At 37.5% G+C, this 144,179-nt stretch overlaps 15 protein-coding genes and 2 pseudogenes across 15 annotated transcripts in view; all 17 read left to right on the plus strand.

Annotated features, from left to right (window-relative positions):
• The first annotated feature begins 8,273 nt into the window (after positions 1-8,273).
• On the plus strand, positions 8,274-9,890 carry LOC121400695 (gamma-crystallin-1-like). The gene is made up of 3 exons (XM_041584470.1): positions 8,274-8,282; positions 8,761-9,003; positions 9,535-9,890. The coding sequence occupies exons 1-3, from the start codon at positions 8,274-8,276 to the stop codon at positions 9,808-9,810; spliced, it is 528 nt and encodes a 175-aa protein (XP_041440404.1). The 3' UTR covers positions 9,811-9,890.
• A 6,866-nt stretch (positions 9,891-16,756) lies between these two features.
• Positions 16,757-18,246, plus strand: LOC121400696 (gamma-crystallin-1-like). Its single transcript, XM_041584472.1, has 3 exons — positions 16,757-16,765; positions 17,253-17,495; positions 17,971-18,246. The coding sequence occupies exons 1-3, from the start codon at positions 16,757-16,759 to the stop codon at positions 18,244-18,246; spliced, it is 528 nt and encodes a 175-aa protein (XP_041440406.1).
• Positions 18,247-26,345: 8,099 nt separating this feature from the next.
• LOC121400697 (gamma-crystallin-1-like) lies at positions 26,346-28,030 on the plus strand. Its single transcript, XM_041584474.1, has 3 exons — positions 26,346-26,354; positions 26,824-27,066; positions 27,755-28,030. The coding sequence occupies exons 1-3, from the start codon at positions 26,346-26,348 to the stop codon at positions 28,028-28,030; spliced, it is 528 nt and encodes a 175-aa protein (XP_041440408.1).
• Positions 28,031-35,357: 7,327 nt separating this feature from the next.
• Positions 35,358-36,859, plus strand: LOC121400699 (gamma-crystallin-1-like). The gene is made up of 3 exons (XM_041584478.1): positions 35,358-35,366; positions 35,850-36,092; positions 36,584-36,859. Exons 1-3 carry the CDS (start codon positions 35,358-35,360, stop codon positions 36,857-36,859), a joined length of 528 nt encoding a protein of 175 aa, XP_041440412.1.
• Positions 36,860-41,751: 4,892 nt separating this feature from the next.
• On the plus strand, positions 41,752-43,658 carry LOC108720126 (annotated as a pseudogene).
• Positions 43,659-45,431: 1,773 nt separating this feature from the next.
• On the plus strand, positions 45,432-46,995 carry LOC121401310 (gamma-crystallin-1-like). Its single transcript, XM_041585698.1, has 3 exons — positions 45,432-45,440; positions 45,946-46,188; positions 46,720-46,995. Exons 1-3 carry the CDS (start codon positions 45,432-45,434, stop codon positions 46,993-46,995), a joined length of 528 nt encoding a protein of 175 aa, XP_041441632.1.
• A 10,128-nt stretch (positions 46,996-57,123) lies between these two features.
• LOC121401318 (gamma-crystallin-4-like) lies at positions 57,124-57,403 on the plus strand. The gene has a single exon (XM_041585705.1). The coding sequence runs from the start codon at positions 57,136-57,138 to the stop codon at positions 57,391-57,393; it is 258 nt and encodes an 85-aa protein (XP_041441639.1). The 5' UTR covers positions 57,124-57,135; the 3' UTR covers positions 57,394-57,403.
• Positions 57,404-64,581: 7,178 nt separating this feature from the next.
• LOC108720132 lies at positions 64,582-67,002 on the plus strand (annotated as a pseudogene).
• A 1,988-nt stretch (positions 67,003-68,990) lies between these two features.
• On the plus strand, positions 68,991-70,395 carry crygdl.22.L (crystallin gamma D like gene 22 L homeolog). Its single transcript, XM_018226299.2, has 3 exons — positions 68,991-69,024; positions 69,446-69,688; positions 70,119-70,395. The coding sequence occupies exons 1-3, from the start codon at positions 69,016-69,018 to the stop codon at positions 70,392-70,394; spliced, it is 528 nt and encodes a 175-aa protein (XP_018081788.1). The 5' UTR covers positions 68,991-69,015; the 3' UTR covers position 70,395.
• Positions 70,396-76,861: 6,466 nt separating this feature from the next.
• On the plus strand, positions 76,862-78,378 carry crygdl.23.L (crystallin gamma D like gene 23 L homeolog). Its single transcript, XM_018226312.2, has 3 exons — positions 76,862-76,870; positions 77,348-77,590; positions 78,103-78,378. Exons 1-3 carry the CDS (start codon positions 76,862-76,864, stop codon positions 78,376-78,378), a joined length of 528 nt encoding a protein of 175 aa, XP_018081801.2.
• A 7,257-nt stretch (positions 78,379-85,635) lies between these two features.
• crygdl.24.L (crystallin gamma D like gene 24 L homeolog) lies at positions 85,636-87,767 on the plus strand. The gene is made up of 3 exons (XM_018226322.2): positions 85,636-85,644; positions 86,678-86,920; positions 87,428-87,767. The coding sequence occupies exons 1-3, from the start codon at positions 85,636-85,638 to the stop codon at positions 87,701-87,703; spliced, it is 528 nt and encodes a 175-aa protein (XP_018081811.1). The 3' UTR covers positions 87,704-87,767.
• A 4,605-nt stretch (positions 87,768-92,372) lies between these two features.
• crygdl.25.L (crystallin gamma D like gene 25 L homeolog) lies at positions 92,373-93,901 on the plus strand. Its single transcript, XM_018223578.2, has 3 exons — positions 92,373-92,381; positions 92,867-93,109; positions 93,626-93,901. The coding sequence occupies exons 1-3, from the start codon at positions 92,373-92,375 to the stop codon at positions 93,899-93,901; spliced, it is 528 nt and encodes a 175-aa protein (XP_018079067.1).
• A 4,827-nt stretch (positions 93,902-98,728) lies between these two features.
• Positions 98,729-100,593, plus strand: crygdl.26.L (crystallin gamma D like gene 26 L homeolog). Its single transcript, XM_041584493.1, has 3 exons — positions 98,729-98,737; positions 99,222-99,464; positions 100,318-100,593. The coding sequence occupies exons 1-3, from the start codon at positions 98,729-98,731 to the stop codon at positions 100,591-100,593; spliced, it is 528 nt and encodes a 175-aa protein (XP_041440427.1).
• A 3,855-nt stretch (positions 100,594-104,448) lies between these two features.
• On the plus strand, positions 104,449-106,016 carry crygdl.27.L (crystallin gamma D like gene 27 L homeolog). The gene is made up of 3 exons (XM_041584498.1): positions 104,449-104,457; positions 104,947-105,189; positions 105,698-106,016. The coding sequence occupies exons 1-3, from the start codon at positions 104,449-104,451 to the stop codon at positions 105,971-105,973; spliced, it is 528 nt and encodes a 175-aa protein (XP_041440432.1). The 3' UTR covers positions 105,974-106,016.
• A 6,677-nt stretch (positions 106,017-112,693) lies between these two features.
• On the plus strand, positions 112,694-113,006 carry crygdl.28.L (crystallin gamma D like gene 28 L homeolog). Its single transcript, XM_018223590.2, has one exon. It carries the CDS (start codon positions 112,706-112,708, stop codon positions 112,961-112,963), a length of 258 nt encoding a protein of 85 aa, XP_018079079.2. The 5' UTR covers positions 112,694-112,705; the 3' UTR covers positions 112,964-113,006.
• A 20,676-nt stretch (positions 113,007-133,682) lies between these two features.
• Positions 133,683-135,134, plus strand: crygdl.30.L (crystallin gamma D like gene 30 L homeolog). Its single transcript, NM_001093851.2, is given in 3 exon segments — positions 133,683-133,716; positions 133,981-134,223; positions 134,802-135,134. Coding segments are annotated over 3 exon segments (528 nt in total). The 5' UTR covers positions 133,683-133,707; the 3' UTR covers positions 135,078-135,134.
• Positions 135,135-141,842: 6,708 nt separating this feature from the next.
• Positions 141,843-144,179, plus strand: part of crygdl.31.L (crystallin gamma D like gene 31 L homeolog) — a 3,049-nt gene continuing 712 nt past the window's right edge. Inside the window, exons 1-2 of the mRNA XM_018226354.2 lie at positions 141,843-141,876; positions 142,381-142,623. Coding sequence (XP_018081843.2) covers positions 141,868-141,876; positions 142,381-142,623 — 252 coding nt within the window. The 5' untranslated portion in view covers positions 141,843-141,867. The remainder of the gene's footprint in view (positions 141,877-142,380; positions 142,624-144,179) is intronic.

Consider the following 144,179-nt stretch of genomic DNA (forward strand, 5'->3'; position numbering starts at 1 on the left):
CTGAGACAATTTGAAATTGGTTTTCATTTTTTATTATCAGTGGTTTTATAGTTATTTAGCTGTTTGTTCAGCAGCTCTCTGTTTTTGCAGTGTCAGCAATTTGGTTTCTAGGGTACAGATTACCCTAGCAACCCTACATTGATTTGAATAAGAGACTGGAATATAAATAGGAGAGGGACTGAATAGAGTGATAAGTAATAAAAAGTGGCTATAACAATACATTTGTAGCTTTTAAGAGCATTTGTTTTTAGATGGTGTCAGTGACCCCCATTTGAAAGCTGCAAAGAAACCGAAGAAAATTGCAAATCATTAAAACAAACTATGAAAAATAAATAATGAAGACCAATTGCAAAGTTTCTTTAAATTAGCCCTTCTACAATATTCTAAAAAGTTAACTTGAAGGTGAACCCCCCTTTAAGGGAAAAGAATCATAAATGTATTAAATTAAAAATATCCCATTTAAACATTTTTTAAAAAAGGAATACAGACTTTGAAATATATCTGAATAATGAAAACATCATTACCATAGTCCTTAGTCTAGAGATCACTCCCAACTTTCAAGGTATCCTTCCAGGCATCTCCCCCTCCTCCCCCCTTATCACTGACCAGGCTTAGCAGCATGTTCATTCACAGAACTGAAGGCCAAATTACAAAGTAGCAGTATTTGAAAAAAATATCTTCTCGTAGTTTTACATTTGTTGAAGGGCTCAGTTACCCCCAATTTATAAACAGAATAGTTTTTATTTTTATATTGACTTTTTGAAAAAAAATTTTTTTTAAAAACTGAAACAATGATAAATGATGATTATTCGTTAAAGGTCACCTATTGAGAAAAACAGTTACCCCCCAACCAAATGCGTGGGCTGATAGAGCCCACATTCTGGTTGGGGGTACTGGTGTTTTTTTTTAAAAAAAAAAAGGCCCCCACCAGCACGCTTGCACCGGGAGGCCATGACAGTCTCTGTGCATGTGCATTTGTGTGCGCGTGATGACATGCGCATTAAGAGAAAGGTACTAACACTGACCGCTTTTCTTAATGCGCATGCACATAACGTCACGTGCACACAAATGCGCAGAGACTGTCATGGCCTCTCGCACCGGGCGCTCCCTCCTGGTGCAAGCGCGCTGGTGGGGGGGCTTTTTTAAAAAAAACAAAAAAAACAAACAGTACCCCGGCCCCAACGGGAATGCAGGCTCTATCAGCCAACACATTTGGTTAGGGGTAACCGTTTTTCATGATAGGTGGCCTTTAGGTTCATTTTCACTATGTTATGAAATGGAAGTTTCTAAGCAATTTTTCAATGCCCTTCATTTCATAGTTCCTACATGAATTGCCCTCTTCTTCTGACTCTTTGCAGCTTTCAAAAGGGGGTAATTGTGCCCTTCCACAAATGAAAATCTCTGTAAGCCTACACATATTGTTATTTGTACTTTTCAATACTGCTCTCTTTGTTCTGCTCCTATCCAATTCATAGATATGCTTTGTTGCTAGGGAAATTTAGACCATAGCAACCATATTTCAGAAACTGCCAAACTGAAGTGCATCAACTTATAAAGACAAATAAATAATTATAAAAACAATTAAAGGAACAGTTCAGTGTAAAAATAAAAACTAGGTAAATAGCTAGGCTGTGCAAAATAAAACATGTTTCTAATATAGTTAGCCAAAAATGTAATCTATAAAGGCTAGAGTGACTAGATGTGTAACATAACAGAATACAACACAACTTCCAGCTTTTCAGCTCTCTAGTTAGTCAGCGACTTGAAGGGGGGCCACATGGGACATTTCTGTTCAGTGAGTTTGCAATTGATCCTCAGCATTCAGCTCAGATTCAAAAGCAACAGATATGACCCATGTGGCCCCCCCTCAAGTCTGTCATTGGTTACTGCCTGGTAACCAGTCAATGTAAACCAAGAGAGCTGAAAAGCAAGAAGGTGTTCTGTTCTGTTATGTTAGACTTACAGTCACTACAACCTTTATACATTACATTTTTGGCTAACTAACTATATTAGATACATTTTTTATTTTGCACAGCCTATTTACCCAGTTTTTACTTTTATACCAAACAATTCCTTTCAAATGCAAATGATTTTTGAATTAAAATGTCTACATGAAACCAAGTTATAAAAAAAAAACCATAAGTACTGTTCCCAACGTGATATAGTTCGCACAGCGATAGTCGCAAAAAACCGAATATAATTTCGCTAAATTCGCCGCAGGTTTCTTTTCCAACTCACAAACTTTACAGTTTTTTTTTCTTAACTTGGACTTTATTAATGTTAATTAGGCACTCACATTTCTAACAATAACTCATCAAAATATTCTTAAGTAATGAACATTTTTTTAAATAGTTTCTTAATAAAAACTTAACAACGAAGATTCTTTTCAGGAACCTAGAATAGATTGGGTTACCCCTCCTTTTTAAATCAGAAAGACGTTTTTGCAGCTGACCAACAGATCTTTTAACTCCAAATTTTTCTTGCATTTCCCTGGATATCCGACGCATAATTCTATGCTTCCTGAGTGCCACATTCCCTTCGTCCTTCTCCTTAGACTTGTATCGGCTCTTAGCAAGGCCTCTCAGGAGAAAAATGATCTCTTCATGGGAGAACCGCACTGCACGATCCTTCTGGTTCGCCATCTTCCTGACGTCACGCGTCTTTCCGGAAGTACACAGACAGGAAAGTACACAAACAGGAAGTCGACGTGCGACTTTATTTTCGAATGTCACATAACATTTATATTCACAGAGCGAATATAATAAGCGCACTAATACAGAAATAACCTAAAAATAATTTTATAGCATGTTAATGGTGAGTATTTGTTCGCATAGCGAACACAACAAATGGCTATTTCAGTAAATTAAAAGGAACATTTTAAACGCAACTTTTGTATGTATTACAATAACCATAAGTTTTTTTGGTTTTTTTTTTAAATATAGTCAAGGAAAATAGTTGTACAGGTTGCTAGGCCTGCTTAACATAGTTATCAAACTGAGAAAAAACATAGCCAAATTGCAACAAGTAACTCTCATTCCTCTCAGAAATCTTTTAATAGGACAATAATAACTTCAAATAATATATTGTGACAATTGTCAATTAGTAATCAGGTATAATAAGATTATTAAACAACTTTTTCCACTTTGTAATAAGTATATCACTAGGTTTACAATTGAAGAAAACAGGTTTCTAAGGTTTAATTTACCCTACCAACCATACTCAGATTCCAATGAGAGACCATAATATGAGAGGCCAAAATAGATAGATGAGTAACAAAAAGTATCAAGAGCAATTCATTAGTCTAACAGAGCATTTTTTTAGGAGTGGTCAGTGACCCTCAATACAAAACATGAAACAAACAAAAGAAGATGGCAATTTAAAAAATAATCATAAAAATACCAGTTAAATGTTGCTTAAAATTAGTAATTTCATCATAGTTAGTATGGCTAAAATAAGTTGGTACCAATCTAAGTAAACTTTTATGTTATAGAATATCTAATTCTGAGCCCATTTACATTTTTCTCACTCCTGCAAACAAATGGGGGTCACTGACCATATAAAAAACAAATGTGGTCTTTAAGGCTACACATGTATTGTAATTACTATTTTTTATTACTCCTCTTTCTGTTCTGGTCCTGTCTTATTCATGTCAAATTATTGAAGCAAGGGAAATGTAGATCCCAGCAACCAAATTTCTGAAAATGCATACTATAGAGCTGCATAAATAAAAGCCAAAAGTATTAACTAATGACTCAAAAACCTAATGCAAATCTCTCACTATATCACTCACTATATCACTCACCCAAAGGAGCTGCTGAAAGATGCAATAAAAAGTGACTATTAAGTAGGCTGGTGGGGGATGTTTGGACTAGTAAGAATGGAAGGACCTATTTTTAATCACAGTCCAGTCCTGCTCTACATCTAACAAACAGCTAAACTCCAATGCCTATCTAGGTGCGATCTGACTTGCTTCACAAAAACGCAGATTTATGAAAAATACTGGGAAACAATATGGTCCCTTTGAAGTTTTGCATGATGAGAAAGTATGACCTCTCTGTGCTGCTCTTCAGTCACTGCAGTGTCACAGTCAAACTCATTGTCATTCTCATGTTCTATGCAGATGTTGTGTAGAATGCAGCAGCACATTATAATTTCACACACTTTTGCAGCATCATAAAGTAGCATGCCACCTGTAACATCCAAACATCTGAAGCGGCTTTTTAAAAGTCCAAAAGTGCGTTCAATTGTGTTGCGGGTGCGGATGTGAGCATAGTTATAACGAAGTTGTGCTGGCGTAGTAGCATTAATAAATGGAGTCATAAGCCAAGTCGTGAGTGGATATCCTCTGTCTGCTGTTTAAAAAATACAATGAACATTATGAAGTATTATAGCCTTTAGATGGGAGATTGCACAATTTTGAAATGTTACACATCACAATAAGAAAGTGTTTTTGTTAAATATAAATCTTCAAGTGCACCATAACCCAAAATCTAAGCCCACCAGCTTCAGTTTATAAAAAGAAATACAATGGATGAAATTAATTATTTATTTGCTAGCAAAACTACAATGCTGATAAACTGCCCATCTACTAGAAACACAACTTAGATTAAACTTTTAAAAATATATATACACATTATAGAGAGATGTAGATAGATAAATAGATGATAGATAGCCTGCAGATAAACAGAGACAGAAAATCACAGCCTAAGCTGCCATCAGCCTTCTTCACTTGCTCCTTAACCAGTGTGACAAGCTAAATGAGCTTTTGTTAACAAGACACGAGTATGCATTTCAGTGTGAATATAGTTTGCATTTGGCAGCATCCATAATGATGCACTGCATCAAACAGCAAACAATATATAAAGGTGATGACAGTGTTGGAACTAATTCTAGCTTGTATTTATCCAGAGATTCATCCCCTTATATTATTAGGTTAAAGAAACTAATTTGATCATTTTAGTTCAGATACTCATATTTATTATGTTGAATTATTACTGATTAACATATTTCACAAACTTACCAAGCAGAATTCCAGGAGTAAATTCTCCAGAATCAAAACGATCATATATCCCGGAGATTTTGAATATATATGCATCATGTGTGGATCCAGGATACTTAGCCACGACGTCCATTATTTTTAAATTGGCAGCACAAATCATTTGAACATTTAAGGAATGAAAGCATTTTCGATTTCGAAAAACCTGCTCCATGTCCCTTGGAGGAGCAATATGAGTATGGGTGCAATCAATGCACCCGATAACATTTGGGAAATTAGCAAATTTAAAAAAATCTTGCTTCAGCTGTGTAACTGAGGCATTATCACTAGAAAAAATTATATATTTTGGTATCAGGTGCAGCATACCTTTTATGACTTTAGTCAACATTCTGCTACATGCAGATTGTGAAATGCCACCAATAATTGCAATTGAGTTTTGGAAACTCCCAGTTGCAAAAAAATTAAGAGCACATAGCAGACGAACATGGCCTGGTATAACATTGCCCCTCATAAATACAGGGTCAATGTATTCTTTAAATTCTTCGTATAGGGATAAAATTTGCCCTCTAGAAAGTCTATATCTAATTTTTATTTCATCATCAAATAACAGAGCAAGCTCAGTTCTGGGGTTAAATTTCCTCTTCTTCCTTTTTTTCACAAGCACATTGCACTGTACATTTTTAACAACTGATTTTTGGCGTTTAGCAAGTATGAGAAATGGTAATGAAGCATCCATACAAATACAAATACTGATAGTAGCTCAATCTATAACAAACGGTAAAAAACAAACACAATTTAAAAAATGACACATATTAGTCACTTGTACAAAACAAGGCAAATAATACTATTTAAAAAAAATGTAATAGTTTATACAGACACAATTCATGTAATAAAAAAACACATCAAAACAAATGGATTAGCAATTTGTTACATATAACTACAAGTTCAAACACGTCCAAATGAAAACCCAGCATCCATACACACACCTGTCCACACTTTCCCATAACTTATATATAAACATATCTATATTAACTGTACAATGTAGTTTCACAATAGCCATTGAAATTATCATCCAAGGCAATCTTAAAAGCATTAAAGGGGTGGCAACATATAACATGGCAAAATCCAAACAAATAATCCAATGGCCTTCATTATTTTTTTATAATAGTTTTCAAATGAATTGCCTTCTTTTTCTAAATCTTTCCAGCTATCAAATGGGTGGGGAGGGGGTCACTAACCCCCATCTTGAATTAAATTGTCTGACAGGCTACAAATTGTAACGTTAATTTTGCATTTTTTATACTCCACTTTCTGTCTAGACACGCTCCTATTCATAGTCCAGTCTCTCGTTCAAATCAATGCATTGTTGCTAGAGTAATTTTGACCCTAGCAACCACAAATCACTGTCCTCACTGTGAAGAACCACCTATGCTGCTTCAAAGTCCTTTTCTTCTAGTCTGAAGGGGTGGCCTCTGGTGATTCTCTTTATGGGTAAAAAGGCCCCCTGTTATTTGTCTATAATGATGTCCCCTCACAAGTGCCTTTTTTTCAAAAGAAAACAACCCCAACCTAGACAGTCTACCCTCATAATTCTTCCCTCTCCTTCTCATTTAGGACTGCTCCAAATGAGGCCTTACTAGGGATCTTTAAAAAGGCAAAAAAAAGTTTTCACTGCAAAAAAACGTAATAACCATATACATTTACCACATATAAAAACAAATGCTGACATTTATCTTTACCACATATAACTTGACCACATTTTTTAAATGACATGAAGAATAGCGAATAAACTTACGCGATGCGAACGGTGGAATAGCTCCACAAATATCTCTGCAAAAGTTGTACATCACCTTCTTCTCACAACGCTGATAGCAAAGTCACGTGAACACAATTACATTGCGATTAGATTGCGAATAACATTTGCACTGAACAGCGACTACAGACACGACTCGTTAAAAAACCAAGCGCAATATAAGCAATTTGCGATAAGATGTTTTATTACATTGATAGCGCAACAGCGCAATAACAAAAGTTCACAAAGTGGAGAGGAATGACGGACACAGTAGCAAATGTAGTTGAACAGTCGCAAAGCGAATTATTACATACCTACTCTCGCTCGCAAACTACTCGCAAATCGCTTTACGAACAGTTTATGCGATTGCGCGTGATATTACATTCCCCTATTAGGGTATAAAAGGAAACGCTTAAGGAAGAGAAACCCAAATGCATTTTACAGTTTGTTGGAAGACTACCCTTAATTCCTACTCTATGGGGCAAATTCACTAAGCGCCAAAAATGCGCTAGCGAAGGCTTCACCACACTTCACCAGGAATAGTTTTGCCAGGGCTACTCAAATTCACTCAAATCCGAAGTTGCGCCCAGGGAGGCAAAGAGTAGCGAAGTTGTGCTAGCGTTAATTCATCAAGCAAAGCGAAGTTAGGATAGCGATGGATAATATGAAGCATAAACTACATTACACTACACAATTCATTAATTGAAATAGAGGTCTTATATTGCCCTACACATGTGCCCACTGTATAGTTTAGGTGCCATATGTTAGGAAATATAGGGGGGGAAGGAGGGTACCCCAAAAAAAAATTTCGATCTTTTTCAGCCTATCACCCTGAATAATTTAAAAGACACCAGCATTTTTTGGGACTTGGAAAAAATGTAAACTATTTTTGAAAATCCTCCTATCTACTCTTTTGTACTTTGCCTGGTCTGAGCTGGTGAAGTCAAGTCTGGCGCAAGAGGTAACATTCAGTAAAATCCGCAAGTTAGTGAATTAGCGTAGTTACATCCCTTCACCAGAGCGCCACTTCGCCTGGCGTTAGGATGCGAAGTAGCGCTAGAGTAGGTCTTCACTAGCGAATTTATGCCAGCACCCGTTAGTAAATCGGCCTCTATATGTATTACCAAGTGGGTTCCCAATGATCAAATGCTTCCTAATTATGGATTCCCTGGTAACTTAGAAAACACTGGATTATTAATGGACTAAGTATGGAACATTTTCTATACTGTCAGCTTTCTGAAACTATAATAGGAATGCTAGGTAGCTCTTTTGGTAAAGCTATGGAAAATATGTGCCAGAAAACACTTAGAAATAACTGTCACAGCACAAGATCATACACAATGCCAGACAAAAGATCTTTACATTTACCTTACTAGACAGAACAAAAGCACTCAGCTCAGCTTATGCAGACAGCAGCAATACAGGACATATATAAAGCTGCCACTTCTCTCCCTTCCATTGCACTGAAACTTCCATTCAATCAAAATGGGAAAGGTAAGCCAAAATCATTAACTATTCTAATGGTTTTTAATTACAATCAAGTTTAGACACTTTAGGAGTCACTTGTTTACATTTATATTTGTTATTAATGTTTACAGACACAATATAATTGGTGAAAAAATGTAGACATTTTGAATTTATGATTCAATTTGTAATAAGTCCATGCTTACATTACAATAAGTGTATTGGAACCAAATAATCGCAATACAAATGATTAACATTCACTAAAAAAATGAAACAATTTGAAGCAATTCTACATGGCAGCTTTTCTCTGGAAAAGTATAAAAACTCCACACACTCTCTAACAACAAGTGTGTAGTAGGACTTCAATTTTTTTCAAATTGCCTACAATAAAACTGGCATTTCTTTAAAAGCAAAAAACATATAAGTACTGTACCAATTAGAGCATTTTTTAGAAAAAAATAATTCTAAAAATAAAAAAAATAATTATTCATTTAAAATTTTCTTTCAGATCTTCTTCTACGAGGAAAGGAACTTCCAAGGCCGCCACTATGAGTGCGGCTCAGACTGTTCTGACCTGTCCTCATACTTCAATCGCTGCAACTCCATCAGGGTAGAGGGTGGAAACTGGATCCTCTATGAGCACCCCAGTTACAGGGGACACCAGTATTATCTCTGGCAAGGAGAATACCCAGACTTTCAGAGATGGATGGGCTTCAATGACTCAATTAGGTCTTGTCACTTTCTTTCCAATGTAAGTGTTTGTAAAGATTCTCACAATGCAATGTTTTTTCTCAGAATGTTCAATGTCATTGCAGCCACTAGCAACATTTTCAGGGGGACATGGCATGACTTTCAGCACAACAATGCAGGAGGTGTTAATAATAGCATTAGGGTTTCGGGGTCTCCTTGCATCAATACCTGGAGTTGTACACAATTCATTAGAGTAGGCTGGGTGGGGGCACTGGTGCTCCTACAAAAGGACTATGTTTGGGTGCAAGTGCCTTTTAGGAGTGGTGTCAATACAGAAACAGCTTTGAGTCCATTGTACAGAGTTAGCCGTCTGATGTCTTGTGTACAAACATTTGTGCACCATTGGTAGTGGTATAGAACCAGATTTTACCTTTATGTTAAAAGATACAAATACAACATAAAATGATTTTTAAAACTGCACAACGATTCTTTTAAAACAAGGCCACAAGGCCATCTTAAAAAAATCTGAGAAAGTATTGCATTTAAATGAAAAGGTCTTTTTATTATTTTGTTTTCAATCTTATTTTTTAAGCACCATGGCCAGTACAAAATGAGAATCTATGAAAGAGGAGACTTCCAAGGGCAGATGATGGAGTTCTTTGATGACTGCCCCAATACTTATGATCGATTCCGTTTCCATGACATTCACTCCTGCAATGTGTTTGATGGCCACTGGATGTTCTATGAGGAACCCAACTATAGGGGACGTCAGTACTACCTGAGATCTGGAGAATACAGGAGATATAATGACTGGGGAGCCTCAAGCGCCAGAATTGGCTCATTCAGAAGAGTTCATCACAAATTTTAAATCCAGTCAAAAATCTACTAATACAGTTATATTGATAATTCAATAAAACAGATGTTTAAAATTACTTCTCTGTGTAGTACTTATTTATATCTGTAGTACAGCTTTAGGTCAAATCCTATATTTATGGCTTAATGAACAACTCTGTGTTTATTTGTATGGCATTGTCCAGTTACAAGATTTGCAAACATACCTGTTTGGGGTAAAGTCATTAACACAGACCTGGCTTCCAGTTTAAATTGAATCATAGCCTCTGCTGCTATGCGCTCCTCATTTTTTATCTTTGCCTTCCTAACTGCTGTTTTACAACATTTATTAGAGTGTGTATATTCATTAAATTCAATTTCTATCCCCACAGAATTGTAGTTTTTAAATGCCTTCCTCTTTATTCCTATTAACTTCTTTATTTTTGTATTAAGTCACATAGGGTGGTTCTTGGTACTTCTATATTTACTTCTTAAGGGAATTGTTAATGTATTGATAACATTAACTATTTAATATCATTTTAAATGACAATCATTGCTGTTCTGTGTTTTAGTAGAAAATATAATAGTAGAAAATATAATACCCCAATATATTTTATGTTTTAGTTGCACAATTGTCAATTACAATGCTGAGATACTCGGGACCTTACGGAATATAGTATTAATTTGGTGTGATTGATATATTTGATATATTTAGATGCCGAGTAGGACCCAGGTCTCTAAGATGGGAGTTGTAGCTCATCTTTAGTATTGATACTGAATATAATTAAATGAACTGCTGCAATTTGCGAGATAAGCATTGCGCATCCAAAAATGTTATTGGTTAAGAGGTTTGCCATGTATGCTCACTTGACTTAACATACTGAAACTTTAAAATTTGTACTACACATGAGCGAGAACGGAAATTGTCTTGTGTTATTCGCATTTGCATGTGCAAATACTTTGTTTCAAGTTTCTGGGAAAGACTTTGTTAGTCTCTGTGTAGATCTCAGTTTCCATGGGTTTCCACAGAGGATATACTGTATTTGCAGTGCGCATGCAAAAAATGACCAGCATAGAGCCCTATCCTAATTGGTGCAGCCTTTGTTGCTGTCACAGTCTTTGTATATAATGTTCACACTGTGCATGCCAAATGTTGCTGCTGCCACCTGTAGTCTGCTAGTGAGCTGCCAGTGGGAAGCTGCATTTACTATGGACATTGGTGCTTTACCATTTCTTTTTAAATCTATTCATATTTATAGAAATGTTTCTATTATTTTAACTGCAGACAAGTATGCAAAACTACAGGAATTTTAAAGCAGAGTGTAGCAGTAATACTGGTGCAGATTCTGCAGTTCTTACAGAAGAATGTCTTGTAAATAAAAACTGCTGATTAAAGGAGATGTAAACCTTTACAGCTAAACTTATTAGTATCAATCCAGCCTGCTATAATGCTGCATACAATAGGTTGAATTGAAACAAACTGCTACTATCCAGGAGTATTCATAAAGCAGGCTTATTTGCCATTTTCCTATAACAGCTGCCATACTTAAAAAGGAGCAGTTCTCCAAGCCCACTTACATCATTTTCAGATGCACGCATCTATTTTCTTCTGGGTGCACCGACTTTGTATTATATATAATATTTGTAATATAATATTTGAAACAGACGCATATGCTTATTCAGATGGATGCACACTCCTGTTTCACAGACAGTCATCATTTTTGCAGGAATTGCAGCTAAAGTGTGTGACCATAGTGCTTGGTGCCTTCCCTTGTGGGGTTGACTTTAAGGCCACTTTTACTTTTTCTGGGGAGATGAGTCTACTTAGTTGACTGAGCTGGTATGGTTGAATTTGTGGCATATTTGCTGCTGCTAAGAATTGTTGTATAGCTTCATTGGTGGGCTGTGGGGTTGATTTGTCCAAGTGGAAATTATACAGGTAGAGAAGTAGTCTGCAAATGCTCGGCTATTCCTTAAGGGTTATTTACTGCCTTGTCTCTGGTTAATTATTTGTGCTATTGACTGATTAACTTGCTTTTGCTTTAGCATGTTGTCTAATAGCTATGTTGTACTTTGTATACCTAGCACAGTTCAGTATGCATAATTACCATTCCACTTTGCTGGTTTCTATACACTATATTGGATGTTGAAGATCCTGTAAAAGTATCGTTCTAGTTTGTTTGGTTGTGCCTTGTTTTGAATTTCCAGAGGCTGCAAAAAATACATGATTCTTTTGTTAGGCACAACAGTGGGTATATGTGTACCACATCCACATTATATAAATACATAAAGTCAATAAGTATAATTAAAACTTTTAGAATATTGATAAAATGTCTCTGAGTGTGTCAAATACACAGATGTCTATACTGATTATCATACATAATACTGCTTAGCTGGTGAATGTTATTCAGCTATAAAATTCTGCATACAGTGCATGGTCTCTGTTACATTTGAATCATTAAATAAATAAATCAAACAAATTTAAAAACAAAATAAAGTGTAAAATAATGTCATTGCATATTATCAATAAATTCATAATGGTATGTAACATGCATGTAACATTTTAAGGCACTTAAAATACAGCATTGCTTGCTATTTGCCCGTCCTTTAATACCTATGCACTCTTTGCTCTCTATCAAATGCCTTTTACTGCGCAAGGCTAAACAGGACCGTAGGGACCTTCCTCCTCTTGTGATCTTTATGAGCGATAGCATTTTCCTTCTGTTATCTGGACCTTTTCTGCCTTTTGTAAAGCCTGCTTGATCCAAATATATTAATGGGAATATGTGATGATAGTCGATTTGAGCATCTCCTTGAAGCAGCCTCCTTGAATTTCATGGTTAAATAAACTAGTAAGATATGGGATGAGGATGTCCTGGAAACACAATTTACCACGGGTGCCCCCCTGGACTTGTACTTTATAATAAAGGATATTCTCTTGCCATATATATATACATATATTGTTTTGTTCTTTTTTGTATGAACACATTTCTTAAAATTACCATTAGGAACCTGCAATAAGCTTTGCTTTGTTTACCAGTGGTCCTTCCAGATGACAAGAAGGCACATATTCCAATTAGAAGAAAGCAGGTTCCATCTAAATATTATGAAAGAATCTTTTACAGTGAGAGCACTGAAGATGTGAAATTCTCTCCCCAAATCAGTCAAATTGGCTGATACATTAATTAGCTTTAAGAAGGGTTGGATGGCTTTTAAGGAAATTAAGGAATACAGGGTTATGTAAGATAGCTTGGCAGGTTATATATAGAACTTGATGGACGTGTAGTTTTTTAAACCTTACTTGATTGAGCTCACGTGTTTAGCAGCTATTTAACTTTTAAATTCATATTCATTATATTTATCCTGTTAGTGAATTATGATGGGTAGCACAAAGAAACAATGAATGAAACAATATGGAGGAGGAACAACAAGAGCCTTACATATAGAGCACTCAAACCTTCATTAATAAACTAAATATCCAAACTAAAAGGTGTGTGACAGCAGCTGATTCTCAGATATGTACTGATATATAACGTGCAAATACAAAAATTATATGTATAATATAAATAAAATGTATGCATCGCTGAAAACATATAGACAGGTGGCCTCTGATGTTAAATAGCTATGTCTGACTTATAAGAACTAACCAGTTTAATATAATGCTATCTATAGACAATATAAACCATACATGTGGATAAAAGTGAATACACTGCAGTGAAATTTACATTCAATGATGCCCATTAAGCAGATGTTTAGTGAAAACAGTCAAAATCATTCCAAGTATTTAGTTAAAATTATACACTATTCCTAGTGGGCACCCATATTACAGTGAGAAATAGAATTCAGTACAGGTATGGGATCAATTAAGCTCAGAATTACAGAAAGGCCATCTCCCATTTTATCCAAACAATCAAAATTTTAAAAAATGATTTCCTTTTTCTCTTTAATAATAAAACAGTACTTAATCGTTACTGAAAGCCAGACCAGCTTATTGGGTTTATTTAATGTTTACATGATTTTCTAGTAGACTTCAGGTATGAAGAATTATGGAAAGATCAGTTACACAGAAAACCCCAGATAACAAGCAATCTGGATAATAGGCCCTATATATATATATATATAGAGAGAGAGAGAGAGAGAGAGAGAGAGAGAGAGAGAGAGAGAGAGAGAGAGAGAGAGAGATAGATAGATATGCTGTGAAAGGCTTTAGCACACACTTCAAAAGCTACATACCTGGGTGCAATTCAGAAATCAAATATCCAAAGGCAGAAAAAGCTGAAACACACCAGGATTTTCTTCAAAAAGATAAAGTATTTAGTTTGATAAAGGCCCCATGCGAGGGCCGAAACATTGATGTAATAAATACTTTATCTTTTTGAAGAAAATCCTGGTGTGCTTCAGCTTTTTCTGCCTTTCTATATATATATATATATATATATATATCCCACCTGGGAGGCCAGCACTCTCGTATAAAATGTTCATATGCCTGGCTGCACGATAAGGGAATCATATTCAACCATATGCGATATTGGCAGTGGCGACGGTACGCTACATTAAGTATGGAACTTCAGTAACTGTCAGGCAAACACCACAATGATGCAATGGACACTTGTGTTGGTAAAGCTGTAGGGTTATTTTCCTTCATTAGTTTTTTATTATTTGGAAAGGATATGGGCAACCCCAGGGAGGGCTGGATTATGAGACATAGTATTTTTTACAGATGATAACACATGAACTATAACTCTCACTCTGATGAATTTACCAGATGTCTGATTTTTGATTTTTTACAGGTGACAACACATGAACTATAACTCTCCCTTTGATGAATTTACCAGATTATTTTAGATTTTTCACTTTCGATATTTTAAATGTTGTTTACATATATGTGGGTGGGTGATAGTAAATGGCTACACAATAACCACCGTGCGGAGTGGGTTGGAATATCCTTTTAATCCAGCACATTGGTTATTAGGGAAATGTTTAACACTGTAGCAATTTTAACATGGTGATGATTGTTAATAATATTACATATATGTTTATTTACACATATATTTTGGGGTAATTAAGTAATTATGTACACTATGATATTCTGTGGGACATGATGTGCCGTTTTGTGGAGAAATTACACCAGTGGCAGTACGATAGAAGTATATTGAGGTCCCTTTGAGTGGCAGTACTGACATAAGGATAAATTGATCATGATAAAGATTACAGAAAACCTTTTCAATTAGGTTTAGCCTTTCACTTAGGTTGGGATGGGTAGTGACATAACATGAAAGATATAAAGGTATAATAAATGCTGGGGTGGCAGTAACACTGAGTTAGTCTCGAAGCATGACACATTGTAACAGCTTAAATGGAATTGTTACCATTATTAGTAGGGACACAATTAGATACAGATAATATTGCAACATTTATAGCAAAATTGTTTCCCTTTATATTTATGGTAAAAGGTTAGGTGTTTATAAAATTCCATTATATGTGGTTTGTTTTTAACCCTTGCTTATGTTAAGCATCCACAGCATTAGTTGCTGTCTTTTAGATATAGCAATGAGATCATAATGAGCAATAGTGATGGGTGACTTCTCAAAATGGTCAAAATTTGCCAAAATGCAAAGTCTATGGGCGACAAAACATTTTTTTGATGCACAACAATTTTTTGCACCCAATAGAGCGGTTGGGCATCATTTTCATGGAGAAACTTGGCAAAATGTTTCTCTTATCACTAATAATCAGTAAAAAGAAAACAAGCCAAAACTGGTATTGCAGCCAACATATGTTTCCCTCCAACTTACATGTGCAGTTGAGGGGATAATTTATCCACTGCCATTTTAGCTCGTACATAAATGCTCACTGGTGTTACTTCTGTCATCTAATTTCTACTGTACTTAGGGTATAAAAGGAAATGCTTAAGGAAGAGAAACCCAAATGCATTTTACAGTGTGTTGGAAGACTTCCCTTAATTCCTACTCTATGGGGCAAATTCACTAAGCGCCAAAAATGCGCTAGCGAAGGCTTCGCCACACTTCGCCAGGAATAGTTTTGCCAGGGCTACTCAAATTCACTCAAATCCGAAGTTGTGCCCAGGGAGGCAAAGAGTAGCGAAGTTGTGCTAGCATTAATTCATCAAGCAAAGCGAAGTTACGATATCGATGCCTAATATGAAGCATAAACTACATTACACTACACAAGCCTGAGAAACATTCATTAAATAAAATAGAGGTCTTATATTGCCCTACACATGTGCCCACTGTATAGTTTAGGTGCCATATGTTAGGAAATGTAGGGGGAAAGAGGGTACCCCAAAAAAAACATTTAGATCTTTTTCAGCCTATCACCCTGAATAATTTAAAAGACACCAGCATTTTTGGGACTTGGAAATTTTGAAAATCCTCCTATCTACTCTTTTGTACTTTGCCTGGCCTGAGCTGGTGAAGTCAAGTCTGGCGCAAGAGGTAACGTTCAGTAAAATCCGCAAGTTAGTGAATTAGCGTAGTTACGTCCCTTTACCAGATCGCAACTTCGCCTGGCGTTAGGATGCGAAGTAGCGCTAGAGTATGTCTACTTCGCTAGCGAATTTATGCCAGCACCTGTTAGTAAATCGGCCCCTATATGTATTACCAAGCGGGTTCCCAATTATCAAAAGCTTCCTAATTATGGATTCCCTGGTAACTTAGAAAACACTGGACTATTAATGGACTAAGTATGGAACATTTTCTATACTGTCAGCTTTCTGAAACTATAATAGGAATGCTAGGTAGCTCTGTTGGTAAACCTATGGAAAACATGTGCCAGAAAACACTTAGAAATAACTGTCACAGCACAAGATCAAACACAATGCCAGACAAAAGATCTTTACATTTACCTTACTAGACAGAACAAAAGCACTCAGCTCAGCTTATGCAGACAGCAGCAATACAGGACATATATAAAGGCTGCCACTTCTCTCCCTTCCATTGCACTGAAACTTCAATTCAATCAAAATGGGAAAGGTAAGTCAAAATCATTAACTATTCTAATGGTTTTTAATTACAATCAAGTTTAGACACTTTAGGAGTCACTTGTTTACATCTATATTTGTTATTAATGCTTACAGACACAATATAATTGGTGAAAAAATGTAAACATTTCAAATTTATGTTTAGACTACAATTTGTAATAAGCCCATGCATACATTACAATAAGTGTATTGGAACCCACTAATAGCAATACAAATGATTAACATTCACTAAAAAATGAAACAATTTGCAGCAATTCTACATGGCAGCTTTTCTCTGGAAAAGTATAAAAACTCCATTGTGCACCCAGAACTGTATCTGTGCCTGTTCTCTCTAACAACAAGTGTGTAGCAGGACTACTATTTTTTCAAATTGCCAGCAATAAAACTGGCATTTCTTTAAAAGCAAAAAACGTATAAGTACTGTATCAATTAGAGCAGTTTTTTGAAAAAATAATTATTCATTTAATATTTTCTTTCAGATCTTCTTCTACGAGGAAAGGAACTTCCAAGGCCGCCACTATGAGTGCGGCTCAGACTGTTCTGACCTGTCCTCATACTTCAATCGCTGTAACTCCATCAGGGTAGAGGGTGGAAACTGGATCCTCTATGAGCACCCCAGTTACAGGGGACACCAGTATTATCTCTGGCAAGGAGAATACCCAGACTTCCAGAGATGGATGGGCTTCAATGACTCCATTAGGTCTTGTCGCTTTCTTTCCAATGTAAGTTTTTGTAAAGATTCTCACAATGCAATTTTTTTCTCAGAATTTTCAATGTCATTGCAGCCACTAGCAAAAATTTCAGGGGGGCATGACTTTTACCATGAGGTGTTAATAATAGCATTAGGGTTTTGGGGTCTCCCTGCATCAATACCTGTAGTTGTACACAATTCATTAGAGTAGGCTGGGTGGGGACACTGGTGCTCCTACAAAAGAACTATGTTTGGGTACCATTGTAAAGAGTCCATTGTACAGAGTCAGCCGTCTGATGTCTTGTATACAAACATTTGTGCACCATTCGTGGTGGTATAGAACCAGATTTTACCGTCATGTTAAAATACAACGTAAAATGATTTTTTAAACTGCACAACTATTATTTTAAAACAAGGTCACAAGGCCATCTGAAAAAATCTGAGAAAGTATTGCATTTAAATGAAAAGGTCTTTTTATTATTTTGTTTTCAATCTTATTTTTTTAGCATCATGGCCAGTACAAAATGAGAATCTATGAAAGAGGAGATTTCCAAGGGCAGATGATGGAGTTCTTTGATGACTGCCCCAACACTTATGATCGATTCCGTTTCCATGACATTCACTCCTGCAATGTGTTTGATGGCCATTGGATGTTCTATGAGGAACCCAACTATAGGGGGCGCCAGTACTACCTGAGATCTGGAGAATACAGGAGATATAATGACTGGGGAGCCTCAAGTGCCAGAATTGGCTCATTCAGAAGAGTTCATCACAAATTTTAAATCCAGTCAAAAATGTACTAATACAGTTAAATTGATAATTCAATAAAACAGATGTTTAAAATGACTTCTCTGTGTAGTACTTATTTATATCTGTAGTACAGCTTTAGGTCAAATCCTATATTTATGGCTTAATGAACAACTCTGTGTTTATTTGTATGGCATTGTCCAGTTACAAGATTTGCAAACATACCTGTTTGGGGTAAAGTCATTAACATAGACCTGGCTTCCAGTTTAAATTGAATCATAGCCTCTGCCGCAACACGCTCCTCATTTTTTATCTTTGCCTTCCGGAACTGCTGCTTTACAACATTTATTAGAGTGTGTATATTCATTAAATTCAATTTCTGTCCCCACAGAATTGTAGTTTTTAAATGCCTTTCTCTTTTTTCCTATTAACTTCTTTATTTTTGTATTGTCACATAGGGTGGTTCTTGCTACTTCTATATTTACTTCTTAAGGGAATTGTTAATGTATTGATAACATTAACTAATATCATTTTAAATGACAATCATTGCTGTTCTGTGTTTTAGTAGAAAATATAATACCCCAATATATTTTATGTTTTAATTGCACATAGTCAATTACAATGCTGAGATACTCGGTACCTTACGAAATATATTATTAATTTGGGGTGATTGATATATTTGATATATTTAGATGCCGTGTAGGACCCAGGTCTCTAAGATGGGAGTTGTAGCTCATCTTTAGTATTGATACTGAATGTAATTAAATGAACTGCTGCCTTATGCGAGATAAGCATTGCGCATCTTAACTGTTATTGGTTAAGAGGTTTGCCATGTATGCTCACTTGACTGAACATGCTGAAACTGTAAAATTTGTACTACACATGAGCCCACCGGGATACCAGGAAAACTCCCGGCGGGCCAAGGTGTCAGTGGGCCCTCTTGCTTCTAACCATTTGGTCTATTTTATGGTCATTCTCTATTTCTTTATGGGAATAAAGAGGCTTAATAATGGAAAAATAGAGTATAGTATGTAGAGAAAAGAGACTAGGAGAATAAAGAGGTTGAGTGAGGAGAGGAGGTAAAATAGTTTGGTGGGCCCTCAACCTAAGGTTTTCTGGTTGGCCCCTGGTATCCCAGTCCGACACTGGTGCAGATTCTGCAGTTCTTTCAGAAGAATGTCTTGACAATAAATACTGCTGAAAAAGGTGTTAAAGGAGATGTAAACATTTATAGCTAAATTTATTAGTATCAATCCAACCCCCTATAATAATGCATACAATAGGTTAAATTGAAACAAAATGCTACCTTACAGGAGTATTCATAAGGCAGGCTTGTTTGCCATTTTCCTACCACAGCTGCCATCCGCAAAATGGAGCAGTTCTCCAAGCCCACTTACATCATTTTCAGATGCACGCATCTATTTTCTTCTGGGTGCACCGACTTTGTATTATATATAATATTTGTAATATAATATTTGTAACAGACACACATGCTTATTCAGATGGATGCACACTCCTGTTTCACAGGCAGTCATAATTTTTGCAGGAATTGCAGCTAAAGTGTGTGACCATAGTGCTTGGTGCCTTCCCTTGTGGGGTTGACTTTAAGGCCACTTTTTTTTTTTTTTTTTTTTTTCAGTTTCAAAAGAGCTTTATTGGAAATTAGCAGTGATACAAAAACTGTAACCACATTAACAGCACCAAGCCACATATGTCTTAAACAGTAGTGCAAACATCTACATTGTCACATACAAGGTTGTTGGTGGTAAGAGTCTGCAGAATAACAAACTTACAAGTGCGGGTCAACAGTGTTTCACAACAGAACAGCTAGGACTCCGTATACTCCAAAACAGAAGGAGACAGACATAAACGAAACAACGGTAAAAGTGTAAGTAGGAAAGAAGGTGGAGGTGAGGGGGAAAAAGGAGAAAGGAGAGGGGGTGCAGCGGGGTGGTACTGAGTCCACAACTCAGGAAAGGTAGGATTTATAAAGTTCAGTTTCCTTAAATAGGAACCATCTCATCCAGGTAGTAGAGAATTTCGCGAATTGATCAGGGGTATGGGATGACATTTCCTCGAATCTGCAAATTTCCGTAATTTTGTTAAGCCAATCTTTAATGGTAGGCACATATGTCGTTTTCCAGTGTAGTGGTATCAATATTTTAGCGGCATTAAGCAGTTGGGGCTCTAGACCCGAATTAAAAACCGCCATAGGTACTGTATTATGAAAGAGCAATATTTGCGAAGGATCTGCCGCCACATTGTCTCCCAGGATTTGCCCAGCTAGTGAGCAGACCTCTGTCCAGAAAGGTCGCAGGAGGTCACAATTCCAAAATATATGGTATAAAGTGCCTGTTTCTCTTGTACAACGCCAGCAAATACCATTGGAGTTTTTGTATATATGCTTCAATTTGGAAGGAGTATAATACCATCTCGTTACTATCTTATAGTTCAGTTCTTGTATGCGACAACACGTGGAGCTCTTGAGTAGTTTTGAGAGAATATTTGCAATCTGTACCTCCTCTAACTGGAGATTGAGATCTCTAGCCCATCTCTGTATAAATGAGACTGATTCCCAGTTAGTAGGTAATTGTAATAGTTTGTAGAGGCGAGAGATGCCATGACTTGGAGGATCATGTGCCGAACAAGCCAATTCAAAGTCAGTAAGGTCTCGTCCTAATGTTTGTGAACCGCCTAAGCTATGAAAATAGTGCGAGAGCTGTGCGACTTTAAGGTGATCTATCTGCTTGAAGTGTGGTAAGTTTTGCAGTTTTTCTTTGGGAAGAAGTGTTTTGTTTTCCATAAAGTGGATAAGCTGGAGGTTCCCATCCACAAGCCAGTCCTGGAAGCTGTTAGGCAGCAAGCCCGGGGGAAAGGCCGGGTTGTTAATCAAGGGTATTAAGGGCGATGGATAAGTTGTGAGAGAGAACTTCGTACGGCATTTATCCCAGACAGCTAAGGTGTTAGATAAAAGAGGATGATCGGGGTGCTTCAATCTTCTATACAGGTTATCTATCCAGGGTAAATGCAACAGATAGCAGTACGTGGACTGCTGCTCTATTTCTATCCAGAGTTTAACATTAGCGTAATGAGACCAATCGAGTATTCGTAGTAAGACAGCAGCATTATAGTACATCTTGCAATCGGGAAGTGCTACTCCCCCCTGTTTTTTAGGTTTCGTTAGCATTTTATGACTAATTCTAGCTTTTTTGCCCTGCCATATAAAATTGTTTATCAGGCTTTGAAGTTGGTGCAACTGGGTATCTCCCAGTTGTAGAGGGAGTGTTTGGAAGATATATAGAATTCGGGGCATTATGTTCATTTTTACGACATTCATCCTTCCCATCCACGATATAGGTTTATCTCTCCATGCATTGAGATCTTTCTTTATCTTCGATATAACTTGTTTTAAATTAAGATCCGCCCAATTCGCAATGTCCTTAGAGATAAGGAGACCTAAGTAGGTAAGTGTTCGCGTGGCCCATTTATAAGGGAAACCGGTGGATAAGGCTTGTATAGTGGCGTCTGGTACAGAAACATTAAGTGCCATGGATTTAGAAAAGTTTATCTTAAAATTGCTAAGAGTACCGTAAGTGTGAAATGTTTGATTAAGCGCCGGAATAGAAGTCTCAGGTTTAGTGAGGAAAAATAGTAAATCATCCGCGTACGCGGCTATTTTATGCTGCGTGTTACGTACAGGGATGCCCGTTATCTGAGGATGTAGTCTAACGTGATTCAATAGAGGCTCAAGAGCCAGTATAAACAGAGTAGGAGATAGGGGGCATCCCTGTCTCGTACCGTTGCGGATGTCAAAAGAGTCGGATAAACCTCCGTTGATTTTAAGCCTAGCCGAGGGATTAGTATATAGTGACGAGATCCACTTTAACATATTAGGACCGAGACCCAGGTGTCTAAGACAGGCAAACATGAATGTCCAGCTGACCCTATCGAACGCCTTTTCGGCGTCAGTTGATAATAACATGGTTTCAATTTTGTATTTTTTAGCCCAGAAAATCAGGTTAACCAGTTTGTTCGTATTATCCCTACCTTCCCGACCCGGGACAAATCCCACCTGTTCCGGATGAATTAAATTCGGGAGAAACATTTGTATTCTACGAGATAAAATCTTGGCTAATAATTTTATGTCAGTATTTATCAGTGAGATAGGGCGGTAATTACCTGGGTCTATTGCATCTTTGCCCGGTTTCAGAAGTAATGTAATGTGCGCTGCGAGCGACGATTTATCAAAGGTTTTGCCCGAAGTGATGCAATTAAATGCGGAGCACATAAAGGGTAAAAGTTTCTCTTTAAACGTTTTATAATATGAAATAGTGTATCCGTCCGGTCCCGGACTTTTGCCGGAGGCTGTGCTTTGGAGGGCTATCTCTAGTTCCTCCAACGTAATGACCCCTTCCAGTTGTTCCGCCAAGTCAGGGGAGATAGGTTTCAAATTCGCTGATGTGAGGAATTGGTCAATGTTTTCTCGAAGTGAAGGTGAATGAGCTAGGGACTGGTCGGGTAATTGGTAGAGTGAAATATAAAAGTCTCGAAATATGGATGCAATTTTGTCCGAGATATGTTCAATGGAACCTTGTTTGTTTCGTATTGAGGGAATAAAATTTTTGGATTGTGAGGCTTTCAATACTCTAGCCAGCAGTCTACCACATTTATTGCCATGTTCATAAAAGCGGTGTTTAGTCATAGTAATCACTTTGTTAGTATAGTATTCGAGGTGATTTGCCAATTGTGTTCTAGCCTCTGCCAGATCAGAGAAGATGCTCTCTTGCAGGGTGAGTTTGTGTGTTGCTTCTAACGAAACTATTTTTTGTAATAGGTCATGGTATCGTTTTTCCCGTTCTCTCTTTCTTCGGGCTCCAATTTGGATCAGGAAACCTCGTATCACACATTTATGGGTTTAAGGCCACTTTTACTTTGTCTGGGGAGATGAGTCTACTTAGTTGACTGAGCTGGTATGGTTGAATTTGGGGCATATTTGCTGCTGCTAAGAATTGTTGTATAGCTTTATTGGTGGGCTGTGGGGTTGATTTGTCCAAATGGAAATTATACAGGTAGAGTAGTAGTCTGCAAATTGATTGGCTATTTCATAAGGGTTATTTACTGCCTTGTCTCTGGGTTAATTATTTGTGCTATTAATTGATTAACTTACTTTTGCTTTAGCATGTTGTCTAATAGCTTTGTTGTACTTTGTATACCTAGCACAGTTCAGTATGAATAATTACCATTCCACTTTGCTGGTTTCTATACATTATATTGGATGTTGAAGATCCTGTAAAAGTATACTTCAAGTTTGTTTGGTTTTGCCTTATTTTGAATTTCCAGAGCCTGCAAAAATACATGTTTTTTTTTACAATAGTGGGTATATGTGTAACATATCCACATTATATAAATACATGAAGTCAATTAAATAATTAAAACTTTTAGAATATTGATAAACTGTCTCTGAGTGTGTCTAATACACACATGTTTAATACTGATTATCATACATAATACTGCTTAGCTGGTGAATGTTATTCAGCTATAAAATTCTGCATACAGTGCATGGTCTCTGTTACATTTGAATCATTAAATAAATAAATCAAACAAATGGAAAAACAAAATAAAGTGTAAAATAATGTAATTGCATATTATCAATAAATGAATATGTAACATGCATGTAACATTTTAAGGCACTTAAAATACAGCATTGCTTGCTATTTGCCCGTCCTTTAATACCTATGCACTCTATGCTCTCTATCTAATGGCTTTTCTGCATCAAGGCTAAACAGGACCATAGGAACCTTCCTCCTTTTGGTGATCTTTATGAGCGATAGCATCTTCCTTCTGTTATCTGGACCTTGTCTGCCTTTTGTAAAGCCTGCTTGGTCCAAATGTATTAATGGGAATATGTGATGATAGTCGCTTTGAGCATCTCCTTGAAGAAGCCTCCTTAAAAGACATGGTTAAATAAACTAGTATGGGATGCGATGAGGATGTCCTGGAAATACGTGTTACCATGGGTGCCCCCCTGGACTTGTACTTTATCATAAAGGATATTCTCTTGCTATATATATATATATACATATATTGTTTTGTTCTTTTTTGTGTGAACACATTTCTTAAAATTACCATTAGGATCCTGCAATAAGCTTTGCTTTGTTTCCCAGTACATCCTTCCAGATGACAAGAGGGCACCCATCAGGCCCGGACTGGCAATCTGCGGATTCTGGCAAATGCCAGAGGGGCTGCTATGAGGTGCCATAGAAAGTCAGTATTTATTGGGCTGGTAAGAGCTGTTTGGGCTCTGTGTGGGCTGATTGTGCCTCTGTGTACCTGAAATGCCAGGGCTTATTTTAATTCTCAGTCCGGACCTGGCACCCATTCCAATTAGAAGAAAGACGTTTCCATCTAAATATTCAGAAAGAATCTTTTACAGTGAGAGCAGTGAAGATGTGAAATTCTCTCCCTGAATCAGTCATATTGGCTGATACATTAGATAGCTTTAAGAAGGGTTGGATGACTTTTTAAGAAATTAAGGTTATACAGGGTTATGTAAGATAGGTAGGTTATATGTAGACTTAAAAAGTTATTTACGATGTTATTTACTTATAAAGAGTACTGCAATTTTTAGGATAGCAGTTCTCTTTCCCAGTCTTTAAAAATATTAATAGATTTTAGGATACATATGATTGAGCTCACATATTTTTAGTAACTATTTAAGTTTTAAATACATATTCATTATATTTATCCTGTTAGTGAAATATGATGGGTAGCACAGAGAAACACTGAATGAAACAATATGGAGGAGGAACAACAAGAGCCTTACATATAGAGCACTCAAACCTTCATTAATAAACTAAATAACCAAACCAAAAGGTCTGTGACAGCAGCTGATTCCCAAATATGTACTGATATATAATGCGCAAATACAAAAATATATGTATAATATAAATAAAATGTATGCATCACTGAAAACATACAGGTGGCCTCTGATGTTAAATAGCTATGTCTGACTCATAAGGACTAACCAGTTTAATATCATGCTATATTTAGACCATATAAACCATACATGTGGATAAAAGTGAATGCACTGCAGTGAAATTTACATTCAATGATGCCCATTAAGCAGATGTTTAGTGAAAACAGTGAAAATGATTCCAAGTATTTAGTTACAAATTATACACTATTTCTAGTGGGCACCCATATTACAGAGACAAATAGAATTCAGTACATGTATGGGATCAATTATCCTGAAACCCATTATCCAGAAAGCTCCAAATTACAGAAAGGCCATTTCCCATAGCCTCCATTTTATCCAAACAATCCAGATTTTAAAAAATGATTTCGTTTTTCTCTGTAATAATAAAACAATACATTGATCATGATGAGCAATAGTGATGGGTGAATTCTCGAAATGGTAAAAATTTGCTGAAATGCAAAGTCTATGGACGATTTTCATGGAGAAACTTGGCAAAAAGTTGCTCTCATCACTAATAAGCAACTGTTTAAAATGCTCGCCACTTTAATAATCAGTAAAAAAAAAAAAAAGCTAAAACTGGTATTACAGCCAACATATGGATCCTTCCAATTTACATGTGCAGTTGAGGGGATAATTTATCCACTGCCATTTTAGCTCCTACATAAATGCTCACTGGTGTTACTTCTGTCCACTAATTTCTACTGTACTATAAAAGGAAATGCTTAAGGAAGAGAATCACAAATGCATTTTATAGTGTGTTGGAAGACTACCCTTATTTCCTACTCTAAATGTATTACCAAGCAGGTTCCCAATGATCAAATGCTTCCTAATTATGGATTCCCTGGTAACTTAGAAAACACTGGACTATTAATGGTCTAAGTATGGAACATTTTCTATACTGTCAGCTTTCTGAAACTATATAGGAATGCTAGGTAGCTCTTTTGGTAAAGCTATGGAAAACACGTGCAAGAAAACACTGAGAAATAACTGTCACAGCACAAGATCATACACAATGCCAGACAAAAGATCTTTACATTTACCTTACTAGACAGAACAAAAGCACTCAGCTCAGCTTATGCAGACAGCAGCAATACAGGACATATATAAAGGCTGCCACTTCTCTCCCTTCCATTGCACTGAAACTTCCATTCAATCAAAATGGGAAAGGTAAGCCCAAATCATTAACTATTCTAATGCTTTTTAATTACAATCAAGTTTACACACTTTAGGAGTCACTTGTTTACTTCTATATTTGTTATTAATGATTACAGACACAATATAATTGGTGAAAAAATGTAGACATTTCAAATTTATGTTTAGACTACAATTTGTAATAAGTCCATGCTTACATTACAATAAGTGTATTGGAACATACTAATAGCAATACAAATGATTAGCATTCACTAAAAAATGAAACAATTTGTAGCAATTCTACATGGCAACTTTTCTCTGGAAAAGTATAAAAACTCCAGAACTGTATCTGTGCCTATTCTCTCTAACAACAAGTGTATAGTAGGACTTCTAATTTTTTCTAATTGCCAGCAATAAAACTGGCATTTCTTTAAAAGCAAAAAGTACTGTATCAATTAGAGCAGTTTTTTGAAAAAATAATTATTCATTTAATATTTTCTTTCAGATCTTCTTCTACGAGGAAAGGAACTTCCAAGGCCGCCACTATGAGTGCGGCTCAGACTGTTCTGACCTGTCCTCATACTTCAATCGCTGTAACTCCATCAGGGTAGAGGGTGGAAACTGGATCCTCTATGAGCACCCCAGTTACAGGGGACACCAGTATTATCTCTGGCAAGGAGAATACCCTGACTTTCAGAGATGGATGGGCTTCAATGACTCCATTAGGTCTTGTCGCTTTCTTTCCAATGTAAGTGTTTATAAAGATTCTCACAATGCAATTTTTTTCTCAGAATATTCAATGTCATTGCAGCCACTAGCAACATTTTCAGGGGGGCATGGCATGATTTTCAGCAAATAAAGACACAAGGGATTTCCCTGTTTGAATTGCCGTGTGTGCCAGTGTATTTCTACCATTGACCTTGGGGAGGGTGCCGATCCCTCCAGCATTGAGCACCTGGCTATCCTGACTGAAGGCCTGGGTGTGCGAGCCGACATCTCTAACATGACTTTCAGCACAACAATGCACAAGGTGTTAATAATAGCATTAGGGTTTTAGTGTCTACTTGCAACAATACTCTCACTTGTACACAATTCATTAGAGTAGACTGGATGGGCACACTGGTGTTCCTACAAAAGGACTATGTTCAGGTGCAAGAACATTTTAATACAGAAACAGATTTGTGTCCATTGTACAGGGAAGTAAGCTGTCTGATGTCTTGTGTACAAACATTTGTGCACCATTGGTGGTGGTATAGAACCAGATTTTACCTTTATGTTAAAAGATACAAATATAACGTAAAATGATTTTTTGAAACTGAAACTGCACAACTATTATTTTAAAACAAGGTCACAAGCCATGTGAAAAAATCTGAGAAAGTATTGCATTTAAATGAAAAAGTCTTTTTATTATTTTGTTTTCAATCTTATTTTCAAAGCACCATGGCCAATACAAAATGAGAATCTATGAAAGAGGAGACTTCCAAGGACAGATGATGGAGTTCTTTGATGACTGCCCCAATACATATGATCGATTCCGTTTCCATGACATTCACTCCTGCAATGTGTTTGATGGCCACTGGATGTTCTATGAGGAACCCAACTATAGGGGACGTCAGTACTACCTGAGACCTGGAGAATACAGGAGATTCAATGACTGGGGAGCCTCAAGCGCCAGAATTGGCTCATTCAGAAGAGTTCATCACAAATTTTAAATCCAGTCAAAAATCTACTAAACAGTTATATTGATAATTCAATAAAACAGATGTTTAAAATTACTTCTCTGTGTAGTACTTATTCATATCTGTAGTACAGCTTTAGGTCAAATCCTATATTCATGGCTTAATGAACAACTCTGTGTTTATTTGTATGGCATTGTCCAGTTACAAGGATTTCCAAACATACCTGTTTGGGGTAAAGTCATTAACACAGACTTGGCTCCCAGTTTAAACTGAATCATATCCTCTGCCACAATGCACTCCTCGTTTTTAATCTTTTCCTTCCTAACTGCTGCTTTACAACATTTATTAGAGTGTGTATATTCATTAAATTCAATTTCTGTCCCCACAGAATTGTAGTTTTTAAATGTCTTTCTCTTTTTTCCTTTCTTTATTTTTGTATTGTCACAGGGTGGTTCTTGCTACTTCTATATTTACTTCTTAAGGGAATTGTTAATGTATTGAGAACATTACCTATTTAATATCATTTTAAATAAGAATCATTGCTGTTCTGTCTTTTAGCAGAAAATATAATCACCCAATATATTTTTTTGTTTTAATTGCACATAGTCAATTACAATGCTGAGATACTTGGGACCTTACGGAATATATTATTAATTTGGTGTGATTGATATATTTGATATATTTAGATGCCGAGTAGGACCCAGGTCTCTAAGATGGGAGTTGTAGATCATCTTTAGTATTAATACTAAATGTAATTAAAGGAACTGCTGCCATTTGCGAGATAAGCATTGCGCATCGTAAAATGTTATTGGTTAAGAGGTTTGCCATGTATGCTCACTTGACTGAACATGCAGAAACTGTAAAATTTGTACTACACATGAGCGAGAACAAAAATTGTCTTGTGTTGTTTGCATTTGCATGTGCAAATACTTTGTTTCAAGTTTCTTGGAAAGACTTAGTTATTCTCTGTGTAGATCTCAGTTTCCATGGGTTTCCACAGAGGATATACTGTATTTGCAGTGCGCATGCAAAAAAATGACCAGCATGGAGCCCTATCCTAATTGGTGCAGCCTTTGTTGCTGTCACAGTCTTTGTATATAATGTTCACACTGTGCATGCCAAATGTTGCTGCTGCCACCTGTAGTCCGCTGGTGAGCTGCCAGTGGGAAGCTTTATTTACTTGGACATTGCTTAACCATTTCTTTTTAAATCTATTCATATTTATAGAAATGTTTCTATTATTTTAACTGCAGACCAGTATGCAAAACTACAGGAATTTTAAGGCAGAGTTTAGCAGTAATACTGGAGCAGATTCTGCAGTTCTTACAGAAGAATGTCTTGTAAATAAAAACTGCTGAAGAAGGTGTTAAAGGAGATGTAAACCTTTACAGCTAAACTTATTAGTATCAATCCAGCCCGCTTTAATGCTGCATACAATAGGTTAAATTGAAACAAACTGCTACCTTCCAGGAGTATTCATAAAGCAGGCTTGTTCGCCATTTTCCTACCACAGCTGCTATCCTCAAAAAGGAGCAGTTCTCCAAGCCCACTTACATCATTTTCAGAAGCACGCATCTATTTTCTTCTGGGTGCACTGACTTTGTATTATATGTAATATTTGTAATTTAATATTTGTAACAGACGCACATGCTTAATCAGATGGATGCACACAGGCAGTCATCATTTTTGCAGGAATTGCAGCTACAGTGTGTGACCATAGTGCTTGGTGCCTTCCCTTGTGGGGTTGACTTTAAAGCCACTTTTACTTTGTCTGGGGAGATGAGTCTACTTAGTTGACTGAACAGGTATGGTTGAATTTGTGGCATATTTGCTGCTGCTAAGAATAGTTGTATAGCTTCATTGGTGTAACACATCCACATTATATAAATACATAAAGTCAATAAGTATAATTAAAACTTTTAGAATATTGATAAATTATCTCTGTGTGTGTCTAATACACACATGTCTAATACTGATTATCATACATAATACTGCTTAGCTGGTGAATGTTATTCAGCTATAGAGATGTCGCGAACTGTTCGCCGGCGAACTTGTTCGCGCGAACATCGGGTGTTCGCGCTCGCCGGAAGTTCGCGAACGTCGCGCGACGTTCGCCATTTTGGGTTCGCCATTGTTGGCGCTTTTTTTTGCCCTCTCACCCCAGACCAGCAGGTACATGGCAGCCAATCAGGAAGCTCTCCCCTGGACCACTCCCCTTCCCTATAAAAACCGAAGCCCTGCAGCGTTTTTTCACTCTGCCTGTGTGTGCTGAAGAGATAGTGTAGGGAGAGAGCTGCTGCCTGTTAGTGATTTCAGGGACAGTTGAAAGTTTGCTGGCTAGTAATCGTTTTGATACTGCTCTGTTATTGGAGGGACAGAAGTCTGCAGGGGTTTGAGGGACATTTAAGCTTAGGTAGCTTTGCTGGCTAGTAATCTACCTTCTACTGCAGTGCTCTGTATGTAGCTGCTGTGGGCAGCTGTCCTGCTTCTGATCTCATCTGCTGACTGCTGCAATAACAGTAGTCCTTGTAAGGACTGCTTTTATTTATTTTTTTGTTGTTTTACTACTACTACTACTACTACTATAAGAGCCCAGTGCTATTAGTCTAGCAGTGTTGGGGAGTGGGACTGGTGTGCTAATCTGCTGCTCCTAGTAGTACAGCAGCACCAACTTTAATTTTTTTTTTTTAATATTCATTTTTTTTTTATTTTACTTTTTTTATTTTACTACCGCTGTAGTAGTGTATAAGTTGACCTTTTAGGCATTATTTGCCCTGTAGGCATTTTTTGCCCAGTGTGTTATTCAACCAACTGCCATCTAGCTGTGTGACCTTGTTCACATTCTGTCTAAATATCCATAATATTACCGTCTCCAGAAAAAACACCGGAGTGACTTTTTTCAAGCAGCCATAATATATTTTACGTAATCCGTATCCACCGCTGTAGTAGTGTATACGTTGACCTTGTAGGCATTATTTGCACAGTGTTTTCTTCAACCCGCCATCTAGCTGTGTGAGCTTGTTCACATTTTGTCTAAATATTGATAATATTATCGTCTCTAGAAAAACCACTTGAGTTACTTTTTTTCAAGCAGCATTCATATATTTTACGTAATCCGTATCCACCGCTGTAGTAGTGTATACGTTGACCTTGTAGGCATTGTTTGCCCAGTTTTTTTGGCCGCAGCCACTGAAGCACAGAGGCCAGAAAAAATATGCCATATAAATGCTGAAAATAGTCATTTTTTGCCATACGTTGACTCAACGTATATGGCAAAAAATGACTATTTTCAGCATTTATATGGCATATTTTTTCTGGCAACTGTGCTTCAGTGGCTGCGACCAAAAAAACTGGGCAAACAATGCCTACAAGGTCAACGTATGGCAAAAAATGACTATTTTCAGCATTTATATGGCATATTTTTTCTGGCAACTGTGCTTCAGTGGCTGCAACCAAAAAAATTTATATTTTCAGCATTTATATGGCATAATTTTTCTGGCAACTGTGCTTCAGTGGCTGCGACCAAAAAAATGACTATTTTCAGCATTTATATGGCATATTTTTTCTGGCCTCTGTGCTTCAGTGGCTGCGGCCAAAAAAACTGGGCAAACAATGCCTACAAGGTCAACGACGTTGACCTTGTAGGCATTGTTTGCCCAGTTTTTTTGGCCGCAGCCACTGAAGCACAGAGGCCAGAAAAAATATGCCATATAAATGCTGAAAATAGTCATTTTTTGCCATACGTTGACTCAACGTATATGGCAAAAAATGACTATTTTCAGCATTTATATGGCATATTTTTTCTGGCAACTGTGCTTCAGTGGCTGCGACCAACAAAACTGGGCAAACAATGCCTACAAGGTCAACGTATGGCAAAAAATGACTATTTTCAGCATTTATATGGCATATTTTTTCTGGCAACTGTGCTTCAGTGGCTGCAACCAAAAAAACTGGGCAAACAATGTCTACAAGGTCAACGTATGGCGAAAAATTACTATTTTCAGCATTTATATGGCATATTTTTTCTGGCAACTGTGCTTCAGTGGCTGCGTCCAAAAAAACTGGGCAAACAATGCCTACAAGGTCAACGTATGGCAGTTGTTTAAAGAGAACAGTAGATTACTAGCCAGCAAAGCTACCTAAGCTAAAATGTCCCTCAAATCCCTGCAGACTTCTGTCCCTCCAATACAGAGCAGTATCAAGCAGATTACTAGCCAGCAAACTTACTATCATCTGTCCCTGAAATCACTAACAGCTCTCCCCCTACACTATCTCTTCCAAGTACACACAGGCAGATTTTTCAGATACATTTTTGCCCTTGATCCCCCTCTGGCATGCCACTGTCCAGGTCGTTGCACCCTTTAAACAACTTTAAAATCATTTTTCTGGCCAGAAATGTCTTTTTTAGATGTTAAAGTTCGCCTTCCCATTGAAGTCTATGGGGTTCGCGAACCGTTCGCGAACCGCTCGCGTTTTTGCGCAAGTTCGCGAATATGTTCGCGAACTTTTTTTCCGACGTTCGCTACATCCCTATTCAGCTATAAAATTCTGCATACAGTGCATGGTCTCTGTTACATTTGAATCATTAAATAAATAAATCAAAAAATTGAAAAACAAAATAAAGTGTAAAATAATGTAATTGCATATTATCAATAAATTCATAATGGTATGTAACATGCATGCCATTTAAGGTATTTAAGGAGCTCTGCAATTGGCATTTTTAATAGTCTTTTCACTTAAAATACAATGTTGTTTGCCCTTTGCCCATCCTTTAATACCGATGCACTCTTTGCTCTCTATCAAATGCCTTTTCTGCGTCAAGGCTAAACAGGACCATAGGGAACTTCCTCCTTTTGGTGATCTTTATGAGCGATAGCATTTTCCTTCTGTTATCTGGACCTTGTCTGCCTTTTGTAAAGCCTGCTTGGGCAAAATATATTAATGGGAATATGTGGTGATAGTCGCTTTGAGCATCTCCTTGAAGAAGCCTCCTTGAAAGACATGGTTAAATAAACTAGTAAGGTATGGGATGAGGATGTCCTGGAAACATGTGTTGCCATAGTTGTCCACATATAGGGGCAAGTGGGTGCACTTGCCCCCCTGGACTTGTACTTTATAATAAAGGATATCCTCTTGCCATTTATATAAATATATTGTTTTGTTCTTTTTTATATGAACACATTTCTTAAAATTACCATTAGGAACCTGCAATAAGCTTTGCTTTGTTTACCAGTTTGTTCTTCCAGCTGATAAGAGGGCACCCATTCCAATTAGAAGAAAGGAGGTCCGTCTAAATATTCAGAAAGAATCTTTTACAGTGAGAGCAGTGAAGATGTGTAATTCTCTCCCTGAACCGGTCATATTGGCTGATACATTAATAAGCTTTAAGAAAGGGTTGGATGGCTTTTTAGGAAATGAAGGAATACAGGGTTATGTAAGACCGCTCATAGTACAAGTTGGTCTGATTGCCATCTCAGGAAGGATTTTTCCCCCTCTGAGGCAATTAGCAGTAAGGCAGGTTATATGTAGACTAAAAAAGTTGAACTTGATAGACGTGTCTTTTTAAACCTTACTTATTATGTTATTTACTATGTAAAGAGCACTACAATTGTTAGGATAGCAGTTCTCTTTCCCAGTCTTTAAAAATAGTAATAGATTTTTAGAATACATATGATTGAGCTCACATGTGTTTAGCAGCTATTTAACTTTTAAATACATATTCATTATATTCATCCTGTTAGTGAATTATGATGGGTAGCACAGAGAAACAATGAATGAAACAATATGGAGGAGGAAGAACAAGAGCCGTACATATAGAGCACTCAAACCTTCATTAATAAACTAAATATCCAAACTAAAAGGTGTGTGACAGCAGCTGATTCCCAAATATGTACTGATATATAATGTGCAAATACAAAAATACATGTATAATATAAATAAGATGTATGTATCACTGAAAACATATAGACAGGTGGCCTCTGATGTTAAATAGCTATGTCTGACTCATAAGAACTAACCAGTTTAATAGCATGTAATATATAGACAATATAAACCAAACATGTGGATAAAAGTGAATACACTGCAGTGAAATTTACATTCAATGATGCCCATTAAGCAGATGTTTAGTGAAAACAGTCAAAATCAGTTTTCTAAAAGTATTTAGTTACAAGTTATACACTATTCCTAGGGGGCACCCATATTACAGAGACAAATAGAATTCAGTACATGCATGGGATCGATTATCCTGAAACCCATTATCCAGAAAGCTCCAAATTACAGAAAGGCCATCTCCCATAGCCTCCATTATATCCAAACAATCCAGATTTTAAAAAATGATTTCCTTTTTCTCTGTGATAATAAAACAGTACCTTGTACTTTATCCTTACTGAAAGCCAGACCAGCTTATTGGGTTTATTTAATGTTTACATGATTTTCTAAGACTTAAGGTATGAAGAATTATGGAAAGATCAGTTATATAGAAAACCTTAGATACCAAGCAATCTAGATAATAGGCCCTATCTATCTATCTATCTATCTATCTATCTATCTATCTATCTATCTATCTATCTATAGATAGATAGATAGATAGATAGATAGATAGATAGATAGATAGATAGATAGATAGATAGATATAATGATGAGTTAAAATTTGCCGAAATGCAAAGTCTATGGATGATTTTCATGGAGAAACTTGGCAAGAAGTTGTTCTCATAAATAATAAGCAGCTGTTTAAAATGCTCGCCATTTTAATAATCAGTTAAAAAAAGCCAACAATGGTATTACAGCCAACATGTGGTTTCCTCCAATTTACATGTGCAGTTGAGGGGATAATTTATCCACTGCCATTCTAGCTCATACTTAAATGTTCACTGGTGTTACTTCTATCAACTAATTTCTACTGTACTTAAGGTATAAAAGGAAATGCTTAAGGAAGAGAAACCCAAATGCATTTTACAGTGTGTTGGAAGACTACCCTTAATTCTTACTCTATATGTATTACCAAGCAGGTTCCCAATGATCAAATGATTCCTAATTATGGATTCCCTGGTAAATTAGAAAACACTGGACTATTAATGGACTAAGTATGGAACATTTTCTATACTGTCAGCATTCTGAAACTATATAGGAGTGCTAGGTAGCTCTTTTGGTAAAGCTATGGAAAACATGTGCCAGAAAACACTGAGAAATAACTGTCACAGCACAAGATCATACACAATGCCAGACAAAAGATCTTTACATTTACCTTACTAGACAGAACAAAAGCACTCAGCTCAGCTTATGCAGACAGCAGCAATACAGGACATATATAAAGGTGCCACTTCTCTCCCTTCCATTGCACTGAAACTTCCATTCAATCAAAATGGGAAAGGTAAGCCCTTTAACTATTCTAATGCTTTTTAATTACAATCAAGTTTACACACTTTAGGAGTCACTTGTTTACTTCTATATTTGTTATTAATGCTTACAGACACAATATAATTGGTGAAAAAATGTAGACATTTCAAATTTATGTTTAGACTACAATTTGTAATAAGTCCATGCTTACATTACAATAAGTGTATTGGAACATACTAATAGCAATACAAATGATTAGCATTCACTAAAAAATGAAACAATTTGCAGCAATTCTACATGGCAGCTTTTCTCTTGAAAAGTATAAAAACTCCATTGTGCACCCAGAACTGTATCTGTGCCTGTTCTCTCTAACAACAAGTGTGTAGTAGGAATTCTATTTTTTTCTAATTGCCAACAATAAAACTGGCATTTCTTTAAAAGCAAAAAACTTATAAGTACTGTATCAATTAGAGCAGTTTTTTGAAAAAATAATTATTCATTCAATATTTTCTTTCAGATCTTCTTTTACGAGGAAAGGAACTTTCAAGGCCGCCACTATGAGTGCGGCTCAGACTGTTCTGACCTGTCCTCATACTTCAATCGTTGTAACTCCATCAGGGTAGAGGGTGGAAACTGGATCCTCTATGAGCACCCCAGTTACAGGGGACACCAGTATTATCTCTGGCAAGGAGAATACCCAGACTTCCAGAGATGGATGGGCTTCAATGACTCCATCAGGTCTTGTCGCTTTTTTTCCAATGTAAGTGTTTGTAAAGATTCTCAGAATGTTTAATGTCATTGCAGCCACTAGCAACATTTTCAGGGGGACATGGCATGACTTTCGGCACAAAAATGCATGAGGTGTTAATAATAGCATTAGGGTTTTAGTGTCTACTTGCATCAATACTCTCACTTGTACACAATTCATTAAAGTAGACTGGATGGGCACACTGGTGTTTCTACAAAAGGACTATGTTCAGGTGCAAGAACCTTTTAATACAGAAACAGTTTTGTGTCCATTGCACAGGGAACTTAGCCGTCTGATGTCTTGTGTACAAACATTTGTGCACCATTGGTGGTGGTATAGAACCAGATTTTACCTTTATGTTAAAAGATACAAATACAACATAAAATGATTTTTATAACTGCAGAACTCTTATTTTAAAACAAGGTCACCAGGCCATCTGAAAAAGTATTGACTTTAAATGAAAAGGTCTTTTTATTATTTTGTTTTCAATCTTTTTTTCTAAGCACCATGGCCAGTACAAAATGAGAATCTATGAAAGAGGAGACTTCCAAGGGCAGATGATGGAGTTCTTTGATGACTGCCCCAATACTTATGATCGATTCCGTTTCCATGACATTCACTCCTGTAATGTGTTTGATGGCCACTGGATGTTCTATGAGGAACCAAACTATAGGGGGCGCCAGTATTACCTGAGATCTGGAGAATACAGGAGATATAATGACTGGGGAGCCTCAAGCGCCAGAATTGGCTCATTCAGAAGAGTTCATCACAAATTTTAAATCCAGTCAAAAATCTACCAATACAGTTATATTGATAATTCAATAAAACAGATGTTTAAAATTACTTCTCTGTGTAGTACTTATTTATATCTGTAGTACAGCTTTAGGTCAAATCCTATATTTATGGCTTAATGAACAACTCTGTGTTTATTTGTATGGCATTGTCCAGTTACAAGATTTGCAAACATACCTGTTTGGGGTAAAGTCATTAACACAGACTTGGCTTCCAGTTTAAATTGAATCATATCCTCTGCTGCTATGCGCTCCTCATTTTTTATCTTTGCCTTCCTAACTGCTGCTTTACAACATTTATTAGAGTGTGTATATTCATTAAATTCAATTTCTGTCCCCACAGAATTGTAGTTTTTAAATGCCTTCCTCTTTATTCCTATTAACTTCTTTATTTTTGTATTAAGTCACAGGGTGGTTCTTGGTAATTCTATATTTACTTCGTAAGGGAATTGTTAATGTATTGATAACATTAACTATTTAATATAATTTTAAATTAAAATCATTGCTGTTCTGTGTTTTGGTAGAAAATATAATAGTAGAAAATATAATACCAAAATATATTTTATGTTTTAGTTGCACAATTGTCAATTACAATGCTGAGATACTCGGGACCTTACGGAATATATTATTAATTTGGTGTGATTCATATATTTGATATATTTAGATGCCGAGTAGGACCCAGGTCTCTAAGATGGGAGTTGTAGATCAGCTTTAGTATTGATACTGAATATAATTAAATGAACTGCTGCAATTTGCGAGATAAGCATTGCGCATCCTAAAATGTTATTGGTTAAGAGGTTTGCCATGTATGCTCACTTGACTTAACATACTGAAACTTTAAAATTTGTACTACACATGAGCGAGAACGGAAATTGTCGTGTGTTATTCGCATTTGCATGTGCAAATACTTTGTTTCAAGTTTCTGGGAAAGACTTTGTTAGTCTCTGTGTAGATCTCAGTTTCCATGGGTTTCCACAGAGGATATACTGTATTTGCAGTGCGCATGCAAAAAATGACCAGCATGGAGCCCTATCCTAATTGGTGCAGCCTTTGTTGCTGTCACAGTCTTTGTATATAATGTTCACACTGTGCATGCCAAATGTTGCTGCTGCCACCTGTAGTCTGCTAGTGAGCTGCCAGTGGGAAGCTATATTTACTGCTGAAGAAGGTGTTAAAGGAGATGTAAACCTTTACAGCTAAACTTATTAGTATCAATCCAGCCCACTATAATGCTACATACAATAGGTTGAATTGAAACAAACTGCTACCTTCCAGGAGTAGTCATAAAGCAGGCTTATTTGCCATTTTCCTACCACAGCTGCCACCCTCAAAAAGGAGCAGTTCTCCAAGCCCGCTTACATCATTTTCAGATGTACGCATCTATTTTCTTCTGGGTGCACCGACTTTGTATTGTATGTAATATTTGTAATATAATATTTGTAACAGACGCACATGCTTATTCGGATGGATGTACACTCCTGTTTCACAGGCAGTCATCATTTTTGCAGGAATTGCAGCTAAAGTGTGTGACCATAGTGCTTGGTGCCTTCCCTTGTGGGGTTGACTTTAAAGCCACTTTTACTTTGTCTGGGAGATGAGTCTACTTAGTTGACTGAGCTGGTATGGTTGAATTTGTGGCATATTTGCTGCTGCTAAGAATAGTTGTATAGCTTTATTGGTGGGCTGTGGGGTTGATTTGTCCAAGTGGAAATTATACAGGTAGAAAAGTAGTCTGCAAATTTCTCGGCTATTTCTTAAGGGTTATTTACTGCCTTGTCTCTGGTTAATTATTTGTGCTATTGACTGATTAACTTGCTTTTGCTTTAGCATGTTGTCTAATAGCTTTGTTATACTTTGTATACCTAGCACAGTTCAGTATGAATAATTACCATTCTACTTTGCTGGTTTCTATACACTATATTGGATATTGAAGATCCTGTAAAAGTATCGTTCTAGTTTGTTTGGTTGTGCCTTGTTTTGAATTTCCAGAGGCTGCAAAAAATACATGATTCTTTTGTTAGACACAACAGTGGATATATGTGTACTACATCCACATTATATAAATACATAAAGTCAATAAGTATAATTAAAACTTTTAGAATATTGATAAAATGTCTCTGAGTGTGTCTAATACACACATGTCTAATACTGATTATCATACATAATACTGCTTAGCTGGTGAATGTTATTCAGCTATAAAATTCTGCATACAGTGCATGGTCTCTGTTACATTTGAATCATTAAACAAATAAATCAAACAAATGGAAAAACAAAATAAAGTGTAAAATAATGTCATTGCATATTATCAATAAATTCATAATGGTATGTAACATGCATGTAACATTTTAAGGCACTTAAAATACAGCATTGCTTGCCATTTGCCCGTCCTTTAATACCTATGCACTCTATGCTCTCTATCAAATGTCTTTTCTGCGCAAGGCTAAACAGGACCGTAGGAACCTTCCTCCTTTTGGTGATCTTTATGAGCGATAGAATTTTCCTTCTGTTATCTGGACCTTTTCTGCCTTTTGTAAAGCCTGCTTGATCCAAATATATTAATGGGAATATGTGATTATAGTCGATTTGAGCATCTCCTTGAAGCAGCCTCCTTCAAAGTCATGGTTAAATAAACTAGTAAGATATGGGATGAGGATGTCCTGGAAACACAATTTACCATGGGTGCCCCCTGGACTTGTACTTTATAAAGGATATTCTTTTGCCATATATATATATACATATATTGTTTTGTTCTTTTTTGTATGAATACATTTCTTAAAATTACCATTAGGAACCTGCAATAAGCTTTGCTTTGTTTACCAGTAGGTCCTTCCAGATGACAAGAGGGCACCCATTCCGATTAGAAGAAAGAAGGTTCCATCTAAATATTCAGATAGAATCTTTTACAGTGAGAGTAGTGAAGATGTGAAATTCTCTCCCCAAATCATTCAAATTGGCTGATACATTAGATAGCTTTAAGAAGGGTTGGATGGCTTTTTAGCAAATGAAGGAATACAGGGTTATGTAAGATAGTTAGGCAGGTTATATATAGAACTTGATGGACTTACTTACTATGTTATTTACTATGTAAAGAGCACTACAATTGTTAGAATAGCAGTCCTCTTTCCCAGTCTTTAAACATAGTAATAGATTTTAGGATACATATGATTGAGCTCACATGTGTTTAGCAGCTTTTTAACTTTTAAATGCATATTCATTATATTTATCCTGTTAGTGAATTATGATGGGTAGCACAGAGAAACAATGAATGAAACAATACGGAGGAGGAAGAATAAGAGCCATACATATAGAGCACTCAAACCTTCATTAATAAACTAAATATCCAAACTAAAAGGTGTGTGACAGCAGCTGATTCTCAGATATGTACTGATATATAACGTGCAAATACAAAAATATATGTATAATATAAATAAAATGTATGCATCACATTGGAGGATTTTTTTGCATTTTACTGCAGCCGCTGGCTATGGAGATTTGGGGAAAAGTTTTGGAAAAGTTTTATTGTGCAATATTGCTTTAAGAATACAACCCTGATGTTGGTGGACTACAGCTCCCAGCATGCCTCAACCTTCACTATATGTTACATTATTCTGGGATTTGTAGTCCAGCAACAAAGTTTGGTTGATCAGTGCAGTGCAGCAGGGTTTACTACCCCTTTAAGCCTCTGAAAGGGGGGAAAAATCCTTCTTGACTCCAAGATGCAATGGGACCAGTCCCTGGAACAACTTGTACAATGATCTATCTTCCATAAACCGTTCTGTATCCCCTCACTTGCTAAACACCATCCAACCCCTTCTTATACCTATATAATGTATCAGCAACCTGTATTCTCTCACTTGCTAAACACCATCCAACCCCTTCTTATACTTATCTAATGTATCAGCCTGTACAACTGATTCAGGGAGACAATTCCGCATCTGCACAGCTCTCACTGTAACAAACCCCTTCCTAATATTTAGTAGGAACCTCTTTTCTTCTATTTGGAATAAAGGTCATCACTAACATTAGTTTGAATCAAGTTTGTGTGGTTTGAATCGAGTTTATGTGATTTGAAGTGTGGCAGTGTGGGAGGGTATGTTGCATGGTTTCTCTAGGTCATTGCCAATAATAGAAATTATAGCTATAACTTTATGGGTGTCTTTTTCACCCTTATCTGCTGTTACTATAAAAAAACAAAACAACGTGGGGAATTTTGTGTGATGTAAGAAACTTTTCTGAGGCTGTTGCATTCACTGATTGAGTATTTTCTTTTAGCTTTCCTGTGACATGGCTGACAAAAGAAAAAAACTTAGTGGGTTTGCATATCGCAAGCTTGCCAAAGAAAAAGCTAGAAAGCAAAGTAATGAACTGGAGCATACACGAAAAATGGAGACCTACCGTATATACTCGAGTATAAGCCGAGTTTTTCAGCCCCCAAAATATGCTGAAAAATTCTACCTTGGCTTATACTCGGGTCAAGCGCAAAAACGGTCCCCGGCGCCTAAGAATAGTCGCCGGCGCCCAAGAATAGTCGCCGGCATCCAAGAATAGTCGCCGGCGTCCAAGAATAGTCTCCAAGAATATTCGCCGGCATCCAAGAATGGTCGCCGGCATCCAAAAACGAGACGCCGGCACAACAATGGGAGCAGAAACCCTTTATTTTTTGATTGAAACTTACCAGAAGCTGCTGCATTTCTCACCCTCGGCTTATACTCGAGTCAATAAGCTTTCCCAGTTTTTGGAGGTAAAATTAGGTACCTCGGCTTATACTCGGGATGGCTTATACTCGAGTATATACGGTACTTTGAGAAAGCTAGTAGAGTAGATCTTGATGTTATACCTGAAGAGGTTGAATCTTCTGAGTCACCTTGTTCTTCATCGGCATGTTAGCACATGAAGGATTCAATGATTGGAAAAATGCATCCATTCGACTAAATGAACATGAAGAGTCAAAGTTTCACAAAGACTGTTATTTGCGGATGCAAAACAGGGCAAAAATTAGCGGCAGAGTTGACCAGCTTTTTCTTGAGAAGCAAAATCAAGAAATAGAATACTGGAGGAATGTCTTAAAAAGAGTTGTTACGGCTGTGAAAACATTGTCATTGTGAGGTTTGCCATTCAGAGGTACAGATGAAAAATTTGGGTCACTTACAAATGGCAATTACTTGATGCTTCTAGAAGCAATAGCTGAACATGACCCCTTTCTGGCTGAGCACATCAAGAAGTATGGAAACACTGGTTCTGGCAGTACATCATACTTGTCCAAAACTGTATGTTATGAATTCATTGATGTTATAGCCTCCAGTGTGCTAGAAGTTATCATAAATTAAGCAAAGCAAGCAAAATATTACTCAATAAGTGTTGATTCAACTCCAGATGTATCACACACAGACCAGCTTGCCTTCGTTATTCGCTATGTTAACAATGATGGCATCCCCAAAGAAAAGTTCATTAAATTCATTCCAAATGTGGGTCATAAAGCTGAAAAATTGTTCAGTGCAGTCATGGACACTCTGAAAGAATACCATATTAATATAATGGATTGCAGAGGACAGTCATATGACAATGCTAGCAACATGTCAGGTACCTATTCTGGTCTTCAGGCTCGAATTAAACAGGTGAATCCTCTAGCTGTATACATCCCATGCTCTGCACACTCGCTAAACCTTGTTGGAACTAGTGCTGCAGAAAGTTGCAGGGATGCAGTTTCTTTCTTTTCCATTCTGCAACAACTATACAACTTCTTCTCTGCATCCACTGCAAGGTGTTGATCTCTCATTTACAGCAGAAGGCTACAGTAGTTAAGAATTTATCTACTACGCGGTGGTCAGCAGTGATTCATGCCTCAGTCTGAGAAGATCATGGAAGGAGATCATAGAAGCACCTGATGCAATAGACAATGATGTTTCTCAAACACCAACAACTCAAAATGAGGCTGCAGGACTAAGCAAAAACTTGCAAAAGTTAGAGACTGCCATCATGACAGTATTTTGGAGCTTCATTTTAGAGCGGTTTAATGCTGCAAGCAAACGCTTACAGTGTGTGAATATTGACATTGGTACAGTTGTAAAGCTTTATGATGGTCTCACCACACTTGTGCAAGATACCAGGGATGAATTTGAAAGGTTTGAGAGAGATGCTAAGGAATTATCTGGGCTAGAAGATTATGATTCATCTACTGCAAGACCAAGAAAGATAAAATTGCCATTTGATGTCAGCCCCCAAGGACACATACAACTAAGCCCAAGAGATAAATTCAGGGTTATTACTTTCCTCCCTATACTGGATAAACTGTCCCATGAGCTTAGAAGGAGAGCATAGGCTTATAAATCACTGAACAGTAATTATGGCTTATTTGAAAATATGAGCATGCTTAGCAATGAGGATTTGCTTGCCCAAGCAAATCATCTGTGCAGTCAGTACCCAAATGACTTGGATGACAAACTGCCTAATGAATGCCTGCATCTCTGCTCTCATTTAAAATGTATTGGTGCCCTGGACATCACTGTATCTCAGCTGCTGAAAACCATTGTTGAAAACTCACTGGAAGTGATTTACCCAAATGTGTATGTATCATTTTCTTTGCACACTTGCAACAAACTGCAGTGCTGAAAGATCCTTTTCTTGCTTAAAAAGAGTGAAAAACTACCTGAGATCTTCTCTTAGTGAAGAAAGGCTAAACAGCTTTGCTCTACTTGCAATTGAAGCTGAGATTGTCAGAAAGTTTTCTTATGATAACCTCATTGATAAGTTTGCAAAGATGAAAGTTCGTTCTAAAAGGCTTTGTTAATCCTTTTCAGATTTTCTCAGACTACACTTCAAGATAATTCATGTTATTTTTTTTTACTGTATTTACTAATATACATATTGGTTATATTTAAAAGTTATTTATGGTTTAATACATAATTATTTCCATTTTATTGTCTGTGTTATTTTATTTTGCATAAATGATTGGATAAAGATTCGCTTCCAGAAAATGCGCGGGGGGGCACAGTAACTGGGCCTAGGGGGGCAAGAAGGGAAAATCCAGCCCTGCTTATGTTAAGCATCCACAGCATTAGTTGCTGTCTTTTAGATATAGCAATGAGATCACGATGAGCAATAGTGATGGGTAAATTCTCGAAATAGTGAAAATTTGCCAAAATGGAAAGTCTATGGGCGACAAAACATTTTTTTGATGCACAACTATTTTTTGCACCCAATAGAGTCGATGGGCATCATTTTCATGGAGAAACTTGGCAAAAAGTTTCTCGTATCACTAATAAGCAACTGTTTAAAATGATCGCCATTTTAATAATCAGTAAAAAAAAACAAGCCAAAACTGGTATTACAGCCAAAATATGGTTCCTTCCAACTTACATGTGCAGTTCAGGGGATAATTTATCCACTGCTATTTTAGCTCGTACATAAATGCTCACTGGTGTTACTTCTGTCAACTAATTTCTTAGGGTACTTAGGGTATAAAAGGAAATACTTAAGGAAGAGAAACCCAAATGCATTTTACAGTGTGTTGGAAGACTACCCTTAATTCCTACTCTATGGGGCAAATTCACTAAGCACCAAAAATGCGCTAGCGAAGGCTTCGCCACACTTCGCCAGGAATAGTTTTGCCAGGGCTACTCAAATTCACTCCAAATCCAAAGTTGCGCCCAGGGAGGCAAAGGGTAGCGAAGTTGTGCTAGCATTAATTCATCAAGCAAAGCGAAGTTAGGCTAGCGATGGATAATATGAAGCATAAACTACATTACACTACACAAGCCTGAAAAACATTCATTAAATAAAATAGAGGTCTTATATTGCCCTACACATGTGCCCACTGTATAGTTTAGGTGCCATATGTTAGGAAATGTAGGGGGGGAAGGAGGGTACCCCAAAAAAAATTTAGATCTTTTTCAGCCTATCACCCTGAATAATTTAAAAGACACCAGCATTTTTTGGGACTTGGAAAAAATGTAAACTATTTTTGAAAATCCTCCTATCTACTCTTTTGTACTTTACCTGGTCTGAGCTGGTGAAGTCAAGTCTGGCGCAAGAGGTAACGTTCAGTAAAATCCGCAAGTTAGTGAATTAGCATAGTTACGTCCCTTCACCAGAGCGCAACTTCGCCTGGTGTTAGGATGCGAAGTAGCGCTAGAGTAGGTCAACTTCGCTACCAAATTTATGCCAGCACCCGTTAGTAAATCGGCCTCTATATGTATTACCAAGCGGGTTCCCAATGATCAAATGCTTCCTAATTATGGATTCCCTGGTAACTTAGAAAACACTGGATTATTAATGGACTAAGTATGGAACATTTTCTATACTGTCAGCTTTCTGAAACTATAATAGGAATGCTAGGTAGCTCTTTTGGTAAAGCTATGGAAAATATGTGCCAGAAAACACTTAGAAATAACTGTCACAGCACAAGATCATACACAATGCCAGACAAAAGATCTTTACATTTACCTTACTAGACAGAACAAAAGCACTCAGCTCAGCTTATGCAGACAGCAGCAATACAGGACATATATAAAGGCTGCCACTTCTCTCCCTTCCATTGCACTGAAACTTCCATTCAATCAAAATGGGAAAGGTAAGCCAAAATCATTAACTATTCTAATGGTTTTTAATTAAAATCAAGTTTAGACACTTTAGGAGTCACTTGGTTACATTTATATTTGTTATTAATGTTTACAGACACAATATAATTGGTGAAAAAATGTAGACATTTTGAATTTATGATTCATTATGATTTGTAATAAGCCCATGCTTACATTACAATAAGTGTATTGGAACCAAATAATCGCAATACAAATGATTAACATTCACTAAAAAATTTAAACAATTTGAAGCAATTCTACATGGCAGCTTTTCTCTGGAAAAGTATAAAAACTCCATTGTGCACCCAGAACTGTATCTGTGCCTGTTCTCTCTAACATGTGTGTAGTAGGACTTCAATTTTTTTCAAATTGCCTACAATAAAACTGGCATTTCTTTAAAAGCAAAAAACATATAACTACTGTATCAATTAGAGCATTTTTTAGAAAAAAATAATTCTAAAAAAAAAAAAAAATTATTCATTTAAAATTTTCTTTCAGATCTTCTTCTACGAGGAAAGGAACTTCCAAGGCCGCCACTATGAGTGCGGCTCAGACTGTTCTGACCTGTCCTCATACTTCAATCGCTGCAACTCCATCAGGGTAGAGGGTGGAAACTGGATCCTCTATGAGCACCCCAGTTACAGGGGACACCAGTATTACCTCTGGCAAGGAGAATACCCAGACTTTCAGAGATGGATGGGCTTCAATGACTCAATTAGGTCTTGTCGCTTTCTTTCCAATGTAAGTGTTTGTAAAGATTCTCACAATGCAATTTTTTTTGTCAGAATGTTCAATGTCATTGCAGCCACTAGCAACATTTTCAGGGGGACATGGCATGACTTTCAGCACAACAAAGCATGAGGTGTTAATAATAGCATTAGGGTTTCGGGGTCTCCTTGCATCAATACCTGGAGTTGTACACAATTCATTAGAGTAGGCTGGGTGGGGGCACTGGTGCTCCTACAAAAGGAATATGTTTGGGTGCAAGTGCCTTTTAGGAGTGGTGTCAATACAGAAACAGCTTTGAGTCCATTGTACAGAGTTAGCCGTCTGATGTCTTGTGTACAAACATTTGTGCACCATTGGTAGTGGTATAGAACCAGATTTTACCTTTATGTTAAAAGATACAAATACAACATAAAATGATTTTTAAAAGTGCACAACGATTCTTTTAAAACAAGGCCACAAGGCCATCTTAAAAAAATCGGAGAAAGTATTGCATTTAAATGAAAAGGTCTTTTTATTATTTTGTTTTCAATCTTATTTTTTAAGCACCATGGCCAGTACAAAATGAGAATCTATGAAAGAGGAGACTTCCAAGGGCAGATGATGGAGTTCTTTGATGACTGCCCTAATACTTATGATCGATTCCGTTTCCATGACATTCACTCCTGCAATGTGTTTGATGGCCACTGGATGTTCTATGAGGAACAGAACTATAGGGGGCGCCAGTACTACCTGAGATCTGGAGAATACAGGAGATTTAATGACTGGGGAGCCTCAAGCGCCAGAATTGGCTCATTCAGAAGAGTTCATCACAAATTTTAAATCCAGTCAAAAATCTACTGATACAGTTAAATTGATGATTCAATAAAACAGACTTTTAAAGTTACTTCTCTGTGTAGTACTTATTTATATCTGTAGTACAGCATTAGGTCAAATCCTATATTTATGGCTTAATGAACAACTCTGTGTTTATTTGTATGGCATTGTCCAGTTACAAGCATTTCCAAACATACCTTATTGGGGTAAAGTCATTAACACAGACCTGGCTTCCAGTTTAAATTGATATAGCTTCTCCAAATTACAAGCGCACACCCTGGCCCTCCTGAAATTAGAGTACCTGGTGCCCAGCGAAATAGGGGATCGGCCACCCCCTCAGAATTCCAAACGAAGAAAAATTCACTGGCACTCAAGTAGTACTTGCAGGGTGAAACCCTTGCTTTAAATTTATTCAATGCGGCATGCAACGTTTCAGGGACAACCCCTTTATCAAGCATGCTTGATAAAGGGGTTGTCCCCGAAACGTTGCATGCCGCATTGAATAAATTTAAAGCAAGGGTTTCACCCTGCAAGTACTACTTGAGTGCCAGTGAATTTTTCTTCGTTCCAGTTCAAATTGAATCATAGCCTCTGCTGCTATGCGCTCCTCATTTTTATCTTTGCCTTCCTAACTGCTGCTTTACAACATTTATTAGAGTGTGTATATTCATTAAATTCAATTTCTGTCCCCACAGAATTGTAGTTTTTAAATGCCTTTCTCTTTTTTCCTATTAACTTCTTTAATTTTGTATTAAGTCACATATGGTGGTTCTTGGTACTTCTATATTTACTTCTTAAGGGAATTGTTAATGTATTGATAACATTAACTATTTAATATCATTTTAAATGGCAATCATTGCTGTTCTGTGTTTTAGCAGAAAATATAATACCCCCAATATATTTTATGTTTTAGTTGCACATAGTCAATTACAATGCTGAGATACTCGGAACCTTACAGAATATACAGTATTATTAATTTGGTGTGATTGATATATTTGATATACTTAGATGCCGAGTAGGAGCCAGGTCTCTAAGATGGGAGTTGTAGCTCATCTTTAATATTGATACTGAATGTAATTAAATGAACTGCTGCCATTTGCGAGATACGCATTGAGCATTATAAAATGATATTGGTTAAGAGGTTTGGCATGTATGCTCACTTGACTGTGCTGAAAATGTAAAATTTGTACTACACATGAGCGAAATTGTCTTGTGATATTTGCATGTGCAAATACATTGTTTCTGGGAAAGACTTTGTTAGTCTCTATGTAGATCTCAGTTTCCATGGGTTTCCACAGAGGATATACTGTATTTGCAGTGCGGATGCAAAAAAATGACCAGCATGGAGCCCTATCCTAATTGGAGCAGCCATTGTTGCTGTCAAAGTCTTTGTATATAATGTTCACACTGTGCATGCTAAATGTTGCCAGTGGGAAGCTACATTTACTATGGACATTGGTGCTTTACTATTTTTTTTTAAATCTATTCATATTTATAGAAATATTTCTATTATTTTAACTGCAGACAAGTATGCAAAACTACAATAAAAACTGCTGAAGAAGGTTTTAACGGAGATGTAAACCTTTACAGCTAAACTTATTAGTATCCAATGCTGCATAGAATAGGTTAATTGAAACAAACTGCTACCTTACAGGAGTATACATAAAGCAGGCTTGCCATTTTCATACCACAGCTGCCATCCTCAAAAAGGAGCAGTTCTCCAAGCCCACTTACATCATTTTCAGATGCACCCATTGGTGGGTTGTGGGGTTGATTTGTCCAAGTGGAAATTATACAGGTAGAGCAGTAGTCTGCAAATTGATCAGCTATTTCATAACGGTTAATTACTGCCTTGTCTCTGGTTAATTATTTGTGCTATTGACTGATTAACTTGCTTTTGCTTTAGCATGCTGTCTAATAGCTTTATTGTACTTCTTATACCTAGCACAGTTCAGTATGCATAATTACCATTCCACTTTGCTGGTTTCTATACACTATATTGGATATTAAAGATCCTGTAAAAGTATTGTTCTAGTTTGTTTGGTTTTGCCTTATTTTGAGTTTCCAGAGCCTGCAAAAATACATGATTTTTTTATTAGACACAACAGTGGGTATATGTGTAACATATCCACATTACATATATACATAAAGTCAACAAGTATAATTAAAACTTTTAGAATATTGATAAACTGTCTCTGAGTGTGTCTAATACACACATGGCTAATACTGATTATCATACATAATACTGCTTAGCTGGTGAATGTTATTCAGCTATAAAATTCTGCATACAGTGCATGGTCTCTGTTACATTTGAATCATTAAATAAATAAATCAAACAAATAGAAAAACAAAATAAAGTATAAAATAATGTAATTGCATATTATCAATAAATGAATAATGGTATGTAACATGCATGTAACATTTTAAGGCACTTAAGATACAGCATTGCATGCCATTTGCCCGTCCTTTAATACCTATGCACTCTATGCTCTCTATCTAATGGCTTTTCTGCGTCAAGGCTAAACAGGACCGTAGGAACCTTCCTCCTTTTGGTGATCTTTATGAGCGATAGCATTTTCCTTCTGTTATCTGGACCTTGTCTGCCTTTTGTAAAGCCTGCTTGGTCCAAATGTATTAATGGGAATATGTGATGATAGTCGCTTTGAACATCTCCTTGAAGAAGCCTCCTTGAAAGACATGGTTAAATAAACTAGTATGGGATGGGATGAGGATGTCCTGGAAATACGTGTTACCATGGGTGCCCCCCTGGACCTGTACTTTATAATAAAAGATATTCTCTTGCCATATATATACATATATTGTTTTGTTCTTTTTTGTATGAACACATTTCTTAAAATTACCATTAGGATCCTGCAATAAGCTTTGCTTTGTTTCCCAGTACGTCCTTCCAGATGACAAGAGGGCACCCATCAGGCCTGGACTGGCAATCTGCGGATTCTAGCAAATGCCAGAGGGGCTGCTATAAGGTGCCATAGAAAGTCAGTATTTATTGGGCTGGTAAGAGCTGTTTGGGCTCTGTGTGGGCTGATTGCGCCTCTGTGTACCTGAAATGCCAGGGCCTATTTTAATTCTCAGTCCGGACCTGGCACCCATTCCAATTAGAAGAAAGACGTTTCCATCTAAATATTCAGAAAGAATCTTTTACAGTGAGAGCAGTGAAGATGTGAAATTCTCTCCCTAAATCAGTCATATTGGCTGATACATTAGATAGCTTTAAGAAGGGTTGGATGGCTTTTTAAGAAATTAAGGTTATACAAGGTTATGTAAGATAGTTAGGTAGGTTATATAGACTTAAAAAGTTATTTACGATGGTATTTACTATGTAAAGAGTACTAAAATTTTTAGGATAGCCGCTCTCTTTCCCAGTCTTTAAAAATATTAATAGATTTTAGGATACATATGATTGAGCTCACATATTTTTAGTAACTATTTAAGTTTTAAATACATATTCATTATATTTATCCTGTTAGTGAATTATGATGAGAAGCACAGAGAAACACTGAATGAAACAATATGGAGGAGGAACAACAAGAGCCGTACATATAGAGCACTCAAACCTTCATTAATAAACTAAATATCCAAACTAAAAGGTGTGTGACAGCAGCTGATTCCCAAATATGTACTGATATATAACGTGCAAATACAAAAATACATGTATAATATAAATAAAATGTATGCATCACTGAAAACATATAGACAGGTGGCCTCTGATGTTAAATAGCTATGTCTGACTCATAAGAACTAACCAGTTTAATAGCATGTTATATATAGACAATATAAACCATACATGTGGATAAAAGTGAATACACTGCAGTGAAATTTACATTCAATGATGCCCATTAAGCAGATGTTTAGTGAAAACAGTCAAAATCATTCCAAGTATTTAGTTACAAATTATACACTATTCCTAGGGGGCACCCATATTACAGAGACAAATAGAATTCAGTACAGGTATGGGATCAATTATCCTGAAACCCATTATCCAGAAAGCTCCAAATTACAGAAAGGCTATCTCCCATAGCCTCCATTTTATCCAAACAATCCAGATTTTAAAAAATTATTTCCTTTTTCTCTGTAATAATAAAACAGTACCTTGTACTTTATCCTTACTGAAAGCCAGACCAGCTTATTGGGTTTATTTAATGTTTACATGATTTTCTAGTAGACTTAAGGTATGAAGAATTATGGAAAGATCAGTTACCATATATACTCGAGTATAAGCCGACCCGAGTATAAGCCAAGGTACCTAATTTTACCTATGAAAACTGGGAAAACTTATTGACTCTAGTATAAGCCTAGACACAACTACAGCCCTGTCTCACAGCAGCGCACATTCTGCCAAAGCTACCCCCCAGCGATCAACCGGACTTCTTTGCAAAGTTGATGGTGAGAGAGAATTGCCAAACGGATTACTGTGTGCATTCTCCCACTGTCCCACTACCATGTGCAGAGGGTGCTGTGTGATATTGCCATCACTGTTAATCTTTCGTATAACCAACAGAGGGCGCTATGGGATATTGGAGTCACTGTTATTCCTATATATAACCAACAGAGGGTGCTGTGTGATATTGCAGTCACTGTTAATCTTTCATATAACCAACAGATGGCGCTGTGTGATATTGCAGTCACTGTTATTCTTTCATATAACCAACAGAGGGCGCTGTGTGATATTGCAGTCACTGTTAATCTTTCATATAACCAACAGAGGGCGCACTGTTATTCTTTCATACAACCAACAGATGGCGCTGTTCCACAACTCCTGGATTTGTTCCACAACTACTGAATGCATTGAACTATTGGGTATTACACACAGAATACCTGTGGAAGAAGCCAACAAAGAAATTCGGTGAGCTTGCTCTGAATACTATATTTGAACCAACAGATGGCGCTGTGTGATTTTGCAGTCACTGTTATTCTTTCATATAACCAACAGAGGGCGCACTGTTATTCTTTCATATAACCAACAGAGGGCATTGTGGGATATTGCAGTCTCTCCCCAAGTGAACTGTTGGTATAGGAATGATTAAAAGTGACTGCAATCTTAGCTACTGCCCGCTGACCCGAGTATAAGCCGAGGTAGACTTTTTCAGCACATTTTGGATGCTGAAAAACTCGGCTTATTCTCGGGTATATACGGTATACAGAAAACCCAAGCAATCTAGATAATAGGCCCTATATATATATATATATATATATATATTATATATATATATATATATATATATATATATATATCTATATATATAGTAATGGAATGCTGATGCACACCGGGATTTTTCTTTAAAATTTGCTTTCTTTATTTGATCGACGTTTCAGTCCGCGTCTGGGACCTTTATCAAGATATATTTTAGTACAATTGAACACATTATATAGAGACTCACCCACCAGTGACCCATCACCAGACCACACCCATTTTCCAATTACATGTATTAACCCATGTGTGCCCTTGTTATTCAGTTATCATGTTATATTCCTTTTGCGGGCGTGACCTGTGAATCAAACATACATTGTTTCAATATATAGCTTTAAAATCTGCTACATGGACAAAAGAAGCCAATGATAACTCTGAGCCTTCTACCCTTGTATCGAACAACACCAATATTAAAGTTTTTCTACAAACTGTAAATCATGAAATAAGTACATTACCGGATTCGGCATTTAAAGCACATCCCAATCTAACAAACGAAGAGAGACAATCTATACGGTCATTAAATAATGATGATACCATTATAATTAGACCGCCCGATAAGGGGGGAGGGATTGTTGTGATGGACTATGTTGATTATCAAAATGAAGTGTTTAAACAGTTAAACAATGAAACAGTGTATACAAAGCTAAGAGGGGATCCAGTGGTTAAATATAAACTTGAAATTGAAAATATATTAAAGAGAGCGGTTTAAAGTGGTTGGATCACAAAAGGGGAAAAACAATATCTTACACAGGAGTTTCCCATTTGCCCTGTATTATACTGTTTGCCCAAAATCCATAAGAGTGTCAGCAACCCCCCAGGTAGACCAATTGTCTCCTCTAGGGGGGGTTTGCTACATCCAATTGGATTATATTTGGATTACTATTTACAAAACACAGTGCAATCATTGCCCTTTTATTTAAAAGATACACAGCATTTGCTACAAATTTTGACTGACTTGGTTCTACCAGAGGGACCCATTATATTGGCAAGTATAGATGTGTGTAGCCTGTATACCATCATTCCCCACCAGGAAGGGATTGATTCAGTGAGGTGGGCATTACAAAATTCAGCCAATTATGACGGTCCCCCTATAGAATTCATCTGTCAACTTTTGGAAATAACATTGAAATGTAATTACTTTCGTTTTGAAAAACAATTCTATGTGCAAAGGGAGGGTACGTCAATGGGAGCTCCAATGGCGCCCGCATATGCAAATTGTTTTATGGCCCAATATGAGCAAAAAAATATTATACCCGCCTTTAAAGACTCCCTCTATCTATACCTGCGGTACATCGATGATGTGTTGATCATTTGGCGAGGTGAAAAGACGGATTTGATAAATATGGTAGAAAGTCTTAACAACTTGAATTCCACAGTCAAATTCACATTAACACATGATGAGCAAAAGATCCAGTTTCTGGATGTCGAAATTTATGACAAACCAACAGGTTGGGTTACAAACTATACAGAAAAACTACAGATCAAAACACTTTACTTTATTCTACAAGTTTTCACCCACCAAGCTCAAAAAAAGCAGTGCCTTTTTCACAGTTCTTGCGTACTATACGCAATAACTCAGAAAGCGACACTTGTGAAAAGCAAATACAGGAAACATTCAACCGTTTTGTACAGAGAGGGTACAAACCGCACGTACTAAACACGTCATTAAAAAAGGCACGTATACATATGTCACAGCGAGAGGATACAAAAACAAAAACTGCCCCTAATAAACAAAATCGCTTTATTGTAACATCGAAATATACCACAGGATCACCAAGAGTTAAGGACATTGTTGATAGTCAATGGCCAATTTTACAAAGTGATAAAAAGCTATCTAAAACATTGACACAAAAGCCTATGTGGGGTTACAAACGGGGGCCAAATCTGAGAGATTTACTGATGCAGACTGACCCTGTTCACTGTTATGAACAGAAAAGAGACATTTTAAGTAAATTAAAAAAAGGGTGTTATAAATGTGCAGGTTGTACCACGTGTAGATCTATGATGCCTGGAGACACATTTAAACATCCCCATTCGGGAAGAATAATTAATATCAGACATCGTATAACTTGTACATCTACCCATGTAATTTATATTATAATATGCCCGTGCGGTCTAACGTACGTGGGTAAAACTCAAAACACACTACGCACAAGAATGGGAAATCATAGATCGTCCATTAAAAAAGCATTTGAAACAGGAGAAGCAGATCAGCCCCTTCCACAGCATTTTTTAAGAGAAGGACATAGACTCCCAACCCTAAAATTTATGGGCATAGATTTAGTCCCAGAACCCAATAGGGGAGGTGACTGGGATCGTTTACTGTTACAAAAAGAAGTCTATTGGATTAGAACACTTGATACTATAGCTCCCCGCGGTCTAAATGAATATTGTTCCTTCGTACCTTTTTTAGAAATATAGACAACCTAAGATCATTTTCAGTACTGTAAAAGTTAAGTATGCCGTTTTTAAGAAAATCTTCGACATTGACATTGTTTTTATGCTTTAATTTTAAACATTTATATATTTATGTATTTAAATATTTATACACTATAACGGTTGTACTATGCAGATTACTATGTATCACTATATAAATTGTAGCAGATTTTAAAGCTATATATTGAAACAATGTATGTTTGATTCACAGGTCACGCCCGCAAAAGGAATATAAAATGGGTGTGGTCTGGTGATGGGTCACTGGTGGGTGAGTCTCTATATAATGTGTTCAATTGTACTAAAATGTGTCTTGATAAAGGTCCCAGACGCGGACCGAAACGTCGATCAAATAAAGAAAGCAAATTTTATAGAAAAATCCCGGTGTGCATCAACATTCCATTACTATACAAGTCTTCCTGTTTTGCACCCAGGTACAAGTGTGTGCTCAAGCCTTGATAGATAGATAGATAGATAGATAGATAGATAGATATAATGATGAGCAATAGTGATGGGTGAATTCTAGAAATGGTAAAAATTTTCCGAAATGCAAAGTCTATGGATGATTTTCATGGAGAAACTTGGCAAGAAGTTGTTCTCATCAATAACAAGCAGCTGTTTAAAATGCTCGCCATTTTAATAATCAGTTAAAAAAAAAGCCATCAATGGTATTACAGCCAACATGTGGTTCCCTCCAATTTACATGTGCAGTTGAGGGGATAATTTATCCAATGCCATTCTAGCTCATACTTAAATGTTCACTGGTGTTACTTCTATCAACTAATTTCTACTTTACTTAAGGTATAAAAGGAAACGCTTAAGGAAGAGAAACCCAAATGCATTTTACAGTGTGTTGGAAGACTACCCTTAATTCCTACTCTATGTGTATGACCAAGCAGGTTCCCAATGATCAAATGCTTCCTAATTATGGATTCCCTGGTAACTTAGAAAACACTGGACTATTAATGGACTAAGTATGGAACATTTTCTATACTGTCAGCATTCTGAAACTATATAGGAATGCTTGGTAGCTCTTTTGGTAAAGCTATGGAAAACATGTGCCAGAAAACACTGAGAAATAACTGTCACAGCACAAGATAATACACAATGCCAGACAAAAGATCTTTACATTTACCTTACTAGACAGAACAAAAGCACTCAGCTCAGCTTATGCAGACAGCAGCAATACAGGACATATATAAAGGCTGCCACTTCTCTCCCTTCCATTGCACTGAAACTTCCATTCAATCAAAATGGGAAAGGTAAGCCAATATCATTAACTATTCTAATGGTTTTTAATTACAATCAAGTTTAGACACTTTAGGAGTCACTTGTTTACTTCTATATTTGTTATTAATGCTTACAGACACAATATAATTGGTGAAAAAATGTAGACGTTTCAAATTTATGTTTAGACTACAATTTGTAATAAGTCCATGCTTACATTACAATAAGTGTATTGTAACCATCTAATAGCAATACAAATGATTAGCATTCACTAAAAAATGAAACAATTTGCAGCAATTCTACATGGCAACTTTTCTCTGGAAAAGTATAAAAACTCCATTGTGCACCCAGAACTGTATCTGTGCCTGTTCTCTCTAACAACAAGTGTGTAGTAGGAATTCTATTTTTTTCTAATTGCCAACAATAAAACTGGCATTTCTTTAAAAGCAAAAAACTTATAAGTACTGTATCAATTAGAGCAGATTTTTGAAAAAATAATTATTCATTTAATATTTTCTTTCAGATCTTCTTTTACGAGGAAAGGAACTTTCAAGGCCGCCACTATGAGTGTGGCTCAGATTGTTCTGACCTGTCTTCATACTTCAATCGCTGCAACTCCATCAGGGTAGAGGGTGGAAACTGGATCCTCTATGAGCACCCCAGTTACAGGGGACACCAGTATTATCTCTGGCAAGGAGAATACCCAGACTTCCAGAGATGGATGGGCTTCAATGACTCCATCAGGTCTTGTCGCTTTTTTTCCAATGTAAGTGTTTGTAAAGATTCTCAGAATGTTTAATGTCATTGCAGCCACTAGCAACATTTTCAGGGGGCATGTCATGACTTTCGGCACAAAAATGCATGAGGTGTTAATAATAGCATTAGGGTTTTAGTGTCTACTTGCATCAATACTCTCACTTGTACACAATTCATTAAAGTAGGCTGGATGGGCACACTGGTGTTTCTACAAAAGGACTATGTTCAGGTACAAGTACATTTTAATGCAGAAACAGCTTTGTGTCCATTGCACAGGGAACTTAGCCGTCTGATGTCTTGTGTACAAACATTTGTGCACCATTGGTAGTGGTATAGAACCAGATTTTACCTTTATGTTAAAAGATACAAATACAACATAAAATGATTTTTATAACTGCAGAACTATTATTTTAAAACAAGGTCACCAGGCCATCTGAAAAAGTTTTGCCTTTAAATGAAAAGGTCTTTTTATTATTTTGTTTTCAATCTTTTTTTCTAAGCACCATGGCCAATACAAAATGAGAATCTATGAAAGAGGAGACTTCCAAGGGCAGATGATGGAGTTCTTTGATGACTGCCCCAATACTTATGATCGATTCCGTTTCCAGGACATTCACTCCTGCAATGTGTCTGATGGCCACTGGATGTTCTATGAGGAACCCAACTATAGGGGACGCCAGTATTACCTGAGATCTGGAGAATACAGGAGATATAATGACTGGGGAGCCTCAAGCGCCAGAATTGGCTCATTCAGAAGAGTTCATCACAAATTTTAAATCCAGTCAAAAATCTACCAATACAGTTATATTGATAATTCAATAAAAACAGATGTTTAAAATTACTTCTCTGTGTAGTACTTATTTATATCTGTAGTACAGCTTTAGGTCAAATCCTATATTTATGGCTTAATGAACAACTCTGTGTTTATTTGTATGGCATTGTCCAGTTACAAGATTTGCAAACATACCTGTTTGGGGTAAAGTCATTAACACAGACCTGGCTTCCAGTTTAAATTGAATCATAGCCTCTGCTGCTATGAGCTCCTCATTTTTTTATCTTTGCCTTCCTAACTGCTGCTTTACAACATTTATTAGAGTGTGTATATTCATTAAATTCAATTTCTGTCCCCACATGCCTTCCTCTTTATTCCTATTAACTTCTTTATTTTTGTATTAAGTCACATAGGGTGGTTCTTGGTAATTCTATATTTACTTCTTAAGGGAATTGTTAATGTATTGATAACATTATCTATTTAATATAATTTTAAATTACAATCATTGCTGTTCTGTGTTTTAGTAGAAAATATAATAGTAGAAAATATAATACCAAAATATATTTTATGTTTTAGTTGCACAATTGTCAATTACAATGCTGAGATACTCGGGACCTTACGGAATATATTATTAATTTGATGTGATTGATATATTTGATATATTTAGATGCCGAGTAGGACCCAGGTCTCTAAGATGGGAGTTGTAGATCATCTTTAGTATTGATACTGAATATAATTAAATGAACTGCTGCAATTTGCGAGATAAGCATTGCGCATCCTAAAATGTTATTGGTTAAGAGGTTTGCCATGTATGCTCACTTGACTTAACATACTGAAACTTTAAAAATTGTACTACACATGAGCGAGAACGGAAATTGTCTTGTGTTATTCGCATTTGCATGTGCAAATACTTTGTTTCAAGTTTCTGGGAAAGACTTTGTTAGTCTCTGTGTAGATCTCAGTTTCCATGGGTTTCCACAGAGGATATACTGTATTTGCAGTGCACATGCAAAAAATGACCAGCATGAAGCCCTATCCTAATTGGTGCAGCCTTTGTTGCTGTCACAGTCTTTGTATATAATGTTCACACTGTGCATGCCAAATGTTGCTGCTGCCACCTGTAGTCTGCTAGTGAGCTGCCAGTGGGAAGCTATATTTACTATGGACATTGGTGCCTTACCATTTTTTTTAAAATCTATTCATATTTATAGAAATGTTTCTATTATTTTAACTGCAGACCAGTATGCAAAACTACAGGAATTTTAAAACAGCGTGTTGCAGTAATACTGGTACAGATTCTGCAGTTCTTACAGAAGAATGTCTTGTAAATAAAAACTGCTGAAGAAGGTGTTAAAGGAGATGTAAACATTTACAGCTAAACTTATTAGTATCAATCCAGCCTGCTATAATGCTGCATACAATAGGTTAAATTGAAACAAACTGCTACCTTCCAGGAGTATTCATAAAGCAGGCTTGTTTGCCATTTTCCTACCACAGCTGCCATACTCAAAAAGGAGCAGCTCACCATGCCCACTTACATCATTTTCATAAGCACGCATCTATTTTCTTCTGGGTGCACCGACTTTGTATTATATATAATATTTGTAATATAATATTTGTAACAGACGCACATGCTTATTCAGATTGATGTACACTCCTGTTTCACAGGCAGTCATCATTTTTGCAGGAATTGCAGCTAAAGTGTGTGACCATAGTGCTTGGTGCCTTCCCTTGTGGGGTTGACTTTAAGGCCACTTTTACATTGTCTGGGGAGATGAGTCTACTTAGTTGACTGAGCTGGTATGGTTGAATTAGTGGTATATTTGCTGCTGCTAAGAATTGTTGTATAGCTTTATTGGTGGGATGTGGGGTAGATTTTTCCAAATGGAAATTATACAGGTAGAGAAGAAGTCTGCAAATTGGGTTATTTACTGCCTTGTCTCTGGTTAATTATTTGTGCAATTGACTGATTAACTTGCTTTTGCTTTAGCATGTTGTCTAATAGCTTTATTGTACTTCGTATACCTAGCACAGTTCAGTATGAATAATTACCATTCCAATTTCCTTGTTTCTATACACTATATTGGATGTTGAAGATCCTGTAAAAGTATTGTTCTAGTTTGTTTGGTTTTGCCTTGTTTTGAATTTCCAGAGGCTGCAAAAAATACATGATTCTTTTGTTAGACACAACAGTGGGTATATGTGTACCACATCCACATTATATAAACACATAAAGTCAATAAGTATAATTAAAACTTTTAGAATATTGATAAACTGTCTCTGAGTGTGTCTAATACACACATGTCTAATACTGGTGAATGTTATTCAGCTATAAAATTCTGCATACAGTGCATGGTCTCTGTTACATTTGAATCATTAAATAAATAAATCAAACAAATGGAAAAACAAAATAAAGTGTAAAATAATGTAATTGCATATTATTCAATAAATTCATAATGGTATGTAAAATGCATGTAACATTTTAAGGCACTTAAAATACAGCGTTGCTTGCCATTTGCCCGTCCTTTAATACCTATGCACTCTTTGCTCTCTATCAAATGCCTGTTCTGCACAAGGCTAAACAGGACCGTAGGGACCTTCCTCCTCTTGTGATCTTTATGAGCGATAGCATTTTCCTTCTGTTATATGGACCTTTTCAGCCTTTTGTAAAGTCTGCTTGGTCCAAATGTATTAATGGGAATATGTGATGATGGTCGATTTGAGTATCTCGTTAAGGAAGCCTCCTTGAAAGACATGGTTAAATAAACTAGTAAGATATGGGATGAGGATGTCCTGGAAACACAATTTACCATGAGTGCCCCCCTGGACTTGTACTTTATAATAAAGGATATTCTCTTGCCATATATACATATATTGTTTTGTTCTTTTTTGTATGAACACATTTCTTAAAATTACCATTAGGAACCTGCAATAAGCTTTGCTTTGTTTACCAGTACATCCTTCCAGATGAAAAGAGGGCACCCATTCCGATTAGAAGAAAGACGTTTCCATCTAAATATTCAGAAAGAATCGTTTACAGTGAGAGCACTGAAGATGTGAAATTCTCTCCCAGAATGAGTCAAATTGCCTGATACATTAGATAGCTTTAAGGAGGGTTGGATGGCTTTTTAGGAAATGAAGGAATACAGGGTTATGTAAGATAGTTAAGCAGGTTATATATAGAACTTGATGGATGTGTATTTTTTAAACCTTACTATGTAATTTACTATGTAAAGAGCACTACAATTGTTAGCATAGCAGTCCTCTTTCCCAGTCTTTAAACATAGTAATAGATTTTTAGGATACATATGATTGAGCTCACATGTGTTTAGCAGCTATTTAACTTTTAAATGCATATTCATTATATTTATCCTGTTAGTGAATTATGATGGGTAGCACAGAGAAACACTGAATGAAACAATATGGAGGAGGAAGAACAAGAGCCGTACATATGGAGCACTTAAACCTTCATTAATAAACAAAATATCCAAACTAAAAGGTGTGTGACAACAATCCAAATTTTAAAAAATGATTTCCTTTTTCTCTTTAATAATAAAACATTACCTTGTACTTAATCCTTACTGAAAGCCAGACCAGCTTATTGGGTTTATTCAATGTTTACATGATTTTCTAGTAGATTTAAGGTATGAAGAATTATGGAAAGATCAGTTATACAGAAAACCCCAGATAACAGGGCCATATATATATATATATAATCCAGTCAAGAAAAACCAGCACCAAGGGTCTTTGGATATGAAAATAGTTGTATATGACCTTGAGAAAGGTCCCAACGTCGGTGATACATATGTTTTAAATACAACTATTTTCATATCTAAAGGGTGCTGGTTTTTCTTGACTGGATTATACACTAATTACATCCGTGCACATGGGCAGCCATAACATGGCTTATCTGACATGAGGTGCTGTCTGTTACGAAAATCTATATATATATATATGTATATATATATCCCACCAGAGAGGCCAGCACTCTCGTATAAAGTGTTCACATGCCTGGGTGCACGATCAGTGAATCATATTCATATTCAACCATATGCGATATTGGCAGTGGCGTCAGTACGCTACATTAAATATGGAACTTCAGTAACTGTCAGGCAAACACCACAATGATGCAATGGACACTTGTGTTGGTAAAGCTGTGGGGTTATTTTCCATCATTATTTTTTATTATTTGGAAAGGACATGGGCAACCCCAGGGAGGGCTGGATTATGAGACATGGTATTTTTTTTACAACACATGAACTATAACTCTCACTTTGATGAATTTACCAGATTATTTTAGATTTTTCACTTTCGATTTTTTAAAGGTTGTTTACATATATGTGGGTGGGTGATAGTAAATGGCTACACAATAACCACCGTGCGGAGTGGGTTGGAATATCCTTTTAATAATATTACAAATATGTTTATTTACACATATATTTTGGGGTAACTATGTACACTATGATATTCTGTGGGAAATGATGTGCCGTTTTGTGGAGAAATTACACCAGTGGCAGTAATGAATGGCAGTACTGACATAAGGATAAATTGATTATAATATAGCTTACAGCAAACCTTTTCAATTAGGTTTAGCCTTTCACTTAGGTTGGGATGGGTAGTGACATAACATGAAAGATATAAAGGTATAATAAATGCTGGGGTGACAGTAACACTGAGTTAGTCTCAAAGCATGACACATTGTAACAGCTTAAACGGAATTGTTACTATTATTAGTTGGGACACAATTAGATACATATAATATTGCAACATTTATAGCGAAATTGTTTCCCTTTATATTTATGGTAAAAGGTTAGGTGTTTATAAAATTCCGTTATACTGTATGTGGTTTGGTTTTAACCCTTGCTTATGTTCAGGCCTGGACTTAGGGAAAGGCCCTCTAGGCTCGGGCCTAGGGTGGCAAGATGTTAGGGGTGGCAAGCAGGTGCCCTTAACATCTCTTCTCTTAGTAATTGTAAAATGGACCTCCAGGCAGCTTGCGTATTGTGAATGACTTATACTACTGTGAATGAGTCATGACTTATACACCGCGGCTGCTGCTGCCACTCCTGGCTCCTGCTATGTGCACAGCGCACCTGTCAGCTCTCCTCTGTCTTCTTTCAGACAGAGTCTTTGAGCTGCCTGTGGTGGCCGAGGTGCAGACGATCGCTTCCGGGCAGTGTGCACATGCTGTGCGTGGTGACGTCATCACATCATGTGACGGCGCATGCGTCACTTGGCGCCAGCCAGCCTCAGCCTGACTAAGGAGGGGGTGCTGCTGTGACTTAGTTCATGACGTGAGCGCGTCACCTGCGTGTGCACAGACTAGTGCAACAGCACAGGAGTCAGGACAACAAGAGGACGGTCACAGAGCGGAGTGCATGTGTAATGTGAATTTGGCTGGCTGTCGCGGCCCGCCCCTTGCTGCAAGCCTGCAACTGAAATCATTCAGCAGTGGCGCTGTGGCATAAGTTATTGCCCTATATTTTTTAATTATTGCAACAGTTGGTAGGTTAAAAAGTTAATTTCATTAACTAATGATATAAATAATAAAAAATAGTGCTATGCAATGCTGTCTGCTGATAAATATGAACTACATAGATTATGCTGCTGTTAAGATTTGAAAAGGGACTTTTACTTTTTTGTTTTATAATTAATATTTAACTGATACTGCCACTGCCCACTGGAGCACAATTGACAGGCAAAATACCGGCACTCACGATAAATGAATCATAGATGCCTGGGTGCAGTTCCACGTCTGATCCAAACTTGACAGAAGTAGCTGCACTCACAGGTCTTATATAAATGAAGATATTTATTAAAAAGAGAACACTGACGTTTCGGCTGGAACACCAGCCTTTCTCAAAGAAAGAAAGGCTGGTGTTCCAGCCTTTATATAAGACCTGTGAGTGCGGCTACTTCTATCAAGTTTATAGATAGATAGATAGATAGATAGATAGATAGATAGATAGATAGATAGATAGATAGATAGATAGATAGATATGAGAATTCTACTGATGAAAAACTTCATTATAAATGCAAAAAAACTGACCAATAAGAATTCTGATTCTAGCACCATGTCAGGCATCTTTCTGTTATCTTACATATAGAGATAATTAAGTTAGTTTATTTCTTCATTATATGACACTGGAATCAGACATGGGGATAAAGGACAGACTTGTTCAGTGCTGGGAAACTGGGCTTAAAGCTTCCAACTCCAATTACAGGAACAAAGAACAGGGAGCTAGATTGATACGGATCAGGTGGATTCTCATTGGAGGATTTTTTGCATTTTACTGCAGCCGCTGGCTATGGAGATTTGGGGAAAAGTTTTGGAAAAGTTTTATTGTGCAATATTACTTTAAGAATACAACCCTGATGTTGGTGGACTACAGCTCCCAGCATGCCTCAACCTTCACTATATGTTACATTATTTTGGGATTTGTAGTCCAGCAACAAAGTTTGGTTGATCAGTGCAGTGCAGCAGGGTTTACTACCCCTTTAAGCCTCTGAAAGGGGGGAAAATCCTTCTTGACTCCAAGATGCAATGGGACCAGTCCCTGGATCAACTTGTACTATGAGCTATCTTCCATAAACCATTCTGTATTCCCTCACTTGCTAAACACCATCCAACCCCTTCTTATACCTATCTAATGTATCAGCAACCTGTATGCCCTCACTTGCTAAACACCATCCAACCCCTTCTTATACTTATCTAATGTATCAGCCTGTACAACTGATTCAGGGAGACAATTCTGCATCTTCACAGCTCTCACTGTAACAAACCCAGTCCTAATATTTAGTAGAAACCTCTTTTCTTCTATTTGGAATAAAGGACATCACTAACATTAGTGTGAATCAAGTTTGTGTGGTTTGAATCGAGTTTATGTGATTTGAAGTGTGGCAGTGTGGGAGGGTATGTTGCATGGTTTCTCTAGGTCATTGCCAATAATAGAAATTATAGCTATAACTTTATGGGTGTCTTTTTCACCCTTATCTGCTGTTACTATAAAAAAAAAAACAACGGGGAATTTTGTGTGATGTAAGAAACTTTTCTGAGGCCGTTGAATTAACCGATTGAGTATTTTCTTTTAGCTTTCCTGTGACATGGCTGACAAAAGAAAAAAACTTATCGCATATCGCAAGCTTGCCAAAGAAAAAGCTAGAAAGCAATGAACTGGAGCATACACGAAAAATGGAGACCTACTTTGAGAAAGCTAGTAGAGTAGATCTTGATGTTATACCTGAAGAGGTTGAATCTTCTGAGTCACCTTGTTCTTCATCTTATGTAAGAACAACAGATGTTACAGAGGAAACCTCACACAAGGAAGATGTTTCTGCAGAACAGGCAGATAATTCAACCTTAATGACAACTGCTGAAGGAAATCAAGAAGAACCATGTGAGGAAATCTCTTCACCAAGTTCAAGGATTCTTGAAAATAAGAGTTTTGAGCATAATCTGAACTTTTCTTCTGATCCTGTTGACTGGGATAAACATGGTGTCAATCAAAACAAGGAGGTTGACTTCTCATCATCCGTCAGGCACTATCCTGACAAAAGCAGGTGTATGTCTGATACACTGTTTAAAAGTGAACGGCCAAATGGAGAATCTATACCACGACCATGGCTAGTATATTCTATTAAGAGTAAGAAGATTTTTTGTGCAGCTTGCTATCTATATAGTGGAATCAGCATGTTAGCACATGAAGGATTCAATGATTGGAGAAATGCATCCATTCGACTAAATGAACATGAAGAGTCAAAGTTTCACAAAGACTGTTATTTGCGGGTGCAAAACAGGGCAAAAATTAGCGGCAGAGTTGACCAGCTTTTTCTTGAGAAGCAAAATCAAGAAATAGAATACTGGAGGAATGTCTTAAAAAGAGTTGTTACGGCTGTGAAAACATTTTCATCGCAAGGTTTGCCATTCAGAGGTACAGATGAAAAATTTGGGTCACTTACAAATGGCAATTACTTGATGCTTCTAGAAGCAATAGCTGAACATGACCCCTTTCTGGCTGAGCACATCAAGAAGTATGGAAACACTGGTTCTGGCAGTACATCATACTTGTCCAAAACTGTATGTTATGAATTCATTGATGTTATAGTCTCCAGTGTGCTAGAAGTTATCATAAATTAAGCAAAGCAAGCAAAATATTACTCAATAAGTGTTGATTCAACTCCAGATGTATCGCACACAGACCAGCTTGCCTTCATTATTCGCTATGTTAACAATGATGGCATCCCCAAAGAAAGGTTCATTAAATTCATTCCAAATGTGGGTCATAAAGCTGAGAATTTGTTCAGTGCAGTCATGGACACTCTGAAAGAATACCATATTGATATAATGGATTGCAGAGGACAGTCATATAACAATTCTAGCAACATGTCAGGTACCTATTCTGGTCTTCAGGCTCGAATTAAACAGGTGAATCCTCCAGCTGTATACATCCCATGCCCTGCACACTCGCTAAACCTTGTTGGAACTAGTGCTGCAGAAAGTTGCAGGGAAGCAGTTTCTTTCTTTTACATTCTGCAACAACTATACAACTTCTTCTCTGTATCCACTGCAAGGTGGGAAGTGTTGATCTCTCATTTACAGCAGAAGGCTACAGTAGTTAAGAATTTATCTACTACACGGTGGTCAGCAGTGATTCATGCCTCAGTCTAAGAAGATCATTGAAGGAGATCATAGAAGCACTGGATGCAATAGACAATGATGTTTCTCAAACACCAACAACTCAAAATGAGGCTGCAGGACTAAGCAAAAACTTGAGAAAGTTAGAGACTGCCATCATGACAGTATTTTGGAGCTTAATTTTAGAGTGGTTTAATGCTGCAAGCAAACGCTTACAGTGTGTGAATATTGACATTGGTACAGTTGTAAAGCTTTATGATGGTCTCACCACACTTGTGCAAGATACCAGGGATGAATTTGAAAGGTTTGAGAGAGATGCTAAGGAATTATCTGGGCTAGAAGATTATGATTCATCTACTGCAAGACCAAGAAAGATAAAATTGCCATTTGATGTCAGCCCCCAAGGACACATACAACTAAGCCCAAGAGATAAATTCAGGGTTAATACTTTCCTCCCTATACTGGATAAACTGTCCCATGAGCTTAGAAGGAGAACAGAGGCTTATAAATCACTAAACAGTAATTTTGTCTTATTTGAAAATATGAGCATGCTTAGCAATGAGGATTTACTTGCCCAAGCAAATCATCTGTGCAGTCAGTACCCAAATGACTTGGATGACAAACTGCCTAATGAATGCCTGCATCTCTGCTCTCATTTAAAATGTATTGGTGCCCTGGACATCACTGTATCTCAGCTGCTGAAAACCATTGTTGAAGACTCACTGGAAGTGATTTACCCAAATGTGTATGTAGCATTACACATTTTTCTTTGCACACTTGCAACAAACTGCAGTGCTGAAAGATCCTTTTCTTGCTTAAAAAAGAGTGAAAAACCACCTGAGATCTTCTCTTAGTGAAGAAAGGCTAAACAGCTTTGCTCTACTTGCAATTGAAGCTGAGATTGTCAGAAAGTTTTCTTATGACAACCTCATTGATAAGTTTGCAAAGATGAAAGTTCGTTCTAAAAGGCTTTGTTAATCCTAAAATTTTCAGATTTTCTCAGACTACACTTCAAGATAATTCATGTTATTTTTTTTACTGTATTTACTAATATACATATTGGTTATATTTAAAAGTTATTTATGGTTTAATACATAATTATTTCCATTTTATTGTTATTTTATTTTGCATAAATGGTTGGATAAAGATTGGCTTCCAGAAAATGCGGGGGGGGGGGCGACACAGTAGCTGGGCCTAGGGGGGCAAGAAGGGTAAACCTGACCCTGCTCATGTAAGCATCTACAGCATTAGCTGCTGTCTTTTTGATATAGCAATGAGATCATGATGAGAAATAGTGATGGGTGAATTCTCGAAATGGTGAAAATTTGCCAAAATGCAAAGTCTATGGGCGACAACATTTTTTTTTGATGCACAACAATTTTTTGCACCCAATAGAGTCGATGGGCGTCATTTTCATGGAGAAACTTGGCAAAAAGTTTCTTTTATCACTAATAAGCAACTGTTTAAAATGCTCGCCATTTTAATAATCAGTAAAAAAAAAAACAAGCCAAAACTGGTATTACAGCCAACATATGGTTCCCTCCAACTTACATGTGCAGTTGAGGGGATAATTTATCCACTTCAAATATGTAGAGGAGAACAAGGTGCTCCAGAATTAAATGTAAAGTAACTCACCATACAGTGAAAGTGGTCCGGGTGCACCAGCCCCAGACCCCAGCTTTAGGGAGCGGTACAGCAGAAGATAAGGAAGCAGAGCTGTCCGGCACTCAAACGGATCCACAGGACCAGAGATATTCAGTTAAAAGATATTTTATTAGTAGAAAAATTAAAAATATATTTGCATCTTATAATTTATCCACTGCCATTTTAGCTCCTACATAAATGCTCACTGGTGTTACGTCTGTCAACTAATTTCTACTGTACTTAGGGTATAAAAGGAAATGCTTAAGGAAGAGAAACCCAAATGTATTTTACAGTGTTTTGGAAGACTACCCTTAATTCCTACTCTATGGGGCAAATTCACTAAGCGCCAAAAAATCGCTAGGGAAGGCTTCACCACACTTCACCAGGGATAGTTTTTCCAGGGCTACTCAAATTCACTCAAATCCGAAGTTGCGCCCAGGGAGGCAAAGGGTTGTGAAGTTGTGCTAGCGTTAATTCATCAAGCAAAGCGAAGTTACGATAGCGATGCCTAATTTGAAGCATAAACTACATTACACTACACAAGCCTGAGAAACATTCATTAAATAAAATAGAGGTCTTATATTGCCCTACACATGTGCCCACTGTATAGTTTAGGTGCCATATGTTAGGAAATGTAGGGGGGGAGGGTACCCCAAAAAAAACATTTAGATCTTTTTCAGCCTATCACCCTGAATAATTTAAAAGACACCAGCATTTTTTGGGACTTGGAAAAAATGTAAACTATTTTTGAAAATCCTCCTATCTACTCTTTTGTACTTTGCCTGGTCTGAGCTGGTGAAGTCAAGTCTGGCGCAAGAGGTAACGTTCAGTAAAATCCGCAAGTTAGTGAATTAGCATAGTTACGTCCCTTCACCAGAGCGCAACTTCGCCTGGCGTTAGGATGCGAAGTAGCGCTAGAGTAGGTCTACTTCGCTACCGAATTTATGCCATCACCCATTAGTAAATCGGCCTCTATATGTATTACCAAGAGGGTTCCCAATGATCAAATGCTTCCTAATTATGGATTCCCTGGTAACTTAGAAAACACTGGATTATTAATGGACTAAGTATGGAACATTTTCTATACTGTCAGCTTTCTGAAACTATAATAGGAATGCTAGGTAGCTCTTTTGGTAAAGCTATGGAAAATATGTGCCAGAAAACACTTAGAAATAACTGTCACAGCACAAGATCATACACAATGCCAGACAAAAGATCTTTACATTTACCTTACTAGACAGAACAAAAGCACTCAGCTCAGCTTATGCAGACAGCAGCAATACAGGACATATATAAAGGCTGCCACTTCTCTCCCTTCCATTGCACTGAAACTTCCATTCAATCAAAATGGGAAAGGTAAGCCAATATCATTAACTATTCTAATGGTTTTTAATTACAATCAAGTTTAGACACTTTAGGAGTCACTTGTTTACTTGTATATTTGTTATTAATGCTTACAGACACAATATAATTGGTGAAAAAATGTAGACGTTTCAAATTTATGTTTAGACTACAATTTGTAATAAGTCCATGCTTACATTACAATAAGTGTATTGTAACCATCTAATAGCAATACAAATGATTAGCATTCACTAAAAAATGAAACAATTTGCAGCAATTCTACATGGCAACTTTTCTCTGGAAAAGTATAAAAACTCCATTGTGCACCCAGAACTGTATCTGTGCCTGTTCTCTCTATCAACAAGTGTGTAGTAGGACTTCAATTTTTTTCAAATTGCCTGCAATATCAAAATATTCATTTAAAATTTTCTTTCAGATCTTCTTCTATGAGGAAAGGAACTTCCAAGGCCGCCACTATGAGTGTGGCTCAGACTGTTCTGACCTGTCCTCATACTTCAATCGCTGCAACTCCATCAGGGTAGAGGGTGGAAACTGGATCCTCTATGAGCACCCCAGTTACAAGGGACACCAGTATTATCTCTGGCAAGGAGAATACCCAGACTTTCAGAGATGGATGGGCTTCAACGACTCAATTAGGTCTTGTCGCTTTCTTTCCAATGTAAGTGTTTGTAAAGATTCTCACAATGCAATATTTTTCTCAGAATGTTCAATGTCATTGCTGCCACTAGCAACATTTTCAGGGGGGCATGGCATGACTTTTAGCACAACAATGCAGGAGGTGTTAATAATAGCATTAGGGTTTCGGGGTCTCCCTGCATCAATACCTGGAGTTGTACACAATTCATTAGAGTAGGTTGGGTGGGGGGCACTGATGCTCCTACAAAAGGACTATGTTTGGGTGCAAGTGCCTTTTAGGAGTGGTGTCAATACAGAAACAGCTTTGAGTCCATTGTACAGAGTTAGCCGTCTGATGTCTTGTGTACAAACATTTGTGCACCATTGGTGGCGGTATAGAATCAAATTTTATCAGTATTGCATTTAAATGAAAAGGTCTTTTTATTATTTTGTTTTCAATCTTATTTTTTAAGCACCATGGCCAGTACAAAATGAGAATCTATGAAAGAGGAGACTTCCAAGGGCAGATGATGGAGTTCTTTGATGACTGCCCCAATACTTATGATCGATTCCGTTTCCAGGACATTCACTCCTGCAATGTGTTTGATGGCCACTGGATGTTCTATGAGGAACCCAACTATAGGGGGCGCCAGTACTACCTGAGATCTGGAGAATACAGGAGATATAATGACTGGGGAGCCTCAAGCGCCAGAATTGGCTCATTCAGAAGAGTTCATCACAAATTTTAAATCCAGTCGAAAATCTACTAATACAGTTAAATTGATAATTCAATAAAACAGACGTTTAAAATTACTTCTCTGTGTAGTACTTATTTATATCTGTAGTACAGCTTTAGGTCAAATCCTATATTTATGGCTTAATGAACAACTCTGTGTTTATTTGTATGGCATTGTCCAGTTACAAGGATTTCCAAACATACCTTATTGGGGTAAAGTCATTAACACAGACCTGGCTTCCAGTTTAAATTGATTCATAGCCTCTGCTGCAATGCGCTCCTCATTTTTATCTTTGCCTTCCTAACTGCTGCTTTACAACATTTATTAGAGTGTGTATATTCATTAAATTAAATTTCTGTCCCCACAGAATTGTAGTTTTTAAATGCCTTTCTCTTTTTTCCTATTAACTTCTTTAATTTTGTATTAAGTCACATATGGTGGTTCTTGGTACTTCTATATTTACTTCTTAAGGGAATTGTTAATGTATTGATAACATTAACTATTTAATATCATTTTAAATGGCAATCATTGCTGTTCTGTGTTTTAGCAGAAAATATAATACCCCCAATATATTTTATATTTTAGTTGCACATAGTCAATTACAATGCTGAGATACTCTGACCTTACAGAATATATTATTCATTTGGTGTGATTGATATATTTTATATATTTAGATGCTGAGTAGGACCCAGGTCTCTAAGATGGGAGTTGTAGCTCATCTTTAGTATTGATACTGAATGTAATTAAATGAACTGCTGCCATTTGCGAGATACGCATTGAGCATTATAAAATGTTATTGGTTAAGAAGTTTGCCATGTATGCTCACTTGACTGAACATGCTGAAACTGTAAACTTTGTACTACACATGAGCGAAATTGTCTTGTGTTATTTGCATGTGCAAATACATTGTTTCAAGTTTCTGGGAAAGACTTTGTTAGTCTCTATGTAGATCTCAGTTTCCACAGGTTTCCACAGAGGATATACTGTATTTGCAGTGCGCATGCAAAAAAATGACCAGCATCAAGCCCTATCCTAATCAGTGCAGCCTTTGTTGCTGTCACAGTCTTTGTATATAATGTTCACACTGTGCATGCCAAATGTTGCCAGTGGAAAGCTACATTTACTATGGACATTGGTGCTTTACTATTTTTTTTTAAATCTATTCATATTTATAGAAATATTTCTATTATTTTAACTGCAGACAAGTATGCAAAACCACAATAAAAACTGCTGAAGAAGGTGTTAACAGAGATGTAAACCTTTACAGCTAAACTTATTAGTATCAATCCAGCCCGCTATAATGCTGCATACAATAGGTTAAATTGAAACAAACTGCTACCTTCCAGGAGTATTCATAAAGCAGGCTTGCTCGCCATTTTCCTACCACAGCTGCCATCCTCAAAAAGGAGCAGTTCTCCAAGCCCACTTACATCAATTTCAGAAGCACGCATCTATTTTCTTCTGGGTGCATCAACTTTGTATTATATGTAATATTTGTAATATAATATTTGTAACAGATGCACATGCTTATTTAGATGGATGCATACTCCTGTTTCACAGGCAGTCATCATTTTTGCAGGAATTGCAGCTAAAGTGTGTGACCATAGTGCTTGGTGCCTTCCCTTGTGGGGTTGACTTTAAAGCCACTTTTACTTTGTCTGGGGAGATGAGTCTACTTAGTTGACTGAGCTGGTACGGTTGGATTTGTGGCAAATTTGCCGCTGCTAAGGATTGTTGTATAGCTTTATTGGTGGGTTGTGGGGTTGATTTTTCAAAATGCAAATTATACAGGTAGAGCAGTAGTCTGCAAATTGATCAGCTATTTCATAAGGGTTATTTACTGCCTTGTCTCTGGGTTAATTATTTGTGCTATTGACTGATTAACTTGCTCTTGCTTTAGCATGTTGTCTAATAGCTTTGTTGTACTTCGTATACCTAACACAGTTCAGTATGAATAATTACCATTCCACTTTGCTGGTTTCTATACACTATATTGGATGTTGAAGATCCTGTAAAAGTATTGTTCTAGTTTGTTTGGTTTTGCCTTATTTTGAGTTTCCAGAGCCTGCAAAAATACATGATTTTTTTATTAGACACAACAGTGGGTATATGTGTAACATATCCACATTATATATATACATAAAGTCAATAAGTATAATTAAAACTTTTAGAATATTGATAAACTGTCTATGTGTGTGTCTAACACACACATGTTTAAAGGACCAGTAACATAAAAAAAAATGTTTAAAAATTCGTTAGACCACAACAAAAATTAACACCAAGACAAATGAAACTTTTAAATAGCAAAGACTTTATTAAGAAATAACTTACAGAAAGTCCACTTCCTGTCCTCTTCAGAAAAGGTGACCATCCACACTGCAGCGATCGATTTATCCTCCCTGGCCATTCACTGACATCTTCCTCCCGGCATCCAGCAGCAGCAGTGTCTGTCACAGGCTCTTCTCTCCTTCACCGTAGATCGGCTTCCCTCCTCCGCTCTCCTCACCTCCCTCTTACAAAAGACGTCTGAAGAACCATCAGAAGTGGCGCCTGCTGACGGATCCTGATCAGTTAGCAGCGATAGGGTTAATCCCAGGCCAGTTCCCACGTGGGAGTGGAGGGCACAGACAAGGATCGCTCACTGCTCTCGTGGGCTGCTTGCTCACATTTGGAATATTCCTGCGTAGGAAAGGCCTTTGCTGAAGAGTCTACCCCAGTTATAAAACTTGCCCATGTCACGGAGGAGGGAAGCTGATGCTGACAATGCTGCTGCTGGACACCTGTAAGTAACCTGCGGCTTTCTGTTCTGCCTATAACTGGAATGTAACCAGGTGCCGCATGTCTCTCTCTGAGAGTAGGAGAGCAGGGAAGACAGAGAGGGAGGTGAGGAGAGCGGAGGAGGGAAGCCGATCTACGGTGAAGGAGAGAAGAGCCTGTGACAGACACTGCCTCTGCTGGACGCCGGGAGGAAGATGTCAGTGAATAGCCAGGGAGGAGAAATCGATCGCTGCAGTGTGGATGGTCGCCTTTTCGCCGTTTCTGAAGAGGACAGGAAGTGGACTTTCTGTAAGTTATTTCTTAATAAAGTCTTTGCTATTTAAAAGTTTCATTTGTCTCTGTGTTCATTTTTTCTGGTGCTCTAACGAATTTTTAAACATTTTTTTTATGTTACTGGTCCTTTAATACTGATTATCATACATAATACTGCTTAGCTGGTGAATGTTATTCAGCTATAAAATTCTGCATACAGTGTATGGTCTCTGTTACATTTGAATCATTAAATAAATAAAGCAAACAAATGGAAAAACAAAATAAAGTGTAAAATAATGTAATTGCATATTATCAATAAATTCATAATGGTATGTAACATGCATGTAACATTTTAAGGCACTTAAGATACAGCATTGCATGCCATTTGCCCGTCCTTTAATACCTATGCACTCTATACTCTCTATCTAATGGCTTTTCTGCGTCAAGGCTAAACAGGACCGTAGGAACCTTCCTCCTTTTGGTGAACTTTATGAGCGATAGCATTTTCCTTCTGTTATCTGGACCTTGCCTTTTGTAAAGCCTGCATGGTCCAAATGTATTAATGGGAATATGTGATGATAGTCGCTTTGAACATCTCCTTGAAGAAGCCTCCTTGAAAGACATGGTTAAATAAACTAGTATGGGATGAGATGAGGATGTCCTGGAAATACGTGTTACCATGGGTGCCCCCCTGGACCTGTACTTTATAATAAAGGATATTCTCTTGCCATATATATACATATATTGTTTTGTTCTTTTTTGTATGAACACATTTCTTAAAATTACCATTAGGATCCTGCAATAAGCTTTGCTTTGTTTCCCAGTACGTCCTTCCAGATGACAAGAAGGCACCCATCAGGCCCGGACTGGCAATCTGCGGATTCTGGCAAATGCCAGAGGGGCTGCTATAAGGTGCCATAGAAAGTCTGTATTTATTGGGCTGGTAAGAGCTGTTTGGGCTCTGTGTGGGCTGATTGGGCCTCTGTGTACCTGAAATGCCAGGGCTTATTTTAATTCTCAGTCTGGACCTGGAACCCATTCCAATTAGAAGAAAGACGTTTCCATCTAAATATTCAGAAAGAATCTTTTACAGTGAGAGCAGTGAAGATGTGAAATTCTCTCCCTGAATCAGTCATATTGGATGGGTTGGATGGCTTTTTAAGAAATTAAGGTAATACAGGGTTATGTAAGATAGTTAGGTAGGTTATATATAGACTTAAAACGTTATTTACAATGTTATTTACTATGTAAAGAGTACTACAATTTTTAGGATTGCAGTTCTCTTTCCCAGTCTTTAAAAATATTAATAGATTTTAGGAAACATATGATTGTGCTCACATATTTTTAGTAACTATTTAAGTTTTAAATTCATATTCATTATATTTATCCTGTTAGTGAATTATGATGGGTAGCACAGAGAAACAATGAATGAAACAATATGGAGGAGGAACAACAAGAGCCTTACATATAGAGCACTCAAACCTTCATTAATAAACTAAATATCCAAACTAAAAGGTGTGTGACAGCAGCTGATTCCCAAATATGTACTGATATACTGTATAACGTGCAAATACAAAAATATATGTATAATATAAATAAAATGTATGCATCATTGAAAACATATAGGGGCAAATTCACGAAGATGCGAAGTTGCACCAGGCGCAACTTCGCCGCACTTCGCCAGGCGAATTTTCGCCAGGGCTCCGCAAATTCAAGTTGCGCACAGGGGTAGCGTAAGGTTGCGAAGGCTAATTTGCATACGGCGCGAAATTCAAATTTCAATGGAGGAACACGTATCTGCACTACAAATGCCTAGAAAACCTTCAAATCAGCCAATAAAAATTTTATTTTGCCCTACACATGTGCCCACTGTCTAGGTAAGTTGCCATGAGTCAGAAAATGTAGGGGGGAGGAAGGGGAGCCCCAAAAAATTTTCGATCTTTTTCAGCCTATCAGCCATCATGTAAAAAACACGCCAGCGCTTTTTGGGACTTAGAAAAAATTTTGACTTTTTTTGAAACAATCCCTATCTACTCTATTGCACTTCGCCAGGTCTGAGGTGGCGAAGGAAGTCTAGCGTAAAAGGTAGTGTTAGTTAGTGAATTTGCGTAGTTTCGTCGCTAGCGAAGATTCGCCTGGCGTAAGGTTGTGAAGTAACACTAGCGAAACTACGCCAGCATTCGTTAGTGAATTTGCGCAGTAGCGAAAATGCCAAACGCTAGCGAATTAACGCTAGCGTTCGGCGCTTCGCGCATTAGTGAATTTGCCCCATAGACAGGTGGCCTCTGATGTTAAATAGCTATGTCTGACTCATAAGGACTAACCAGTTTAATATAATGCTATATTTAGACCATATAAACCATGTGGATAAAAGTGAATACACTGCAGTGAAATTTACATTCAATGATGCCCATTAAGCAGATGTTTAGTGAAAACAGTCAAAATGATTCCAAGTATTTAGTTACAAATTATACAATATTCCTAGGGGGCACCCATATTACAGTGACAAATAGAATTCAGTACATGTATGGGATCAATTATCCTGAAACCCATTATCCAGAAAGCTACAAATTACAGAAAGGCCATTTCCCATAGCCTCCATTTTATCCAAACAATCCAGATTTTAAAAAATTATTTCCTTTTTCTCTGTAATAATAAAACAATACATTGATCATGATGAGCAATAGTGATGGGTGAATTCTCGAAATGGTAAAAATTTGCTGAAATGCAAAGTCTATGAACGATTTTCATGGAGAAACTTGGCAAAAAGTTGCTCTCATCACTAATAAGCAACTGTTTAAAATGCTCGCCACTTTAATAATCAGTAAAAAAAAAAAAAAAGCTAAAACTGGTATTACAGCCAACATATGGTTCCTTCCAACTTACATGTGCAGTTGAGGGGATAATTTATCCACTGCCATTTTAGCTCCTACATAAATGCTCACTGGTGTTACTTCTGTCCACTAATTTCTACTGTACTCAGGGTATAAAAGGAAACGCTTAAGGAAGGGAAACCTAAATGCATTTTACAGTGTGTTGGAAGACTACCCTTAATTCCTTACCCTTAATTCCTACTCTATATGTATTAACAAGCAGGTTCCCAATGATCAAATGCTTCCTAATTATGGATTCCCTGGTAACTTAGAAAACACTGGACTATTAATGGACTAAGTATGGAACATTTTCTATTCTGTCAGCTTTCTGAAACTATATAGGAATGCTAGGTAGCTCCTTTGGTAAAGCTATGGAAAACACGTGCCAGAAAACACTGAGAAATAACTGTCACAGCACAAGATCATACACAATGCCAGACAAAAGATCTTTACATTTACCTTACTAGACAGAACAAAAGCACTCAGCTCAACTTATGCAGACAGCAGCAATACAGGACATATATAAAGCTGCCACTTCTCTCCCTTCCATTGCACTGAAACTTCCATTCAATCAAAATGGGAAAGGTAAGCCCAAATCATTAACTATTCTAATGGCTTTTAATTAGAATCAAGTTTACACACTTTATGAGTCACTTGTTTACTTCTATATTTGTTATTAATGTTTACAGACACAATATAATTGGTGAAAAAATGTAGACATTTCAAATTTATGTTTAGACTACAATTTGTAATAAGTCCATGCTTACATTACAATAAGTGTATTGGAACCAACTAATAGCAATACAAATGATTAGCATTCACTAAAAAATGAAACAATTTGTAGCAATTCTACATGGCAACTTTTCTCTGGAAAAGTATAAAAACTCCAGAACTGTATCTGTGCCTATTCTCTCTAACAACAAGTGTGTAGTAGGACTTCTATTTTTTTCAAATTGCCAGCAATAAAACTGGCATTTCTTTAAAAGCAAAAAACATATAAGTACTGTATCAATTGGAGCAGTTTTTTGAAAAAATAATTATTCATTCAATATTTTCTTTCAGATCTTCTTCTATGAGGAAAGGAACTTCCAAGGCCGTCACTATGAGTGCGGCTCAGACTGTTCTGACCTGTCCTCATACTTCAATCGCTGTAACTCCATCAGGGTAGAGGGTGGAAACTGGATCCTCTATGAGCACCCCAGTTACAGGGGACACCAGTATTATCTCTGGCAAGGAGAATACCCAGACTTCCAGAGATGGATGGGCTTCAATGACTCCATTAGGTCGTGTCGCTTTCTTTCCAATGTAAGTGTTTATAAAGATTCTCACAATGCAATTTTTTTCTCAGAATATTCAATGTCATTGCAGCCACTAGCAACATTTTCAGGGGGACATGGCATGACTTTCAGCACAACAATGCACAAGGTGTTAATAATAGCACAGTGTCTCCTTGCATCAATACTCTCACTTGTACACAATTCATTAAGGTAGGCTGGATGGGCACACTGGTGTTCCTACAAAAGGACTATGTTCAGGTGCAAGTACCTTTTAATACAGAAACAGATTTGTGTCCATTGTACAGGGAAGTAAGCTGTCTGATGTCTTGTGTACAATCATTTGTGCACCATTGGTGGTGGCATAGAACCAGATTTTACCTTTATGTTAAAAGATACAAATACAACGTAAAATGATTTTTTGAAACTGCAACTGCACAACTATTATTTTAAAACAAGGTCACAAGCCATCTGAAAAAATCTGAGAAAGTATTGCATTTAAATGAAAAGGTCTTTTTATTATTTTCAATCTTATTTTCAAAGCACCATGGCCAATACAAAATGAGAATCTATGAAAGAGGAGACTTCCAAGGACAGATGATGGAGTTCTTTGATGACTGCCCCAATACTTATGATCGATTCAGTTTCCATGACATTCACTCTTGCAATGTGTTTGATGGCCACTGGATGTTCTATGAGGAACCCAACTATAGGGGACGTCAGTACTACCTGAGACCTGGAGAATACAGGAGATTCAATGACTGGGGAGCCTCAAGCGCCAGAATTGGCTCATTCAGAAGAGTTCATCACAAATTTTAAATCCAGTCAAAAATCTACTAAACAGTTATATTGATAATTCAATAAAACAGATGTTTAAAATTACTTCTCTGTGTAGTACTTATTTATATCTGTAGTACAGTTTTAGGTCAAATCCTATATTTATGGCTTAACCTTTTCGCTGCCAGACAATCTAGCTGATTTGGTACTTCTATTGCCAGACCATTTTTTAACATTTTGTACTCTTTCACTTTAAGGGCATTTCCTGGGGGGGTCTTTTAGTTTAACCAGGGAAACAATAATGTTTTTTTTTTTCAGGACAACCTGAGCTTTCAAAATATACTAGAATTTATGTGTAATTCAACTTCTGTAAAAAAATATAGGCTTCAAAGTACCTAATAAAATGAAAAAAAACAGGTTTCACATAGTACAATTACATATATCAGAAACATCATTTATTTTATGTATGACAACACAGCAGATTTGGAAAGGTCTATGTCTCCTGAATGCAGCAATACCAAATATATAGAGTTTTATGGAGATTTCTCACTTATATAGATCAAAATCTACAAGCACCGCTCCACAAAACGGCATACTTCTGATTTCAAGGCGAAACATTCCACTAACAGTAGGTTTACCCCAGAAAACCATATATTTTCAGAAAGTACACATTCCCCCGAATCTAAATTGGGTATGCATGTCTTTCTACCCCAAAGCACCAAGCCGCAAATCTTTCCTAAATTTGTCAATTTTGGGGACATTTCCAAAAATCACCACAAAACTTCCACCCTGAAGCATCTTATATCGAACATACTATTGGTTATCAAGACCCCAAATATGAAAGCCTAGGGTCCGCTGAACAGTTTGATGCCCAATATGTATAGGTGTACCTAAGCACGTGGCATATAGGGGCCTCAAAAAGAAGACCCCCCATTTGGTCTATCATTTCAGGTGCTGCAAAATCAACACATTTACATCATTTTTGGGTTGGCAAAGGTAGAAAAAAGTACATTCACCCCAGAAAACCATATATTTTCAGAAAGTACACATTCCCCCGAATCTAAATTGGGTATGCATGTCTTTCTACCACAAAGCACCAAGCCGCAAATCTTTCCTAAATTTGGGAATTTTGGGTACATTTCCAAAAATCACCACAAAACTTCCACCCTGCAGCATCTTATATCGAACATACTATTGGTTATCAAGAGAAATGACCTCAACCCCAAATATGAAAGCCTGGGGTCCGCTGAACAGTTTGATGCCCAATACGTATAGGTGTACCTAAGCACGTGGCATATAGGGGCCTCAAAAGGAAGACCCCCCATTGGTCTATCATTTCAGGTGCTGCAAAATCAACACATTTACATCATTTTGGGGTGGGCAAAGGTAGAAAAAAGTACGTTCACCCCAGAAAACCATATATTTTCAGAAAGTACACATTCCCCCGAATCTAAATTGTGTATGCATGTCTTTCTACCCCAAAACACCAAGCCGCAAATCTTTCCTAAATTTGCGATGTTAGTTACATTTCCAAAACTCACCTCAAAACTTCCACCTGTAGCATCTTATTTCATACATACTATTAGGTATTAAGATAAATCACCCTAAATATGAAAGCCTGGGGTCCTCTGAACAGTTTGATGCCCAATGTACATAGGATTATCGAAGTACATGGCATGTAAAGACCCCAGAATCTACCTTATGCATACTTATTTGATGTCTTACATTTACACTAATTTCCAAACATTACCAGTTTTATATGGGATAAAAGCTACAAAAAGTTATGGTGATCCCTAAAACCCATATATTTTTGGAAAGTACACATTCTGACGAATCAAAAATGGGTAATTATGTCTTTCTACTCCAAACTACCTTACTGCAAAGATACGCTAAAGGCAGCGGTTTTTATGACATTTCTGAAAATTGACTAAAAATATTGCAATTGGTCGCATTTATCTCACGCAATTTGTTACATACAATTGTAAAACACCCTAAATATTGACGCCAAGGTCTACTGAACAGTTTGATGCCCAATGTGTATAGATATACCAAAGCAGCTGGCATGTGCGGACCCCCAAAAAATTTGTGTATTTGAATTTTCTCCGCTGTCTTTTCGCCTTCTGTGAAGTATGACCCGTGACTGTGTATTATTTGCCAAAAGACCCTCCTAACAGCACATAGACCCCCAAAACCATATATGTTTGGAAAGTAAACATTCTGATGAATCTTAAATGGGTAATTATGTCTTTCTACTCCAAACTAGCTTACTGCAAAGCTTCACTAAAGGCAGCGGTTTTTATGACATTTCTGGAAATTGTCTAAAAATATTGCAATTGGCCGCATTTACCTCACCCAATTTGTTACATACAATTGTAAAATACCCTAAATATTGACGCCAAGGGTCTAATGAACAGTTTGATGCCCAATGTGCATAGATATACCAAAGTAGCTGGCATGTGCGGACCCACAAAAAATTAGTGTATTTGAATTTTCTCCGCTGTCTTTTCGCCTTCGGTGAACATAGACTAGTGACTGTGTATTGTGCCACAAGACCCCCTAACTGCACATAGACCCCCAAAATCATATATTTTTGTAAATTACACATTCTGAAAAAAAATAAAATTGCAAAAAAAAAGCCTGAAATTAAAAAGAATAAAGCTAACTTTGTAAAATGTGTATTGTGTACATGGATGTGTATGTAAATGAGTGTATAAGTGTTACATAAAGTCCACCTACCGTTCTGAAGTCCAGGAGGGTCCTAGGCAGCCAAGGGGGGTCCTACAGCAGAGTCCACGCAGCAGGAAGTCCTGATCGCGCTGGAGCAGGCAGGCAGAAGACGCAGCACAGAGCAGACACGTATCTGCATAATGGAAGGCGGGTCCTTCGACGATCGCGTCGCAGGACCCACATGTCCCTGCTCGTTGCCTAGGGGGTTGGGAGACACCGGAAACCCTCTGATGAAGCGGCAATCGCCGCAGATGCAGAGAGGAGCCCTTTACAGCCAAGAACGTAGGTACTACGTGCTTGGCAGTTGGGGCTTTCCCCTGCAAGAACGTAGTACCTACGTTCTTGGCAGGTAAAAGGTTAATGAACAATGTTAATATAATGTGTTTATTTGTATGGCATTGTCCAGTTACAAGGATTTCCAAACATACCTGTTTGGGGCAAAGTCATTAACACAGACCTGGCTTCCAGTTTAAACTGAATAATATCCTCTGCCACAATGCACTCCTCGTTTTTAATCTTTGCCTTCCAAACTGCTGCTTTACAACATTTATTAGAGTGTGTATATTCATTAAATTCAATTTCTGTCCCCACAGAATTGTAGTTTTTAAATGCCTTTCTCTTTTTTCCTTTTAACTTCTTTATTTTTGTAGTGTCACAGGGTGGTTCTTGGTACTTCTATATTTACTTCTTAAGGGAATTGTTAATGTATTGAGAACATTACCTATTTAATATAATTTTAAATAAGAATCATTGCTGTTCTGTCTTTTAGCAGAAAATATAATCACCCAATATATTTTTTTGTTTTAGTTGCACATACTCAATTACAATGCTGAGATACTCGGGACCTTACAGAATATATTATTAATTTGGTGTGATTGATATATTTGATATATTTAGATGCCGAGTAGGACCCAGGTCTCTAAGATGGGAGTTGTAGATCATCTTTAGTATTGATACTGAATGTAATTAAAGGAACTGCTGCCATTTGCGAGATAAGCATTGCGCATCGTAAAATGTTATTGGTTAAGAGGTTTGCCATGTATGCTCACTTGACTGAACATGCTGAAACTGTAAAATTTGTACTACACATTACCATTACCCGGAAAACCCGAGGTCCCGAGCATTCTGGATAACAAGTGTCATACCTGTACAATTGTTAGGATAGCAGTTCTCTTTCCCAGTCTTTAAAAATAGTAATAGATTTTTAGGATACATATGATTGAGCTCACATGTGTTTAGCAGCTATTTAACTTTTAAATTCATATTCATTATATTTATCCTGTTAGTGAATTATGATGGGTAGCACAGAGAAACAATGAATGAAACAATATGGAGGAGGAACAACAAGAGCCGTACATATAGAGCACTTAAACCTTCATTAATAAACTAAATATCCAAACTAAAAGGTGTGTGACAGCAGCTGATTCCCAAATATGTACTGATATATAATGTGCAGTCTTAGTGGGTGGTAATAGAAGAAATAAGTAATGAAGTGCACCTGCAAGTTACAAAAAACTGTATCAAACAAAAATAACAATTGAGAAACCATGAGATGGAGTACAGTGTATCCCCCGCATCCACTCAATGGTTCACAAGGTAACCAGTTCAGGTGCAAATAATGTGCAAATACAAAAATATATGTATAATATAAATAAAATGTATGCATCACTGAAAACATATAGACAAGTGGCCTCTGATGTTAAATAGCTATGTCTGACTCATAAGGACTAACCAGTTTAATATCATGCTATATTTAGACCATATAAACCATACATGTGGATAAAAGTGAATGCACTGCAGTGAAATTTACATTCAATGATGCCCATTAAGCAGATGTTTAGTGAAAACAGTCAAAATCATTCCAAGTATTTAGTTACAAATTATACACTATTCCTAGGGGGCACCCATATTACAGTGACAAATAGAATTCAGTACAGGTATGGGATCAATTAAGCTCCAAATTACAGAAAGGCTTATCAATCCAAATTTTAAAAAATGATTTCCTTTTTCTCTATAATAATAAAACAGTACATTGTACTTAATCCTTACTGAAAGCCAGACCAGCTTATTGGGTTTATTTAATGTTTACACGATTTTCTAGTAGACTTGAGGTATGAAGAATTATGGAAAGATCAGTTGCACAGAAAACCCCAGATAACAAGCAATCTGGATAATAGGCCCTATATATATATATATATATATATATATATATATATATATATATATATATATATATATATAGGGAGGCCAGCACTCTCGTATAAAATGTTCACATGCCTGGGTGCACAATCAGTGAATCATATTCATATTCAACCATATGCGATATTGGCAGTGGCGACAGTACGCTACATTAAATATGGAACTTCAGTAACTGTCAGGCAAACACCACAATGATGCAATGGACACTTGTGTTGGTAAAGCTGTGGGGTTATTTTCCTTCATTATTTTTTATTATTTGGAAAGGACATGGGCAACCCCAGGGAGGGCTGGATTATGAGACATGGTATTTTTTAAAGGTGACAACACATGAACTATAACTCTCACTCTGATGACTTTACCAGATTAATTTTGATTTCTTACAGGTGACAACACATGAACTATAACTCTCACTTTGTTGAATTTACCAGATTATTTTAGATTTTTCACCTTCGATTTTTTATAGGTTGTTTACATATATGTGGGTGGGTGATACACAATAACCACCGTGCAGAGTGGGTTGGAATATCATTTTAATACCAGCACATTAGGTTATTAGGGATATATTTAACACTGTAGCAATTTTAACATGGTGATGATTGTTAATAATATTACATATATGTTTATTTGCACATATATTTTGGGGTAATTATGTACACTATGATATTCTGTGGGAAATGATGTGCCGTTTTGTGGAGAAATTACACCAGTGGCAGTAGGATAGAAGTATATTGAGGTCCCTTTGAGTGGCAGTACTGACATAAGGATAAATTGATTATGATATAGATTACAGCAAACCTTTTCAATTAGATTTAGCCTTTCACTAAGGTTGGGATGGGTAGTGACATGAAAGATATAAAGGTATAATAAATGCTGGGGGGGCAGTAACACTGAGTTAGTCTCAAAGCATGACACATTGTAACAGCTTAAACAGAATTATTACTATTATTAGTTGGGACACAATTAGATACAGATAATATTGCAACATTTATAGCGACATTTTTCCCCTTTATATTTATGGTTAAAGGTTGTGTTTATAAAATTCCATTATATGTGGTTTGGTTTTAATCCTTGCTTATGTTAAGCATCAACAGCATTAGTTGCTGTCTTTTAGATATAGCAATGAGATCATAATGAGCAATAGTGATGGGTGAATTCTCGAAATGAAAATTTGCCAAAATGCAAAGTCTATGGGCGACAAAACATTATATTTGATGCACAACAATTTTTTTCACCCAATAGAGTCGATAAGCATAATTTTCATGGAGAAACATGGCAAAAAGTTTCTCTTATCACTAATAAGCAACTGTTTAAAATGCTCGCCATTTTAATAATCAGTAAAAAAAAAAAAGCCAAAACTGGTATTACAACCAACATATGGTTCCTTCCAACTTACATGTGCAGTTGAGGGGATAATTTATCCACTGCCATCTACATAAATGCTCACTGGTGTTACTTCTGTCAACTAATTTTACTGTACTTAGTGTATAAAAGGAAATGCTTAAGGGCTTCACCAGGGCTACTCAAATTCACTCAAATCCGAAGTTGCGCCCAGGGAGGCGAAAGGTAGCGAAGTTGTGCTAGCGTTAATTCGTCAAGCAAAGCGAAGTTACGATAGCGATGCCTAATTTGCATATGGCACCAAATTAAAGTGCAATAGATGTATATGAAGCATAAACTACATTACACTACACAAGCCTGGGAAACATTCATTAAATAAAATAGAGGTCTTACATTGCCCTACACATGTGCCCACTGTATAGTTTAGGTGCCATATGTTAGGAAATGTAGGGGGGTAAGGAGGGTACCCAAAAATAATTTAGATCTTTTTTAGCCTATCACCCTGAATAATTAAAAAGACACCAGCATTTTTTGGCATTTTTCCGCAAGTTAGTGAATTAGCATAGTTACGTCCCTTCGCCAGAGCGCAACTTCGCCTTGCGTTAGAGTATGTCTACTTCCCTAGCGAATTTATGCCACCACCCGTTAGTAAATCGGCCCCTATATGTATTACCAAGCGGGTTCCCAATGATCAAAAGCTTCCTAATTATGGATTCCCTGGTAACTTAGAAAACACTGGACTATTAATGGTCTAAGTATGGAACATTTTCTATACTGTCAGCTTTCTGAAACTATAATAGGAGTGCTAGGTAGCTCTTTTGGTAAAGCTATGGAAAATATGTGCCAGAAAACACTAAGAAATAACTGTCACAGCACAAGATAATACACAATGCCAGACAAAAGATCTTTACATTTACCTTACTAGACAGAACAAAAGCACTCAGCTCAGCTTATGCAGACAGCAGCAATACAGGACATATATAAAGGCTGCCACTTCTCTCCCTTCCATTGCACTGAAACTTCTATTCAATCAAAATGGGAAAGGTAAGCCAATATCATTAACTATTCTAATGGTTTTTAATTACAATCAAGTTTAGACACTTTAGGAGTCACTTGTTTACATTTATATTTGTTATTAATGCTTACAGACACAACATAATTGGTGAAAAAAATGTAGACATTTTGAATTTATGTTTAGACTACAATTTGTAATAAGCCCATGCTTACATTACAATAAGGGGCCGATTCACCACGGGTCGAATATCGATGGTTAATTAACCCTCGATATTCGACTGGGAATTAAAATCCTTCGACTTTGATTATCGAAGTCGAAGGATTTTAGCGTAAATAGTTTGATCGAACGATCGAAGGATTATTCCTTCGATCGAAGGATTATTCCTTCGATCGAAGGATTATTCCTTCGAACCGAATGATTAGATCCTTCGAATTGAACGATTCAAAGGATTTAAATCCAACAATCGAAAGAATATCCTTCGATCAAAAAAACTTAGGAAAGCCTATGGGGACCTTCACCATAGGCTAACATTGAGTTCGGTAGCTTTTAGATGGCGAACTAGGGGGTTGAAGTTTTTTCTTAAAGAGACAGTACTTCGACTATTGAATGGTCGAATAGTCGAATGATTTTTAGTTCGGATCCTTCGATTCGAAGTCGTAGTCATAGTCGAAGTAGCCCATTCGATGGTCGAAGTAGCCCAAAAAACACTTCGAAATTCGAAGTTTTTTTACTTCGAATCCTTCACTCGTAGTTAGTGAATCGGCCCCTAAGTGTATTGGAACCAAATAATCGCAATACAAATGATTAACATTCACTAAAAAATGAAACAATTTGCAGCAATTCTACATGGCAGCTTTTCTCTAGAAAAGTATAAAAACTCCATTGTGCACCCAGAACTGTATCTGTGCCTGTTCTCTCTAACAAGTGTGTGGTAGGACTTCAATTTTTTTCAAATTGCCAGCAATAAAACTGGCAGTTCTTTAAAAGCAAAACACATATAAGTACTGTATCAATTAGAGCAGTTTTTAAAAAAATAATTATTCATTTAAAATTTTCTTTTAGATCTTCTTCTATGAGGAAAGGAACTTCCAAGGCCGCCACTATGAGTGCGGCTCAGACTGTTCTGACCTGTCTTCATACTTCAATCGCTGCAACTCTATCAGGGTAGAGGGTGGAAACTGGATCCTCTATGAGCACCCCAGTTACAGGGGACACCAGTATTATCTCTGGCAAGGAGAATATCCAGATTTCCAGAGATGGATGGGCTTCAATGACTCCATTAGGTCTTGTCGCTTTCTTTCCAATGTAAGTTTTTGTAAAGAATCTCACAATGCAATTTTTTTCTCAGAATTTTCAATGTCATTGCAGCCACTAGCAACAATTTCTCGGGGCATGGCATGACTTTTAGCATGAGGTGTTAATAATAGCATTAGGGTTTTGGGGTCTCCCTGCATCAATACCTGTAGTTGTACACAATTCATTAGAGTAGGTTGGGTGGGGACACTGGTGCTACTACAAAAGAACTATGTTTGGGTACCTTTTAGGAGTGGTGTCAATATAGAAACAGGTTTGAGTCCATTGTAATGAGTTAGCCGTCTGATTTCTTGTGTACAAACATTTGTGCAACATTCGTGGTGGTCTAGAAACAGATTTTATCTTCATGTTAAAAGATACAAATACAACGTAAAATGATTTTTAAAACTGGAAAACGATTCTTTTAAAACAAGGCCTCAAGGCCATCTGAAAAAATCTGAGAAAGTTTATAAATGAAAAGGTCTTTTTATTATTTTGTTTTCAATCTTATTTTTTAAGCACCATGGCCAATACAAAATGAGAATCTATGAAAGAGGAGATTTCCAAGGACAGATGATGGAGTTCTTTGATGACTGCCCCAATACTTATGATCGATTCCGTTTCCAGGACATTCACTCCTGCAATGTGTTTGATGGCCACTGGATGTTCTATGAGGAACCCAACTATAGGGGGCGTCAGTACTACCTGAGATCTGGAGAATACAGGAGATATAATGACTGGGGAGCCTCAAGCGCCAGAATTGGCTCATTCAGAAGAGTTCATCACAAATTTTAAATCCAGTCAAAAATCTACTAATACAGTTAAATTGATAATTCAATAAAACACATGTTTAAAATTACTTCTCTGTGTAATACTTATTTATATCTGTAGTACAGCTTTAGGTCAAATTCTATATTTATGGCTTAATGAACAACTCTGTGTTTATTTGTATGGCATTGTCCAGTTATAAGATTTGCAAACATACCTGTTTGGTGTAAAGTCATTAACACAGACCTGGCTTCTAGTTTAAATTGAATCATAGCCTCTGCTGCAATGCGCTCCTCATTTTTTATCTTTGCCTTCTGAAACTGTTGCTTTACAACATTTATTAGAGTGTGTATATTCATTAAATTAAATTTCTGTCCCCACAGAATTGTAGTTTTTAAATGCCTTTCTCTTTTTTCCTTTTAACTTCTTTATTTTTGTATTAAGTCACACAAGGTGGTTCTTGGTATTTCTATATTTACTTCTTAAGGGAATTGTTAATGTATTGATAACATTAACTATTTAATATTATTTTAAATGACAATCATTGCTTTTCTGTGTTTTATTAGAAAATATAATACCCCAATATATTTTATATGTTAGTTGCACATAGTCAATTACAATGCTTAGATACTTGGGATTAGATACTTTGGTGTGATTGATATATGTGCTATATTTAGATGCCGAGTAGGACCCAGGTCTCTAAGATGGGAGTTGTAGCTCATCTTTAGTATTGATACTGAATGTAATTAAATTAACTGCTGCCATTTGTGAGATAAGCATTGCGCATTTTAAAAATGTTATTGGTTTGCCATGTATGCTCATTTGACTGAACATTCTGAAACTGTAAACTTTGTACTACACATGAGCGAGAAACGGAAATGTTATTTGCATGTGCAAATACATTGTTTCAAGTTTCTGGGAAAGACTTTGTTAGTCTCTGTGTATATCTCAGTTTCCACAGGTTTCCACAGAGGATATACTGTATTTGCAGTGCGCATGCAAAAAATGACCAGCATGAAGCCCTATCCTAATTGGTGCAGCCATTGTTGCTGTCACAGTCTTTGTATATAATGTTCACACTGTGCATACCAAATGTTGCTGCTGCCACCTGTAGTCTGCTAGTGAGCTGCCAGTGGGAAGCTATATTTACTATGGACATTGGACATTGCTTTACCATTTCTTTTTAAATCTATTCATATTTATAGAAATGTTTCTATTATTTTAACTGCAAAACTACAGGAATTTTAAAGCAGAGTGTAGCAGTAATACTGGTGCAGATTCTGCAGTTCTTACAGAAGAATGTCTTGTAAATAAAAACTGCTGAAGAAGGTGTTAAAGGATATGTAAACCTTTACAGCTAAACTTATTAGTATCAATCCAGCCCCCTATAATGCTGCATACAATAGGTTAAATTGAAACAAACTGCTACCTTCCAGGAGTATTCATAAAGCAGGCTTGTTCCTACCACAGCTGCCATCCTCAAAAAGGAGCAGTTCTCCAAGCCCACTTACATCATTTTCAGATGCACGCATCTATTTTCTTCTCGGTGCACCGACTTTGTATTATATGTAATATTTGGAATATAATATTTGTAACAGACGCACATGCTTATTCAGATGGATGCACACTCCTGTTTCACAGGCAGTCATCATTTTTGCAGGAATTGCAGCTACAGTGTGTGACCATAGTGCTTGGTGCCTTCCCTTGTGGGGTTGACTTTAAAGCCACTTTTACTTTGTCTGGGGAGATGAGTCTACTTAGTTGACTGAGCTGGTATGGTTGAATTTGTGGCATATTTGTTGCTGCTAAGAATTGTTGTATAGCTTCATTGGTGTAACACATCCACATTATATAAATTCATAAAGTCAATAAGTATAATTAAACTTTTAGAATATTGATAAATTGTCTCTGTGTGTCTAATACACACATGTCTAATACTGATTATCATACATAAGACTGCTTAGCTGGTGAATGTTATTCAGCTATAAAATTCTGAATACAGTGCATGGTCTCTGTTACATTTGAATCATTAAATAAATAAATCAAACAAATGGAAAAACAAAATAAAGTGTAAAATAATGTAATTGCATATTATCAATAAATTCATAATGGTATGTAACATGCATGCCATTTAAGGTATTTAAGGAGTTCTACAATTGGCATTTTTAATAGTCTTTTCACTTAAAATACAATGTTGCTTGCCCTTTGCCCATCCTTTAATACCGATGCACTCTATGCTCTCTATCAAATGCCTTTTCTGTGTCAAGGCTAAACAGGACCGTAAGAACCTTCCTATTTTTGGTGATCTTTATGAGCGATAGCATTTTCCTTCTGTTATCTGGACCTTGTCTGCCTTTTGTAAAGCCTGCTTGGTCCAAATATATTAATGGGAATATGTGGTGATAGTCGCTTTGAGCATCTCCTTAAGGAAGCCTCCTTGAAAGACATGGTTAAATAAACTATTAAGGTATGGGATGAAGATGTCCTGGAAACATGTGTTGCCATAGTTGTCCACATATAGGGGCAAGTGGGGGCACTTGCCCCCCTGGACTTGTACTTTATAATAAATGATATTCTCTTGCCATATATAAACATATATTGTTTTGTTCTTTTTAATATGAACACATTTCTTAAAATTACCATTAGGAACCTCCAATAAGCTTTGCTTTGTTTACCAGTACGTAAATATAATTTTAATACCAGCACATTGGTTATTAGGGGAATGTTTAACACTATAGCAATTTTAACATGGTGATGATTGTAAATAATATTACATATATGTTTATTTACACATATATTTTGGGGTAATTATGTACACTATGATATTCTGTGGGAAATGATGTGCCGTTTTGTGGAGAAATTACACCAGTGGCAGTACGATAGAAGTATATTGAGGTCCGTTTGAGTGGCAGTACTGACATAAGGATTAATTGATTATGATATAAATTACAGCAAACCTTTTCAATTAGGTTTAGCCTTTCACGTAGGTTGGGATGAGTAGTGACATAACATGAAAGATATAATGGTATAAAAAATGCTGGGGGGCAGTAACACTGTGTTAGTCTCAAACAACGGAATTGTTACCATTATTAGTTGGGACACAATTAGATACAGATAATATTGCAACATTTATAGTGAAATTGTTTCCCTTGATATTTATGGTTAAAGGCTAAGTGTTTATAAAATTCTGATATATGTGGTTTGGTTTTAGTCCTTTAATCCTATGTTAAATAGTTGCTGTCTTTTAGATATAGCAAGTAGATCATGATGAGCAATAGTGATGGGTGAATTCTCGAAATGGTGAAAATTTGCCGAAATGCAAAGTCTATGGGCGACAAGTCTATGGGCGACAAAAACATTTTTTTGATGCACAACAATTTTTTTCACCTATTAGAGTCGATGGGCATAATTTTCATGGAGAAACTTGGCTAAAAGTTGCTCTAATAACTAATAAGCAACTGTTTAAAATGCTCGCCACTTTAATAATCAGTAAAAAAAACAAGCCATGTGCAGTTGAGGGGATAATTTATCCACTGCCATTTTAGCTCGTACATAAATGTTCACTGGTGTTACTTCTGTCAACTAATTTCTACTGTACTTAAGGTATAAAAGGAAATGATTAAGGAAGAGAAACCCAAATGCATTTTACAGTGTGTTGGAAGACTACCCTTAATTCCTACTCTATGGGGCAAATTCACTAAGCTCCAAAAATGCGCTAACGAAGGCTTCGCCACATTTTTCCACACTTCGCCAGGCGTAGTATCACCAGGTCTGCTCAAATTCACTAAAATCCGAAGTTGCGCCCAGGGAGGCGATAGGTAGCAAAGTTGTGCTAGCATTAATTCGTCAAGCAAAGCGAAGTTACGATAGCATAATGCCTAATTTGCATATGTCGCCAAGTTAAAGTACAATGGATTCATACATTCATTAAATATAATAGAGGTCTTCTATTGCCCTACACATGTGCCCACTGTATAGTTTAGGTGATATATGTTAGGAAATGTAGGTGGGAAGGAGGGTACCCCAAAAAAAAATCGATCTTTTTCAGTATATCACCCTGTAAAAAGGGTCAGCGTTTTAAAAATGTATACTATTTTTGAAGATCCTGCTATCTACTCTATTGCACTTCGCCTGGTCTGAGCTGGCGAAGTCAAGTGTGGCGCAAGAGGTAATGTTCAGTAAAATCAGCAAGTTAGTGAATTAGCGTAGTTACATCCCTTCGCCAGAGTAGAACTTCGTCTGGCGTTAGGGTGCGAAGTAGCGCTAGAGTATATCTATTTCGCTAGCAAATTTACACCAGCACTCGTTAGTAATTCGGCCCCTATATGTATTACCAAGCAGGTTCCCAAAGAACAAATGCTTCCTAATTATGGATTCCCTGGTAACTTAGAAAACACTGGACTATCAATGGACTAAGTATGGAACATTTTCTATACTGTCAGCTTTCTGAAACTATAATAGGAATGCTAGGTAGCTCTTTTGGTAAAGCTATGGAAAATATGTGCCAGAAAACACACTTAGGAATAACTGTCACAGCACAAGATCATACACAATGCCAGACAAAAGATCTTTACATTTACCTTACTAGACAGAACAAAAGCACTCAGCTCAGCTTATGCAGACAGCAGCAATACAGGACATATATAGGCTGCCACTTCTCTCCCTTCCATTGCACTGAAACTTCCATTCAATCAAAATGGGAAAGGTAAGCCTAAATCATTAACTATTCTAATGGTTTTTAATTACAACCAAGTTTACACACTTTAGGAGTCACTTGTTTACATTTATATTTGTTATTAATGCTTACAGACACAATATAATTGGTGAAAAAATGTGGACATTTCAAATTTATGTTTATACTACAATTTGTAATAAGCCCATGCTTACATTACAATAAGTGTATTGGAACCAAATAATCGCAATACAAATCATTAACATTCACTAAAAAATTATACAATTTGCAGCAATTCTACATGGCAGCTTTTCTCTGGAAAAGTATAAAAACTCCATTGTGCACCCAGAACTGTATCTGTGCCTGTTCTCTCTAACAAGTGTGTAGTAGGACTTCAATTTTTTTCAAATTGCCAGCAATAAAACTGGCATTTCTTTAAAAGCAAAAAACTTATAAGTACTGTATCAATTAGAGCAGTTTTTTGAAAAAATAATTATTCATTTAAAATTTGCTTTCAGATCTTCTTCTATGAGGAAAGGAACTTCCAAGGTCGCCACTATGAGTGCGGCTCAGACTGTTCTGACCTGTCTTCATACTTCAATCGCTGCAACTCCATCAGGGTAGAGGGTGGAAACTGGATCCTCTATGAGCACCCCAGTTACAAGGGACACCAGTATTATCTCTGGCAAGGAGAATACCCAGACTTCCAGAGATGGATGGGCTTCAATGACTCCATTAGGTCTTGTCGCTTTTTTTCCAATGTAAGTGTTTGTAAAGATTCTCACAATGCAATTTTTTTCTCAGAATGTTCAATGTCATTGCAGCCACTAGCAACATTTTCAGGCGGCATGGCATGACTTTTAGCACAACAATGCATGAGGTGTTAATAATAGCATTAGGGTTTTAGTGTCTACTTGCATCAATACTCTCACTTGTACACAATTCTTTAGAGTAGGCTGGATGGGCATACTGGTGTTCCTACAAAAGGATTATGTTTAGGTGCAAGTACCTTTTAATACAGAAACATCTTTGAGTCCATTGTACAGAGTTCGCCGCCTGATGTCTTGTGTACAAACATTTGTGCACCATTGGTGGTGGTATAGAACCAAATTTTACCTTTATGTTAAAAGATACAAATACTATGTAAAATGATTTTTAAAACTGCACAACGATTCTTTTAAAACAAGGCCTGAAGGGCATCTGAAAAAATCTGAGAAAGTATTGCATTTAAATGAAAACGTCTTTTTATTATTTTGTTTTCAATCTTATTTTTTAAGCACCATGGTCAGTACAAAATGAGAATCTATGAAAGAGGAGACTTCCAAGGACAGATGATGGAGTTCTTTGATGACTGCCCCAATACTTATGATCGATTCCGTTTCCAGGACATTCACTCCTGCAATGTGTTTGATGGCCATTGGATGTTCTATGAGGAACCCAACTATAGGGGGCGCCAGTACTACCTGAGATCTGGAGAATACAGGAGATATAATGATTGGGGAGCCTCAAGCGCCAGAATTGGCTCATTCAGAAGAGTTCATCACAAATTTTAAATCCAGTTAAAAATCTACTAATACAGTTATATTGATAATTCAATAAAACAGACGTTTAAAATTACTTCTTTGTGTAGTACTTATTTATATCTGTAGTTCAGCTTTAGGTCAAATCCTATATTTATGGCTTAATGAACAAATCTGTGTTTATTTGTATGGCATTGTCCAGTTACAAGATTTGCAAACATACCTGTTTGGGGTAAAGTCATTAACACAGACCTGGCTTCCAGTTTAAATTGAATCATAGCCTCTGCTGCAATGCACTCCTCATTTTTTATCTTTGCCTTCCTATCTGCTGCTTTACAACATTTATTAGAGTGTGTATATTCATTAAATTAAATTTCTGTCCCCACAGAATTGTAGTTTTTAAATGCCTTTATCTTTTTCCTATTAACATCTTTATTTTTGTATTAAGTCACATATGGTGGTTCTTGGTAGTTCTATATTTACTTCTTAAGGGAATTGTTAATGTATTGATAACATTAACTATTTAATATTATTTTAAATGGCAATCATTGCTGTTCTGTGTTTTAGCAGAAAATATAATACCCCCAATATATTTTATGTTTTAGTTGCACATAGTCAATTACAATGCTGAGATACTCGGGACCTTACAGAATATATTATTAATTTGGTGTGATTGATATATTTGATATATTTAGATGACAAGTAGGACCCAGGTCTCTAAGATGGGAGTTGTAGCTCATCTTTAGTATTGATACTGAATGTAATTAAATGAACTGCTGCCTTTTGCGAGATACACATTGAGCATTATAAAATGTTATTGGTTAAGAAGTTTGCCATGTATGCTCACTTGTCTGAACATGCTGAAACTGTAAACTTTGTACTACACATGAGCGAAATTGTCTTGTGTTATTTGCATGTGCAAATACATTGTTTCAAGTTTCTGTGAAAGACTTTGTTAGTCTCTATGTAGATCTCAGTTTCCACGGGTTTCCACAGAGGATATACTGTATTTGCAGTGCGCAAAAAAGTGACCAGCATGGAGCCCTATCCTAATTGGTGCAGCCTTTGTTGCTGTCACAGTCTTTGTATATAATGTTCACACTGTGCATACCAAATGTTGCCAGTGGGAAGATACATTTACTATGGACATTGGTGCTTTACTATTTTTTTTTTTTTTTTAAATCTATTCATATTTATAGAAATATTTCTATTATTTTAACTGCAGACAAGTAAGCAAAACTACAATAAAAACTGCTGAAGAAGGTGTTAACAGAGATACTGTATAAACCTTTACAGCTAAACTTATTTGTATCAATCCAGCCCCCTATAATGCTGAATACAATCGTTTAAATTGAAACAAACTGCTACCTTCCAGGTGTATTCATAAAGCAGGTTTGCTCGCCATTTTCCTACCACAGCTGCCATCCTCAAAAAGGAGCAGTTCTCCAAGCCCACTTACATCATTTTCAGAAGCACGCATCTATTTTCTTCTGGGTGCACCAACTTTGTATTATATGTAATATTTGTAATATAATATTTGTAACAGACGCACATGCTTATTTAGATGGATGCATACTCCTGTTTCACAGGCAGTCATCATTTTTGCAGGAATTGCAGCTAAAGTGTGTGACCATAGTGCTTGGTGCCTTCCCTTGTGGGGTTTACTTTAAAGCCACTTTTACTTTGTCTGGGGAGCTGAGTCTACTTAGTTGACTGAACTGGTACGGATGAATTTGTGGCAAATTTGCTGCTGCTAAGGATTGTTATATAGCTTTATTGGTGGGTTGTGGGGTTGATTTGTCAAAATGCAAATCATACAGGTAGAGCAGTAGTCTGCAAATTGATCAGCTATTTCTTAAGGGTTATTTACTGCCTTGTCTCTGGTTAATTATTTGTGCTATTGACTGATTAACTTGCTTTTGCTTTAGCATGTTGTCTAATAGCTTTGTTGTACTTCGTATACCTAACACAGTTCAGTATGAATAATTACCATTCCACTTTGCTGGTTTCTATACACTATATTGGATGTTGAAGATCCTGTAAAAGTATTGTTCTAGTTTGTTTGGTTTTGCCTTATTTTGAGTTTCCAGAGCCTGCAAAAATACATGATTTTTTCATTAGACACAACAGTGGGTATATGTGTAACATATCCACATTATATATATACATAATGTCAATAAGTATAATTAAAACTTTTAGAATACTGATAAACTGTCTCTGTGTGTGTCTAATACACACATGTTTAATACTGATTATCATACATGATACTGCTTAGCTGGTGAATGTTATTCAGCTATAAAATTCTGCATACAGTGCATGGTCTCTGTTACATTTGAATCATTAAATAAATAAATCAAACAAATGGAAAAACAAAAAAAAGTATAAAATAATGTAATTGCATATTATCAATAAATAAATAATGGTATGTAACATGCATGTAACATTTTAAGGCACTTAAGATACAGCATTGCATGCCATTTGCCCGTCCTTTAATACCTATGCACTCTTTGCTCTCTATCTAATGGCTTTTCTGCGTCAAGGCTAAACAGGACCGTAGGAACCTTCCTCCTTTTGGTGAACTTTATGAGCGATAGCATTTTCCTTCTGTTATCTGGACCTTGTCTGCCTTTTGTAAAGCCTGCATGGTCCAAATGTATTAATGGGAATATGTGATGATAGTCGCTTTGAACATCTCCTTGAAGAAGCCTCCTTGAAAGACATGGTTAAATAAACTAGTATGGGATGGGATGAGGATGTCCTGGAAATACGTGTTACCATGGGTGCCCCCCTGGACCTGTACTTTATAATAAAGGATATTCTCTTGCCATATATACATATATATACATATATTGTTTTGTTCTTTTTTGTATGAACACATTTCTTAAAATTACCATTAGGATCCTGCAATAAGCTTTGCTTTGTTTCCCAGTACGTCCTTCCAGATGACAAGAGGGCACCCATCAGTTCCGGACTGGCAATCTGCAGATTCTGGCAAATGCCAGAGGGGCTGCTATAAGGTGCCATAGAAAGTCAGTATTTATTGGGCTGGTAAGAGCTGTTTGGGCTTTGTGTGGGCTGATTGCGCCTCTGTATACCTGAAATGCCAGGGCCTATTTTAATTCTCAGTCCGGACCTGGCACCCATTCCAATTAGAAGAAAGACGTTTCCATCTAAATATTCAGAAAGAATCTTTTACAGTGAGAGCAGTGAAGATGTGAAATTCTCTCCCTGATTCAGTCATATTGGCTGATACATTAGATAGCTTTAAGAAGGGTTGGATGGCTTTTTAAGAAATTAAGGTTATACAGGGTTATGTAAGATAGTTAGGTATGTTATATATAGACTTAAAAAGTTATTTACAATGTTATTTACTATGTAAAGAGTACTACAATTTTTAGGATAGCAGTTCTCTTTCCCAGTCTTTAAAAATATTAATAGATCTTAGGATACATATGATTGAACTCACATATTTTTAGTAACTATTTAAGTTTTAAATACATATTCATTATATTTATCCTGTTAGTGAATTATGATGGGAAGCACAGAGAAACACTGAATGAAAAAATATGGAGGATGAACAACAAGAGCCTTACATATAGAGCACTCAAACCTTCATTAATAAACTAAATATCCAAACTAAAAGGTGTGTGACAGCAGCTGATTCCCAAATATGTACTGATATATAACGTGCAAATACAAAAATATATGTATAATATAAATAAAATGTATGCATCATTGAAAACAGATAGAAAGGTGGCCTCTGATGTTAAATAGCTATGTCTGACTCATAAGGACAAACCAGTTTTATATCATGCTATATTTAGACCATATAAACCATGTGGATAAAAGTGAATACACTGCAGTGAAATTTACATTCAATGATGCCCATTAAGCAGATGTTTAGTGAAAACAGTCAAAATGATTCCAAGTATTTAGTTACAAATTATACAATATTCCTAGGGGGCACCCATATTACAGTGACAAATAGAATTCAGTACATGTATGGGATCAATTATCCTGAAACCCATTATCCAGAAAGCTCCAAATTACAGAAAGGCAATTTCCCATAGCCTCCATTTTATCCAAACAATCCAGATTTTAAAACATGATTTCCTTTTTCTCTGTAATAATAAAACAGTACCTTGATCATGATGAGCAATAGTGATGGGTGAATTCTCGAAATGGTAAAAATTTTGTCTATAGACGATTTTCTTGGAGAAACTTGGCAAAAAGTTGCTCTCATCACTAATAAGCAGCTGTTTAAAATGCTAAAACTGGTATTACAGCCAACATATGGTTCCTTCCAACTTACATGTGCAGTTGAGGGGATAATTTATCCACTGCCATTTTAGCGCCTACATAAATGCTCACTGGTGTTACTTCTGTCAACTAATTTCTACTGTACTTAGGGTATAAAAGGAAATGCTTAAGGAAGAGAAACCCAAATGCATTTTACAGTGTGTTGGAAGACTACCCTTAATTCCTACTCTTTATGTATTACCAAGCAGGTTCCCAATGATCAGATGCTTCTTAATTATGGATTCCCTGGTAACTTAGAAAACACTGGACTATTAATGGACTAAGTATGGAACATTTTGTATACTGTCAGCTTTCTGAAACTATATAGGAATGCTAGGTAGCTCTTTTGGTAAAGCTATGGAAAACATGTGCCAGAAAACACTGAGAAATAACTGTCACAGCACAAGATCATACACAATGCCAGACAAAAGATCTTTACATTTACCTTACTAGACAGAACAAAAGCACTCAGCTCAGCTTATGCAGACAGCAGCAATACAGGACATATATAAAGGTGCCACTTCTCTCCTTCCATTGCACTGAAACTTCAATTCAATCAAAATGGGAAAGGTAAGCCAAAATCATTAACTATTCTAATGGTTTTTAATTACAATCAAGTTTACACACTTTAGGAGTCACTAGTTTACTTCTATATTTGTTATTAATGTTTACAGACACAATATAATTGGTGAAAAAATTTAGACATTTTAAATTTATGTTTAGACTACAATTTGTAATAAGTCCATGCTTACATTACAAAAAGTGTATTGGAACCAACAAATAGCAATACAAATGATTAGCATTCACTAAAAAATGAAACAATTTGCAGCAATTCTACATGGCAACTTTTCTCTGGAAAAGTATAAAAACTCCATTGTGCACCCAGAACTGTATCTGTGCCTGTTCTCTCTAACAAGTGTGTATTAGGACTTCTATTTTTTTCAAATTGCCAGCAATAAAACTGGCATTTATTTAAAAGCAAAAAACTTATAAGTACTGTATCAATTGTAGCAGTTTTTTGAAAAAAAATTATTTATTCAATATTTTCTTTCAGATCTTCTTCTACGAGGAAAGGAACTTCCAAGGCCGCCACTATGAGTGCGGCTCAGACTGTTCTGACCTGTCTTCATACTTCAATCGTTGTAACTCCATCAGGGTAGAGGTTGGAAACTGGATCCTCTATGAGCACCCCAGTTACAGGGGACACCAGTATTATCTCTGGCAAGGAGAATACCCAGACTTCCAGAGATGGATGGGCTTCAATGACTCCATTAGGTCTTGTCGCTTTCTTTCCAATGTAAGTGTTTGTAAAGATTCTCACAATGCAATTTTTTTCTCAGAATGTTCAATGTCATTGCAGCCACTAGCAACATTTTCAGGGGGACATGGCATGACTTTCAGCACAACAATGCATGAGGTGTTAATAATAGCATTAGGGTTTTAGTGTCTACTTGCATCAATACTCTCACTTGTACACAATTCATTAGAGTAGACTGGATGGGCACACTGGTGTTCCTACAAAAGGTGCAGGTACAGTTTAGGTGCAAGTACCTTTTAATACAGAAACAGCTTTGTGTCCATTGTACAGGGAAGTTAGCCGCCTGATGTCTTGTGTACAAACATTTGTGCACCATCGGTGGTGGTATAGAACCAGATTTTACCTTTATGTTAAAAGATACAAATACCAGCAGTACAAAAATTTCACCGGCACACAGGATAATGCAAGCAGGCTCGGCCTTGCTATGTGATTTATTGCAGCATGCAACGTTTCGGGGTTACCCCCTTTATCAAGCATGATGCTTGATAAAGGGGGTAACCCCGAAACGTTGCATGCTGCAATAAATCACATAGCAAGGCCGAGCCTGCTTGCATTATCCTGTGTGCCGGTGAAATTTTTGTACTGCTGTTACTTGGAAGGTGGCCGTCTCCTTCCTTTGCTGTGCACCAGGGAGTCACTATCGCAGGACGAGGGTGTGCGGGTGTTTTTGGAATTTCCCAAAAGATACAAATACAACATAAAATGATTTTTATAACTGCACAACTATTATTTTAAAACAAGGTCACAAAGCCATCTGTAAAAAAGAGGAAAATGTATTGCCTTTAAATAAAAAGATCTTTTTATTATTTTGTTTTCAATCTCATTTTTTAAGCACCAAGACCAGTACAAAATGAGAATCTATGAAAGAGGAGATTTCCAAGGACAGATGATGGATTTCTTTGATGACTGCCCCAATACTTATGATCGATTCCGTTTCCATGACATTCACTCCTGCAATGTGTCTGATGGCCACTGGATGTTCTATGAGGAACCCAACTATAGGGGGCGTCAGTACTACCTGAGATCTGGAGAATACAGGAGATATAATGACTGGGGAGCCTCAAGCGCCAGAATTGGCTCATTCAGAAGAGTTTATCACAGATTTTAAATCCAGTCAAAAATCTACTAATACAGTTATATTGATAATTCAATAAAACAGACATGTTTAAAATTACTTCTCTGTGTAGTACTTATTTATATCTGTAGTACAGCTTTAGGTCAAATCCTATATTTATGGCTTAATGAACAATGTTAATAAAATGTGTTTATTTGTATGGCATTGTCCAGTTACAAGGATTTCCAAACATACCTGTTTGGGGGTAATGTCATTAACACAGACTTGGCTCCCAGTTTAAACTGAATCATATCCTCTGCCACAATGCACTCCTCGTTTTTAATCTTTGCCTTCCTAACTGCTGCTTTACAACATTTATTAGAGTGTGTATATTCATTAAATTAAATTTCTGTCCCCACAGAATTGTAGTTTTAAATGTCTTTGTCTTTTTTCCTTTTAACTTCTTTATTTTTGTATTGTCACAGGGTGGTTCTTGGTACTTCTATATTTACTTCTTAAGGGAATTGTTATTGTATTGAGAACATTACCTATTTATACTTGGTCCAAATATATTAATGGGAATATGTGGTGATAGTCGCTTTGAGCATCTCCTTGAAGAAGCCTCCTTGAAAGACATGGTTAAATAAACTAGTAAGGTATGGGATGAGGATGTCCTGGAAACATGTGTTGCCATAGTTGTCCACATATAGGGGCAAGTGGGGGCACTTGCCCCCCTGGACTTGTACTTTATAATAAAGGATATTCTCTTGCCATATATTTACATATATTGTTTTGTTCTTTTTTATATGAACACATTTCTTAAAATTACCATTAGGAACCTGCAATAAGCTTTGCTTTGTTTACCAGTTTTGTTCCAGCTCACAAGAGGGCACCCATTCCAATTACAAGAAAGGAGGTCCGTCTAAATATTCAGAAAGAATCTTTTACAGTGAGAGCAGTGAAGATGTGGAATTCTCTCCCTGAACCGGTCATATTGGCTGATACATTAATTACTGTATATACTCGAGTATAAGCCGACCCGAGTATAAGCCAAGGTACCTAATTTTACCTACGAAAACTGGGAAAACTTATTGACTCTAGTATAAGCCTAGACACAACTACAGCCCTGTCTCCCAGCAGCGCACATTCTGCCAAAGCCCCCCCCAGCGATCAACCGGACTTCTTTGCAAAGTTGATGGTGACAGAGAATTGCCAAATGGATTACTGTGTGCATTGTCCCACTGTCCCACTACCATGTGCAGAGGGTGCTGTGTGATATTGCCATCACTGTTAATCTTTCGTATAACCAATAGAGGGCGCTGTGTGATATTGCCATCACTGTTAATCCTTCATATAACCAATAGAGGGCGCTGTGTGATATTGCAGTCACTGTTATTCTTTAATATAACCAATAGAGGGCGCTGTGTGATATTGCAGTCACTGTTATTCTTTCATATAACCAACAGAGGGCACTGTGTGATATTGCAGTCACTGTTATTCTTTCATATAACCAACAGAGGGCGCACTGTTATTCTTTCATATAACCAACAGATGGCACTGTGTGATTTTGCAGTCACTGTTATTCTTTCATATAACCAACAGAGGGCACACTGTTATTCTTTCATATAACCAACAGAGGGTGCTGTGTGATATATCAGTCACTGTTATTCTTTCATATAACCAAGAGATGGCGCTGTGTGATATTGCAGTCACTGTTATTCTTTCATATAACCAACAGAGGGTGCACTGTTATTCTTTCATATAACCAACAGAGGGCATTGTGGGATATTGCAGTCTCTCCCCAAGTGAACTGTTGGTATAGGAATGATTAAAAGTGACTGCAATCTCAGCTACTGCTCGCTGACCCGAGTATAAGCCGAGGTAGACTTTTTCAGCACATTTTGGATGCTGAAAAACTCGTCTTATACTCGAGTATATACGGTAGCTTTAAGAAAGGGTTGGATGGCTTTTTAGGAAATGAAGGAATACAGGGTTATGTAAGACCGCTCATAGTACAAGTTGGTCTGATTGCCATCTCAGGAAGGATTTTCCCCCTCTGAGGCAACTAGCAGTTAGGCAGGTTATATGTAGACTAAAAAAGTTGAACTTGATAGACGTGTCATATTTTAAACCTTACTTATTATGTTATTTATTATGTAAAGAGCACTACAATTGTTAGGATAGCAGTTCTCTTTCCTAGTCTTTAAAAATAGTAATAGATTTTTAGGATACATATAATTGAGCTCACATGTGTTTAGCAGCTATTTAACTTTTAAATGCATATTCATTATATTTATCCTGTTAGTGAATTATGATGGGTAGCACAGAGAAACAATGAATAAAACAATATGGAGGAGGAACAACAAGAGCCGTACATACCTGTATAGAGCACTCAAACCTTCATTAATAAACTAAATATCCAAACTAAAAGGTGTGTGACAGCAGGTGATTCCCAAATATGTACTGATATATAACGTGCAAATACAAAAATACATGTATAATATAAATAAAATGTATGCATCACTGAAAACATATAGACAGGTGGCCTCTGATGTTAAATAGCTATGTCTGACTCATAAGAACTAATCAGTTTAATATCATGCTATATTTAGACCATATAAACCATACATGTGGATAAAAGTGAATGCACTGCAGTGAAATTTACATTCAATGATGCCCATTAAGCAGATGTTTAGTGAAAACAGTCAAAATCATTCCAAGTATTTAGTTACAAATTATACACTATTCCTAGGGGGCACCCATATTACAGAGACAAATAGAATTCAGTACTGGTATGGGATCAATTATCCTGAAACCCATTATCCAGAAAGCTCCAAATTACAGAAAGGCCATTTCCCATAGCCTCCATTTTATCCAAACAATCCAGATTTTAAAAAATGATTTCCTTTTTCTCTGTAATAATAAAACAGTACCTTGTACTTTATCCTTACTGAAAGCCAGACCAGCTTATTTTGTTTTATTTAATGTTTCAACGATTTTCTAGTAGACTTAAGGTATGAAGAATTATGGAAAGATCAGTTATACAGAAAACCCCAGATACCAAGCAATCTAGATAATAGGCCCTATATATATATCTATATATATACATATCTATATACTGTATATATATATCTATATATAGATATATATAATGATGAGCAATAGTGATGGGTGAATTCTCAAAATGGTGAAAATTTGCCGAAATGCAAAGTCTATGGATGATTTTCATGGAGAAACTTGGCAAGAAGTTGTTCTCATCAATAATAAGCAGCTGTTTAAAATGCTCACCATTTTAATAATCAGTTAAAAAAAAAAGCCAAAACTGGTATTACAGCCAACATGTGGTTCCCTCCAATTTACATGTGCAGTTGAGGGGATAATTTATCCACTGCCATTCTAGCTCGTACATAAATGCTCACTGGTGTTACTTCTATCAACTAATTTCTACTGTACTTAAGGTATAAAAGGAAATGCTTAAGGAAGAGAAACCCAAATGCATTTTACAGTGTGTTGGAAGACTACCCTTAATTCCTACTCTAAATGTATTACCAAGCAGGTTCCCAATGAGCAAATGCTTCCTAATTATGGATTCCCTGGTAACTTAGAAAACACTGGACTATTAATGGACTAAGTATGAAACATTTTCTATACTGTCAGCATTCTGAAACTATATAGGAGTGCTAGGTAGCTCTTTTGGTAAAGCTATGGAAAACATGTGCCAGAAAACACTGAGAAATAACTGTCACAGCACAAGATAATACACAATGCCAGACAAAAGATCTTTACATTTACCTTACTAGACAGAACAAAAGCACTCAGCTCAGCTTATGCAGACAGCAGCAATACAGGACATATATAAAGGTGCCACTTCTCTCCCTTCCATTGCACTGAAACTTCCATTTAATCAAAATGGGAAAGGTAAGCCTAAATCATTAACTATTCTAATGGTTTTTAATTACAATCAAGTTTAGACACTTTAGGAGTCACTTGTTTACATCTTTATTTGTTATTAATGCTTACAGACACAATATAATTGGTGAAAAAATGTAAACAATTAAAATTTATGTTTAGACTACAATTTGTAATAAGTCCATGCTTACATTACAATAAGTGTATTGGAACCAACTAATAGCAATACAAATCAATTAACATTCACTAAAAAATGAAACAATTTACAGCAATTCTACATGGCAACTTTTCTCTGGAAAAGTATAAAAACTCCATTGTGCACCCAGAACTGTATCTGTGCCGGTTCTCTCTAACAACAAGTGTGTAGTAGGACTTAAATTTTTTTCAAATTGCCAGCAATAAAACTGGCATTTCTTTAAAAGCAAAAAACGTATAAGTATTGTATCAATTAGAGCAGTTTTTGGAAAAAACAATTATTCATTTAATATTTTCTTTCAGATCTTCTTTTATGAGGAAAGGAACTTCCAAGGCCGCCACTATGAGTGCGGCTCAGATTGTTCTGACCTGTCTTCATACTTCAATCGCTGTAACTCCATCAGGGTAGAGGGTGGAAACTGGATCCTCTATGAGCACCCCAGTTACAGGGGACACCAGTATTATCTCTGGCAAGGAGAATACCCAGACTTCCAGAGATGGATGGGCTTTAATGACTCCATTAGGTCTTGTCGCTTTCTTTCCAATGTAAGTGTTTGTAAAGATTCTCACAATGCAATTTTTTTCTCAGAATGTTTAATGTCATTGCAGCCACTAGCAACATTTTCAGGGGGCATGTCATGACTTTCGGCACAAAAATGCATGAGGTGTTAATAATAGCATTAGGGTTTTAGTGTCTACTTGCATCAATACTCTCACTTGTACACAATTCATTAAAGTAGGCTGGATGGGCACACTGGTGTTCCTACAAAAGGACTATGTTCATGTACAAGTACATTTTAATACAGAAACAGCTTTGTGTCCATTGCACAGGAAACTTAGCCGTCTGATGTCTTGTGTACAAACATTTGTGCACCATTGGTGGTGGTATAGAACCAGATTTTACCTTTATGTTAAAAGATACAAATACAACATAAAATGATTTTTATAACTGCAGAACTATTATTTTAACATAAGGTCACCAGGCCATCTGAAAAAGTATTGCCTTTAAATGAAAAGGTCTTTTTATTATTTGTTTTCAATCTTTTTTTCTAAGCACCATGGCCAGTACAAAATGAGAATCTATGAAAGAGGAGACTTCCAAGGGCAGATGATGGAGTTCTTTGATGACTGCCCCAATACTTATGATCGATTCCGTTTCCAGGACATTCACTCCTGCAATGTGTTTGATGGCCACTGGATGTTCTATGAGGAACCCAACTATATGGGGCGTCAGTACTACCTGAGATCTGGAGAATACAGGAGATATAATGACTGGGGAGCCTCAAGCGCCAGAATTGGCTCATTCAGAAGAGTTCATCACAAATTTTAATTCCAGTCAAAAATCTACCAATACAGTTATATTGATAATTCAATAAAACAGATGTTTAAAATTACTTCTCTGTGTAGTACTTATTTTTAGCTGTAGTTCAGCTTTAGGTCAAATCCTATATTTATGGCTTAATGAACAACTCTGTGTTTATTTGTATGGCATTGTCCAATTACAAGATTTGCAAACATACCTATTTTGGGTAAAGTCATTAACACAGACCTGGCTTCCAGTTTAAATTGAATCATAGCCTCTGCTGCTATGCACTCCTCATTTTTTATCTTTGCCTTCCTAACTGCTGCTTTACAACATTTATTAGAGTGTGTATATTCCTTAAATTCAATTTCTGTTCCCACAGAATTGTAGTTTTTAAATGCCTTCCTCTTTATTCCTATTAACTTCTTTATTTTCCTATTGTCACATAGGGTGGTTCGTGGTAATTCTATATTTACTTCTTAAGGGAATTGTTAATGTATTGATAACATTAACTATTTAATATAATTTTAAATGACAATCATTGCTGTTCTGTGTTTTAGTAGAAAATATAATAGTAGAAAATATAATACCCCAATATATTTTATGTTTTAGTTGCACAATTGTCAATTACAATGCTGAGATACTCGGGACCTTACGGAATATATTATTAATTTGGTGTGATTGATATATTTGATATATTTAGATGTCGAGTAGGACCCAGGTCTCTAAGATGGGAGTTGTAGCTCATCTTTAGTATTGACACTGAATATAATTACGTAAATGAACTGCTGCAATTTGCGAGATAAGCATTGCGCATCCTAAAATGATATTGGTTAAGAGGTTTGCCATGTATGCTCACTTGACTTAACATACTGAAACTTTAAAATTTGTACTACACACGAGCGAGAACGGAAATTGTCTTGTGTTATTCGCATTTGTATGTGCAAATACTTTGTTTCAAGTTTCTGGGAAAGACTTTGTTAGTCTCTGTGTAGATCTCAGTTTCCATGGGTTTCCACAGAGGATATACTGTATTTGCAGTGCGCATGCAAAAAGTGACCAGCATGGAGCCCTATCCTAATTGGTGCAGCCTTTGTTGCTGTCACAGTCTTTGTATATAATGTTCACACTGTGCATGCCAAATGTTGCCAGTGGGAAACTACATTTACTATGGAAATTGGTGCTTTACTATTTTTTTTTTTTTTTAAATCTATTCATATTTATAGAAATATTTATATTATTTTAACTGCAGACAAGTATGCAAAACCACAATAAAAACTGCTGAAGAAGGTGTTAACGGAGATGTAAACCTTTACAGCTAAACTTATTAGTATCAATCCAGCCCCCTATAATGCTGCATACAATAGGTTAAATTGAAACAAAATGCTACCTTCCAGGAGTATTCATAAAGCAGGCTTGTTCGCCATTTTCCTACCACAGCTGCCATCCTCAAAAATGAGCAGTTCTCCAAGCCCACTTCATCATTTTCAGAAGCACTCATCTATTTTCTTCTGGGTGCACGGACTTTGTATTATATATAATATTTGTAATATAATATTTGTAACAGACCCACATGCTTATTCAGATGGATGCACACTCCTGTTTCACAGGCAGTCATCATTTTTGCAGGAATTGCAGCTAAAGTGTGTGACCATAGTGCTTGGTGCCTTCCCTTGTGGGGTTGACTTTAAAGCCACTTTTACTTTGTCTGGGGAGATGAGTCTACTTAGTTGACTGAACTGGTATGGTTGAATTTGTGGCATATTTGCTGCTGCTAAGGATTGTTATATAGCTTTATTGGTGGGTTGTGGGGTTGATTTGTCAAAATGCAAATTATACAGGTAGAGCAGTAGTCTGCAAATTGATCCGCTATTTCATAAGGGTTATTTACTGCCTTGTCTCTGGGTTAATTATTTGTGCTATTGACTGATTAACTTGCTTTTGCTTTAGCATGTTGTCTAATAGCTTTGTTGTACTTCGTATACTTGGCACAGTTCAGTATGCATAATTACCATTCCACTTTGCTGGTTTCTATACACTATATTGGATGTTGAAGATCCTGTAAAAGTATTGTTCTAGTTTGTTTGGTTTTGCCTTATTTTGAATTTCCAGAGCCTGCAAAAATACATGATTTTTTTATTAGACACAACAGTGGGTATATGTGTAACATATCCACATTATATATATACATAAAGTCAATAAGTTTAATTAAAACTTTTAGAATATTGATAAACTGTCGCTGAGTGTGTCTAATACACACATGTTTAATACTGATTATCATACATAATACTGCTTAGCTGGTGAATGTTATTCAGCTATAAAATTCTGCATACAGTGCATGGTCTCTGTTACATTTGAATCATTAAATAAATAAATCAAACAAATGGAAAAACAAAATAACGTGTAAAAAAATGTAGTTGCATATTATCAATAAATGAATAATGGTATGTAACATGCATGTAACATTTTAAGGCACTTAAGATACAGCATTGCATGCCATTTGCCCGTCCTTCAATACCTATGCACAGGGTCGGACTGGGGGGCCCGGGGCCCACCGGGACTGCTGTCCAGGGGCCCCCCTCCGGCCCCCCTGCACCCCTACTAAAATGCGTCGGCCCAGCAACACCGCCGATTGGCGCGCATGCGCCACAGCGCCATTTGGCGCGCATGCGCAACCGCGCCATTCGGCGTGCATGCGGTGGCGGCGCTGCGCATCGCCGGAAATTGGGGTTTTTTTCCGCAATTAGAAATATCTAGAGAAGGGTTCTGGCCCAGCGCGGGCCCACGAGGGTCGGGGCCCACCGGGTTTTTTCCCGGTTTCCCGCCGGGCCAGTCCGACACTGCCTATGCACTCTATGGACCGTAGGAACCTTCCTCCTTTTGGTGATCTTTATGAGCGATAGCATTTTCCTTCTGTTATCTGGGCCTTGTCTGCCTTATGTAAAGCCTGCTTGGTCCAAATGTATTAATGGGAATATGTGATGATAGTCGCTTTGAACATCTCCTTGAAGAAGCCTCCTTGAAAGACATGGTTAAATAAACTAGTATGGGATGGGATGAGGATGTGCTGGAAATACGTGTTACCATGGGTGCCCCCCTGGACCTGTACTTTATAATAAAGGATATTCTCTTGCCATATATATACATATATTGTTTTTTGTTTTTTTTTGTATGAACACATTTCTTAAAATTACCATTAGGATCCTGCAATAAGCTTTGCTTTGTTTCCCAGTACGTCCTTACAGATGACAAGAGGGCACCCATCAGGCCCGGACTGGCAATCTGCGGATTCTGGCAAATGCCAGAGGGGCTGCTATAAGGTGCAATAGAAAGTCAGTATTTATTGGGCTGGTAAGAGCTGTTTGGGCTCTGTGTGGGCTAATTGGGCCTCTGTGTACCTGAAATGCCAGGGCCTATTTTAATTCTCAGTCCGGACCTGGCACCCATTCCAATTAGAAGAAAGACGTTTCCATCTAAATATTCAGAAAGAATCTTTTACAGTGAGAGCAGTGAAGATGTGAAATTCTCTCCCTGAATCAGTCATATTGGCTGATACATTAGATAGCTTTAAGTAGGGTTGGATGGCTTTTTAAGAAATTAAGGTTAGTGATGGGCGAATTTGCGCCGTTTCGCTTCGCCGAAAAATTCGCGAATTTCGTGCGAAATGTGCGTAACGGCGAAAAATTTGCGAAACGGCGCCGGCATCTCGTTTTTGATGGTGGCGCCCGTTTTTGATGCCGGCGCCCGTTTTTTCGACGCCGGCGCCCATTTTTGGCGCTGGCGCCCGTTTTTCGAAAAAAAAATTTTGACGCCAGCGAATTTTTACCGAGAATTTTCGCCGGGGTTGCGCGAATTTATTCGCTGGGCTCGAATCGCGCAAATTCGCCGCAAATTCGCGCCTGGCGAATGAATTCGGCCATCACTAATTAAGGTTATACAGGGTTATGTAAGATAGTTAGGTAGGTTATATATAGACTTAAAAAGTTATTTACGATGTTATTTACTATGTAAAGAGTACTACAATTTTTATAAAAGCAGTTCTCTTTCCCAGTCTTTAAAAATATTAATAGATTTTAGGATACATATGATTGAGCTCACATGTTTTTAGTAACTATTTAAGTTTTAAATAGATATTCATTATATTTATCCTGTTAGTGAATTATGATGGGTAGCACAGAGAAACACTGAATGAAACAATATGGAGGAGGAAGAATAAGATCCATACATTTAGAGCACTCAAACCTTCATTAATAAACTAAATATCCAAACTAAAAGGTGTGTGACAGCAGCTGATTCCCAAATATGTACTGATATATAAAGTGCAAATACAAATATAAATAAAATGTATGCATCACTGAAAACATATAGACAGGTGGCCTCTGATGTTAAATAGCTATGTCTGACTCATAAGGACTAACCAGTTTAATATCATGCTATATTTAGACCATATAAACCATACATGTGGATAAAAGTGAATGCACTGCAGTGAAATTTACATTCAATGATGCCCATTAAGCAGATGTTTAGTGAAAACAGTCAAAATCATTCCAAGTATTTAGTTACAAATTATACACTATTCCTAGGGGGTACCCATATTACAGTGACAAATAGAATTCAGTACATGTATGGGATCAATTATCCTGAAACCCATTATCCAGAAAGCTCCAAATTACAGAAAGGCCATTTCCCATAGCCTCCATTTTATTCAAACAATTTAGATTTTAAAAAATGATTTCCTTTTTCTCTGTAATAATAAAACAGTACCTTGATCATGATGAGCAATAGTGATGGGTGACTTCTCAAAATGGTAAAAATATCGTCTATAGACGATTTTCTTGGAGAAACTTGGCAAAAAGTTGCTCTCATCACTAATAAGCAACTGTTTAAAATGCTCGCCACTTTAATAATCAGTGAAAAAAAAGCTAAAACTGGTATTACAACATATGGTTCCTTCCAACTTACATATGCAATTGAGGGGATAATTTACCACTGCCATTTTAGCTCCTACATAAATGCTCACTGGTGTTACTTCTGTCAACTAATTTCTACTGTACTTAAGGTATAAAAGGAAATGCTTAAGGAAGAGAAACCCAAATGCATTATACAGTGTGTTGGAAGACTACCCTTAATGCCTACTCTATATGTATTACCAAGCAGATTCCCAATGATCAAATGCTTCTTAATTATGGATTCCCTGGTAACTTAGAAAACACTGGACTATTAATGGTCTAAGTATGGAACATTTTCTATACTGTCAGCTTTCTGAAACTATATAGGAATGCTAGGTAGCTCTTTTGGTAAAGCTATGGAAAACATGTGCCAGAAAACACTGAGAAATAACTGTCACAGCACTAGATCATACACAATGCCAGACAAAAGATCTTTACATTTACCTTACTAAACAGAAAGCAAAAGCACTCAGCTCAGTTTATGCAGACAGCAGCAATACAGGACATATATAAAGCTGCCACTTCTCTCCCTTCCATTGCACTGAAACTTCCATTCAATCAAAATGGGAAAGGTAAGCCCAAATCATTAACTATTCTAATGGCTTTTAATTACAATCAAGTTTACACACTTTAGGAGTCACTTGTTTACTTCTATATTTGTTATTAATGCTTACAGACACAATATAATTGGTGAAAAAATGTAGACATTTCAAATTTATGTTTAGACTACAATTTGTAATAAGTCCATGCTTACATTACAAAAAGTGTATTGGAACCAACTAATTGCAATACAAATGATTAACATTCACTAAAAAATGAAACAATTTGCAGTAATTCTACATGGCAACTTTTCTCCGGAAAAGTATAAAAACTCCATTGTGCACCCAGAACTGTATCTGTGACTATAGTAGTAGGACTTCAATTTTTTTTTCAAATTGCCAGCAATAAAACTGCCATTTCTTTAAAAGTACGGTATCAATTGGAGCAGTTTTTTTGAAAAAAAATTATTCATTCAATATTTTCTTTCAGATCTTCTTCTACGAGGAAAGAAACTTCCAAGGCCGCCACTATGAGTGCGGCTCAGACTGTTCTGACCTGTCCTCATACTTCAATCGCTGTAATTCCATCAGGGTAGAGGGTGGAAACTGGATCCTCTATGAGCACCCCAGTTACAGGGGACACCAGTATTATCTCTGGCAAGGAGAATACCCAGACTTTCAGAGATGGATGGGCTTCAATGACTCCATTAGGTCTTGTCGCTTTCTTTCCAATGTAAGTGTTTGTAAAGATTCTCACAATGCAATTTTTTTCTCAGAATGTTCAATGTCATTGCAGCCACTAGCAACATTTTCAGGGGGACATGGCATGACTTTCGGCACAAAAATGCATGAGGTGTTAATAATAGCATTAGGGTTTTAGTGTCTACTTGCATCAATACTCTCACTTGTACACAATTCATTAGAGTAGGCTGGATTGGCACACTGGTGTTCCTACAAAAGGACTAAGTTTAGGTGCAAGTACCTTTTAATACAGAAATAGCTTTGAGTCCATTGTACAGGGAAGTCAGCCGTCTGATGTCTTGTGTACAAACATTTGTGCACCATCGGTGGTGGTATAGAACCAGATTTTACCTTTATGTTAAAAGATACAAATACAACATAAAATGATTTTTATAACTGCACAACTATTATTTTAAAACAAGGTCACAAGGCTATCTGTGAAAAGCTGAAAAAGTATTGCCTTTAAATAAAAAGATCTTTTTATTATTTTGTTTTCAATCTTATTTTTTAAGTACCATGGCCAGTACAAAATGAGAATCTATGAAAGAGGAGACTTCCAAGGACAGATGATGGAGTTCTTTGATGACTGCCCCAATACTTATGATCGATTCCGTTTCCATGACATTCACTCCTGCAATGTGTCTGATGGCCACTGGATGTTCTACGAGGAACCCAACTATAGGGGGCGTCAGTACTACCTGAGATCTGGAGAATACAGGAGATATAATGACTGGGGAGCCTCAAGTGCCAGAATTGGCTCATTCAGAAGAGTTCATCACAAATTTTAAATCCAGTCAAAAATGTACTAATACAGTTATATTGATAATTCAATAAAACAGACATGTTTAAAATTACTTCTCTGTGTAGTACTTATTTAAATCTGTAGTACAGTTTTAGGTAAAATCCTATATTTATGGCTTAATGAACAACTCTGTGTTTATTTGTATGGCATTGTCCAGTTACAAGGATTTCTGAACATACATGTTTGGGGTAAAGTCATTAACACAGACCTGGCTTCCAGTTTAAATTGAATCATAGCCTCTGCTGCAATGCACTCCTTGTTTTCTATCTTTGCCTTCCAAACTGCTGCTTTACAACATTTGTTAGATTTTGTATATTCATTAAATGCAAATTCTGTCCCCACAGAATTGTAGTTTTTAAAGTCCTTTCTCTTCTTTCCTTTTAACTTCTTTATTTTTGTATTAAGTCACATAGGGTGATTCTTGGCACTTCTATATTTACTCCTTAAGGGAATTGTTAATGTATTGAGAACATTAACAATTTAATATCATTTTAAATGACAATCATTGCTGTTCTGTGTTTTAGCAGAAAACTTAATTTCCCTATATTTTTATGTTTTTGTTGCACATAGTCAATTACAATGCTGAGATACTCAGGACCTTACTGAATATAGTCTTTATTTGGTGTGATTGATATATTTGATATATTTAGATGATAAAAGTTGTGTCTATTTGTATGAAATTTCTATAGTTTATTTATATGGAATTGTCTAGTTACAAAGTCATTCCAATTTGGAGTAAAAGCATCAACTGGCTTTTAATTTAAATTTACTCTCTGCTCAGTCCCTGAGTTTGCTAAATATATCAACAAACATTCAGCAGCTAATCCCTTTCAAGATTAGTGCAAATCTGAGAATGAATTCTACTGAAAATGCAATCAAGAAGTAGAGTACAGCATTCTGTGCTTAGGTTTGGGTTTTTAGGGAAATGATAACTTCAATTGTATATAGATGAATGTCCCAAGGCACCCTGCTGTGCCAATTTCTTTCCAATTTCCAAATGTAAGGAGAAATAGATGTCCCACTGCAACATAAAACCCTTTTAAATTTGCATACTACATAAAAGGCATTCTTATATTCTAGATCTAACCAGCTAAAAAAACATGTACTGTATATAACATGGTTTAATGGCTTGGCTGTGGATACAGTTTGTGGATTAGAGCACCCCACCACCATCCCTCTGTCTAAAGAACTGTCCAAAAAATTGGCAACATGATATAATTTTTTTCTATGAAGTTTTAGCACCGTGGGAATGAGCTTATATAACACAATAAGGCAGTGGATATGCTACTGCAGGCCTAAAACACCTTAACCACAATATAGTCCCACTGACTACAGTCATTCCAGAATAATTCCAAATTTGCGTGAATTTTCCCGGGGTTTCTCAATTTTTTTTTACTAAACTAGTAGGAAAGGGGCACAAAAGACCAAAGTGTATAAACACTCACAAAGTAGAAAAAGTTGTCCAAGTGCACCATCCCCAGACTCTCAGCATAGGAAGAGTAAAATTTCTCTTCCAAGCAAAATGTGCCAATTTAAGTTATTAATGATCTGTGCATAGGTATTAAATGCCAGGCAAAGGGCAAGCAACATTGTATTTTAAGTGAAAACCCTAATAAAAATACCAATTATAGAGCTCCTTCAGTACATTAAATGGCATGCATGTTACATACCATTATGAATTTATTGATAATATGCAATTACATTATTTTACACCTTTTACACAAGAACCAATTTTTATAGGTGCGCCTCTTTTGTCAAAATGCATTAAAGTCAATGGCCGTCCAGATAATTTTGACACACAACAATTTTTATGCGTGCGACAATTGTTACATGTGCGACTCTTTTGTCAAAATAATTTTGACATGTGACAATTTTGCAGTGTTACACAATTTTTGTTGCAGTGAATTTTCTCATGGCCAATTTTTTTGGCAGTTTCGCAAAAAACATTCGCTGTGAAATCCAGAAATTCTTAGCGAATCCATGCCAGCCGAATAAATTTGCCCATTACTAGTGGACAGTACATGAAATACATGATTCTTTTGTTAGACATAACAGTGGGTATATGTGTAATACATCTATATTATATAAATACATAAAGTCAATAAGTATAATTAAAGCTTTTAGGATATTGATAAACTGTCTCTGTGTGTGTCTAATACACATATGTCTAATACTCATTATCATACATAATACTGCTCAGCTGTTATTCAGCTGTAAAATTCTGCATACAGTACATGGTCTCTGTTATGTTTAAATCATTAATAAATACATAACACAACATTACCTGGCAGGGCATTCCACAGCCTCACTGTCCTCACTATGAAGAACCACCTACACTACTTCAAATGAAATTTCTTTTTCTGTAGTCTAAAGGGCTGGTTTTTGGTCTGATGATACATTTTATGAAAACATAGATCTCACTCTAATGGTCTCTAATGCCCTCTAATGTACTTATAAAGATTAATCATGTCCCTCACAAGCATCTATTCTCCATAGAAAACAAACACAACCTTGACAATCTACCCTCATAGTTTAAATCATTGACCCCCTTAACCAGTCTAGCTGCACATCTCTGCACTCTCTCCAGCTCATTTATATAAATTTTAAGGGCTGGAGCCAAAAACTGCACTGCATAAAAACCCCTCAATCCTTCTCAATTAAGTAAAGCCCCAACACACTGCCATTTAGTGTATAACTTGAATTTATATTATTTGTGCAAAAGTGTATAATCTTGCATTTATCAATATTGAACCTCATTTTCCACTTTGCTAGCCAGTTTTCTCATCTAGTCAAATCACTCTGCAACATCTCACATGGAACTTCAGTTCAGCACAATTTAGTATTATCAGCAAAAATAGAAATTATACAATGTTCCAAGTCAATATTCCTTAATTTAACCATTAACCTTCTGTGTGGTACTGTATCAAATGCTTTAGCAAAGTCCAAGTAGATTACATCCACTGCCATTGCAGAGTCAAGGTTCCTGCTTACCTCCTAATAAAAGGCAATTATATTTGTTTGGCAAGATCGGTTACGCATAAAATCATGCTGGCACAAACTCATAGTATTTTGATTTGGAATGAAGTTAACTATTTTATCCCTTAATACCCCTTTGAAAATATTTCCTACCACTGACGTCAGACTAAATGGCCTGTAGTTTTAAGGCTGAGAACAGGATCCCTTTTTGAATAGTGCCACCAAATTAGCAGTTCGCCAGTCTCTCTGCACCATGCCAGAACTTAATAAATCCTGAAAAATTAAGTAAAGAGGTTTGGCAATTTACATAGCTAAACTCTTTTAGTACCCTGGGATGAATACCATCTGTTCCTGGACCATTATTTATCATTACATGTTATAGTCTCTTTTGAATTTTGCCTTGTGTGAACCATGCATGTTCAATTAATAGAATTGGAACTATTTAGAAGGAAACCTTCATTACTTGGTACCTCATTTGTGTAGACAGATGAAAAAAACAGTTCTGAATCTCTGTTCTCATCAATCAACTGAACTTCTGCTTTATCTCTGTTCACATCAATCATTTTTTTTACTATTTACATATTTTTATGACCTTTTCCATACCAATTTTAGCTTGTCTGATTGCTTTTTTGCATGATGTATTGATCTCCTTATATTTGACAAATGTTTCAGCTTTCTTGGCTAACTTGAAAGTGTAAGGACGATCTGAGATTTGAACACTTGGGACTGGGGTTGCTGGACAGTGCACAGTCGGTGCACTTACCAAGTGAGCCACTGGAGGCTCTTGGGGCTGGTCCTGATCCTGTTATAGTGATCCTATATCTTGTTACGTTTCCAGTTTGTCTCCTCCCTTCTTGTTACCCTCATGTGTTTTGTGTTCTCTAATCAATTGCCCTTTATAAACCACGCCCTGAGCCTTGCTCAGGGCTGAGTCATTGAATGTGTTTGGTTTTGTTCCTGAATCTGTTCCTGGATATTCTAAGTTCCTGTGTTTTTTGTTCTAGCTTTTTATTGCCTGCCTGGTATAGACTTTATTTTTGACCTGTTCCTGTTTTGCTTCAGTTCCATTAAATCCTGTATATTTCCCCATGCCTGCTTCAAGTATTTGTGGCTTTTTCCCTGGGCTTCCACCACTATCAAGTGTGAATTTAACTCCTGTTGCAGCGGTTTCCCACTGTGAACGTTACAGAATGACTCAGCCTAACTGCAGGAAACCTTTGGGTAAGCCCTCCATGCCTTCAAGTCCCGTTGTTGAACTGCAACTCCCTTGGGATGGGGAAGGTGAGGCCAAAGGCCTCCTTCTTCGACCTAGAGGTACGTGAGAGAAAGCAGGACTATATTATTCAAAGTCTGCATTTTCTTTTTGACAAGCTAGATGCAGTTCAGTAAAACTCTGCTTCAGTTCCTATGTCTGCTCCATGCTTGCAGTCTGCTTCAGTTCCTGTGTCACCTCCATGCTTGCAGTCTGCTTCAGTACGTGTCAGCTCCATGCTTGCAGTCTGCTTCAGTTCCCATGTTTGTTCCATGCTTGCAGTCTGCTTCAGTTCCTGTGTCCGCTCCTGAGGGGTCTTCCTTGCCGCTGCTCACAGCTCCAGAGGGGCCTATCCTGCAGCAACGACTGCCCACAGCTCAAGAGGGGCCTATCCTGAAGCAACTGCTGCTTACGGCTTCCCAGCCAGTCCGTGCTCCTGTGATGGCTTCCCAGCCAGTCCGTGCTCCTGTGATGGCTTCCCAGCCAGTCCGTGCTCCTGTGATGGCTTCCCAGCCGGTTCCTGCTCCTGTGATGGCTTCCCAGCCGGTTCCTGCTCCTGTGATGGCTTCCCAGCCGGTTCCTGCTCCTGTGATGGCTTCCCAGCCGGTTCCTGCTCCTGTGATGGCTTCCCAGCCGGTTCCTGCTCCTGTGATGGCTTCCCAGCCGGTTCCTGCTCCTGTGATGGCTTCCCAGCCGGTTCCTGCTCCTGTGATGGCTTCCCAGCCGGTTCCTGCTCCTGTGATGGCTTCCCAGCCGGTTCCTGCTCCTGTGATGGCTTCCCAGCCGGTTCCTGCTCCTGTGATGGCTTCCCAGCCGGTTCCTGCTCCTGTGATGGCTTCCCTGCCGGTTCCTGCTCCTGTGCCCACAGCCCAGCCGGTTCCTGCTCCTGTGCCCGCAGCCCAGCCGGTTCCTGCTCCTGTGCCCGCAGCCCAGCCAGTTCTGAATTTATTTCAATATTTTCTGCTACAAACTCCGATCAAATCTGCTCATGTTTTATTTACTCTTATTTATTATTACATTTTCCAGAAAATTTGCTTTGTGGGGAAAAAATCAGATTTTCACAAATTTTTCTGAATTTTTTCATTAATTTCATGATTTTTCCGTAATTTTCACTTAAACTCCGAAGCCTCTGGTGTATTGCCTCGAAACCTAGCGCACATCAAAAAATCATTGGGTCTTCTCCCATTAACTTATATGCAACCTCGACAGGTCTGAGATACCGGATTTTCAGATTCTGACTTTTCCATCCTCGGGGTTTAATAAATTTAAAGTGCGATTTTATAAAATTAAAAATAAAGGATTTTTTGTGATTTTTGCATTCAGAGTTTAGTAAATAACCTCTTACACTTCTATTGAGCCAAAAAGGTTTTGCTTTGTGACAATATTCCTTGCTTACAAGGGGAATATACTGTATATTTATTTAGCAGCATTTTAAAAACATCCCATTTATCTTCTGTGTTTAACTCTGTGAAAAGCCTTTCCCAGTTAATATTTTGCAGAGATGCCCCTATACTGGCAAAGTTTACACATCTAAAGTTTAGTGTTTTAGTCTTTCCATAGAGTTTCAGCAACATAATCTCAAAGGAGACCATGTTATGATCACTATTCCCTAAATTTTCACCCACAAAAATGCTAGCGATGAGTTCAGTATTAGCAGTTATTACCAGGTCCAAAAGAGTCATTCCTAGTAGGTTCTTGAACTAGCAAAAATAAAAAGTTGTCATTAAGCATATTAACAAAACCCATTAGCTTTATCCAACAGAGTCATTTATAGTAGGTTCTTGAACTAGCAGAAATAAAAAGTTGTCCTTAAGCATATTAACAAACCCATTAGCTTTTCCGAATTGGCAACCCCATTACCCCAGTCAATGTCTTGATAACTGAAGTCACCCATAATAATAACTTGATCTAGTTGTGAAGCAGCCATTTGTTATAGTAGTTGGGTCTCAATCTCGTCACTTATTCAAGGTGGTTTGTAGCATACATACCATTGATAATTTTCAGTGCCATCTACGGTTATTTCTTTAGAGCACCGCTTTAATTCAGGTTTTATGTAAAGAGAAACTCCTCCATCCTTTTAATTCCCTCTGTCCCTCCCAAAAAATGGGTGTAGCCATTTACATTGACAGCCCAGTCACTGGTTTCATTACACCAGGTCTCCGTGATACTGATTATATAATAGTTTGAAGTGCATGCAAATAACTATCCCATTTTACCTGACAAACTCTGCATTTGCCACCATACATAGGGGGTTACTAAGTATCCCTCTGATATTTACATTATTTAATGGATAATTAGATTTAAAGTTTCTATTAGTCTGTTTTTCTTGTAATAGAGGGATCTCCCTAGCTGGTAAACTGTATGCTCCCCCATTAACCCCTTACTAATCCTGCTGCACAGTCTACCCCAGTTTTCCTATAATACTCTGACTCACACCCCATTGCCTAGTTTAAACACTTTTCCAACCTTTTAGCCATTCTTTCCCCTAGCACAGTGGACCCCCCTTCCATTGAGGCGCGATCTATCATGGCTTATATAGATTGTACCCCAAGGAAAAATCAGCCCAGTGCTCTAGGAACCCTTACTGCCAATATGTACTAAGACAGCTGCATTATGCCCAGACCCACCCAATAATTTGTCTACCCAATCAACTACATACTATAAACCCTGGCATCAGGAAGACATCAAACTGTTCAGTTGTAGCAATCCGGATGGCAAATTACCCTATCCACTTTCATAATAATTGAATCCACTATAACCACAATCTGTTAAGGGCTAGCTCTACTCTCCTCCTCATCACTACTAGAGAAACTGGTCCCCCCGGCTGTTAGAGAGATCAGCCCCATCAGCCCATTAAATCTAAACCCTGAGCAAACAATAGTCCTCTAAAGCCCCTCACTAAATGATATATCCATTTCCTACTAAACCTTGTACTTACCTGTAACAATCCACAGAAGTTGACTATACCTTTAATGCTGGTCACGTTGTTCCATCTGCTCATGCATGCTGGAGTGTGCAGAAGATTAAGGAACTTCTGTAGACTTTGTGCACATGCACAGGTTTTCAGACATTCGATGTGCACATGCGATACAGTCTTGGTCCTGCTCCGGGATCACTCAGTGGGTGAATGTGATGTCAGCCAAGTCTTGGGGAAACATGTACCTGTCATTGTGCTGCTGGAAGACTGGAGTATTTTTGGAGTGTTTTTAAGAGTGTATGGGCTTTTTAAAAAGGGTCCTAACACATAGGCAATTGTGATGTTTAGGGGTTCCTTGTCCTTTATGGTGCCACTGGCCTTGAGGTCTTATGTAGAGGTGTTTGTTGATAATTATTGAGATCTGGGAATGGTCAGACCAGGTATGAGTCCCTATGCTGGATTGCAAGACTTGAAGTAGTGTGGGTGGGAAAAAAATGTGTATTCACTTTCAGTCTTGTGCTGTGTTCATCATATGTCATATAGGGCCCAAATTTTAAGTTGTTTTTATAATGTTTTGGCATGGTTGGTGGCTGTTAGCTCTCTGAAAATAAATTGAATTTATTCATTTATTGAGATTATGGAATTACTGGGAATGCTAGGTAGCCCTTTTAGTAAAGCTATGGAACATTGGTACCAGAAAACACTGAGCGATAACTGTCCCAGCACAATATGAAACACAATGCAAGACAAAAGGTCTTTGCATTTACTTTACTAGACAGAAAACAATAGCACTAGTCTCATCTTATGCAGACAGCAGCAATACAGGACATATATAAAGGCTGCCTTTTCTCTCCCTTCAATTGCACTGAAAATTCCACTCAATCAAAATGGGAAAGGTAAGTCAAAATTTACTGGCTATAACTAGGGTTTATAATTATAATGAAGATTACACATGTTGACACTTATATTTTTTATTAATACATGAAACAGAATAGTACTGGTGAATAAATTTATACATTTTAAAATTAATGTTCAGACTACAGTTTGTAATTAGCACATGCTTACATTAAAAGAACTATTTTAGAGCAAACTAATAGCAAGAATGATTAGCATTCCCTAAAATATAAAATGATTTACAGGAATTTATTATTCCAGATCTTCTTCTATGAGGAAAGGAACTTCCAAGGACGACATTATGAGTGCAGCTCAGACTGTTCTAACCTGTCATCATACTTCAATCGCTGCAATTCCATCAGGGTAGAGGGTGGAAATTGGATCCTCTATGAGCACCCAAGTTACAGGGGACACCAGTATTATCTCTGGCAGGGAGAATATCCACACTTTCAGCAATGGATGGGCTTCAATGATTCCATCCAGTCCTGTCGCTTTCTTCCCAATGTAAGTGTGTGCAAAGTTTTTTGCATACAAGATATACAGTATACAGTAAAGATGGCAAAACAATCAATCACCCTACTTCAACTGTGTACAAAACAGTAGGAGACTAGGATTTCATTACATTACATTTTTATTCCATGTGTACCAGTTTCACAGAATACCCTATAAGTAAATGCTTAAATGATGGTTCTAAACAAAAAATCTGAACAGATCCCAGCAATACTGTATACCAGTTTCCATATAAAACAGGGTTTCTGATAAACATATGCAAATCCAGGGATGTGGTTCCATAAATATAGAATACAAAAGAGAAAACCAAAAAGCTGAAGGCTCACAAATTCAGTGTATGTTGCTAAGTGGACTTTTTGGTTGCAAATCACTGTCTTATTCCAACAATGTAATGTTTTCACCAGAATTCTAGTGTCACTTAAGCCATTGCAGAGTGATGCACTTGCAGTTGGAAATTAGCCTCTTTATGCCTTGTTTTATAAATATTTGTGCATTCAGTGCTATAGAACAAAACTATACCCTAATGATAAATATCATGTAAAATTACTAAACTTTTTACAAGTAGACAAGTAAGTTATTTTAAAACAAGGTTACCAGGCCATTAAATAATGCAAGTTGCTGGAATGCATTGACCTTAAAATGATTGCATTTTATAAAAATGCAAACAATTCAACCCTTGGTTACCTTGTTCTAAAACATAGTGATTTTTGCCTAGACTCTTGGAATAATATCATGCCGTTATTATCACTAGGCATAAAAGAAAATCACTAATACTAAAGACAGGTCATCAAAATCTGCAGATTCACAGATTCATGTTTTCAACAGCACTGACAATGAAAGTGTTTCAATAAAAAGGTTAAAGAAAAGGCTTCAGAGTAGAAATGTAATACCTAGATATTTATTTCTCTATATTTATTTTGTTTTCAAGCACCATGGCCAATACAAAATGAGAATCTATGAAAGAGGAGACTACCAAGGGCAGATGATGGAGTTCTTTGATGACTGCCCCAATACTTATGATCGATTCCGTTTCCATGACATTCACTCCTGCAATGTGTTTGATTGCCACTATTGTTCTACGAGGAACCCAACTACAAGGGACGTCAGTACTACCTGAGATCTGGAGAATACAGGAGATACAGTGACTGGGGAGGCTCAAGCCCAAGAATTGGATCATTCCAAAGAGTTTATCACAGGTTTTAAATCAACTTAGAAATCTAACACAGTTATATTGATATTTCAATAAAATAGACATGTTTAAAATGATTTGTTTATTTATTATTTATTTATATATGCAGTGCAGCTTTAGGTCATATTCTGTATTTATGGCTTAATGGAAAATGCTGTTTTTATTTGTATGGAATGGTCTATTTACAAAGATTCCCCGTCATGCCTGTTTGAAGTAAAATCATCAACACTGACCCCCACTGACAACAATGGTCCCACACCATCCTGCTTCATTTTTTAAATTTTTTTTTTACTATTTATATATTTAAAAAATAATTTTGGATTCATTTTACTGCTTGCTACAATGCCCTTTTCCATACTGAACTTAGCTTGTCTAATAGCTTTTTTGCATGATGTACTGTATTTGCCTCCTTATACTGTACCTGACAAATGTTTCAGCTGTCTCAGCTAACTTGACACGGTTCTGTGTCAAGCACTTGATGCTGAAAAAGCGTAAGACAGAGTGCACTGGCAGTATATGGTAGACGGCCTTCAAGGAAACATTTACCCTGCAATAATGGCTCTGTACATAAAACAACCACTCAAGTTACCTACAAGATATTTCTATTGTATCCACTCTACATAACCAATGGCACCAGAAAGGGCTGCCCACTATCCCCCCTGATTTTGAACCTAATCCTAGAGCCACTAGCCAAAACAGTCAGGGATTCCCAAGCAATAGCAGGTATCAAAGTTTGCAACTCAGAATTCAAGTTGGCATTTTTTGCAGACAATATACCTATGTCCCTTACCAAACCAGAACCAATGCTGGCAGCAACAGTTCAAGTTCTCTCAGAATACAGCCAAATATCATATTATAAATTGAACATTTCACAAACACAAGCCTTACCACTGGGAATACTGAAAACCCAGCTAGCCACTTTAAAAGGGATCTATTCATTCCAATGTAAACAGCACTCTATTACCTACCTCGACATTGAGTAAGGCAATTCGATCACCAATACTAGAAAATAAAGTACCCCAAAGTTCTTACTGAAATACAAGCTCAGTTCAAGAAATAGAGCCCACTCCATATCTCATGGCTTGGAAGAATGGCAACAGTCAAAATGACATCAGTGGCAAAACTCCTCTACTTGTTCATAACACTCCTTATCACCATACCCAAATCCTTCCTCCAGCAAGCTCAAACATCTTTCAACACATTTATCTGGGGGGGCAATAAACAGAGGACAAAAATAGGTGGATTTGGTGTCCCCAACCTCCATAAATTATTATAAAGCAGAAATCATGGACCAGATCGCAATATGGAACCTACCTGTATGCCAAAAACACTGGTTATATATATATATATATAGAGCAACAAGCAATCCACCCTCTAACATTACAATACCACCATCCAAAGTACCCACAAACCAAATCAAAATAAGAAAACTTATTCATAAATTCACAGGAATGCAATGATCCCAGGGCTTAAAATTTCAAAATGGGAATCAAAAAGACAATCAAAATGCATTGAAATCATTTTATGATCTGCAAAAACAATATCATCTACAGAAACACAACCTATAAAATACTTCCAAATACACCATCTCCTATTCCCATACTTGAAAGACATCCAACAACAACAAATGGCCTTTGAAAATTTGTGCTTAAAAACAGCTGGCCAGATTTTACCTGGTTGCCCCACGCTAGACAAACCAAGACACATCCTAAGCTGGGAACAAGATTTAGTCTCAATACACTCTATGCTAAACTGGTTCCAAGTGGCCAACTCATCCTTACATATTCCAAATGTACGAACCATGTAGAAAACCAAAGGAAAATACTCTACAAATGAAACAACACACCCACTAGGCTTTACCACAAGCTCACACCTTCCCTAGCTCTGCTCAACCTTGGATTACAAAATGACCCCATCAGCTATGGCAGGTAGTTTTTTAAATGCTCACCTCAGCTTGACTTTTAATACACAGGAGGTGGATCAATCTAACAGATTCAAACCTATCCTATGACAAATGTGTGCTCCCGCATGCATCACCTTCCAGCAAACAGAAGTTCACTCATCAAACGTGGCATGCCTAGAAACAACAAATATCCAGTCTATCAGAAACAGAGACCTCCCCACAATGCAATAGCAACGCAGCAGGATAAACAGTAGCAGAGACTCACCAAGAAGAAAATTTCCACCCTCCCAACCACCCTCAGTCACTTACCTCTTTACTTCGCTATTCCTCCCTCTTCCTACTTCTTTTCTCCTTTCCTCTAAATGCCTTTTTCTGATCACAATGTTGATTTACTCATCCAGATGCCACAGGGTGATTTCTGATGGGGAAGAAAAGAATTGTAATGAATAAACGAAAAGCTTGTCTTTTTTACCAACCACAAACCGCAACGGTTTTGCTTTGGGGAATATACTGACATATACTTTATATTTATTAAGCAGCATTTTCAAGACATCCCATTTTTCTTCTGTGCTTAACCCCTTGAAAAGACTTTCCCAGTTAATAGGTTGCATAGATGCCCTTGTACTTTGCACATCTTAAGTTTAGTGTTTCTCCCTTATGGTGTTGTTTCTGCAACATAATCTCAAAGGAGGCCATGTTATGGTCACTATTCACTAAATGCTCACTCACGCAAATTCTACAGATGAGTTCAGTATTAGTAGTTATTACCAGGTCCAAAAGAGAGTCATTCCTAGCAGGTTCTTGAACTAGCAGAAATAAAAAGTTGTCATTAAGCATATTTACAAAACCCATTAGCTTTTTCTGACTTGGCAACCCCATTACCCCAGTCAATATCTGGATAATTGAAGTCACCCATAATTAGGGATGTAGCGAACGTCGGAAAAAAAGTTCGCGAACATATTCGCGAACTTGCGCAAAAATGCGAGCGGTTCGCGAACGGTTCGCGAACCCCATAGACTTCAATGGGAAGGCGAACTTTAACATCTAAAAAAAAAATGTCTGGCCAGAAAAATGATTTTAAAGTTGTTTAAAGGGTGCAACGACCTGGACAGTGGCATGCCAGAGGGGGATCAAGGGCAAAAATGTATCTGAAAAATCTGCCTGTGTGTGCTTGGAAGAGATAGTGTAGGGGGAGAGCTGTTAGTGATTTCAGGGACAGATGATAGTAAGTTTGCTGGCTAGTAATCTGCTTGATACTGCTCTGTATTGGAGGGACAGAAGTCTGCAGGGATTTGAGGGACATTTTAGCTTAGGTAGCTTTGCTGGCTAGTAATCTACTGTTCTCTTTAAACAACTGCCATACGTTGACCTTGTAGGCATTGTTTGCCCAGTTTTTTTGGACGCAGCCACTGAAGCACAGTTGCCAGAAAAAATATGCCATATAAATGCTGAAAATAGTAATTTTTCGCCATACGTTGACCTTGTAGACATTGTTTGCCCAGTTTTTTTGGTTGCAGCCACTGAAGCACAGTTGCCAGAAAAAATATGCCATATAAATGCTGAAAATAGTCATTTTTTGCCATACGTTGACCTTGTAGGCATTGTTTGCCCAGTTTTTTTGGTCGCAGCCACTGAAGCACAGTTGCCAGAAAAAATATGCCATATAAATGCTGAAAATAGTCATTTTTTGCCATATACGTTGAGTCAACGTATGGCAAAAAATGACTATTTTCAGCATTTATATGGCATATTTTTTCTGGCCTCTGTGCTTCAGTGGCTGCGGCCAAAAAAACTGGGCAAACAATGCCTACAAGGTCAACGTCGTTGACCTTGTAGGCATTGTTTGCCCAGTTTTTTTGGCCGCAGCCACTGAAGCACAGAGGCCAGAAAAAATATGCCATATAAATGCTGAAAATAGTCATTTTTTTGGTCGCAGCCACTGAAGCACAGTTGCCAGAAAAATTATGCCATATAAATGCTGAAAATATAAATTTTTTGGTTGCAGCCACTGAAGCACAGAGGCCAGAAAAATTATGCCATATAAATGCTGAAAATATAAATTTTTTTGGTTGCAGCCACTGAAGCACAGAGGCCAGAAAAATTATGCCATATAAATGCTGAAAATATGCATTTTTTTGGTCGCAGCCACTGAAGCACAGTTGCCAGAAAAAATATGCCATATAAATGCTGAAAATAGTCATTTTTTGCCATACGTTGACCTTGTAGACATTGTTTGCCCAGTTTTTTTGGTTGCAGCCACTGAAGCACAGAGGCCAGAAAAAATTAAACCAGTAGGGTTTGCACCCTAGTTTGTAACGGTGGCGGAGGGAGGAGGACGCTAAAGGACAGCTGTGTGTGGAGTCATGAGGCTTGAAGAGAAGGACAGCTGCATAGAAGTCAGAACAAGTCTTCCGGCGTGCAGTAACCCTCCGAGATCCACCCCTCATTCATTTTAATAAAGGTCAGGTAATCGACACTTTTGTGACCTAGGCGAGTTCTCTTCTCAGTTACAATCCCTCCTGCTGCACTGAAGGTCCTTTCTGAGAGCACACTTGAGGCTGGGCAAGACAAGAGGTTCATGGCAAATTGTGACAGCTCTGGCCACAGATCAAGCCTGCACACCCAGTAGTCCAGGGGTTCATCGCTCCTCAGAGTGTCGATATCTGCAGTTAATGCCAGGTAGTCCGCTACCTGCCGGTCGAGGCGTTCTTTGAGGGTGGATCCAGAAGGGTTGTGGCGCTGCCTTGGACAGAAAAACATTTGCATGTCTGACGTTACAGACTGGCCAAAGGGCTTTGTCCTTGCAGGTGCGCTCGTGGCAGGATTACTGGCACCTCTGCCCCTGGAATGTTGATGAGTTCCTGAAGTGACATCACCCTTAAAAGCATTGTACAACATGTTTTGCAGGCTGGTTTGTAAATGCCGGACTTGTGGTATGTTGGTAACATTTCTGACACTTTATGCTTGTACCGAGGGTCTAGTAGCGTTGCGACCCAGTACAGGTCCTTCTCCTTAAGCCTCTTGATACGGGGGTCCTTCAACAGGCATGACAGCATGAAAGACCCCATTCTCACAAGGTTGGATGCAGAGCTATCCATCTCCGCTTCCTCATTATCAAGGACTGCATCATCCACGGTCTCCTCCCCCCAGCCACGTACAAGACCAGGGGTCCCCAAAAGGTCACCACTAGCCCCCTGGGAAGCCTGCTCCTGTTGGTCCTCCTCCTCCTCCTCCACAAAGCCACCTTCCTCCTCTGACTCCACTTCTGGCACCTCTCCCTGCGTTGCAGCAGGTGCCTGGGTTCGTTCTGGTGATTCCGACCAGAAATCGCGCGCTTCCAGCTCCTCGTCACGCTGGTCTACAGCCTCATCTGTCACTCGTCGCACGGCACGCTCCAGGAAGAAAGCGAAGGGTATTAGGTCGCTGATGGTGCCTTCGGTGCGACTGACCATATTTGTCACCTCTTCAAAAGGTCGCATGAGCCTGCAGGCATCGCGCATAAGCACCCAGTAACGGGGGAAAAAAATCCCCAGCTCTGCAGATCCAGTCCTACCACCCAGTTCAAAAAGGTACTCGTTGACGGCCCTTTGTTGTTGCAGCAGACGTTCCAACATAAGGAGCGTTGAATTCCAGCGAGTCTGGCTGTCAGAAATCAAACGCCTGACTGGCATGTTGTAGCGCTGCTGAATGTCAGCAAGGCGTGCCATGGCTGTGTAGGAACGTCTGAAATGGGCCGACACCTTTCTGGACTGGGTGAGAACGTCCTGGAATCCTGGGTACTTGGAGACAAAACGTTGGACTATTAAATTTAACACATGTGCCATGCAGGGCACATGTGTTAAATTGCCCAGTCTCAACGCTGCAACAGATTGCTTCCATTGTCACACACCACTTTTCCGATCTGCAGTTGGTGTGGGGTCAGCCACCGATCGGCCTGTGACTGCAGAGATGACAGGAGTACAGATCCGGTATGGTTTTTGCTTTCCAGGCACGTCATCCCCAAGACAGCGTGACAACGGCGTACCTGGCACGTCGAATAGCCTAGGGGGAGCTGGGGGTGCACAGGTGTGGAGGAGGAGAAGGAGGACCCAGCAGCAGAGTAAGAAGAAGAAGAGGAAGAAGACGAGGTAGAGAGCGATGGAGGAGTAGAGGTGGTGGCAGAACCGCGTGCAATCCGTGGCGGTGACACCAACTCCACTGTTGTTGTTGAGCTACCCATTCCCTGCTTCCCAGCCATTACCAAGTTCACCCAGTGGGCAGTGTAGGTGACATACCTGCCCTGACCATGCTTGGAGGACCATGCGTCAGTAGTCATATGGACCTTTGGCCCAACACTAAGTGACAGAGATGCGGTAACTTGGCTCTGCACATGTTGGTACAGGTGTGGTATTCCCTTTTTAGAAAAAAAATTGCGGCTGGGTACCTTCCACTGCGGTGTCCCAATTGCTACAAATTTGCGGAAGGCCTCAGAGTCCACCAGCTGGTATGGTAAAAGCTAGCGGGCTAAGAGTGCAGACAAGCCAGCTGTCAGACGCCGGGCAAGGGGGTGACAGTCAGACATTGGCTTCTTACGCTCAAACATGGCCTTCACAGAAACTTGGCTGGTGGCAGATGACTGGGAATGGGAACAGGTGGTCAAGGTGGAAGGCGGAGTGGAGGGTGGTTCAGACGGGTCAAGGAGAGCAGATGTAGAGCAGTAAGATGCTGGACCAGAAGGAGTGTGGCTTTTAGTTTGCCTGTTGCCTTTGAGGTGTTGCTCCCAAAGTGCTTTGTGCTTGCCGCTCATGTGCCTTCGCATAGAAGTTGTACCTATGTGGCTGTTGGGCTTACCAAGGCTCAGTTTCTGACTGCACTCATTGCAAATTACAATGCTTTTGTCAGAGGCACACACATTAAAAAAATCCCACACTGCTGACTTTTTGGAAGTGTGCGATCTGGCGGTAACAGTAGAAGTTGGCGGCATTGGCAGCAATGGCGGGTGCGTTGGCCGGCTGAACACAGGTGCCGATACATGTTGTTGCCCTACTGATCCCTGCGGGCTGTCCTCCCTGCTTCTTCTAAGTCTTATTCTCCTACTGCCTCTCTGACTCTCCGTCTCTCCATCTGAACTACCCTCCTCTTGCTCTCTTCTACTAGGCACCCACAAAACATCAATCTCCTCATCATCATTCTCCTCAGATGCATCAATTTCTTCTGACACATCACAGAAGGAAGCAGCAGCGGGGACCTCCTCCTCATCACTCATTATGTCCATCTCTATCGTGTTCTCTGCCAGAATTAAATCTGGTGTAAGGTCCTCATCTCCTTCATCTTCTTCTGGCAATAATGGTTGCGCATTACTCAGTTCAAGAAACTCATGGGAAAATAACTCCTCTGACTCCAGTGAAGAAGGGGCACCGGTGGTGGAGGAAGTGTTACGTGGGGTGGCCATAGCAGTGGAGGATGAGGAGGATGTTGTGGTAAAGTTAGAAACGGTAGAGGATGGGGTGTGCTGTGTAAGCCAGTCAACTACCTCTTCAGCATTTTGGGAGTTCAGGGTCATTGGCTTTTTAAAACTGGGCAATTTGCTAGGGCCACAGGATTGCATAGCAGCACGGCCCCTAGCACGGCCTCTGCGTGGCGGCCTGCCTTTGCCTGGCATTATTTTTAAAAAAACAACAACAACAAAAACTCAGTTGGTTTTTCTGGAAACGATAATACACACAGCTAGATGGCAGTTTGAAGAAAACAGTGTGCAAATAATGCCTACAAGGTCAACGTATACACTACTACAGTGGTGGATACGGATTACGTAAAATATATGAATGCTGCTTGAAAAAAAGTAACTCAAGTGGTTTTTCTAGAGACGATAATATTATCAATATTTAGACAAAATGTGAACAAGCTCACACAGCTAGATGGCGGGTTGAAGAAAACACTGTGCAAATAATGCCTACAAGGTCAACGTATACACTACTACAGCGGTGGATACGGATTACGTAAAATATATGAATGCTGCTTGAAAAAAAGTAACTCAAGTGGTTTTTCTAGAGACGATAATATTATCAATATTTAGACAAAATGTGAACAAGCTCACACAGCTAGATGGCGGGTTGAAGAAAACACTGTGCAAATAATGCCTACAAGGTCAACGTATACACTACTACAGCGGTGGATACGGATTACGTAAAATATATTATGGCTGCTTGAAAAAAGTCACTCCGGTGTTTTTTCTGGAGACGGTAATATTATGGATATTTAGACAGAATGTGAACAAGGTCACACAGCTAGATGGCGGGTTGAAGAAAACAGTGTGCAAATAATGCCTACAAGGTCAACGTATACACTACTACAGCGGTGGATACGGATTACGTAAAATATATGAATGCTGCTTGAAAAAAAGTAACTCAAGTGGTTTTTCTAGAGACGATAATATTATCAATATTTAGACAAAATGTGAACAAGCTCACACAGCTAGATGGCGGGTTGAAGAAAACACTGTGCAAATAATGCCTACAAGGTCAACGTATACACTACTACAGCGGTGGATACGGATTACGTAAATATATTATGGCTGCTTGAAAAAAGTCACTCCGGTGTTTTTTCTGGAGACGGTAATATTATGGATATTTAGACAGAATGTGAACAAGGTCACACAGCTAGATGGCGGGTTGAAGAAAACAGTGTGCAAATAATGCCTACAGGGCAAATAATGCCTAAAAGGTCAACTTATACACTACTACAGCGGTAGTAAAATAAAAAAAAGTAAAATAAAAAAAAAATGAATATTAAAAAAAAAAATTAAAGTTGGTGCTGCTGAACTACTAGGAGCAGCAGATTAGCACACCAGTCCCACTCCCCAACACTGCTAGACTAATAGCACTGGGCTCTTATAGTAGTAGTAGTAGTAGTAGTAAAACAACAAAAAAATAAATAAAAGCAGTCCTTACAAGGACTACTGTTATTGCAGCAGTCAGCAGATGAGATCAGAAGCAGGACAGCTGCCCACAGCAGCTACATACAGAGCACTGCAGTAGAAGGTAGATTACTAGCCAGCAAAGCTACCTAAGCTTAAATGTCCCTCAAACCCCTGCAGACTTCTGTCCCTCCAATAACAGAGCAGTATCAAAACGATTACTAGCCAGCAAACTTTCAACTGTCCCTGAAATCACTAACAGGCAGCAGCTCTCTCCCTACACTATCTCTTCAGCACACACAGGCAGAGTGAAAAAACGCTGCAGGGCTTCGGTTTTTATAGGGAAGGGGAGTGGTCCAGGGGAGAGCTTCCTGATTGGCTGCCATGTACCTGCTGGTCTGGGGTGAGAGGGCAAAAAAAAGCGCCAACAATGGCGAACCCAAAATGGCGAACGTCGCGCGACGTTCGCGAACTTCCGGCGAGCGCGAACACCCGATGTTCGCGCGAACAAGTTCGCCGGCGAACAGTTCGCGACATCTCTACCCATAATCCCTCTTAGCCATTCTTTCCCCTAGCACAGCAAACCCCCTTCCATTGAGGTGCAATCTGTCATGATTACATAAATTGTAGCCCATGTAGCACAGGCAAAATCTCCCAAAAAAAAACCTTCCCTTAATTTTCGAGCCAAAACCCTAAACTCATTCTTTAAGGTCCTCTATCTTTTTGTCATTAGTACCAATATGTACTAAGACAGCTGGGTCATTCCCAGCCCCACCCATTAATTTGTCTACCTAATCAACCACATGCTAAACCCTGGCACCAGGAAGACAGCAAACTGTTCAGTTGTAGCAATCCAGATGACAAATTACCCTACCCACATTCCTAATTATTGAATCCCTTAAAACCACAATCCTTTTTAGCCTAGCTCTACTCTCCTCCCCACCACTACTAGAGAAACTGTTAGAGAGGTCAGCCCCATCTACAACTGCCAAACCAGAGTTCACACTCCCATCTTCTTCACACAATCTGGTGAATCTGTTGGGATGTATAAGTAGCCTCCCTTTCCCTTTTGCCCACACTAGATTTTCTAACTGTCACCCAGCTAACTACCTCATCCTCCTGCTGCTATTCTCTTCCCCTCAAACTATTTGACCCCGCTAAGTCCTGTTGCTCTAGTTTCCTAACTCGAGCCTGTAAAGTGGCAATTTTCAATTTTCTCGAAATCTTTAGACTTAAAGCTTTAAAGCAGTTTGGAGATTAATCTATTCAGTTGACTGAGCTGGTGTGTAATTTGTGGCAGATTAGCTGCTGCTAAGAATTTTTGTAGAGCTTCATTGGTAGGCTGCGGGGTTGATTCGTGTGAGTGCAAATTATACAGGGTGGAGTAGTAGTCTGCAAATTGATTGCCTATTTCTTTGGGGTTAGTAATTGCGTTGCTTCTGGGTTAATTTTTTGTGTTATTGACTGATTAATTTGCTTTTGCTTGAGCATGTTGGCTATTAGCTGTATTGTCCTACGTATACTTAGTCAGTATCAGTCTTCATAAATGCCATTCCACTCTTTTGGTTTCTATACCCTGTATTTGATGTTGAAGGTCCTGTATAAGTTTGGGTGTATTTCGGTGGTGAAATACCTGGGTCGCATTGAGTTGAAAATACTCCTTTTTGCATTGTTCAAGATTCATTGTATTAATTAATAGAATCTCATTAAGATGCAACTGGCCTTGAAGACTTAAGGAGTGATGGTTGTCGATAGTTATTGAGATAAGTGAATGGTCAGACCAGGTATTAGTCCCTATGTTGGATTGCAAGTCTTGAAGTTGTGTGGGTGGTAGAAAAAGGTGTATTTTCTTTCAGTCTTTTGCTGTGTTGTATGTTTTGGCAAGGTTGGTGGCTGTTAGCACTGTGAAAATACATTTATTTATTTGTTCATTTACTGATATTATGGAATTAGTGAGAATGCTAGGTAGCACTTTTAGTTAAGCTATGGAACATAGGTACCAGAAAACACTGAGAGATAACGGTCACAGCACAAGATGAAACACAATGCAAGACAAAAGGTCTTTGTATTTACCTTACTAGACAGAAAAACAAAATCACTAGTCTCAGCTTATGCAGACAGCAGCAATACAGGACATATATAAAGGCTGTCTCTTCTCTCCCTTCCATTGCACTGAAACTTCCATTCAATCAAAATGGGAAAGGTAAGTTAAAATTTACTGGCTATAACTAGGGTTTATAATTACAATGAATATTACACATGTTGACACTTATACAGTATTTGTTATTAATACATAAGACAGAATAGTATTGGTGAGTAAATTTATACATTTTAAAATTAATGTTCAGACTTCAGTTTGTAATTAGCACATGCTTACATTAAAATAACTATATTAGAGCAAACTAATAGCAAGAATGATTAGCATTTACTAAAATAAGAAATAATATGCAGACATTTCTTATTCCAGATCTTCTTCTACGAGGAAAAGAACTTCCAAGGGCGCCACTATGAGTGCGGCTCAGACTGTTCTGACCTGTCTTCATACTTCAATCGCTGCAACTCCATCAGGGTAGAGGGTGGAAACTGGATCCTCTATGAGCACCCCAGTTACAGGGGACACCAGTATTACCTCTGGCAAGGAGAATACCCTGACTTTCAGAGGTGGATGGGCTTCAATGACTCCATCAGGTCCTGTCGATTTCTTCCCAATGTAAGTGTTTATAACATTTTTTTTACACAAGCAGTAAAGATGGCACAACAACCAAGTACCTCACTTCAACTATTTACAAAACTGTAGGATTTATGGGAAAGAAATGACATTTTTCTTCCACGTGTACCAGTTTCATAGAAAACCATAGTAAAAGCTTAATCTCTAGTTTGGGAGAAACCTGAACAGATCCCAGCAATATAACAGTTCAGTGTAAAATGTTTCTGATCAACTTATGCAAATATAGGTACTATATGTGGTTCCACACAAATATAAGAGAAAACATGATCTGGTTATCTTATTCTAAAAATAACCTTGACTTTTGGAATAATATCATGTAGTTGTTATCACTAGGCATAAAAGAAAATCACTATTAAACACAAGTCATCAAAATCTGCAGATATGCAGGTCTACATTTTGCACAGCACTGAGAATGAAAATATTTCATAAATAATAGTAATAATAATAATAATAATAATAATAAATAAAAAAAAGGTTAAAGAAAAGGTTTCAGAGTAGAAATGTAATACCCAAATATGTATTTCTCTATATTTATTTTGTTTTTAATCTTATTTTCTAAGTACCATGGCCAATACAAAATGAGAATCTATGAAAGAGGAGACTTCCAAGGGCAGATGATGGAGTTCTTTGATGACTGCCCCAATACTTATGATCGATTCCGTTTCCATGACATTCACTCCTGCAATGTGTTTGATGGCCACTGGATGTTCTACGAGGAACCCAACTACAGGGGACGTCAGTACTACCTGAGATCTGGAGAATACAGGAGATATAATGACTGGGGAGCCTCAAGCCCAAGAATTGGCTCATTCAGAAGAGTTTATCACAGATTTTAAATAATCTCAGAAATCTACTAATACAGTTATATTGGTGATTCAATAAAATAGACACGTTTAAAATTATTTGTCTGTAGCATTTATTTAAATTTGAAATGCAGCTTTAGGTTGAATTCTATATTTATGGCTTAATGAAAAAGGCTGTGTTTACTTGTATGGAATTGTCTAGTTACAAAGATTCCCAGTAATACCTGTTTGGAGTAAAATCATCAACACCAAGACCGGCTTCTATCTTATGCTGACTCTTTGCTCAGTCCCTGAGTTTGATAAATAAATTAACAAACGTTCAGCAGCTAATGCCAAACTGAAGAATAAACTGAATTTAAAATGCAATCAAGAAGTATGGTACAGTATTCTGTACTTAGGTTTGGGTTTAGAGGTAAAGATAATTTCAAATTAGTATAGATGTATTAGTCTCAAGCTGCTCCAACTTCTGTCCAGTTTCCAAATGGAAGGAGTAATGCATGTTCTAATGCATACAACACTTTTTAATATGCCTACTACATAAAAGGCATTTTTATATTCTTTATCTGCACATCTGAATAACATGTACATAAGATGATTCGCTGCAGATGCAGCTTGTTAAAGTTCAGTTGCATAGGGGCCTTATATGTAATGCTTTATGATATATAAGTAACATTGCAAATGTGCATGTTAAATTTATTTACTTAAAATTAGGGATGCACCGAATCCAGGATTCGGTTCGGGATTCGGCCGGGATTCGGACTTTTTCAGCAGGATTCTGATTCAGCGAACTGAATCTGAATCCTAATTTACATATGCAAATATGGGATGGGGAGGGAAATCACATGACTTTTTGTAAGTAAAAATGTTTTCCCCTTCCTACCCCTAATTTGCATATGCAAATTAGAATTTGGATTCGGTTCGGTATTCAGCCGTATCTTTCGCAAAGGATTCAGGGGTTTGGCTGAATCCAAAATAGTGGATACGGTGATCCCGACTTAAAATATTTTGTGGAATGATTTCACGTTTCAAATGTGCCAAAAAAAGTGCAGTTTTAATATAAAAGCATATTTAGGTGTTTTGTAATAAAAGGTGTAAAATTTGCTGCAGTTGTATTCACTAGGGATGAGCAAACTTTTTTGCTGGTACAGTATAGGTTTGTGGCAAATGTTGTGGTTACTCCAGCAGTGAATATTGTCATGAATCTGCACTTAAATTTCACAATGTGGCCTGTTTCACTTTAATTAAAAGTGGTCCTTTGTGCTGGAAAACAAAAGTACACACATCATTATTATTCAACACCCGCTTCCACATCAGCCAGTGGGATCAGAGCATTCCCCATCCCTCCCTCTGTTTATCTAACAAACTGTCCAAAATACTGGCAACATTAGAGCATTTTTTTCAATGAAGTTCTAGCATAGTGGAAAGGAGCTTAAATAACACAGTAAGGCAATGTATAGGCTATTGCAAGACCAAAAACACCTTAAACACAATATAGTGCCACTGACTAGCATTTAGTAGTCATCTGTTTTTTCTGTTGTCAACTGTAATTTCACATTTTGATAAATCTGCCCCTGTGGGCATTTGGGTACTCACCTGGACAGTACCTGATTCTTTTGTTAGACATAACAGTGAGTATATGTGTAACACATGTACATTATTTAAATACAGAAAGCTTTTAGATAAAGCTTTTAGAATATAGATAAACCATCTTGGTTTGTGTTTCACATATCTAATACTGACTATCATGCATAATTAGTGATGGGCGAATTTGCGCCGTTTCGCTTCGCTGAAAAATTCTGACGCCGGCGAATTTTCGCGGGCGTTTCGCGAATTTATTCGCTAGTGGCGAATCGCGCAAATTTGCCGCGAATTCGCGCCTGGCGAATAAATTCGCCTATCACTATGCATAATGCTACTCAGCTGGTGTTGGAAATGATCTGAATGTTTTTGGGCTATAAAGTTCTATATACATGAGTCCGAGCAATGTTTGTATACTTAAATAAATAAATCAAAACATAAATGAAAAACAAAATAAAGTGGAAACTAATGTAATTGCATATCGTCAACATGTTACATGGTATGTAATGTAAAATGCGCCTTATAATTTGTATTTTTAATCAGTGGAGTAACAACAGATTATACAAATTGTAGCTAGGGATGGGCGAATTTGACCCGTTTCGTTTCGGCAAAAATTTAACGCCGGCGAAATGTCGTGGACGCCCATTAAAATCTATGGGCGTCAAAAAATTTTTGTCGCGCAGCAAAATTGTTTTGACGTTTTTTTTTTCACGCACAACGCAATACAAGTCTATGGGCGTCATTTTTGCAATGAAACAAGGCGAAAAAATTCACCCATCCCTAATTTGTAGCCAAATATTGGCTATAGATGCCATTCAGCCTTTAAAACAGGGAATTAGTTATAGATGTATGTTAATTGGCTGGGGCTTAAAAGCTCCTTGCTTTTTCACTATATCTCCTGATATAAGGGGAAGTACACCATGGTCTTATTACTTAGTCATATTGTCTACTGGGGGACTTGATTTTAAATGCACTACAAACTTAAAATGCTCACAAATAGTGTAGGACTCACATACAATGAGTGGTCTTGATGTGGCACGTGAGCTTGCATATTTTGGCCAAAGTGTGGTACTACCACCTCATTTTTTGGTAATTATTTTTAAAGGCAAACTGTGTGCTAGCAATTTTTCTCTTTCTCTTTGTGTACAAATTGGCTTTTTAGCATTTATAGCAAATGGTCAACTACAGAATGTGGGTTAGACTGAGCGCTGGCACAAAGGTGTTTATAGCAGCTGGTCAACACCACAGTGTGAGTGCTGGTGATTTATTTTCTGTATTTGGAGTAACAAAAGAGAAAGCAGACCCTGCTGTTGGGAGGGGGGTGGATTCTATAGCATTCAAATCCCCCTCCATGACACTCTTCTACTTTTAATTGATGTGCTCACTCCTATGCAAGAATGCAGCGGGGGAGGTGTTGCAGACAGGTGTGTCTGTCGTTGGTAAGAGCAGCTTTGTGAGCCAAGCCCTCCAAAAAAATTTCTTGCAGGGGTACCTGCGCACAGTTGTTATGCCCCTGCTTGAAATACAACATTGCTTGCCCATTACCTGTCCTTTAATACCTATTCATTTTGTGCACTCTGCACTCTATCAAATGCCTTTTCGGCATTAAGGCTAAACAGGACCATAGGGACTTTCCTCCTTTTGGAGTTCTCTAAGAGTGCAAGCAGTTTCCTTGTCTTAACTGGACCTTATATTTTATTTAAATTTTAAATCTATCTAGCAGATGGATGAAGCAGTAGTCGGGAGATGCCATTGGATTTTTGCCCGGTTTTGGAATAGTGGTGATAGACGCTTTGATCAATTTCTCTTGGAAGAAGCCTCCTTGAAGGACATTGTTAAATAAGTTATGGGATGAGGATATCCTAAAAACTACTGTAATATGCAGTGGTAAGCCTATCTGGACCTGGTGCCTTCCTCGTGGGGATGACTTTAAAGCCATTTTTTTAAAAAAAAGTTTTTATTTTGCAATTTTAACAACAATAAGTGGAAAAGGAAATAGAAAAGAGAAGAAAAGACGTGAGGCAAAGGCAGTCATTACGGCTATACAGGATTTCAATCATTTTCACAGACTACTGTAAATTCAACCAGGTACCCCATATGGCATCAAATTTCTCTGGGCACCCTCTGGCTAAGTATGTCAATTTCTGACTTGGGAGAGTGTCATTTACCAGCTTTTGCCAATATTGCAAAGAGGGGGGGTCCAAGGACTTCCAATGCATAAGAATGGCTTTCTTGGTGTAATAGAGAAGATGTAGATAGCTGAGTCTGGAGAAGAAGCAAAGTGGAAATTCACCAGACAGGCCTAGTAGACAGAGTTCCGGGGAACGAATATTTGGGAGTGCTAACTTTTCATCCAGGAACTGAAGCACCTTACCCCAGAATCTCTGTATCACCGGGCATAACCAAAATTCATGAAACAGAGTACCTACCTCATCTCTGCACCTAGGGAACATATCTGATACATTATTGTATATTTTTGCTAAACGGTACGGAGACAGGTATGCTCTGTTTAAAAACTTTACCTGGATGTATTTATCTCTCATTGAGATGGAAATATTTGGAACCATTTTGAGAGCATCAGACCACTTCTCACCATCCAACTCAGGAATGTCTCTCTGCCATTTGGTCTTAGATTTTTCCAGGGGTGAAGGGCCTGCAGTCGACAAAATAGTATAGAACCACGAGAGTGGTTTAGTCAGGTCTTGTCTATGGAGGTAGGTCTCCAGGGCGGTTTCAGCTACCCTTATGGGTCTAGCAGGAAATTGCATGTTTAATGCATGACGCAACTGCAGATACCTGAAAAACATATTAGGGGGAGGGTGCATCTCTTGTCTCAGTAAGTCATAAGTTTTACATTCACCACCATTGACAATGTCTCTTAAGGTTTTTACTCCCAACTGAGCCCATCTAGCTATGTCTTGTAGCTCATGAAAGTGGGGGAGATGATTATTGCCCCATATTGGGGTCCTAGGAGACTAAACTTCAGATGGGCCCTGTACCACCTTCTGGGCTTTCTGGAAAGCATGTACTACAGCGACCATAGAGGGTGTGGTGGTACAGTAAGACGAGGCACCTCGGTATGGAAGTTTGGATAGGGCTTCAAGTGAGCCAACTATGGCAGCTTCTAGTATAACGGCTGGATTATTCATATCAGGGACCACCCACCAATGGGCATAGACTAGCTGAGCTGCAAGAAAATAAGCTTTGAGGTTAGGTAAGGCTAGTCCCCCATTGGACAAAGAAGCTTGCAATATTTCCATGCTTAAGCGTGGATGGCTTCCTGCCCATAAGAAGCCCCTAATTATTTTATCCACCCCTGTAAACCAAGACGCCCTCGGAGTGATAGGGGAATTATGTAATGCATACAAGAATTTGGGGAGAAAGATCATTTTAAATATATTAATTCTACCTAGGAGGGAATGGGGTAGGTCCTGCCAGATACCAACTCCGTTAGTTAGTGTCTGCACTATCGGGTATAAGCTTAATTGTTCATATCTATCTAGCTCTTTATGTATTATTACACCTAAGTATTTAAATTAGGTCACCATCTGGAGACATGATATATGGTCAGGGGTGCCCGGGGGGAGAGGGTCTATCGGGAAGATGACTGATTTAGAATGGTTGATTTTAAGACCAGAGTATCGACCAAATTCAGACACTGCTATAATGAGATTTTCCAGAGCCTGGTGTGGATTTGCCATGTACAGCAGCATATCATCCGCATATAGCGATATCTTTTCAGAAACATTCCCCAGTCTCAACCTCTGTATCCCCTCATTCGCCCGTACATGTATGGCCAATGGTTCAATAGCCAGATCGAAGAGCATTGGGGAAAGTGGACACCCTTGGCGCGTGCCTCTCTCTAGGGATACACTCTCGGTTAACCTCCCATTCACTAAAATCTTAGCTTGAGGGCGAGTGTAAAACAGCTGTACCCACTTTCTAAATTTAGGACTGAATATATACTGGTTTTAAAACTTCCCAAAGGAACTGCCATTGAACTGTGTCAAAAGCTTTTGCCGTGGTTGTATGACTTCATTGGGATGTTGAGTTGATTTGTGCAAGTGTAAGTTATACAGGGTGGCGTAGCATCCTGCAAATTAATTGGCTATTTGTGTATGGTTAGTAACTGCCTTGCCTCTGGGTTAATTATTTGTGCTATTGACCGATCCATTTTCTTTTGCTTTAGTATGTTGGCTAACAGTTTTATTGCTTTTAGCAATTTCTAAGAATGAGGAGAGCACTCAAAAGTAGCAAATTATGCTGTGATTATATTTATTCAAGGCTACTACACGACATGTTTCGGGTCCATGTTGACCCTTTATTCTTGGAAATTGCTAAGTGTATATCGGGATAGCGGTGTACCCGTGGAGGATTTGATGCATTCGACTATACATCTGAGGCAGTGCAGGGAACGTTCCTATAAATTCAAGTTTTATTCATAAATGTCATTCTGCTTTCTTAGTTTCTACACTCTTTATAAAGGTCCTGTATACAGTAAGTCTTATTTTGAATTTCCAGGGCCTACAATCAGTCTGTTTTGGCTTATAAAGTGCTTTGGTGATGGCAACTATTTTTTTTAGTTGTCCTCTAATGACTGCTTTATGAACTCAAAGTGTGGGTGTCCAAATACCTGGGGTGGGATCGCATTGAGTTGGAAGTATACCCTCAAGGATTTTTTTGCATTGTTCTATATTCATTTTATTACGTAATAGAGTCTCATTAAGGTGCTATTAGCCTTGAGGTCTTGATTTATTGAGATAAGGGAATGGCCAGACCAAGTATTAGTCACTATGTCAGATTGTAAGACTGAAAGTAGATGTTTATCCATGAAAAAGTAGTCTATAGTGTGGGTGGGAGGAAAAGATGTATTTTCTTTTAGTTCCATGCTGTGTTCCCCATACATTGTATAGGGCCCAAGTCTTAAATTGCTTTTGTAAAGCTTTGGAGTGGTTGGTGGCTGTTAGCTCTCTGAAAATAAATAGGATTTGTTCATTTATTGAGATTATGGAATTACTGGTAGCTCTTTTAGTAAAGCTATGGAACATAGGTACCAGAAAACACTGACAGATAACTGTCACAGCACAAGATCAAACACAATGCAAGACAAAAGGTCTTTAAATTTACCTTACTAGACAGAAAAAAAAGCACTAGTCTCAGCTTTTGCAGACAACAGCAATACAGGACATATATAAAGGCAACCTCTTCCCCCTATCCATTACACTGAAACTTCCATTCAATCAAAATGGGAAAGGTAAGTCAACATCTACTGGTTATGATTAGGGCAGTAATCCCCAACAACTGGCTTGTGAGCAACATGTTGTTCAACTACCCCTTGAATGTTACCCATTGGCCTCAAAGTAGGTGCTTATTTTTAAATCCATAGCTTGGAAACAAATTTTGGCTGAATAATAAACAGGTGTACTGTCAAACAGAGCCTTCTGTAGACTACTAGTCAACATTGGGATTTCAAATAGCCAATCAGAGTCATTATTTGGCAGCCCAAAGAAGTTTTTTCATGCTTGTGATACTCTCCAACTCTTTTTATATTTAAATGTGGCCCCTGAATTAAAAAATGTTGAGGACCCCTGAACTCGGTTTCATAACCATAAAGAATTTACTCATTTTAGAATATATGTTTAGGCTGCAGTTTGTATTTAGCACATGCTTACAAACAACTATATTGGAGGAAACTAATAGCAATAACAATGATTAGTTTTTACTAAAATAGGAAATAATTTGCAAATATTTATTACAGATATTCTTCTACGAGGAAAAGAACTTCCAAGGCCGCCACCATGAGTGCAGCTCGGACTGTTCTGACCTGTCCTCATACTTCAATCGCTGCAACTCCATCAGAGTAGAGGGTGGCAACTGGATCCTCTATGAGCACCCCAGTTACAGGGGACACCAGTATTACCTCTGGCAAGGAGAATACCCTGACTTTCAGAGGTGGATGGGCTTCAATGACTCCATCAGGTCCTGTCACTTTCTTCCCAATGTAAGTGTTTATAACGTTTTTTTATACAAACAATAAAGTTGGAGCAGTAAAGATTGCACAAAAACCAAATCTTCACAGTTGAAGACAGCAAATGACAAAGAAGTGATAATATGTAAGGATTACAAAGTGATGTATCCTTCAGTAAATATTGTGCATTGTCAAATGTTGTTATACCGCCAAATGTCATTGCCTTATCTGTGTCTTAAGATTGCACAAAAACCAAGTACCCCACAACTGTGTACAAAACTGTAGGATTACTGGGAAAGAAATCTAATTTTTCTTCCACCTCTACCAGTTTAATTGGAAACCCTATAAGTAGCAACTTAATCTCTGGTTTCGAAGAAAATCTGAACAGATCCCAGCAATAAAACAGCTTAAATTTCTGATCAATTTATACAAATACAATGTAGTTCCACACAAATGCAATATAAGACATTACCGTATATACTCAAGTATAAGCCGAGTTTTTCAGCATCCAAAATGTACTGAAAAAGTCTACCTCGGCTTATACTCAGGTCAGCGGGCAGTAGCTGAGATTGCAGTCACTTTTAATCATTCCTATACCAACAGTTGACTTGGGGAGAGACTGCAATATCCCACAATGCCTTCTGTTGGTTTTATGAAAGAATAACAGTGCGCCCTCTGTTGGTTATGCAATATCACACAGCGCCATCTGTTGGTTATATCAAAGAATAACAGTAACTGCAATATCACACAGCGCCATCTGTTGGTTATATCAAAGAATAACAGTGACTGCAATATCACACAGCGCCATCTGTTGGTTATATCAAAGAATAACAGTAACTGCAATATCACACTGCGCCATCTGTTGGTTATATCAAAGAATAACAGTAACTGCAATATCACACAGCACCATCTGTTGGTTATATCAAAGAATAACAGTGACTGCAATATCACACAGCGCCATCTGTTGGTTATATCAAAGAATAACAGTGACTGCAATATCACACAGCGCCATCTGTTGGTTATATCAAAGAATAACAGTAACTGCAATATCACACAGCACCATCTGTTTGTTATATCAAAGAATAGCAGTAACTGCAATATCACACAGCGCCATCTGTTGGTTATATCAAAGAATAACAGTAACTGCAATATCACACAGCGCCATCTGTTGGTTATATCAAAGAATAACAGTGACTGTAATATCACACAGTAGGGATGTAGCGAACTGTTCGCCGTCGAACTAGTTCGCGCGAACTTCGACTGTTCGCGTCCGCCGCAAGTTCGCGAACGTCGCGCGACGTTCGCGTCAAAATCGTTCGACCATTCCGTCGCTAAAATCGAACGATTAAAATCCTTCGATCGTTCGAATCGAACGATTTTCGGATGTTCGAAGTTCGCGAACAGATCGCGAACTGTTCGCATTTTTTGCCGGTGTTCGCGAACGGCGTTCGCGAACACATACTCGGCGGTTCGCTACATCCCTATCACACAGCGCCATCTGTTGGTTATACGAAAGATTAACAGTGATGGCAATATCACACAGCACTCTCTGCACAATTTTCTGTCACCATCAACTTTGCAAAGAAGTC

Source organism: Xenopus laevis, chromosome 1L (assembly GCF_017654675.1).
Source record: "Xenopus laevis strain J_2021 chromosome 1L, Xenopus_laevis_v10.1, whole genome shotgun sequence".
Lineage (NCBI taxonomy): Eukaryota > Metazoa > Chordata > Amphibia > Anura > Pipidae > Xenopus > Xenopus laevis.

Bases quoted from the DNA above. Each gene is read 5' to 3' on its own strand.
- crygdl.26.L (XM_041584493.1), top strand. The intron at 99,465-100,317 runs GTAAGTGTTTGT...TCATTTTTTAAG, and splicing joins CTTGTCGCTTTCTTTCCAAT to CACCAAGACCAGTACAAAAT.
- LOC121401310 (XM_041585698.1), top strand. The intron at 46,189-46,719 runs GTAAGTGTTTGT...TTATTTTTTAAG, and splicing joins CTTGTCGCTTTCTTTCCAAT to CACCATGGCCAGTACAAAAT.
- LOC121400699 (XM_041584478.1), top strand. The intron at 36,093-36,583 runs GTAAGTGTTTGT...TTTTTTTCTAAG, and splicing joins CTTGTCGCTTTTTTTCCAAT to CACCATGGCCAGTACAAAAT.
- crygdl.23.L (XM_018226312.2), top strand. The intron at 77,591-78,102 runs GTAAGTGTTTAT...TTATTTTCAAAG, and splicing joins CGTGTCGCTTTCTTTCCAAT to CACCATGGCCAATACAAAAT.
- crygdl.25.L (XM_018223578.2), top strand. The intron at 93,110-93,625 runs GTAAGTGTTTGT...TTATTTTTTAAG, and splicing joins CTTGTCGCTTTTTTTCCAAT to CACCATGGTCAGTACAAAAT.
- crygdl.22.L (XM_018226299.2), top strand. The intron at 69,689-70,118 runs GTAAGTGTTTGT...TTATTTTTTAAG, and splicing joins CTTGTCGCTTTCTTTCCAAT to CACCATGGCCAGTACAAAAT.
- LOC121401318 (XM_041585705.1), top strand. From the start codon at position 57,136: ATGAGAATCTATGAAAGAGGAGACTTCCAAGGGCAGATGATGGAGTTC.
- LOC121400696 (XM_041584472.1), top strand. The intron at 17,496-17,970 runs GTAAGTTTTTGT...TTATTTTTTTAG, and splicing joins CTTGTCGCTTTCTTTCCAAT to CATCATGGCCAGTACAAAAT.
- crygdl.28.L (XM_018223590.2), top strand. From the start codon at position 112,706: ATGAGAATCTATGAAAGAGGAGACTTCCAAGGACAGATGATGGAGTTC.
- crygdl.24.L (XM_018226322.2), top strand. The intron at 86,921-87,427 runs GTAAGTTTTTGT...TTATTTTTTAAG, and splicing joins CTTGTCGCTTTCTTTCCAAT to CACCATGGCCAATACAAAAT.
- LOC121400697 (XM_041584474.1), top strand. The intron at 27,067-27,754 runs GTAAGTGTTTAT...TTATTTTCAAAG, and splicing joins CTTGTCGCTTTCTTTCCAAT to CACCATGGCCAATACAAAAT.
- crygdl.27.L (XM_041584498.1), top strand. The intron at 105,190-105,697 runs GTAAGTGTTTGT...TTTTTTTCTAAG, and splicing joins CTTGTCGCTTTCTTTCCAAT to CACCATGGCCAGTACAAAAT.
- LOC121400695 (XM_041584470.1), top strand. The intron at 9,004-9,534 runs GTAAGTGTTTGT...TTATTTTTTAAG, and splicing joins CTTGTCACTTTCTTTCCAAT to CACCATGGCCAGTACAAAAT.